The following is a 109,179-nucleotide window of genomic DNA, read 5'->3' on the forward strand; positions in this document are numbered from 1 at the left end:
ATGAGCCAATGCACTGCCTTCTTGTTCCTTGTTATTGATAAGTTTGACCTCGCAGTTTTTCAGTATCTGGCACAACCTTTCCCTGTAATCAAACCACCCTTCAACTTAACCTCGTTGAACTCAACCTCCATTTACCTCACTACCCCCCCCCCCAATTTAATCCAGTTCCATTAAACTCAGCCCCGTTTAACTCAGCCAAAATGTATCTCAGCCCTTGTTCAGTTCAATACCCGTGTAATTTGATCCAAATTTATTTCTACCCGATTTAACTCAATCCTCTATAACTACATCCATTTATATCAACCTCCCATGCATCTTTATCCCCGCTCAATTCAGCATTTATTCAACTCAACCTCAAATTCATCTAATCCTTGTGAAACGTTAAGCTGGGTTGAATGAGGTTGAGTCAAATAGGGACTGATCCTCACGGGGACTGGAATAAACAGGATTGAGTTACATGCACTGGTAGATGTCAGGGGCCGAGGGACCCCAGGCCCTCAAATATTTTACTTGCACCCCATTCCTTGCTTTGTTCTATTTTTCGCTCTTTTTTAAAATAAATTTGTCAATTTTGTAAATTTTCGCTACCCTTGTCAGATTAATTCCCCCCCCCCTAAAAAGTAACATGTTTTGGAGTAGCATCTTTCCTTTTGAAAATTTTGCTTCTTTGAGCGTGAGTACTACTAAATACTAGTAGCTTTTATGAAAACTCTTGCTGATAATATGTGATACCAGTGACGCTGGTGTCAGCCACTGACGGTAATTGGCGAAATTTGTAAAACATTTTTGATATGCAAACTAAATCATAGCCTGTTGAGCAACGGTTTTACCAGTTTTCCATCATCTTCATCTTCTTTTCTTCTTCTTCTTTTTCTTCTTCTTCTTCTTCTGTCTTCTCTTCCTCTTCTTTATCTTGTTTTTTTTGCTCTTACGCAGTGCTTATCAAGGTGCTAGAGTTTTAACAGTTGAGAAGACACCAATGTCGGAAAAGAACTTTTCATGGACAGGGTGAAAGACCCCTGTATCCTTTAATATACGCAATATATAGCGAGAAAGTATTTTTTATACAAAAAAAACTTTTAACTTTTGAAGTTCGATCGCTTAAAGCAAATTTTTTGTTTTTGAAAAGCCATTTAAGTTACACTAGGGTTAGAACTGATTTCAATCTGATTAACACAATCTTTTTAACAGATATTTAATTTTTTTAAACGTACACAAATTTAAAAACTTAAAGACGGACAAAAATTATTGCTTCACAGCCTATTTAATATATATCAATAAAAATAGTACAAATAAAACAACTAGTTATGTTTCCATATACTTGTAGGATTATAGAAAACTAGCGATTTACTGAAAACACAAAAGAAAAGTATGAAAAACAGGAATATTGATGTGGGAGTCAAAAGTGAGTATGTAGCCTGACAACAATAAACGAATCTCTTCACGCTCTTCACGACAAAGCTCTTCACGACAATAACATTAGGAAGACAACAAGCTGTCCTTGATCCTCACTTACGTGAAGAACAGCATGGATTTTGGCCTAAACGATCCGGTACCGGCCTTATTTTTACTATAGCACCATGCTGTGGGAATCTAACGAGTGGAGACAGTGCTTGTATATACTCTTTGTGGACTTGGAAAAGGTGTTTGATTCAGTAGATCTTCAATTCCTTTTGAGGATTTTGCGGTTTACGGCATTCCCGAGAAGCTGATCCTTCTAATAGTTGCCATGTACGAAGAGACGGAAAGCTTTGTTAAAACATCGGACGGCAACACACACTGCTTCAAGGTGATGTCTATTGTCAGGAAAAGCTGTGTCCTGTCACCTCTCCTCTTCCTCCTCCTAGCTGTGGACTACGTCTTTAGACAGGTAAATCGGCATGGAATCTGGATTGCAGGAAAACTTACCCTTGACGTTGACTTCGCCGACGGTGTTGGGCTCAAGCAGAAGCTTCAGGAATTCCTGAGCAAACTCACAAGAAAGCTGAACAATTTCGACTATACATCAACGCCCCAAAGACAAAAGCTATGGCAATCAGTAGTTAACCCATGGGAATCCAACTAGGAGGAGGGGACATCGAACCTGGTGACAGACTTAGAGTACTTAGGGAGTACAGTCACTTCCAGTGGTGACTCTGAAAAAGAATTGCACACCAGGATAGCTTTGGCCAGCGCATCAATTCAAAGACTTCCACCAGTATACTCAGGTTATTCCAGAACAATGTACTGTCTGGTCTGATTTACGCTATCGAATGCCTTAAGCTAACTGCGGGACAGGAGAAACGAATAACTGACAATAACTGTCTTCCCCGAATCCTTAGAATCACTTGGAGAGACCGTGTAAGCAACGGCGAGATCCCTACCCACAAAGGCAAGCCAGATATCGCAACTGTTGCACAACAATTTAGGGGAAGATACTTTGGACTCATTCTCCGCATGTCAGATCACAGACTTCCACTAATGCTCCTCCACTGGCAGCGGGAAGGCACCCGTCACCGAGGTAGGCCAAAGAACACGCTCCGTAGGACGTATGAACGTGACAGAAGAGCCCTCCAGACGAGTCTCATTCCTGAGTGGGAAGATATATACGCAGCGGCTCACATGGGTGAAGGTTGGAGGCTATTAACCGACACCCTGTGTGCCTCCGGAGGCACTGGATAAACTAAGGTCTAAGGATAAAGCTTTTTTTAGTCACAACAGTTGTGACATCAGTAACTTTCAGTCTACAATTAAAATTATCTTAAAAACAAAAGCGTAAAATTAAATTTTTTGTTAATTTTCGCGAAGTAATTGAACAGCATACAGAAATATTGGATTGATTTTATATCAGGTAGTATTTTGGTCCCGACAGCTATAATACCAATAGTGAATAATATACAGTCTTAAATTGTAAATTCTGGAAATCTGATTATTTCTTTCTATATAACAGTGAATTTCGAGCAAAGATTCAAATTCTAAAGCTAGTCTACAGTCCTAATGCTATTAAGATGACTTAACTTCAAATTTGTGTACAAACTAATCATGACATGTCCTTTTCAAAACCAAAACGAGAGCCAGTTATTGAATACAGCCAGTTTGCAGAAGTGATACAAAATTAAACGTAAAAAAATAAAGCAACAATCCTAAAACGGATTGTTGCTTTATCTTAAAAGGGATTGCTCCTAAAAGGGATCGATAACATTATTGTCTTTAAAAAGTGTCCTTAATTGGTTTGCTTTTACTGTACCGAAACTCCTACATTATCTTGTGTTTTCATTAAAGCGCTAGTTTTCTATAATCCTAAAAGCATAGGGAAACATAATTAATTGTGTTATTTGTACTAGTTTTATAAATGTATATTAGGTAGGGTGTGAAGTAATAATTTTTGTCTGTTTTAAGTTTCAACTTCGCTCTTTACTTCCCTCGTGAAAACTTCGTTTTTTAAATTAATCATTGTTCTTTTTTTATTAAAGTTTAAGGTAGAAACAACACTGTCATGATTTTTATTTATTTATACGAAATAATGCAGGTTTGTTTTTAAGTTTTAATGTCACTCCTTAGTTTCAGTTGAAGACTCGTTTTTAATATAATTTCTAATTATCACCGATCTAGAGGAGATAAGACACCTCTAGATAATACTGCAAACAACCTTGACAGCTACGAAAGACTCAGTCTATAACCTAAAGTTCTTTATCCATACTTCACAAAACGATACATGTTTTTCAGGAACGTTTGTTTTGCAAGGAGCAAAAATCTGTTTTTACTCAGCCGACTTTGCCTGAAAAAGCCATATGAAGACAGGGTTTTATAAATCATATACTGATTAGCAGATATTAGAAGGCTACTCTTACAAAAGAGAACTGTTTAAAGGCTCATTTAAAAGCTTATATTTATACTTAATCGCTTTTTATTAGTTTGACTTAATAGCACATTCCCACAAAGTGCACTTTCGGTTGTTTCCCCCATGTTTTTTTAATGAAAAAAGTGCCTTTTCCAATGAAATGACCAAAAAAAGGGTGTTTTCAAAACCTAGACAGGAAAAAAACTAAGGGGGCAGGGATGTCCCTTTCCCTCAATTACCGCTGTTAGAACTAGCGCGCAGGCTTCATTGTAGAGAGAACTTTGAAGGTTCAATCAAAAACCGTTGATCATTCAAGCTTAAGTTTTGGTAAATTTTTAGTTGAATAGTTTTTAGTTTCAGTTAATTTATTTCCGCAATAATTTTTTACTTTTAAAATGAATATGCGATTTATGAAACTTACTAAGAGGGTATCAAGGGGGATTTTACTTGAGGGGCTCTAAAAAAAACTCCAGTTAAGGGCTTTGGACTATAATTATTTCAATAGTACCGTTTTATGCTTCCAAACTCTTCCCCTTAAGATATGGCGCCAAAAGTGCCGTTTTAGGTATGGCACTTTTGGATGGTAAAATTTATAAAAAGCACGTAGGTGTGGGTAATAGTTTTAAAATAATAATAATAATAATTTATTTATCACCCACTTCACAAAACAGAGGTTAAGTGGAGTAAAATACAAAAGAAAAACAGCAAAAGTAAAACAAGAAAAAAATAAAAATAAAATAAACAGGAGACAGATCAGTGCTACCGATGCAGAAAAGGGATTTTCCTTGTTGTTCAAAGAGGGGGACTGTAAATTCCCTATTCAAGGTTTTCGACCATGCTGTTTCCAATGGTGCATTATTCATTTTGATCTGACGCCATTTTCGAAGGATTTGAGACTTTTTTTCGAAATCACCATAAATGTCTTTCCGCAATGAACTATTACTTTTAAGACGAACCGCAATAATAGTTATCATTCCTAAACTAGTGTCAGATGGCAATTTTTCCACTTGGCAGTCCTTTTCAAAAATCGTTTATCAGCTTTTGGTTACTATGGGCTTCGGTTCGCTTTTTCCTAGGTTGCAGCTACTACTGCAATCATGATTAAAAGAACAAATTATATGATTTTATTCTAGCATTAAAAAGGCAAACACTGAAATATCTGTAACAGCTGATGGATATTTGATAGATAGGGTTTCAAATATAAATATTTAGGTATAATCATTGATGAATTATTGTCATGCAAAGAGCATGTAAATTCATTATCTATAAGAATTACAAGAGGTGCTGGGACTTTGTATGGACGGAAAAATTTCCTTCCCCAAAAAGTTTTGCAAAACCTTCATTTTACTTTTGTTGATCCTCATTTTCAGTGTAATTGTTACATTTGGGCTAATTCTTTCTATTATAATTATTTTTTTTAAACAAAGTTTTCTGTGGGAAGTAAAGAGCAAAGTTGAAATTTAAAACTAACAAAGATTATTGCTTCACAGTTTATCTAACATATATCAATATAGCTAGTACAAATAAACGAAATAGTCAGATTTTTCTCTGTTTTTAAGAATATAGAAAACTAGCGCTTTACTAAAAATACACACACCAAGTATAAAAAATAAGAATAATGATTTATAGTCTTTTTATAGTTTTACACCAGCTGTGATATCAGAACATTTCCGTATACAATTAAAATTATCTTAAAAACATAAGTATAAAAACAGTAAAAAGGTAAAGGTAAAACAGTTCAAAATAGGGATGATACCTTTTTATTGACAGTGAAATATAAAATTATTTAACTGGATATTTCGAACACATATACAGTGTTCATCATCAGCAGTAAAACTCTTTTACAGGTTTTACTGCAGATGATGAACACTGTATATGTGTTCGAAATATCCAGTTAAATAATTTTATATTTCACTGTCAATAAAAAGGTATCATCCCTATTTTGAACTGTTTTACTTTCGTCATGGAAAGGTAGTGTCGTCTTCGAAGTTATCTACGTAAAAAGGTAAAGGTAAAGAATACGGCATTAGACTTTACAGTCCTTACCGGCGGTCCTGATCTCCGTTTCTTGGCCCTTCAGACAGGAAGTGCAATGGGGGGCTGGGGGCCAACCATCCTGTGCTTTTCCACACCCTTCCTATTTACCTTCCCCAGATTTCTCCAGGTACCCATTTAGAGCTGGGTCGACTCTGGCTGAGCTTACAGAGTCATACCACTGACCCCCGTCCCAAACTAAATAATTGGGTACGCTAGGATTCGAATCTTGGCCCTCTCAGACAAAGGATTCTGAATCCAGCACATCAATTCACTCGGCCAGGACTCGGCCGAGTAAAAAAAACTGCACTTCTTTAATAACCCCAAAGTCACGGAACAGCATGGAAAAAATTTGGATTGATTTATCAGGTAACATTTGGTCTCACCAGCTGTAATAGTGAGTAATAAACAATTTTTAATTGTAAGAAATACACTTTAGTATTACTCAAAAAAATGTTTTATTTGTATAATGTAAAAAGTGGTCTTAATCGGTTTACTTTTACTGTACCAAAACGCCTATATTGCTTGTGTTTTCAGTAAAGTGCTAGTTTTCTATAATCCTACAAATATGAAGTATAACTATTTGGCGTATTTGTACTATATATGTTAGACATACTGAAGCAATAATATTTGTTCGTTTTAAGTTACACTTCGCTCTTTACTTCCCACAAAACTTAGATTTATTAAATTAATCTTTGTTCATTTTTAATTTTAATTTAGTGCAGAAGAAACACAGCAATTATCTTTTTAATTTTTTCAAGGGGGCAGCACCCTCATATGTGAAATAATTTCTATTCATTTAAGGTTTTAATGTCGCTCCTTATTTTCAGTCAAAAAAATATATTTTAATTTCTGATCGTTTGTCAAATAATGCCGAGAAATCCATGCACAAAAAATGGTGTACACGTTTTTTGAAGCTGGGCAACCTCGACACTTAGGAAAGAGTAACTATTTTTCTAAAGAAGATTTTTAAGGTTTTCAAAACCTAAGCGAAATGTTGGTATGTCTAACTTATTTAACTAAACATCACCCCCTCCCTCTCCCCCTTGATTAACACCAAACAACATTAGGTATACAGGTATGGAATAGCAATAAACAAGAAAAGGGTGGAAAGTAACATGACAACCAAAAAAATATCACAGAAAAAAAATACTGATAGGTTCTTAGTGCTTTGATTTCTTTATATACATTACAAATAGTTTTATTCTGTCTATTAAATAGTAAAAAAAGAAATAAAATGAACAAATAAATATAACAATAATTAATCCTTCTTTGAAGATACAACTTTGAGTGGTTCCAGAACCATATGCCTACACTTCTCCAACCCCTAAGTGGCAAGGCGTTGGGGCCCAGGAGTAATTTGTTCCAAAAATAGTGTATGGAACATTTAACAATTAACAAAAAAATTAACAAAAATAGTAAATTAAATGAAAAATAGTCATATATAAGGCAGAAAACCTTGATTGAAATAAAAATGCCTGACTAAGGAATTGAACCCTTGCCATTCTGATTCAGAGTATAACGCGCTAGTAGTTGAACTGTGGCGACTGATGATCGAACTCTATATATTTGTTGTTGTAGGACCAAGTTGTGTAACTTATAGCCCTTTTCCCAACGACTATGGGGAGCTAAGTCATCACCAAAAGCGTATTTATTGGACCTAATTCAGCAAATACATTTGTAATTGGCTATTAAAAAACCTTGAGTTAATAAAAGCTTCTATTATAGAGAGTGAGAGCATTAAACTATATCCGGTAAAGCTCAACTTTTGCAAACAGGAGGATGGGAGGGGGTACATCAAGGAATAGTCGTTTTGAAATGTGAGATTCAATTATTTATTCCTCTATGAATTTCTTCCTCTTAAGAATAATGATATTTTGAAAATCGTTGTGCGAGCCCCAACGTCGGCTGACCGTGTTAAAGAGTTCATAGTGGATTCTCCCAATGGACTAATGAAACTTACTATGGGGTCTGGGAGGGAGATTACACTGGCGGTGTTCTTGTAAATCTTTAGTAAAGGGTTTTGGACCATATCTATTACAACAGTAGCGTTTTATACTTCCAAGCTTGTCCACTTAAGAATTGCCACCAAAAGTGCCGTTTTTAGTGCTATATGGAACTTATGGATGGTAGAACTGATAAAAAAAAAGGCTCATAGATATGAGCAATAGCTTTCAAATGAGCTATTAAACATCTCTCTAAGAAGTTCCGGATTCCCACTAGCCCCAGCATTTCTACTTGATAAATGGCACCAATAGTGCCGTTTTAGTACCATTTGACACTAGCAGACGGTGTAATTTATAAAAAGCAGGTAGATATGGGAAATAGATTTAGAGTGAACCATTTATCATCTCTCTATGATTTTCTGATATCCCGCTTGGCCTACTGAAAAAAAAAAAACCGGATATAGATCAGTGCTACCAATGCAAAAAAGTGATTTTCCTTGTTGTTAAAGGAGGGGGACTGTAATTTCTATATATAGGGTTTTTGACGATGCTGATTACAATGGTACACTTTCCATTTTGATCTGACGCCATTTCCGAGGGGTAGACTTTCTTTGAAATCACCATAAATTTCTTTTCGCAATAAACTTTTACTTTGAAGACAAACCGAAATAATAGTTTCCGTTCCTGAGTCAGTGTCAAATGGTAATTTTTTTCACTAGACAGTTCTTTTCAAAACACATTTTTAACTTTTGGTTACTATGGGCTAGGGTTCGCTCTTTACTCGGTTGCTGCTACCGCTGCAACCATGATTACATGGTCGAATTTTTGCGATGTCCGTTTTGAATTTTTTCGTTTTTTGTTAGATCAAAGGTATACCTATAGAAAACATTTATAAAATAAGTCATTGCTTAAAGCAAGGTTTGGTTTTCAACGCGTCATTTGAGGATTAATAGGGTTTAAATAAAAATTTGAATTTCAGTAACTTACGTTATTTTAAGTCGCTCATGGCTATTGTACACCAGATTGATTTTTTCCATATCGCAATTACTTTCTTTTTCGGTCAATTATGATACGTGGTTATGTATTATATTAATATAATACATTATTAGGTCAATCAAAGTAAAGTTATGTTCTTAATACACATTTGTGGGATACTAGGGTATAAAATTGAAATCACTAAAAAAAAATTTTGTTCTTTACCATTATTGTATATCCTATTGATTTTTTTACGACATTTGAATTGTTTTTCCTTGCGGTCAAGCAAAATATGTATTAATGCAATATCTTAATAGAATACAAAATCGCCCACATGTAAGTTTTGTCTTAACTCGTCATTCAAGGATTGTTGGGTTCTAAACGAGCACCGAAATTAAAAACGTGTACATTTTCTTGTTTCTTTTAATTTGAATCAAAATGATTATTTAAGATCTCACATTTGAATTTTTTTTCTCTTTTTTCCTTATTTGATTAAAAATATGATGCATAGAATGCATTAGATTTTTATCTCTAGACTTTCTTTCTTGCGTTAGAATATGCTTCAGTTTTATTGCCGTTGTTCTGCTAATGTAAACGTTCGCTTTTTACTTTTTGTATATTTGCTGTTTATTGTTTGTCCTTTTCATATTATCGCAAAGGAGTTCTCAAGTAAATAAATACATCAATCTCTAGGCTGTCATTTAAAAGCACCGATGAAAGACTTCGGTGAACGCCCTATAATCATTTAAACTAAGTACTAACTTATGTAATTATCTGAGCTACCAACTTAAATTTTTGAACGGTTTTTTCCCCCACAAGTCATTGAAGACACTAATGAAATAAAAAATCAAGTTTTTTATTGGGTGGGTAGGGTAAAAGTAATCTCAAGGTCAAGGGTTCTTGTTCAGTAGAAACCCTGTTGAAATAAGTTAAGCATAATAATCTGTATCTGTACGTACAATCTTGGCATTCTAACAGCGTCTCTCGGTCCGGTGGAGATACTGTTGGAACGGAAATGTATTTAAAGGTAGAAGGAAAGGTTTAGTGAGTAATGCATTACAAAACCTGAACTCAACCATCTTTGATGCTAAGGAAGGGACGTTGAAAAATTTAGTTCTTAGAAGTTAAATTAAAGACTGATTTAAATTGAAATACTGATATAAGTTTCTTTAAAATTTAAATTGAACTCCAGGGGCTTATTAAAAAAAGAGCTAAAATAAAAATCAGACTATTTTCTTAAACCTTCAAAAAAAAATTAGAACTATACTAAAGTTTTACTAAAATTAGACATATTTTTCTAATTTCATTTTCGGAATAAAACAACAAAACTTCAATAAGATAAACAGTTGCACCACCCTCGGAGTTTAGACTGAAGGCTTAACTGGTCAGAGCTTACATACTTCTGCAACTATCGCAACAAAAATTTAGGAAGTTACACGATTTCAAATTTCAAATGCCATTAAGAACAAAAGCTAAGAGCTCATATGGCACTTGTGACGAGATCGGAAGAAAAATTCTAAGAGCCAATAGATTGATTGAATATGAAAATCAGAGGCTTAAAGCCGGTTAGGATTTATAATAAGAGCTCTGAGACACGAAGTCCTTCTAAATATCAAAATTCATTAAGATCCAATCACCCATTTGTAAGTTAAAAATACCTCATTTTATCAAGTTTTCCTCTCCCTCCAGCGTCCCAGATGGTCGAATCGGGGAAAAGACAATTATCAAGTCAATTCGTAAAGGTCCCTGTCGCATCTATCAATTTTCATCGTCCTAGTACGTCCAGAAGCACCAAACTCGCCAAAGCACTGGAAATCCCCCCAACTCCCCGAAAGAGAGCGGATCCGTTCCAATTATGTCAATCACGTATCTAAAACTTGTGCTCTTTCTTCCCACCAAGTTTCATATCGATCTCTCCACTCTAAGTGTTTTCTAACATTTTCGGTTTCCAAGATTTGTATTTCCCCCTCCAAACCCCTATGTCCCCAGATAAGATTCGAATTAAAACGGAGCATCTGAGACATAAGATCTCTCTATATATCAAGTTTTATAAAGATCTGATCACCCATTCGTAAGATAAAGATACCTCAATTTCCACGTTTCCAAGATTTCTGGTTTCTCCCTCCCCCTCCCCCCTAATGTCACCAGATCTGGTCGGGATTAAAAATAAGAGGTCTGAAGCATAAGATCCTTCTAAATATCAAATTTCATTTAGATATGATCACTTCGCTCGTAGGTTACAAATACCTCATTTTTTCTAATTTTTCCGAATTACCCCCCCCCAACTCCCCCAAAGAGGTCAGATCCGGTCCGGTTACGTCAGTCACGTATTTTGGACTTTCCAAGCGTTTTCCAAGATTTTCGGTTCCCCCCTCAACTCTCCCCCCACGACACTGGATCCTGTTGGTATTTAGAACAAGAGATCTAGGTTACGAGTTCATTCTAAATATGAAATTTCATTAAGGTCTGATCACTCCTTCGTAAGTTAAAAATACCTCATTTTTTCTAATTTTCCAGAATTAACCCCCCCCCCAAAGAGTGCAGATCCATTCTGGTTATGTCAATCACTTATCTAGGACTTATGCTTATTTTTCCCACCAAGTTTCATCCCGATCCCTCTACCCTAAGGGTTTTCCAAGATTTTAGGTTTCCCTCTCCAACTCCCCCCAATGTTGTCGGATCCGGTCGGGACTTAAAATAGGACCTCTAAGACATGACATCCTTCTAAATATCAAATTTCTTTAAGTTCCGATCACCTGTTCGTAAGTTAAAAATACCTCGTTTTCCTAATTTTTCCTAATTAATCATCCCCCCACTCCCCCAGATGTTCGACTATTTCTAATTTAATCTGGTCTGAATCCTGATGCGCCTGCGAAGTTTCATCATCCTAGCTTATCTGGAAGTGCCTAAACTAGCAAAACCGAGACAGACAGACCAACAGACCAACATACAGACAGAAAGACAGACAGAATTTGCGATCGCTATATGTCACTTGGTAAATACCAAGTGCCATAAAAACTAATTAGTGCAAAATTTTGTATAACTAAATAATTGTAAGTAAAAGGCTGAGTGGGTGATATTTGAATGTATGTTAATTTCTGGGTATGGGAAAATATTTACTTCAAAATCGAAACCATCCGTTTTATCATATATTTTAAAAACTAACATATTATTATTCAGAAATATTAATATTGAAAATAAGAAATGGTCTTCTTGATTTGTAACATGGTTAGGTGTGAGCACAAGGTTACAAGCACAAAGTTGGAAAAACAAGACCTGAAAAATCATTTGGGCTTTTCAGCCCAAAATCATTTTGGCATTTCATTTACTCGTAAGTGTAGTTGAATTTGAATTCTGAAAAAATACTTTCTATCACATCTTATACTTGAGTAGAATTTCTCCTCTATGAACCATTGCTGGGGGGGGGGGGTTTCCTGAGTCTTTGAACTAAATTACTTGAAACATACCGTTTTGATTGATAAACACATGTCAGTGGTCATGTCAGTGCGCTGGATATTGCATGTCTCTTCTAAATCTAGTTGAGAAAAAAAGTATTTAAATTTGGTAATAAATGCTTCTATGCTTTCATTGGACATGTTTCTTGTTTTTGATATGTTGCAACATTCATGCATATGTATTACGTATTTTAAAGGTCGTAGTTAAATTGAATGCTTGGGAAATAAAAAACTGTTATTGGAATGTAGGTTTTCAGAAAGGTGTATCAGCAATATCTCACGAATGGCACAGAGCATTAAGTTGAAACTTTCAGTCATGTTGAGGGGGAGGCTAAACTGTCAAAAAGGCATCATTTGCAGGCTGTTACTGCTGCAACTGCTGCTACTACCACTACTACAGTAATTACTACCGCTACTACTACTACTACTACTACTACTACTACTACTGCTACTACTAATGTTACTACTATTACTACTACTAATACTACTACTACTAATTTTACTACTACTATTACTACTACTACTACCTCTACTACACCTAATGCTATTACTACTACTACTACTACTACTACTACCACTACTACTACCAATAATACTACTACTACCACTGCTACTACTACTACTACTACTACTACTACTACTACTACTACTACTACTACTAATACTACTACTACTGCTGCTGCTGCTACCACTACTGCTACTAAGGGTATTATATTAAAGATTGTTAAAGTGAATTAATAAAGTGATTATTAAAGTGAAGAATTATCAAAATCTATTGGTATCCAAGTGAAGATATAAGGGAATGTTCAGGGGATGCTGAACTAAATCAAAACACTCTATTTGCATGTAGGTTGTAAAAAGTGTGTGTCACCAATATCCAAGAAACGGCTTACGGTGTTAAGTTGAAACCTATAGGCTGTGTTAAGAGGGATGTTGAACTAAACAAAGCGTATCATTTGCATACTAATGCTACTTAAGCAGGGATAATTCTTTTTCACAAATTTGAGTCTTCTGAAAACCAATCCAATTACTGCCCTATTTCTATGTTGTCAGCTTTTTCTAAGATATTTGAAAAGTAATAAATAAAAGATTTTATCATTTCCTTAACTAGCCTAATTTCTTTACGGGCCCACGATTTGGTTTCAGGTCTGGACACAATACTGAACACGCCATCCTTGCTCACATCCAATATATTCATGAATGCTTGCAGAAAGGAGACATGTCAGTAAAAATAATATTTAGATTGTATAAAAGCATTCGATATAATTCCGACTGTATCGAAGTATGTTTTTTTACAAACTCGATAACTGTGGTGTGTGTGGACTGGCGTTGCATTTAGTTAAATCTTATTTGGACAAAAGAAAGCAAAAAGAGATGGATGCAACTTCCTATTTCCAGCTGTATCTCAATCTACGAAGGTAGGGGCATCTCAGGACTTGGTCCTAGATCCTCTGCTTTTTCTGATATACATAAGTTTATCTTCGCCGGGCCTTGTGAATCCCATGTCTCAACACGCATTTTGCAGATGATATGGCAATTTCACTTTCTGAGAAGAATGATGATGAGCTGGTTAAGAAACCGGGTACTGTGTTTTCCACTATTCTTGATTGCTGTTCATCAAGTTTTAATGCCTTGAACTTATCTTAAGCTACTTTTGATAATTTCCGGTGGAAAGTCAAATGTTTGCCCTCGCAATACCCGAGTTACCTCTTCAAAATATCTCGGATGGACACTATAAAGTACCTTGAACTTACAATTGACCAAAACTTATCTTTCATAAAACACATTCAAAATTTAGGTTTAAAGAATTAAAGGTGTAGGCCTATTTGTTTAATGCGAAGGATGAAGCATTAGTCATAATAGGCTACTCTACGTTACGAAGCATTTTGCTCTGATTTATTCTAATATCAACTATTGTTCTCTAATATAACACTTTAAAACCATATTCAGCTAATTCAGAGTTTACAAGATAAAGACTTAAGAGTCCTGAAACTTTTTATTCCCTCACGCATTGCACTTAGAAAATAATTCTTCTGCGGTATCCTTTTATACTTACTTAGATATACTTCCAGTTTCTCAACAATTTACTTTTGGAGTAATTCTTTCCAAATTTATATACGACATCAAAAATTGCCGCTATTTTATCTTATCAAAATTTATTCTCCCAATCACAAGATTTACATAATTATAACACTCGGAAAAACAAAAGTATTTATAGTACTCAAAGGCCTAAATTCGCTCCATTGTTTCGATGCTGAGATGCTCACAAGAATTTTATTGATAAATCTTATTTTGTTTCATTACTTAAAATGAATCTTAATCTCTATTTAGTTCAAAATTATCTGTAATTTTTTTTTAAATATGATGAAGTTGTTTGTAAGGTTTGTTGTTCTGATTGAAAAAGGCCTCTCGGTTATCTTTTAGTAATAATCCACATTTAATGATTAAGACAACTTTGATATTTAAGTAAGGATTCTGGTCTGCTTTCACATTACTTTAGTGTCATTTTATCTTTGTGTCTGCACCGTGCTGTGCTGTAGCGTATTTTATTTTTATTTTTGCGTTTATCTTTATGCTGTAGCGTTACTTGTTATTTTATCTTTGCCTGGGCCAAGGTTTTTGGCTCTTTTCCTCATGGGACTGGTCAAATATATATTTACTCTCTTTAAGCGAGTAATAAATGTGTCTGTGTATATTTAAGTAATATTTAAATGTTTTTTTCGAAAAAGCTCAATATAATTTTTTTTTTAATTGGCATCCTCGGGTTTTCTGGTCTAAAAAGAACTATCTAGATAGGTCAAGAGTTTGAGAATATTTGTTTAAGCCTTAATTTTGTACTAATATGTTCTTCACTTTCGTTTCATATTTCCTCATTCTTCATTGTGGACATTCCGCAATATTTTTCTATTCCCTTTGCTTTAGCAGCTTGGATTGGGCAATAGTATCCCCAAATGCACTTTAAACCCAGCCATAGCTGGTAAACCAGAAGTTACTAGCCCCTCAAGAAGTTATTACGCACACCTGGGTCTGACACAATAGTGGACGTGCATAGTACACCCGTCTTGTACGTCATAGGAGTTGGGAGTGAGGCAATCTTGGATGACTTTACCTCAGGACTTCTCAAAGTGTTACGTAATAGGGTTTGGGATGTTACATAATGGTACGTGTTACAGTCCACTCGTCAAGCGAGGGTTTTTTTAAGACATTTTCCTTCAAAATATTTTTTTTTCCAGAGGTTTCAAGACGTTTTTTAAAATATTTTTCTTCAAGACGTTTCAATACATTTCAAAACATTTTTAAAAGACATTTCTCAAGACCTTTTCAGATGTTTTTTAAGACATTTTTTGTTCAAGGTATTTTTCTTCATGATTTCTTTAGTTCTTACATAATAGGGAAATGTCTACTTATGTTAAGGATGACGTATTCACAGGTGATATGCTAGACTTGGGGTCCATAGGGAAATCTCCGCTTGTAACTAAGGAGGGCACTCGTGAGTGTTAGGTAATGACGTGGAACACACGTGAGTGTTACGTAACGGCAGCACACATGTAGGTGATGTGTAATGGTGATGTACACGGGGGATGATAGTATGTTACATAATACTTTTTCTTATTGAAAATAAGAAGATTTCCTTTTCTTATTTTTCAAAGCTTTTTTTTTCAGTATTTCATTTTTTCGAGGCGTTTTTCTCAGGAACCTTTATATTCTAATGATTTTTGTCCCCGTTAGGATTTGAAAGGGTCTTTTCCATCCAATGGAACAGCACCCTGGACAGTTGGACTAGCAATCTATTTCTAATATTATGTTTCATGAAATAGATTAAGCGAAATAACCTATTGCGCACAAGGAGAATCCCCTGTCCCCGCATACTAGAAGGATTAAATGTATTAAATGCTTCCTATGACTTCAACAACTGACATGCAGGGTGGAAAATTGATTACTGAAAATTTTCTTACATTTGAAGTAAAACCTGCTCGTTGAGTAATGCTTTAGAGAGTGTTATCAAATAATATTGCTATAAGAGATGAAATAAAAGCAAGAGTAACATTATGGCTAGAATATGCTACGTCTTCATACATGACCAAAAGTTTTCTTTTACCTCTTTACTACACAGAATTTTACATTTAGATTAAGGGCATTCTTGAATTAAGATTAAGATTAATCTAGATTAAGGGCAAATGTGCATAGGCTACAGGATGCTTACATTGTAGTAGTTAAATGCATTGAAATCTTATACTGGACCATTAAATCTAAAGGATGAAAACTTTTGTACATACAAAATACATTCATAAAAAAAAATTACAAAGCATTATAAAAACTCAAAAAAAGAAATTAAAACTCAACAACGGAAAAAACAGAATGGGAAAAAACTGATATAGGCTAAAATACGTGCAAAAGGAACCATGAATTAAAGAAGGGTGGGGGTCCTAGCAAGCAATTCCAAGAGGGAGGACGGTTGTTATTAGATATAAATTTAATCCACTTTAATTGCTATTTGTGAAAACTTTTAATGAAAATTCCGCAATTTTTTGTGACAAGGATATGCATATTCACACCACAGTGACAATATACGTCTAGCGACCACCCTAGCAAGCATTTCCAAGGGGGGCCGCTTGTTATTAAACATTAATTTAAGCAATATTAAGAGGTATTTCTGAGGGGTCCTAATACAAATTCTGCATTTCTTCTAACTCAGTGTTAGATTCCAGTCCTCCCCCCCACCGCCGATAAATTTATTTAACACCCGCCTCCCACCTTATCTTTTAGGCGTAGAACTTACTAGTCCAAATAATTCACGCCACGCTGGCAATGTGTGGCTACCCCATGCCCACCGCACTGATACATATCATCATCCCTAAGACATTTCCAGATATTTTATGATAGAAAATTATGCTTAGAGTCCATTGATTCATGTTTTCGTAATCAAATCCTTTCATATTTCCCTAAAAACACATCACACCACCATAGTGTTACAAGACTGCCCCCCGTGGGCAGTCATCTCCAAAGTTTTTTTTTAAGTTTTTCCCAAAACAAATAATCCTATAAATCTAAATTTGGACACTGTTTTTATTTGAATAGCGGGACTTCGCATTTCATTGTTAGAATGTGATATTCCAGGGCAATTCACACCAATTAGAATTTCAAGCATCCCCTTGAACGAGCCTTCTCCTTATTTCCAATGATTTTACAAAAATTAGTTGCATGGTAACACACTGTGGCACCTGTCATCATCATTTGAGTGATTTTTGACACCTCAATGCCCCAATAGAAGCCCAGTCGATGATTATAGCTTGAGTAGATGTGTTCAAATCGGGACAATGTCTAAAATTTGTCCCTATTGCAAGGCCATGAAATTAAATGGTGAAACAATGGGAATGTGTTGCGCCTCAGGAAAAGTTAAACTTCCTCAACTGGCTGCACCACCAGAGCCATTGAAGACATTGCTTACTGGAACTACGCCAGAATCTAAGCGTTTTTTTATCAAACATCAGAAAATATTACTCATGTTTCCAAATGACGTCGGTTGGTGCCAAAATCGAAAATCAAGATCAATTTATGCCTATTTTCAAAGTAAAAGGGCAAATTTATCATAAAGCAGGGTCCCTTCTACCATTCTCTGGTGAGAATCATAAATTTTTACAACTGTACTTCATCAGTGATAGCAATTCTGAATTGAATGAACGTTGCGGAATTTCTCCCGACGTTGAAAGGACTATCGTTTCCCAATTGCAACATCTTTTGCACGAAAATAATGATTTAGTGCGCCTGTTTAAAACAGCAATCGATTTGATGCCTAATGATACGCAAAGATTGTTATTTACGTTGACAAAACGCCTATTGGTGAAAATGTGCATTGGTGAACATGAACGAAGTCCAGCTGTTGTTCACTTAGCGGTACATTTACAGAATGGACAACATGTTTATTTTTTGGAATCCAACGTGCAACAAAGAGCCCTGAATCCACCGGATACAACGTTAACTGCTTTCTTTTCGTTATGTTAAAATGATTCTTTTGAAAAAAAAAATGCTGTATACTGAAGTACCTTCGTAATATACGTGGAGTTCTAAAAAGAAATCATCTGAACGTCGAAACCGGGGTAAATCAGTCGACGACCCACCTACCATCTCCAAAGATACCACGATAGGAAGACTCTACACCATTCACCCCAATCAACATGAATGCTTCTTTCTCCGCCTGCTTTTGGTGAACGAACCCGGTCCGACGTCCTTTGAGTATCTGAGAACTGTAAACGGTACTATACATGACACTAACCGTAGTGCATGCCAAGCTCTGACATTTTTGGAGAATGACCAATACTGGGATAACTGCATCAATGACGCGTGCGAAAAGTCAACTCCAAGTCAAATTCGTGCATTGTTTGGAATCATACTAACATTGTGCTCTCCTTCAGCTCCTACAGAGTTATGGGAGAAATATAAATCGAAAATGGCCGAGGATAAACTCCATCGAAAACGGTTAAAGACGTCAGATATGACCATTGATTTTACATCAGAAATTTATAACTACACTTTAGTTATTATTAAAGATTTGTGCGTATGTATGGCAAAAAAACCTCTTCAGGACTTGGGAATGCCTTCACCTAATCGTAACACTGCTGTTTCGATATGTGTAGAATTATATCGTGAAGAAAGTTACAACACGAGTGATCTATTGTCGTATGTAAAAAATAATATTTCTAAGTTAACGTCTGAGCAAAAAGACTTTTATGATAAGATAATGCATTGTGTAGATAACAACGTTGGAGAAATCTTCCTTTTGGATGCGCCAGGAGGTACTGGTAAAACATTTGTGATAAAATTGATTCTGGCACCAATTCGATCAAAAAATAACATAGCATTGGTAATTGCGTGTTCCAGAATAGCCGCAACATTGCTGCCTGGTGGAAGAACTGCTCATTCCGCTTTGAAATTGCCTCTGAATTTGCATTCTACAGAAACTCCCACGTGCAATATTTCCAAATCATTTGGGATGGGTAAAGTATTGCAACAATGCAAACTTATTATTTGGGACGAGTGCACAATGGCACACAAAAATTGCTCGAGGCTCTGGAGCAATCATTACGAGATTTGCGAGTAAATTCGAAACCCTTTGGCAGCACATTAATATTGCTTGCGGGAGATATCAGGCAAACATTACCTATAATACCTAGATCAACCCCTGCGGACGAAATGAATGCTTGCCTGAAAAATTCTAATTTATGGGCACACGTAAAGACATTTAAATTAACTATAAATATGCTTGTCTGATTGCAAAACAATGACTCTGGTGAAATATTTTCAGATCAATTGCTGGCAATTGGAAATGGAAAGCTTCCAGTAGACTCAATTTCAGGACGTATACAACTGCCTGCTGAATTCTGTAATTTAGTGACGTCCAAAAATGATTTGGTTGAAAAGGTATTTCCGAATATTCTAACCAATTATAAAAATAATAAATGGCTCAGTGAACGAGTGATATGCAGCCAAGAATAAAGTCGTCCACAAAATCAACGATATTATTTTGACCAAGATTCAAGACCAGGCAGTCATTTACAATTCAGTGATACAGTTTTGGAACCAAATGAAGCGGTTAATTATCCGTCTGAATTTTTAAATTCCTGGATCTCCCAGAGTTTCCACCACACGTGCTACAACTAAAAATAGGTGTACCAATAATTCTTTTAGGAAATATTAACCCACCAAAGCTTTGCAATGGCACGCGACTTGCCGTAAAAAAAAAACAATGGAAAACGTAAAAGAGGCACCAATCTTGACAGGGCCTTTTGAGGGTAAGGATGTTCTTATTCCTCGCATTCCCATGATTCCAACAGATCTGCCTTTTCAATTTAAAAGATTGCAATTCTCAATGGCAATCATTAGAAAAATGCGGTATATCTCTTAATATAGATTGTTTTTCCCATGGACAATTGTATGTTGCATGTTCGAGGTCGGTAAACGTGACAATCTATTTATATGCATAGACAATGGGACAGCGAAGAATGTTGTATATTCGCAAGTTCTACGTAGTTAATTTATAGTGTATATACATTTTTATATAGTGTTTATACTAATTTTTATATAGATATATGGATCTATTTATCTATATATCTATATAAAAATTAGTTGTATGTATGCATGTTCGTCTGTTTTTAAAAAGAGGGTTTGTATATGACGTCATTATAAGTATATAAGGCTTTGCATATGCACAGACAATGGGACAGCGAAGAATGTTGTAAAAATTGGAGGACAACTGATCAAAATCAAAACTAATCAAACTAATAAATCAGATCAAAACTAAGAGAAAGCCATTTAGCAGAAAAAAAATTAATACGCAAATTTCGTTTTAATTATTAATTTGCGGAGAGCCAAAATGAAAACATGCATTCATTCAAAAACGTTCAGAATTAAATAAAAAAAAAAGTTTTTTTTTTAACTGAAAGTAAGGAATGACATTAAAACTTAAAACGAACAGAAATTACTCCGTGTATGAATGGGGCTGTTCCTCCCGCGACGTCCCGCTCTTTATGCTAAAGTTGTTCACTGTTTAATAAAGTAGTTTAATAGATTGATAGAAAGAGTAAAACTTTAGCGTAAAGAGCGGGACGTTGAGGGAGGAACAGCCCCTTTCAGACACGGAGTAAGTTATGTTCGTTTTAAGTTTTAATGTTGCTCCTTACTTTCAGTCAAAAAACTTGTTTTTTTTTAATTTAATTACTATTTCAAGTCACAATTCCCTTCAAGAACCATTAGTCCAATGCAATCGCCCCTAAAGAAAAAACAACCAAATAAACACGTAGCCAGACAACCCTTCTCGGACAAACAACAAAATTTCACTTTTTTGTCAATAAGGACTTGAAACTTCTGCAATAAGCCTAATTTGCATGGTAAATTCGGGGGCATAATTTTCATCAAAACTACTTGTCCTTTTTGGGCTGCTTTTCCATTTTTTCCTGAATTCGGGGACATTTTCTCAGGTTTGTAACTTTTCATGGGTAATTGTAAACTTTCTGAATCACCATTGAAAGCTTATTCTTCTAGTGTATATTTTGTTATATTACTGAAAATTTCAATTTTTGAAACCAATATTCTGTTTTTCATTTTTCAAGAAGTTTGTTTACTATTAGCACGTGTCTTTCCTTACTTGCAGTTCCTTGTCACCAACTTTGTAATACAGCAAAATTAATTAACATAAGAACTATTATCATTTTTAAACGTTGCTGATAAAAACAAAGTTGTTGGTGTCGCCCCTCACTTGAGAAACTCTCTGACGGCGACTCTCCACCTTTTACCTTTTAACTTTCTCTGACTCTCTACCTTTTACTACTACCACTACTACTACTACTACTACTTCTACTACTACTACTACTACTACTACTACCGTTATTAATACTATTACTATTAATACAAATACTACTACTACTACTACTAATACTACTACAACTACTACTACTTAGCAGTAGTAGCTGCTGCTGCTGCTGCTACTACTGCTACTGCTACTACCTCTACTACTTCTACAAGGCTGAAATTGAAACTTTCAGCTGAAACTCTAATTTGAAATTGAAGCTGAGAATTAAGTTGAGACTCTTAGCGCATGTCAGGAAGGACGGCTCACTAACATTTTTCTAGGCAAAAGGTTGTAACATTATGATTCAGAATTCTTTCAACTCTTTAAAAATCCAAAGCTAATACAGGTTTTTAACCCATTTAATCGAATTTTACTCCCCGTGCCCACATTCCTAAGTATTGTAATGCAGCTACTATTGAAATTTGCTTCCTGGTTTTTTCAACTTATACATAGAAGGCCGAAATCTTGTTTCGTATGTAGAAAAACCGGAAATATTTAAAAACATTCTTTTTTAAACCAATGAAATTAATCAAATTATAATTAAACAAAGAAATTAATTTTAAAAACTTATCCACGAAGTTTTTCAAAGAAATCTAAAGAGCTACAGTAGATATAAGACAAATGGAAATTATTTAACCCATATTTCAAGGGCAAAAGATTTATAAGCCATTATCAATAAATAAAAGAACGCCAGAACAAACAGAACTTACAATAAATAGCCGAGTCTAACTTAAAAAGAGCAGAAACTGCCAGGAAAAAGTGGGACCGAAGAATTTGAAACCCCTGTTACTTATGGAATAAGTTTTGATCACTAAGTTCTAATTTTACCCTTTAATTTCCTTTGAGAATATTCGTTTTGTTTTTATCTAATAAGTTACTAAGGTTACCCATACATCTTAGTATACAGTTACAAAACCAGATTATGTTTCTATTTGAACACTTATTAAAGTAAAGGTTATCAATGAAGTTATTGATATTTTAAATGAATCTACAGTTTAACAGGAAATCCATCCAAAACTAAACAGCCAATAAATACCTTAATCCATCTAATATAGGCATAAACAAATGTTAGACGTGTAAGTTTCGATACCAAGAGAAGAAAGCAATCAATTATGCAAAAAGTTCTTACTATATTCTTGATAAGTTTTTTGTGAATTTTTGACCAACAGAGAAAATGACAGAACACCAACGGAGCCCCAACAGTCATTAGGGCACAAAATGCTGCCACAAAAAAATAAGGAAATAGGCATTTAAATGACTACTAATATGACCAGCAAACGATCTAATAGAGTACTTGTTTATTTCTTCGCCTGCTACTTTTTTCAAACTGTCTTTGTACCTAGCTTCGTCTTGTCACAGTTGATTATTGTTTGTTTCATTTGACTAATTGTTCTTCAGTTTTGAAATATCGTTTACTGAAACTACTTGAATGGCACTTAGCTTAGATGGAAAAGTAACAACACCGATAATCGTTGGGTGCAGTTTTCATATGACACAAAAGAATTTTGGCATTGGTTTTTTTCCAAATCACATTGTAACTTATTTTCCTTTCTTTATGAGGCAAAATCAAAAATCCTTCAGGGGATTAGAATCCTCTTTCGCAAAACCAATTTTGCTAAAGAGGAAAACCTTCTCTTCGCATTGTGTTATATCACAACTTTTTTGAAACCACTACGCTGCTCAGTTTGTTGAAATTCTTGCCCTTTGTAATTTTTGTAAGACCTTAACAAATTAAGGGGCTTAAAATTAGGATAAGATTAAATGGTTTAAAATTAAATATTATAGTTTTTACAACTGCTATTGATTTGTCAATGACTTTGCCTGAATTTCCTTTGTGAATGATGTGACAGGAACATTTAAGCTGGTTTCCAATATCTTGTTTTTTGTTTTCTTTTTTTTTCTTCCGTCGTCAGATTCTAGAATTGTACTAAATCAAACTCCATATTCAATAGAATCCAATTCTATATTTAATTGTTCAAATATCAGAGTTGACGCCGTGGCAAAGGCCTTAGTAACATTTGTGTGTGAGTGTTTTATTTTTATTATTATTATTATTTCCCTTAAACATTTTGACTGGATGCAGAAACAAGCTATGTCGAAGCTGCTGGATTATGCTAGCGCGGTACAAAAACTTTGAATTAGCGGAAGCATGAGCTAGGCGTAAGCTGGGACTCACTCAGTGGAAAAACAAGCTACATTTAATCTCATTACAACAATAAGCTAATTTGTGAAAAATTACAAACTAGAATTAAATCGAAGCCTCGGACTGACTCAATACGGCCCTAAATTTGTGCAAAAAGCTGTTTATACCTCGGTACAGCTGTGAGTTGTGGTTCGGTTTCAATATATACCAATTTCTTACTCAGTGCGAAAATGAATCATGTTCAATCTATACTCAACACTATAATAAACTAAGGCGTAATCCACCACAAAAACTAGCCATGGCCTAGTTATTTGCAAATACCTTGGGTTACTGGGAGATGAGAATGAGGGTTTACAGAGTGGCCCTTCTCTGACCTTTACACGAACTGGTTCTGATCTGATTGAAACTTGTTTGGGGCAATGACAGAAAAGGGACGAACAATGGTCTTCCAAATCTTCTGGTCTTCTTTGAAGTTTTTACTTACAATTAAGATTTTTTCATTGATATTTGAAGCATTACTTTTTTGGTCTAGTCATTGGCAAGAACAGTGAGGCATAGATGGATTTCAGGACACATATAGGGGGTATACTATTGGAGTCACCAATCCCTCAAGATGTTGTTACGCACACCCTATTTTTTACGCAATGCTATAATACACCTGTTTGTTACGTTAAGCTATAGTAGACCTTTTTGTTACATAATAAAAGATTGTTTTCTTTGATTGTTATGTTATTTGCTTAAAAACCTAAGGGTGTAGGGGCTCTGAAAACTTTCAGAGCCCACCAGTGGATACCTTTAAGAAGCATGTATTATCATGTAAATGCAGGCGTTATGCAATAGTTTTTTTTCTGTGATTGCTATGTTAATTACTTAAGAACCTAATGATGTAGGGAAAACCATAGGGCCCCTAAGTGGGGACTTAGTCCTAATTGTTATTCCAATATTTACAAATTTTTTCTGATTTACTCACAGGCCCTTTATTTTGATAGTTGATAACACAGGAACAAAGGAATTCCCGTTATATATTCATTTTCAACCAGAACAAAGGCAAGCCGTTTCCTGTTATGCAATATTTTGTTTATATTCAGAGCTGGACCGGCTAGTTCCCTTTGTTCTTGGGGCTATAAAACTCGGTCTGCACAAGGGAATTCATTAGTCATACATTCGAGATAAGTGAAAAAAGAAATTTTTCAGAATATGACCCGAAGATACCAACAGGTAAGCCTTTATACATATTAAGGGAGTCGTCCCCCTTCCACTGCCAAAAGAGGGCTGAGATTATACTCAAATAATAAGTAATATAGTTTTCTACATGAATACAACAAGTTAAAACCTCTTCCCTCCCCCAAAAAGATTCATCAGTAATAAAACAATCTCATTTTCCTCGCTAAATATACGCTATAACCCGACTGCAATTTCAAAACACCTTGAAAAATCGAAACTTTTTCTGAAATGACAGGTCATTGTACAATTACCATCTGTCAAGCTATCTGGGTTAAGCCTTTAATGATACTTGCCGTTGTAATTGGACTAAAACGGCTCTTTTCCCGCATTGATTGATTAAGGCCTTCCCATTTGTTATTGTTTGGAAAAATAAGATGGTTTTAGCCAGTTGATTTTTAGCGTAAAATGGTTACATATATGTAACTTATTTGTGGGTTAAATGTTTAGGCTGGAGAAGATTTTTTTCCTTATAGTAAATAAAAAGGGGTAAACAAGTGTCTATTGTGTAAGGCGCTTGCTCCTTTACAATCATGAGGGGTATATGCTGTCACTTTTTAAGCCGCATACTTTTTTTATTATTCACGGTTTGTTAAACTCGAATTTAAAAAGAGGGTATATGATGAAATTAGGAAAACTAGAAATCTTTTTTTTTGCAGAATATTTCTCTATCATATTTAAATGGTGCTGTATAAAACTTTTTTTGTTCAAGTGCAAAGTCAGTGTGAAAAATAGAATGTTTTTCTTTTACTATAACAAATTGCTGAATGAATAAAAACACATTTAAAGACAAATAAAATATTTACGGTCTATGATACTTATAATTTCAAACTTTTATTCAAAATATTCAATTTTTGCCGTATTCAGTTACTACTAACATTACTCTCCTTCACTTAGGTAGATTATTTGCTCACTTTTGGTTTAATTGGATTCTAAACATTACTTTGGAAAGGTTTTTTCCATAATTTTCTTGTTTTCCCTTGCGGTGCACAAGCAAAAATTTTTCAAAGAATGTTTCTAAGCTTAAACACTTTTGGAAAACGAACGATTTATGTGGTAGAAGGGGGATTTTATAACATTGGTATATAAGGGGTGAGGCAATGGGTATGAGTTAAATTTAAGTAAGTGTACAAAACACGTTGAAAACTATGATTTTAAGGCTCAAGCTATTCCAAGAACCAAAATTTAATCTTTATTATAGGCAAACACCGATTAAGAAGCACTTCCTTCCCCAAAGAAGCAGAGGGTGAAAGAGGAAACCTCTAACCTACAAAGCAAGGAGACGGAGCCTTTGAGACCTGAAGACCCTAAGCAAAGCGGTGAGAATGTAGTTCTTCAACTCCCGAGCAATGGACGAACGTGTCCGCGATGCAAGAGAGTGTTGCCAGGTCTTCTGTACCCTCCAAGCAAGATGGTGTTGTCGGGCTTTCAGTCCACAAGCATGACGAACTTGTTAGTCCTATCGTGAGTAATATTGTTTGACATTATTGATAGTTTTTGAATGCTTGATGGCTTATTATGTGTTTATTGATGGTATATTTATTAGCAGCAAGAACAAAATGTATTCAGCCTAATTTTATTCCTGTTCAGGCTGAAAAAAAACTGCATCATTTTAAAGGGAGAAATAATTGGGAACTGATGGGAACATGTCCGATGCCGGTGGGAGGGGATATGGCATTGCTCATCCTAAAAAGAGGTTATTCTTCACTGCTAAAGTAGCACATTCTTTTCGGCTTAATAAAGGGTGAATGACTAGGCTGGTGCTGAATCTATAAATAATGCATTCTCTTAGAGATTAACCTCATCTTTTCACAAATGAAAATAAGATTTTTTCAGGTTCTCCTAGATACACTTTTGTTCACCAATCCTGCTTTCAAGGGGTATAATGAGCTTGCGATTTCGCCCATGTAATTTTTCAAAGAAGTTTAACTATATGACTTAGTGAACAGTATTTTAGCAGTAGAGAACTTAGAGTTTTAGCGTTGAAAGGATTTTTTTCACTGCCTCTGTGAGGGAAATTTGAGGACCCCCGTCCTCAGATTAATATTCTGTTTCAGCCTAATGTATAATCTTTTTCAGATTATTATCATAAGTTTTTCAAGGGCAAATACATTTTTTTTGTTCAATCCCCATTGATGATGATCCGGCAAGGATTGAACAGCAGCTGACTGATTTCTTCGGGGATGAAGCGACCAGCCCTCCGCCAGTGGACAGCAGTAGCACAATCCCCTCCGTAAGTGTATTTGTTAAGACTCATAATTTCAAGGGGGACCGTGTAATAACAGGACTTAAAAAGTTGGGGTCGGAAGGAGGTACTCTTTCCCCATTTATGGAATAATTTCTGGCTGTTAAGTATTATGCGGTTTCCATACCCGAACGGCCACTCTACTCCCACTTACGGAACAATTTTTGGCTCTTAAACTTTTAGGTGGAAGTGTTATCTATCTATGTCCACGCGGCCACTTTGTCCCCATGAGAAATTTTCAGACTTACAATATATTCTATTTCAGGCTAATATAAATTGCTTTTCGGGATAAAATAAAAAGTATCTCAAAGGGGTAATAAACGGCATTTATTTTTTAGGTTTACCTAACAGTATTATGATTATCTCCAGAGGCCTACATTGACGGTAGGGAGGCACCTAGATTGTCACCGCTGACACAAATCAGCGACAGTCTCTGTACGGGCTTCGGGTAAGAGGGATAAGCCTATTAATGTAGTGTCCCCAATTTCGACATAGAGACTTTCGTGAGGAATCTCAGCATTGAAGAGGAATTTTCGGACCATCTGCTAGAGTAAGTGCTTCCTAGCGAGGTTGAGAGGGTACTAGAAGATCCATTGCCCACCTCTCGGAGTGACTTTGATAAAGGGGAGGAAAAAAAATGGAAGCAGTTCGTCCCCAGTATTTCCTGATTTTTATTTATATATCTCCGACTCGGGTAATGTTTTTGTTTTTAGAGCTGAGTTTTGAGACCCCTTCAACACCCTTATTGATGGTGATATCCACATGGATCCGATTGACATAGTCCACCCCTTTGTGGGCAAGATCCGGGGACTTGTTGAAAAACGAATTCGGGAAGGTGTAGACGAGACATTATAAAAGCATCCATCGCCCAAAATAATTTTTCTTCAAATGAAAAGTCTGGAGAGTTGTACTCGCATTACATACAAATGGAAGTGCAGAAACTTCATCTGGACTTGCATAATTTTGTTCCCTGAAAAGGGGAGTGGATCACTTGTATTATTTATAGAAATTGTAGATGTTAATTTAACTAAATTCAAAAAAGAGTTTGTTTTAAGAGACGTTAGGGGGAGTCTAAAATTTAAAAAACAATTCAGGTTTTAGGTGTTGTCAAGGCATAAAACAAATTCTTTTCAAGACGGGTTTGGAGTGCTTGAAGTACGCATTTCTTATTACAGCCTATAAGCCCCTCCAAAGCGATGTTATTAAGAGATAATTGTACAATTTGGTGCTTAATAGAGGTGGAGAGAGAGCAGAGTTCTCTAAAGTACATTTTAACTGTTTAAAGGTACAATATCCAGGAACAGTCAAGGAGGTGGAAATTTTTCAGTGGGCTAATGAAAATTTAAAGATTGGTGTTTCACTGTTAAAATACGATACAGAATCTGAAGATGGTGAACGTAAAGACAAAAAGGGGGCTATATATTCAGTGAGGGCTTCGTCCACTAAATCGTTGAAACACTAGTTGTGACTTCTCTACGAGCCGGCCACAGTGCCCAATTAAATCAGTCATCTCTCATCGATTTCAGATATTAGTCCTGTTTTAAGTGAGGGTAACGACATTGGGAGGGGTATTTGCCACTAATGTCTAATGTGTTTTCCTAGATTTTGTACCGAATTAAAATTGAAACATCCCTTGAGGCACTGTAAAAGTCGTGGATACCATTCTGCGGAGACGGTTTGTGGTGACTATACCACCTTGTGATTTAAGAATTCCTAAAATTCACTCTTGCAGATCAAAAAGGTGGTATTACTTATCGAGGCTAAACTCATGGACGTGCACGATTCATCAAACTTGAATTGTGTTAAAGAGCAAGAAGGCATTGCAGTCAATTATGCCCATGCTTAAAGAGATAATAGTAATACCATGAAATTGGTAAAGGTATTTAAGACATTGGGTGGGTAAGTGTTAAACAATATTCCAGTAAATGCCAAGTGAAAAAGAAGAAATTCAGTGTTGGTGCTGCAGTTTGAATCAATCAAACCAGTAGTATTTTTGAAAAGGGAAATTACTATGTTCCACTGAACTTTTTAAAGTGTCGAAGATCTTGACACTAAGCTAGTAACATATTTATTACGTTATATTAAGGATCAAGAGATTTTTGGTGGTTTTTAAGACTATGGATTAAAAAAAAAATTATATACAATGGAATATATAAAATATAAAAGATATTAAAGAGTCGAAATTGCAAGGGTAAGAGGCAGTTTCTTGCTCGTTGGCTACGATTCAACTTTGATTTTGATTCTTGGATTACCTCTGAAGACGCTCACAATGCCCAATGATGTCTAAATGACATTCATGTCCAATATCTCTCACCCCCATTAATGATTTGAATAAAACAAGCATGTTTTGGACAAAGCTCTCCCCTACCATGAAATTTGATGAAAAGTACAGAGTTACTTTTGTTAATTGCAATCTTAAAAATACTTATGATATCCTGAGAAAAGATCGTAAATATTACATATAAATTTGACAAAATGATTGGTCACTCCTTACTGATAATTAGATATAATCTCTTAACTCGTGTGAATATTCCTTCATCACACTACCTTACAAAGGATTTGCTAGTTTGAATGATTTATTCCATGCAATTAATATGAGAATTTCTGCTCGTAAAAGTTGCATTACAATTTAACTATTCAATGGAACAGGGCAAAATTTAAATTTAATCTCCAATCAAGAATGAGGAGGTTATTATCTACGATAATCTAAAAGATTTTCTTGGTTTTAAACAAATTATGGTCAATGGTAGAAGTGCTGGAACTGCCAGTGGCATGGAACGTGTTATTTTGCAGACTATCCACCCGGCTTCTCCTTGGATAGCTGTATATTTTTTATGCGTCCTTTGTAGGGACATCGAGGGTTGACATTAGCAATGTCCCCATTCCCTTTTTTAGCAAAAAACCAATCAAGAACAAATCCATGACTACAATATAAAGCACCTTCAATATATTCTTCTAAACACTTCTTATTTGGAACTCGGTCACTTAACATTAAGAACTGAATTGGGTGATCCTTTAGAAATAACAAAAGGTTTGGCTGAGATTAAATGTCATTTTCGACCAGCTCAGCAAGATAGCTAATAGAAAAAGTACTTTTGTTTGTCCTGATATTGATTGCTATGGTGCTACTCTTGAACCACCACAATTGGGCTATGGAATGGACTATTACAGAGGTCGTTCCTGCATGTCAGCCTACAGTCTGGGCAATTGGTTTGCTAAGTTGTTTCCCTCGGCACTGCCCCTGGCTAAAAAATATATTGAACTGGTTTCTGTGGATTCTGAGTCCTATGTAATACATGATTGGGGCTCTGAAAAGTATTTTAAAGAAAGTGTTTCACAAAATCTCAGGTCCAGCGCGCGATTCTTTGGCGAGCGATTGAAATCAAAACAGAGCAGAAAGGTTTAAAAAGGGCGAGACACACCTCATTACTCGTCAGTCTCTTCTCACGTCAGAATTGAAAAACGTTACTCTTGTCAAAGAAGAAAAAGAAACCAAGAGTAAAAATTGTTAGATCGAAAAGGATTCTTTTCTTAGAAATGTCACATTTACCGCATAAAAAATATCATCCTTCAATCACCTTATCATTGAATCTTTTCAATAGAGAAAATGTCAGTGTGAGTGTAAAACATGGCTACTATGAACAATTTTATCCGCAACAACCTCTCTCTGAAAACGTTCGGTATGAAATTTATTTCGATGAAGACTCTTTCATAAATTGAACTGCCACATTTATAAATTTGCATGTTCATTGTCACAAAATCTAACAATGAAATCCAAGTACCGCCAAGGGGCTATCCTATGAAAATTGAGTACTACGAAATTTGTTTGGACAAATAAGTGTCTACATAAATGGAACGTTGGTTAGCACAAGCAACAATTTATTAAACTCTGCAAGCTCCATACAATTCATGTTAATGACTCCAGAGTCCTATAAGAATTGGAGGATTTTAGCCATTGGATATAAATATAAAATGGACATTGACATTACCAATATACTTAGAGAGGTGACAACTAGTGATTTACGCTTGGTTGGTAAAATAAACGTGGAAAATATTTAACATACATCAATGGATGCCTTGAAATGTTCAGATTGATACAAAGTTCCAACTTGTTCCGTCTAATTCTATTTTGTGAAAAGTAGTGACCAATGCACCTGATGCAACAATCTCTCTCACCTCGGCATTACTTCATGTACGAGAACAAAAGGTTATGAGTTCTGTTGCTTTGGCAATTGAAAAATTAAGAGCTAGTGGAAATAATATCAAACTGCTCGTTCCGCATACAATCACGAATCAACAACATATTACTACGGGTGCACATACTTACACCGACTCTTCATTTATCAATGATTAAATTCCTTCAAAACTTTCTTTGGCTTTTGTAAAAAATACTAGTGAATTAGATTATGTATAATATCCCTAAACAAAATTAAATTATTTGCCTTTCATCTCTTGTATGTAAATCAAATGGTATTCGACTCTACAATTTATCCTTCGATAAATTATACAGGATCCTATTTGAATTGACAATGTAATCCCTATATCGAGATTTGCAACTATTTGAAAATGGTATAACCGATGCAATATTTGCAAAAACTCATGGTATCATTGTATTGGAAGTGGCTGGTACTCAAGATATAAGCATTGTCCGAACAAGCACAGTACGTTTATTGTGTACCTTTGCCAAACCGTTGTCGGAGAAAATAGCATTAATCTTGCTAAATCAATTTGAAATTTGTTGGAAATTTACAACCAATGGCAGGGTTCTGTTTGATTTGGCACCATGAACACAAATCAAATAAGTAACGTATTCAATTTGGATCCGTACATGTCCAAACAAATATCCTACTGCACACCCTCAGATTTCCTTCAAAAACTCTAAATTTTAACACTATATACTTACTGTGAAATTCTCAGAATTTATGTAGACAATCCTTGATTGAACGAATTTTTAGTTGACAATACCCTTTCCTACCTGTATAGTAAAAATTTCTGTGCCTTAAGAATAAAATGCTTTTAAAATGTTTGTGAATTCGCTTATTAATAAAACTTGCATGTACAAAAAGCCTTCATTTTTAAAATATGTTCTACCATTAAAAGGTAACAATCAACATCGATAAGTGGCGGAAGCTTCTAGGGAATCAACTTGTATTCATCTTAGCATGCAAAGTAAGGGTCGAGTTCTGTACAATACAATGTAACTTCACGTTTATTATATCTCCTTGTTAAGTCAGTAACATTTTCCTGATTCATGCTATAAAATTCACGTGTTTCAACTTGCTTGTTTCATGCAATTTCACACACGATATTCTCATATGAAGAATCGCTTCCTGTAACAGCCAAATAAAAGTCAGTAGGTTTATAATCATAGTAAAAACTAGACTTTTTTTATTATTCTAGTAATTCTTATAGCTGTTTCTTAAAAATACTATTACCAGTGTCTAAAAAAATAAACTGGAGTCACGTTTAGGTTTTATTCCAATCATACCAGGGTAATTATTTTCTCATTGATCATATTTATCATATATGACGACTGGACCATAGGAAACCTCTAGCTTGAGAGTCACAAACGTCTTCAAGACAGGAATTACAGTCTTAAATTTGCGCTGCGTATCCTCTATGCAATTTTCATGGATTGTATAATCTAAACTTTATATCACAGTCATCAACAATAGTACTATTATCACAGGATGACCAGCTGCCCAATGTATACAGACATAATGGACATATGTAAAACATTTTCTACTGTTGACTGACTCACATCCAAAAGGAAACTGACTTGCAATCGATAAAATGCATGTCTTCCATGATGTAGAAGTTTCATACAATATTACTAAGACGGAGAATCATCTTTCATTATATCGTTAACCATTCTCTGATATAATATTTCCGTTGAGCAGATAACTCTTGAAAAAGATCACTTAAAATTAACCATTTTTTCAAAGTCACTATATTCCGCATAATTTTTTGTTTCTCAAATCCAACCATTTTTAACCTTGACATTCTCACTGCTGATTATAAGCTAATAAAGAATTAAGATTCTTTCTACCTTCTCATCAGTAGTAAACTATCCAACAAGAAAAACACTTGCAGAAATGTAATAGCAATAAACTCACTCCTTTTTTATATTGTTTTCAATATATTTCACTAATGTATTTAATCCGTCTTTTAATCTTTTTATCTGCATTATATTCAATTTTGCTGCAAAACATAACTTTTCTTCCAACTTTAATTTTCTCAATGATATTAAATATGTTTCAAACATCTCGTCTCATTATAGGGTTAGCCGACACCCGTTGCAGTTTCTACTGCTACATTAGGTACTCTAGGCTTCATTTCGTCATTGCTAGGGCCTTCAATATCAGCATCCATTATTATGGAACACTCCAAGAAAAATATCCACAATGTTGACAAACTGAGTTCCTTATCAGTACTGAGGTATGTGAACCGCAAGATCCAATCATTTGCGCAAGATTCTACCATCCTCAGAATAGGTAAAAAATTACGTAACAAGTAACTCCCTATAGTATTACGTAACAAACAGGTGTACTATAGTATTGCCCAAGACCCAGGTACACGTTATACCGTTTTGAGGGATTGGTAACTCCAATGGTATACCCCTTATTTGTGTCATAAAGCCCACCTATGCTTCACTACTGGCAGGTTTTGAATTTTTAAATCGGAGTAACGCCGGAGATATTTAAAACTCGAAAAGTCATTATAAACATATACGTCATTATAAAGTTCAGCAGTCTGTAAATGCACCAAAATCAGGGTTCATTATTACACTGAGTAAAGAACTGACTACTCTCTGTATTATATCACAATTAAGTCGTTATTGCTTTGACAAAGTCCTCTTTGCACCTTGTCATTACTTACTTTGCATTGGTACAAAGTCGGCCTACGACCTGGATATGATTACCTTTTTTCATCGGGTCATGAGTTAGCTCCTTTCTTCCATAGGTTTAAAACTTAAAAGGTTTTTGGGCTTAGTCAGGGCTTAGTTCATGTTTACACACATTAGGCCTTTTTCGTTTTTGCATTGAGGCTAAATTAGCTATTTTTTGCACCAAGATATTCTATTATTTCTGCCTAGCACGTTTCTACTCTAGATTATTTTTACATGGGTCAGGCCTTGGGTCATTATGCACCCAGGTCAGAATTTACTGTTTTCTAGATTATGAAAATAGTTTCCTTTATTAAAATTCAACACGTTTTTACATATCTTAATTTCTTTTAAATTGCATACGACTTGGTCTTTTTTTCACCAAGTCATAATGTACTCATTTATATAACAATTCAAAGCTTGGCTCATTTTTGTACCTTGTTTTTGTAACCCGTAGTATGGATTTCCCTTCTTGGTCACTGATATACATAAGCCATGCTCATATCCAGATTACACAAAGCGCAACATGCACACGTTTGGCTTAAAGTTGGTGGTTGAAGGGAGTCTCGGGGCAGAGTAGATAATATACCCAATGTTTATCTCCAATCAAACACATTGAAAATCTTTGCCAAATTTCAGTACTTAATTGTTGTTACCATACCCACCTTTTCCAGTAAAGTAATAATAATATGAGAAAATACTGAAAATAGGGAGCATTTGAGGGAATATTCCAAATATTAGGGGAAATTCCCCCTCCTCAACACCTTGCTCTGCTTGCTAAAATGTCGAAGTATTTTAAAAAACCTTATTTTTTTAACTAAACGGTCCTTGAGTTTCGGAATCGTTTTTAAAGAATTGGGACATTAAGTCAAACTTTAGCGTAAAGACTGAAGTATTGAAAAGGGAAAATTCCCTTCCACATACGGTTTTAGCATTAAGTTTTAATGTTGCTCTTGACTTTCAGCTGAAAATACTTTTTTCAGCTGAAGTTTGATCATTTCCAAATAATGCCGGGAAATCTACCTCCCCTTCCATGGAAAATCTCTCCCACGGAGATTCCTCCATAAAAAGTTCCTCTGACGTAAAATATCACTTCCGGACAATTTCATCCTCGCAGAAAATTCCCCCCAGAAAATATCTTGCGAGTATTCTGCCTAGAAAATTCTTCAGAGCCTACTTTCATTTAACAAAAAAAGACTTGTTTTTCATCAAATTTTTAAGTGTCTTTCTAATCATGCAGAAAATTCCTCCTCCATGGAAATTTTTATTGGAAATCCGCTTCTTTCTCCGATGGCAAGATTTTTCCACGGAAATCTCCCATGAAGAATTTATCCTGCAGAAAGTCCCACAGGGAGAATTTCTCACGCAGAAAACTCCTTCATGGGGAATCACTCACGCAGAAAATCTCCCCCACGCGAAAACCTCCCAGAAAATTACAACGCCCTTTAAAATTCCCCCTGAAAATTTCCCTGGAACACCTCCTCCACATGTAGAATTAAGGCAGCATAGAGAAAGTAAGACAAATAAAAAGAATTTCATTAAGGGATTTTGGCAAATTCCCACGTGTAAAATTTTCCCTTGAAAGTTTATTCCTGGAAACTTCCCTCCCCACAGAAAATTATCCTCTTAGAAAATCCCTCCACGGCAGAAAAATCCAACTCCTCGAAAAATCTCTGTTAATTTCCTATTTCCTAATAACAAATGGCATATGTTAACAATAGGCAAAATTTACAACTCAAAGCCAATTCCCCTGGTTGTTTGTGGGGTCATGTTATCCTCATCCCAAAATTTCTTGGGGATAATTCCGCCTGACAAATTCTTCTTAGTGTACTTTCAATTGAAAAAAAGACTTATTTTTCATTTAGTTTCTAATTGTTTTTCGAATCATGCCGAAAATCCCCGCATCATGGAAAGTTTTTCATGGAAAGCCCCTTCCCAGTAGTAAGATTCTTTCTCCTAAATTCCCCCTTTGATTTGATATTCAGATCCTTAGATTAATAACATTTACGCTTTGAAAAAAATTACTACAGGACATTTTAAAGCCAAAACGATTTTATGTGTATAGAACTTATGCAAACGACCGGTTTCCAAAAATATAACGAAGCACCCTTAACATGGTTAATTGACCTTTCAACTGCTCTGAATGAGATGGATATCTCAAAATTTCGATCAGATGAATTTGGAGGAAACACTGGTGTGGGAGGGAGGATAGTATCCATCTAGTATTTGTTGTTACGATTGAACCCTCTCCCAATCTTCTAGGACCATTGGTCCAATATCATCACCCTGGCGATAAAAAAAACGAGTGTCTAGGTCACTCCTTACTTACAGTTTGTTATCTTGAACTGTTAGAAATATATTTCTGAACATAATTCAATTTATAAAGTTGAGTCCTTACCCCTGGTCCCAAATGGACTTCATGTAGCTGAAAGGCTCCAGGTTTAACTTGAGCCCTCCATCTTCCCGCCCTAGGCACCCACATAAGCCCACTTCCTCGGATCAAAACTGTGAGATACCTATTTAAGTCATAACGATCGAAATAAACTATTCAATATGCCTCTAAATGGAACACAGCAAAATTACCCTCAAGGGGATGGACCCCAAATAGTACAATTGGCACGATATTCAAAAATACATTTTAATTGAAAAGGTGCTTATTTTGCATCTTTTTGAAACCAGAATCAGGCAAAGAATTTAAACCTCTATGATTGGATTCAGAAGGTTAGGTCCATAACTCCATTGACACCCCCTTCTATACCACAGATTTATGAAGGTAGGTATTTAGTCATAACCAAATTTTCAAAAAACAAATTGAATCGCTTCTTACTTTTTCAATGCCGCGGCATTGACTTTGATACAGTAACAATCAAGTATAGAGTTGGATTGTGTTTGACAATGTATTTGATGATATACGCTCTTGTAACATGACCCTGGATGAAGTAACGTTTGAACTAACAGCAGAAAAAGAATTGTCTCAGTTGATTTACCTAACTGAGACTAAGCTATGTTTCTAGAGACTGAACTAACTAGCTATATTTCAGACAAAATATTTCTGCCTCATAGAGAATCGTACATAACTTTATCCATTCCTAACGACTTTTCATAATGTTTCCTTTCCATTTGAGAAAATTATTCATTTTTAAATTAAGTCCTTGCCATAATTAATTCTTACAAATTGAAAAAGCATAAGCTTTTGTAACTATATACCATGTTTGGTGAATAGCCATAGTAACAAACAAAGACAAATAAGCACTCAATCTTGGCAGTCCTGAAGGTGCATTAGTGTTCAATAAGATTTCGTTCTGATCATGGTAGTGGACATTCAAGCACCTATCTTGTTAGTTTTTACAGCAACATTTTTTGCCATAATGACAATTGCAGTAAATTTGGTGTTTCTTTGTGGGCTCCAAAAACCAAGAATACAAAAAACAATCATCAATCACATACTAAGAAATTTTAGCATAGTCGGCTGCCTCCTTGTATCAGTATATTATTGTCAGATTGTATATAAGCTTATGAAAAAAGAACCGAAGGAAATAGACTGTTACCTGACACCTATTATTAACATATTTCTGCATTTCGTTTTGAACTTTGAGCATGGGGTTTGCTTAACCGTACGCTGTCTCATGTTAGGTTTTCCCAATCGAATAAAAAATTGGTCAAATAAAAAAATGTATTTGGTTACCCTGTCATTGGGTGCTCTCATAGCAGCGCCATATTTCGTTCCGTTTTTTAACATAAAAGCGCTACTCCATTTTCAGTTCTGCAGTCTTCAACAAATAGAACAGGCAGCACCTAGATTGGGCAAGACAAACGCCATAAGCCTGACTTCAACTTTAATTATTCTTCTGATACTTAGTTTTGTTGTTCTAAAGCTGGAGAATAAAGTCTCAAAAAAAGTTGGGCCCAATGCAGGGTTGCGAAAAGTTAATTTAGCAACAGCAAAGGCTCAGATCCTTATAACTATCAGTTCTATTGTAACTACACCGTTGCCAGCAATGTTTACTGCGTATGTGCTGAGATCAATTAAACATGAACTAAGCATTCAAATCGTCCCAGTTCTATTTTTCTGCGTCGCAACTTTCCGTTACATATTTCCACCATCTATGTATCTAGTTTTCAATAGAGAGCTAAGGGTTTCGTTTTTTCATTAATTATGTTGTTAAATTAGTAAATGGAATGGTAAGAAAGCCAACAACTTAGCAAAAGCGAGTAGTCATTTTACTATTCATATTATTTTCTATTTATCTTCAAAACTTTCTTTTTAATCTTTTATTCTTCTGCGTCTTTAAATCTAACCAGGTGTCTGAAGGAGTTTATATTGCTATGAAAATATAATACAGTGTTCCTACTTTGGCTAAAAAGGTGCAAGCTCCATAGATTCTATTTTAAATTCTACGCGAAGCATTCTTCATACTCAGTGTTTTCTTATTATATGGTCAACCTTTCTGCGTACCTTCAAGAACTATCTGAATGAATCAATAAGGATACTTTAATGTAACAAAGCTAAAAACTGGAAGAAAAAATTGTATTTCAATTGTTATTACACACATTTGTTTGCAAGAGGAAAGTGTCTATTGGCCCAAAAAAAGGGAAAAAGAATAATTTTCCTTTCAGAAGCTCCATATTTTAATTGTATTTGTATTTGACAAAAGGACACAGTTTTGAAAAAGAGAGAACCTCTCATTATCTTGTGAACTAAATAAGATATAGAAAACAAGGATTGGCTGGTCATCTGAACTTATGATACTTTACACAGTCAGCTAGAAATATAACTTTGTCAAAGAGTATCATCTGCCATATTTTGAATTACTGCAGCTGATGTGGCGATAATTTCATTGACGTAAAACCAAAATTATATTTAAAAATAATTTATTCTAAAATAAACAGCAATGTTAAAAACTTAAATTGAGTAGAGACAAGACTTCTGGTACCAGGTCCTAGTGAAGATTTGAAGCAACTATTATTTATTAGCTACATTTCCGGAGTAACATTTGGTACCTTGTATTAAAAGGGAACGTTGCACTTTTTGTTTCACATTTGTCGTTTATTGTTTACCATGTAATATATATTTCCATAAATAATTTGTATAGACACAAAAAAGCGATAAAGAGGATATACTTAAATTTGTTATTCAAATCCTTATATTAAAAAAATGAAATATGACAGCCTGAATCATTTATGATTATAGGACATTGGCAAACGGCCGGTTTCTAATAATAAAACGAAGCAACTTTAGCGAAGAAATGAAACAAAATTTTAAAATCATACAGTGTATCGTTTTACTCACAAAGAACTTGGGTTTGAAGTAAACACTCATAAAAACACACTTTACCTTCAAATAAAAATCTCAATCATCTTTAAATAATGTCTATTATATTTTTTTTATGGTTTCAAATGACAGGAATGTAGTGTCTGTTAAAAAACAGCTATTCACAGAACGTATCTAACTTTGGATTTGATGAATACTCGTTAAAAGATCTGATTGTTTCACAATTACATCCACTCGATCTGTCTTTAGATCGACAAAGATAACCTTAGGCTGTTTCAATCAGTGCTTGGGATTTTGACAAATGTAAGTAGCTCTAGGCCATGAAGCTGTTCTATACCCACTGACCAATACAAGCAATTATAATTTGTGATAGTTCCCCCGGCCTTCTAGTTATTTTCATTTTGTGTGTTGGTATTTTTCAGATAAACACTACTTCTGTTAAAATGTCAAACAAACAAAATACATAACTGTAAAATTTGTACCTCCAGTAGCAAGTAGACATTTTAATCAACATTGTAAGGACTTGTAATTTAGATGCTAGGTCTATGTTATGTTTAATGCACGTTTTGGTGATTTATAGAGAGGTCACAATAAAACTGTGTCGTTTTTTAAGAGTCTGTACATTTCATGATATTGATGTTTACTACTAAGTTTGCTTTTTTGCGCTTTCTTTATTCTTATAATTTACTTAAGAGAATTGAAAATTCTCTTAAGTTATTAACTTATTGAAACTTTGGTTGATTTTACAGGACAGAAGCGAAATTTCTAAACTCGATAGAAAAATTTTACAGTCTTAAAACTGACTTTTGAGTTGTGATTCTTTGATTCTTGTCATCCTTACTTTATACACGTTGCATTTATACTTGGAGGAGTAAAATTTTTATCTGTTGAGTGAAACGCTTCAAAGCCATATACATTAGATGTCAGCAGTTAGTGTTTGTATGGTGTTTCAAATAAAATTTAATTCTATTAAAATCATTTCTATAGTTTGCTACTGTTTGGATATCCAGAATAACTTCAATAACCCTATGATTTCGACCCCTTGTCCGTTTCGAAAAGAGCAATCGCTATTCTGAGCGTGTCCGAAAGCTCAAGTATGCAGAATTAATTTCGCATCCGTCTGGAATTCTTCGAAGAATTCTCAGTCCGGACTAGAATTTCATCTGTAATTATCGCAGGGTTATGACGTCAAAAAACCCTACGAAAGATTCTACGAAATTGCAGCATTTATCTGAGGTTTTTCAGAAGAAACTAAAGAAAGATAGTGGCGATCCATATCCAAAGCATAAGGAAGACCAGAGCATAAGGAAGAAAGATCTGTTTCCAGAGAGATTTCAAATTCCAGAAATGTGTAATAAAAAAACTTCCAATGTAAGTGGCTAAGAATATCTCAGTTAAAAAAAAAATCATTTGTGATCAGCAGCTTTTAGATTATTATCGCTAAGAATTTAGATCTTCACCTTTCTCATTGATCATAGAGCTTTAATTTTATGATAACTGCGAAATACAATGATCATTGACTTCTTGTTTTGTTATTCTTGAAGGAAAAAAATTAAGCTGTTTTAAACAAAGAGAAAACATAAAATTTCTCATGCCCTGCTAAAGGTTATCTCTAAGCAGAGTGATAGCTTATCAGCAGTTGTTGATAGATGTTTAATAAAGTGATTGTTAATATTCTAGTTGAGTGACTTCTTGTTATCTCACAGAGGGGTAAGGTTAGGAAAATGAAACTTTCAGGGGTGGGTCTACAGGCTAAAGTATATCCTGGGAAGGAATTCTATAATACCCACCTCCACTCCTCCCTCTAGAGAGCCCTGAAATTCGCCTACATGACAGTTTTAACAGGTTTGTCAAAATTGAAATTTTGACAAAACAACATTTTATCTTAATTTTTAGTTACCAGTTGCTTTTTCTCTGCCTTTAGTTCTGAAAATGTAATTCCTGTTATGAGTAGATGAGCCATGTCAATGTTGTTTTTTTTCAAAATTTAGGAAATGTATTGGCATATCTTTAAAACCTTATAATTTGTATGGAGTAAAGTTGTGAAGCTGAAAACAATTTTGTTGTACTTCATTCAAGCAGAAGATCTATTTTGCAGTATTTCACTTTTATAACACATATTTTGAAGGTCATCAAAGGTCAGGGCGCTCTAGAGAGAGAAGGAATAGGGGTAGGCACTTCAAAATACCTTCCCAGGACATACTTTAGCCTGTAGATGCATCCCTGGAAGTTTCATTTTCCTAACATAACCCCTTTTTGAGATAGCAAGAAGTCAATCAACTAGAATTTTACCAAGTGATTTTCTTTCAAGTAAAATTGATCTGCCCTAAATAGGGTGATAATCCTGTCTTCAAGCAATCATCACATTAAAGCTGCAAACCCATTGTCAACATCACAATGCAAATAAGCTGAAATAGCAGTATAGTTGACTAAGTATCAGTGCAGTATTAGCATTTTAACCATGGTCTAGCTCCTTTAGAATTATGTTTGAGTAACCTGATGTGAGCTACCTCTTCTAATCAGGATAGGGCTTTAAACTAATTTCCCAGGGATCAAAAATATGATAGCTTTTCCTTTAACTACATATCTTTAACTATATTGTGTATCAGACACAAATTTATTTTTAAGCTTTTTGGTCTAAAGGATTTTTTTTTTAACTTGGTCAAATATCAGAGACAGCACCTTACCTTTGCTTGAAATTATACTAAACAAATCTGATAAATTCTAGTAGGATCCAATTTGGTCATATTTTGCTATGTACATTTATTCCATCTTTCATTTAAATTTGATACTCCTTTCACTAACTTCAGCAAATCAACAAAAAATTCTACTTTTGTTTATAGACCCCCCTTCTCTTTCCATATTTGACCTAAGGTCAATGAAAAAAACTTTAAAAGCCTTAGCCTTTTTGACTTAGGGTCATAGTCTCAGAATCTCAATCAAACAGATGGATGGACAAATAGATATTGCAATGTCTGTGTTATCTATAGCTAACACATTTGATCCCAGAAAAGATTTAACAAATCTTATCATTGACACATCAAATTTAGCATGCTGATGAACCTGATATTTGCCTTGTAGTGTTTATTAGTGTACAAATAATATTTATAACAAAAAAAAAAGTCTTTTATTTTTGCTGTTTAAGATGTTTATGATTTTACAGAATGTTATATTTGAGTGTGGGTGTGTGCTAGGATTAACAATGCTTATGACAGCAAAGGTCCTTCCATTTGTGGCACCACAGAGTGTTGAATCCCTGACCCTGAACTCCTGAGTCAACTGTCATATTTGACATATGTGAAAAAATGTATTTAATTTTTTTTGGCTCCTAAAGGTGTGATTGAAAATAGTCAGAGCTTGGGGATGTGAATCCCCTTATTTGTCCTGTTGGAAGGAGGCTAGTACTGTACTTGCAATTTTCATAGTTTCTTGTTAATCTTATAATCTCAATTTTTGCAATTTTCTTGTTTCTTTACCACTTCAATGGTATTCTATGAACCTTTTCTTGTTCTTTGTAATATGCCTTTACTGTATTTGGGATATACCTGTAGACTTCTCTTGGATACTCTACAATATCATCCTTATTTAGATCAGGTTGCATGTAGCTTTTTCTAAATGTTGTCAAGTCTCTTAAGTCACTTATACCTGATGCTTTCCCCACTGTTTTTAGTTGGTAAAAAAAAAAAATCCAAAGAAAATTCCCATTGAAAAGAGCCCAAAAGTAAGATTGAATTTGTCAAAGCTTGAAGGTTTGCCCCTTCAGTCTGTTTAAAAAAAAACAGATTCATAATTGAAGCTTTGTTCATTTCAATCTTAAAAGTGACCTACATTTGTGACAATTCATTAAATTGTTATAAAGGGATACTTTTATTCATTTATTTGGCTTGTTTGAATTCTAAATGATTGTTTTTTAATCTTTAAATTGATCTGTACTTATGTTTAATAAGTTTAAAAGAAAGCTTATATGGCCAAGTCAGTAGGCCAGTAAAGGACCAGGTGTTCCTTTAGCCAGGAAGTACAATAGGAAGCTAGGGGCCAGCCATCCTATGCTTTTGCATGCCCTTCCTGCTCCACATTTCTCTAGGTAACCTTTTAAAGTTGGGCCAATTCTAGCCAAGCTGACAGAGCCACATCTTTGATCCCTGTCCAAAACCAAATAAACTGGTAATGCCAGGAATTAAACCTGTGCCCTTTGGACAAGGATTCTCAAGCTACAGAACCAGCCACTTAGGAAAGAACACAAATGTGACCACATAACAACAATTGTTTGAAAAAAGAAAATATTGAAAAAAAGTCAAGCCATAGTTGCTGCCCATAAACAATATGCATTTTGTTTAGACAAAGTAAATTTAAGACAGGTATCAACAAAACTCCATCAGGAATTGTATTTACTTAAGATACAATAAGCAATATGAAAGCTTAGTTTTGTGATATTCTAGTCTTGAAATAATGCAAAATAAGAAAAATTATATTTCCTATTTGTTTTCTATAAGCTCATTTGAGACTACAATATGACCATGGTGCACTTATAAACTCTCTGAAATGCTTTTAACAGAAAGAATTGTAAAGACAATTGTTCTGATCAGCAAGAAAAATATTAACATAACTCTCTAAACTTGGCACTTTTTAAGACAACTTCTTAGCAAAGCAAATGCAAAACATAAGAATTCAGCTAAAACGTGGTGAAATACATGACAGATCTTATTGGTCTAAATAATCAATGCCTATAAAAACAACAGCTTTCTGATTCTTAGCAGCAGCTTGGCAATGGACAATCTCAGTTCTATTAGCCTACTAGATATGGTCTAGATGGTTATGGAGACATTTACATTTTATTTTCTCTAGAGGTATATTTAGCGCATAAGTGGATATGCACTATGTTACAAATCTAATGATCACCCAATTTACATGAACACTAGATTTCAAGGGCCAGAGAAAATTTGATCCTTGAATCTAGTAATGACCATCGATCTTGATTGACATTATAAGAAAGTCTTGAGCCTTACTTATTGTTAGGCATAGGCCTACCAAAGACTATGGTAAATGCTAGATATACCCTGTGTCTGACCTAAGCTATACAAAATCTTGACAATTGTGCATGCATTATCTGTAAGAGAAAAATTGCTACTCCATTAGACAGAACAAAAGCATGTCCAGTACTTTAATTTGCAGTAGTAGCAAAGTGATTAGGAGCTACATAGAGGCTGTTTTCAATCTGATGGTTTATTTCTGTTTCTTCTCCTACTACTGAGTTGCTGTTGAGTAGAGATTTGAGCTTCAAAGAACAAATGACGAAAACAGCTTTCGGACTGAGTATTCAGAATTAACCCTGCATCTGGATGCAGCATTCTTTGTGAAATAAGCTTTCGGACACGGTCTCTGTTTAAAAGAGCAATCGACATTTGCCATTTTTTTTTTCAAAATCAGTTTGTACAACGCTGCTCATTTCAGTGTCATATTTTGAATCAAAAAATGACGGAAATTGAAATAAGATTTAAACAAAGCTTTGATTCTGCGTCCTTAGTCTCTGAGAAAGTGAGTTTATCTTTTGATGATGAATCTTAGTAAAATTCTAGATAATGGAAATCGTTCTATCCTGGTAACTGATCTCTATAGGTGAAACTTTAGGGTGTATCCAGAGGCTAGGCTATATATGGCTAGCACATACACACAGAGATTCTTGGAGAATCTATATGCAATGCTTCTCCCTCAAAGAGGAAGGAACTTTGATGACCTATTGGTACTGTTATTTATCCCCTGTTGTGTACTAGGCCTGAACACCTAAAGCTAATAACAGTTTGCATTTCACTATGCCTACACTCAAATATTTTCTAGTCCGATTTAGCCTATTAGGACTTCATTACCATTTTGCTGAAAAAAATGCGGTAAAGTTCTAGTTAATTGACTTCTTGCTATCTCAGAAAGGGTTTAGGTTAGGAAAATGAAACTTTCATGGATGAATCAACAGACTAAAGTATGTCCTGGGAAGATATTTTGAAGCAACTATGGCCACTCCTTCTCTCTCTAGAGGGCCCTGACCTTTGATGACCTTTAAAAATATTTGTGTTTTAAAAGTGAAACCTTGCAAAATAGAAAGTACAACAAAATTGTTTTCAGCTTCATAACTTTACTCAATTCCATTTTATAAGGTTTTAAAGATATGCAAATACATTTCCTAAATTTTGAAGAAAAAAAAACATTGATATGGCTCAAAATTCTACTCAAATAAGAGGAATTGCATTTTCAGAACTAAAGGCAGAGAAAAAGCAACTAGTAATTGAAAATAAAGTAAAATGTTGTTTTGTCAAAATTCCAATAGTTATAAACCTGTCATGTAGGCAATATTTCAGGGCCCTCTAAAGGGAGAAGGAGTGCAGGTGGGTACTTTAAAATACCTTCCGGGACATACTTTAGCCTTTAGACTCATCCCTGAAAGTTTCATTTTCAAACCTAGACCCTTTCCAAGATAGCAAGAAGTCAATTAACAAGAATTTTACCAAAAAAACTAATGTTCAGCTGTGGCCCCTATATAGATTAGTTACTTTGGTGTAGCAAATCACAGAAGCAACAGAACTTTGTGGACTTTCTGGATTGTGAAGAATGGCAACAGTATGACCAAAATCAACATTAAATAGTTTTATCCCAATTCACTGAATTTCTAATATTAATTAAAGATGATTTATGAATACTGACAAAAGTGAAAGTAGAAGTGTTAATGTCATCAACAAAAAAAAAAACATGCTGTATACTACAAAGTTATAATTTTTCAGCCTTTTCAGTGTTTTTTCAGCCTTGTACAAACCTATGTCCTTGGTTAGGTATGGGGCCACCAGGGGCATTTGTGACTTAAATAGTTATTAAGCTTGGAGATCACAAAAACAAGCTTCAAGTAGTTTATTCACTTTGTCTCTATGTTATTAGGCTAATTGAATCATGTGTACATCTACTGCAGTTTAAATGGCTGCTCAAGCCAACATAGGAATTGATTTGACCTTTCTTCCTAAAATTAAAAGAGCTGATTCCCTAGCATGACCAAAATGCAAGGGTATAGAGTAGTGGCATCCTAGAAGGAAATATTGAGTAAAAGTAGCATCATTATATTCTTATTTTATGATACTTTTCAGCATAGGCCTAACAATAGACCTCCTAATGATGGACCCATAAATAGCTCTAATAATATCTCTCTTTGCTGTTGATGAATTGTCACATGCTAAATCCAATTTTAACCATAGGAAAGAACATAAGAATAGCAATCTAATGATTCCTTTTTTTTTAGTTTGGTAAAATTCTAGTTGGTTGACTTTTGGCTATCTTGGAAAGGGGTTAGGTTAGGAAAATGAAACTTTCAGGGATGGGTCTAAAGGCTAAAGTATGTCCCGGGAAGGTATTTTGAAGCATCCACCTCCACTCCTTCTCCCTCTAGAGGGCTTTGAAATTTGCCTACATACCTAATGAACTTTTGACAAAACAAAATTTTACGTTAATTTTCTGTTACCAGTTGCTGTTTCTCTACCTTTACCTCTGAAAATGCAATTCCTGCCATTTGAGTAGAATTCTGAGCCATATCAATGTCTTTTTTCAAAATTTAGGAAATGTTTTTACATATCTTTAAAACCTCATAAATTGGGATTGAGCAAAGCTGTGAAGCTGAAAACAATTTTGTTGTGCTTCATTCAAGTAGAAGATCTATTTTGCAAGGTTTCACTTTTATAACACACATATTTTCAAAGGTCAGGGCCCTCTAGAGGGAGAAGAAGTGGAGGTGGGTACTTCAAAATACCTTACAGGGACATACTTTAGCCTTTAGACTCATCCCTGAAAGTTTCATTTTCCTAACCTAACCCCTTTCCAAGATAGCTAAACGTCAATCAACTAGAATTTTACCGTTTTTTTCTTTATCATAGGGTACCTCTGACAGTATTGGTTTACCCTGTATATAGGAGAAATCTATAAGACCTGGAGAAGTCATATTTTTTTCTTTCTTTTTTTATTTTAACATGAAAAATAACATCACACTTCAAATAATGAGAAAAAAGTTGAAAAAATGATTTCAGTTAGCACCAGAGAGATTTGATAGTGCAAGATTTTGATTACTTTCAGGCCTTAGTGTTCTTCTTGTATAGGCTGATCTGGTCTTAGCATATTCCCCTGGATGAGTCCCACCCATATTTCCCTAGATAATCCCAAGTGTTTATTAGAAGGGAAATTAAAAGTTATTTATTACTAGTATTTTTCCTTGTCATTTCACAGTGCAGTTTCCAGTAATATTCCTGGTTCTTTGGTTGCTGCTTATACTAGCTCTGGATCCTCTGACATTCCTACCTCTCAAGAAATGAAGTTCCTTAGTTCCAATGTTGATTGCCCCCCTAATAAACTTTCAGAACTTTCCTTTTGTATGTTAATGTCACAGGTGGATGTTGCAGCAGTTACAGAAGCTGCACCAAAAAACACCATGTCAGCCTTATTACCTGATGAAATCCAAATTAATAGTTACCAACTCTTTTCTAACCTGAATTCCCCACTGTCACAGAGGAGTGTTCTTATATATGAGATAGACTAAAAGTAAGTCTCATGCATTTTAGTTATCTAACTTTTGATGGAATTGAGTCTGTTAGGATGAAAATATACAATATCAATTGTAGTGGGTGTTGTTTATATAAGTAATGCTGTGTTATCACAAGTGATCTCCAATTTTGCAATTATGATCTTGTCCTTCTGGGGGGCTTTAACCTTCCTGAAATCCAATGGATCCGGTTTTGTACTAGAGATTTTTCTCTTTGTCTGCCCTTTGATAATTCCCTATGTCAAATAATTTCACATAATATGTCACCCAAGACTCTTGATCTGATTATTCTCAGTAAGCCTGACATTCTCATTAAGAATATAATAACCACACCCACTGGTAATAGCAGCCAAATTATAATTATTTAGAGTTATATTTGCCCACTAAACAACCCTCTTACAAGCAATGAAAGTATGTTAATTACAAACTAGTCTCCAAAAAACTTGCCAATGGCTACTTGGAACAGCTTATCACCAATTATATTGATGAGAGTCAGTCTAATGTGAAAACTGTAATTATGCATGTTGAAAAGTACCAGAATTTGGCCAAAGTCTACTTTTCTTACCTACTGAAACAAGTAACCTAAATAATAGAAAACATTTACTATAAAAATATCACAGGAAAAAGAAAACCTCAGAAGATTATCAGCTCTTCAAATTTTTGTAACTAGGCAACCAACCATATCAAGGAGTTGAAGAGAAGGATAATCCTATGAGGGATGTTACAGAAAATCCTAAATATTTCTATTCTTATGCCTCTCAGAGATGTTGCAGCAGATGCACAGTCCCTGATATCGTGCACAATAGTTAACCAGTTGCTGAACCTGAGCTGAAAGTTTAAATTTTTAACCAACAGTTTGTATCTCTTTTTTCCTCCAATTCAAGTATTGCTTTTCCCCCACCCCCTATATATGATGTATCACACAATATGGAACCTATTCTGGTTAATGATACAATAGTTCTAAAGGAACTTATGTTTCTCAAAATGAATAAATCTGCTCATCCAGACTGCATTCATTCTTGTATCCTCCATGAATGTCAAACAGTTTTGTCTCAACCTATTCCCTTACTGTTCAAGTTATCATTAAAATTTTTCAGACTACCTCTGGATTGGAAAACAGCCCATATCATTCCAATATTTAAGAAAGTTAGAAAGGACCTTGCTGAAAATTACCAACCTATTAGCATGACATTAGCAGTTCTTAAAGTTCTTGGAAGAATAATCCATTCTGTAGTTATTAGACATCTTGATGCAATAATCTCTAGTACAGCTTACAGCATGGCTTTTGTTTTGGAAGATCCTTTGGTTATAATCTCCTTGAATCATATGACCATATAAGTTACTTGCTGACATGATTCTGCTTGACTTTTCTTATAGCTTTTGACAAAGTTTGTCACAAGCAACTTGTAATCAAATTAAGTGCTGTCAAGCTTTAAGAGAAGTCCTGGCTCTGGTCCTACACTTTTTAACATCTTCATCAATGATGCTGCTTCCACTATCAGTAATAAACTAAAGCTCTATGCTGACGACCTGAAGCTCATTGGACCAGGCTTGTCCTGTGAAGATCATGCCCTTCTACAAAATAATCTTGGACTGCTTGACCAGTGTGCTGAGGCTTGGCCTCTTAAATTTAATGTTGTCAAGTGCCATGTCATTCGCTTTGGCAAAATGAACCCTTGTTCCTCTTACTTTTTCTCAAGTCACCCTATATCCTCTGTAAATACTGGGCAAGATCTTGGAATCACTATGGATAATGAATCAAAATTCAGTATTCATGCTGAGAAGTCTGCTGCTGATGCTAGTTCAACCATGTGGCTAATTATGCATACTCTTTCCACTTGTTCCCTTAAAGTCATCAGCCTTCTGTATAAGGGACTTGTGCATCCTAAGCTTAAAGTTGGAATGTCTCTAGCCTCCCCTTATTTTAAAAAAGCCATAAAAGTGTTGGAAGATGTGCAGAGACATGCCACCAAAGTGATATCTGACATGCAGGACCTTTCCTACCCTACAAGACTAGCAAAGTTAATGAGGGCTAATACACTCCTAGCATTATTTCCCACTGTTGTTCCTAATTCAAGAACTTGTTAATGAAGTCACCTTGATCATTGCCTCTGATTCCTTGATGGCTAGGTATATACAGGTGTTGGATCTTTTTCTGTTTCTAATGGACAAAAGAAGGACATATCTATGGAAAAGGTTATCCTTTTCTTGTACTTCCAAATGAATCTTATTTATCAGTTCAAGATCTAATTTAGAATTGGTAAGTACCATAACGTGTGAATTGGCAGAGGGGGTATTGTTCTGCTTGATGTGTCTCAACGACTTCAGCTTTTGCTGTAATTTTTGCTGACAGCACCAACTAGTTATCTCAGAGCCTTTTAATTATACTTGATCATAGCTGGAATACAGCAGGAGCTGCACCTACTTTGTCCTCTTTGTGCATCCAGGTCGTCAAAACGCCACATCTTCAATCTTTAAAGAGTAGTTAGGGAAGGATATCAAGTTTAAACAATCATTTTTTGATGGGGATGTTGAACTGAAGGACACTCTGTACATCCCAGTTGTTACTTTGTATAACTGCACTAATTAAGTTGAAAATTTTTAGAAATGTCAAAAGGGATGTTGAACTAAATCAAAAAACACCATATGCATTCTGGTTGTCAAAATGACATGTCTATGATGTCTCAGGAATAGGTAAAGCTATTAAATTAAAAATTTCAGAGAATATTGAAAGGTATATTGAACTTAATCAGACTGCAAGTATGTGCATCCCAGTATAGGTAAGGGTATTAAGTTGAAGCCATCAGAGTTGAGGGGAATGTTGAACATAATCAAAATACAGGTATGTGCATCCCAGTTGTCAAAAGTGTAGATATGCAATATCTGAGGGTTTACTGGCTAATGGTATTTAGTGAAATTTTCAGCAGATGTTGAACTAAATCAAAAGATACAATGTGAACCCAGCTTGTTAAAATCATGTGTGCAATATCTCAGGAATAGTTAAGGGTATTAAGTTGAAACTTTCAGAGAACGTTGAGGGGGATGTTGAGCTCTATCAAAAGATACTCTATGCATCTTGGTTGTCAGAAGGTCACATTTACAATATCCCAGGAATGCTTAATAGTCCTAAGTAAAAATAAATTGAATATTCAAGTCAAGTTTAAAGCAAACAAAAATCACTATAAACAGAAATCTGGCTCTTGTTCCTTCCCCCTCTTCTAACAATAGAAGTTTTAAAGACTATTGTGTCATTTGTGCTTTACTGAAAATGAATTATATTACGCATATCTTTTATATCTACAACGTTGAAAAACAAGAGTTACAATGAAATAAAATCTTGAAGTGCCTAGTTTTTAGCAATTAATATCATTATATATTAAACATTCAGTTTTTTTTTATTAGTTCTTTTCAAGGACTGTTCAAGACATATATTTTTCAATAAAACACAAATTACGCAATGGGCAATATACTGTTATGGATAGGAGAAAGAGAAGAGGGTGTGGCCAAGCTTCTGTTTGCAGTAATTTTTTGTTCATTCTAATTTTGAATTGAATATTCAGTTTAGCTTAGCTTTAAGATTTTTGATTCATTTATGTTAATACCTGTTATTTTTATGTTAGCTGTCATTGTTTATATAATTTCCTTTGGTTTAGGGTTTCATTTATTCTTTATTAGTTATTTCTGCTCGTTTTGAGTTTGAATTATAATAGGAATTTATTTCTACTAGTCTCAAGTTTTAATGCGGCTGTTTACTTTTCTTTGAAAAAGTTCTTTTTTTGGAAAGTATTTTTTTATTAATTTAGGAATGTAGTCAATTGACTCGCAAAAAAACTTCAAGGGGGGAAGCAGGATGGAGATTTACACTTTCAGTAGTGAAATAGAAACCACAAACTTTTTTGCCACAACTACACCCAACAACATCAGCACAAAAATTTTTTATATTGGGGGAGGGGATGTTTGAAGATTACTCAGAGGAGATATTGTAAGTTTAATATTTTTAATTATAGAAAGCATATGTTTATACTCTATTTTTTATAGTAGGGGCATTGGTATTCGTCTCTCTTTAACTTCTTATTACGTCTTTACAGCAACAAAATATCATTGACAATTTCTTTTTCTTTACTTCTTTAAATTCTAAGGATATGCCATTTTATTTGAGACTGATTTTATTCTTTAAATCAGGTGGTAATTTATTTCTTAACAGTTTTCTTCACTATTATTATTTCTATTTAGGCTCACAATTTAACTTTAGAAATAATTAGTTAACAATCATTTGAAGTATGACAGCCAAAACCAGAGCCAAACAAGCAAAAGTGTATTTTTACCACACAAATTCTACTTTTCAGGGAGGGATTCTTGGAGTAAATACACCTGATTTCTCTTATCACTTCCCCCCCTTTTCTATGGGCTAAAGTTGTTTATCAAAATTTAATGGTTGTATTTTCATAGGTCCAATTTTTATTATCAAAAAATGATTTACTATTGTCACAAGAAGTTATTCAAACCCTGTCATCAAGCCTGAAAGAGCTCATTTTAGCAACGTCTGAAATAGTGGATGATCAATTTCTCCTTGCCACTCTCACAGCTTTTGAAGAAGCAGGCAATAAAGGCGAGCCACATGAAGCCTGTATGTTGCTACTGGAAGGTGCCATAGAATGCTTTGTGCAATTGGAGTTAGAACAAGTTAACAGTCTAGTCCAAAGCATTACGATTGCTAAGAAAGTAATAGATATGATGGCTCAATCATCAACATTTCATGAGACTGTATCTACTTTGAAGGTATTAATTTTTATTTCATAGATCAAATTGTCCCCTAATCCTCTCCCGAAAACCACCCACTAAGCCGCTAACACTGAAGAAATGAAAAGGTGACCCATTAGTGAGGGCCTAATCTGGTATTTTAGTTTGGGAGAGGGGAGGAGTTTATCGAAAGAATCTTGTTTGGAGGAGGGAGTACGACGGGGCGACAGGGACGAAAAAGAAGGGGTTTATATTCTATAGTTTGTTTCTAGCTGTCTCAAATAAAGATTTTTATGTACATTTTCAAGACCATTTGAATCAGAAACTTTTTTTTAGGATAAATAGCTTTCACCTACATTTTTAAACCTACTTACGAGAGAAAGGAATATTTTAGGGGGTTTCCAACCGACCCCTCCCCCTTCCCTCATTGATACAGCCCTGACATCTGTGTTACCATTGTAACAAAAACAAAGAAATCAGAATAAATTCCTATAGCTTTTGAGGTGATGGATTCTAGAATTCTGGCTAAGGGCTTTTCACAATGGGGATTGCATCTGTGGAGTAAAGAATCCATTTTATACTGAAATGTACGCACAGATGGACACAGAATCTTATTAAAGGTCGATTGGGGGCGGGGTCTTTTCTAATTGCAAATGAGTATTTTTCAAAGCAAATAAGTATTTTCATTTAATTTGATATAACCTGCTTTTATCTCTTGAATGTGCATTTCCAATTCATTGATTGAATTTTGTTTAGTAATAAAGAGGAAACTGACTGCAGTAGTTACACCTAAACATGGCATTAGAATTAGAGGTGTTAGGGCACTGGCAGAACAAATGAGTCGCCAATATTCCAGCCAAGGGCCCAAAAGGCCTAAGCAAGCAGTGGGGGATAAAAAGTTGTTTTTTCTAGGCACAAAGGCTTTACAGTCTGAATGCGCAAAGCTTGTTAATTTGACGCTAAAAAGCTACAATTTGTGTTTTTTTTTTTAATAAAAGTAATAGGCTCCAGAAAGCACCCCTCTTGGGATCCAGTATCTGACCAGTGAAAATATAAGTTATTGGTAAATCTGACTTATTTCGTTGTATGCTTTAGCTCCTCGTTCAAATTTAGCTACGCCTGCATTTTATTGGCTTATGATCAATTTTGTTTGAACTTAGTTGAGCTTGGGAGAGAAGCAACGCTAGCTATACTTACTATTATTAGATGACACTGTTTTAGATGGACTCTCATTTGGAAATTTTGGACTGTTTTGTGTTTTGCTGAGCGTTTAATTTTTGACAGTGTAATTTTGAAAAACGGGTTGTAGATACCAGAGTTCTTCAGTCAGGAGCTGAGTTCTTCGACCACACAAATATTGTGAAAGGCTAGTCAGTGGTTTAGGAAAAATTAATTATTCCTGGGCAACGTATTAAGCGTACTGGTGCGAACACAGAAATATGCGCTAATAGTTGCCTTGTCTGTCCACTGAAGTGCCTTGTCTACAAGCCGCTGCTTATTCCCAGCTGCCTGCTAAGATCTATAGTTTACACCAGACCTTACTAATGATAAATGAAAAAGTGACTATCTATTATCGTCATAAAACTGAAAAAAAAAAAATTAATCATATTCATCTTCTGTCCTTGTTTTCACGGAGTTTTCTGGGAGAATAAAATGAAATAATAAAATCGTTTGACAATTTTAGTTCAAAGCTTATCAACCCAGGAGGATCTTTTTACGGTGTCTTATCAGTTATTTTGACGAAAAATTTATCATATTCATCTACTATGTTTGTTTTCACAGAGTTTTCTGGCAGAATGGAATGAAATAATAAAATCATTAGACAACTTTAATTCAAAGCTTATCAACCCAGGAGAGAGGAACACAAACCAAAATATTATGATGTCTATCTATATTTGCCTTAAACATCTGGTTGAAAACTTGGCAGAAACAGCAATTTACCCTCTTAGTAAACATACTAAGGTAAGTGTTTTAGTTACTATAACCTATTGGCTGGTAAAGGGGGTTGTCTCTGGACTGAACCTCCTACCATTGAAATAAAAAAATTTATACTTGGTACATGAAGGATAAATCTTAGCTTCTTAATTTTGTAAATTATATCTTACTAGCTGTTGGGGTGGCGCTTCGCGTCACCCCAACACCTAGTTGGTGGGGGCACTTGTTGCCCCCCCAAGCCTCCCCGCGCGCGTAAGTCGTTACGTGCCATATTAGTTACGCGCCATTGTAGTTGTGTCCCTGTGTCCCACCTGTGAATATAGATAGATATATATATATTTTTAACTACGTAAAACTTGCGAATATACAACATTCTTGGCTGTCCCATTGTCTGTGCATATAAATAGATTGTCAGGTTTACCGACTCTTGAACATGCAACACTCAATTGTCCATGGGAAAAACAATCTGTATTCAGACCTATACCTCATTATTCTAATGATTGCCCTTAAGCTTTGTTGATGGTGATTGCTAATCGAACATTCCCTGTGTCCCCGTCGTCATTTATATATCCCCCTGTGCCCCCCGGCGTCCCCGTTGTTGTTGTTTCCCTGTGTCCCTGATTGCTAATCGAACATTCCTTGTGTCCCGGTCGCTTTCTCTTTGAGTGTCCCGGTCGTCATTTATATTCCCTACTAGCTGTTGGGGTGGCGCATGACGTCAGTTGACACACAAACTTGACGTCACTCGACACACACACACACACAGACAATTTATTTTTATATAGATAGATAGATATGATGTTGCTGGCAGATAAGCACTTTACCGTCTTAGTATAAATACTAATGTAGGTAATTTATTTTACCATGATCCATAAGGGGGTCATCTTCAGTCTTAACCCCTGACATTAAAATGAAACAAAAAAACTATTCTGGGTATTCGTATGGTAATGTACCGCTTTTTGGAAGTGTAAAATTTAGCTTCTGAACTTCGCAAAGTATCAGCCTACAAGCTATTTAGAAAAAGCACACAAAGCAAGATACTTTTATTCTTAGCCACCCAACGTAAAGGCTGTATGTAACAAGATGTGAAGGTGCCTGTGTCTTCTAGTTGAAAGGAAAACCTATCAAAATCAATCGAAAAAATTCTAAACTAGTTCTTCCGTTAATGTTGAACTATTTAACTCTATAACTATTCCAAGGTTCAGTTGTTTCTGCGAAACTTCATTTCAAATGTCTTCGCCTTGACAACATTTACCACAGTATCACGCAGCGTAGTATCCTATATATTATGCCTTTAAAAGATCCTTGTGTTTGTGCCTGAATATAATAAGCTGCTAAAACCAGAATCTGTTTTCCCACGTGTTGGCTTCACATATAACTGTGGACAGAAAATTCTAGATTGATTAATGAGTGTACCATTGCTGGTCTAGAACCGTAGTTTGAAATTTTGCGAAAAATATTAAAGAAAACTTTAGATAATCTAGTGTTTACATTCTTGTTTCAATTGTAATTTTTGTTGCTTTTTTTCTTACTAGGCTACGCTCAAATACTGTTTTTTGTATTAGCAGTTTAAGTTTTCCAGCTTTTTTCTTATTTTCCTATATCGTTCTCTCCTTTTTATTTTATAATAGAGTGAGTGGATTTCAAATAAATATATAGAAATAAAAAAGAATGTAAACTTGTTCTATTTCGTCAGTCGGATATCAAAAGTTCGTATCTCCACAACTGTAAATTTTCAGAAGAGCAAAAAGAAAATCTCGCAACTTTTTTTTATTTCCCCTCTGATCAATTTTCTGAATCAATTGATTCCGGATGAATTTTCAGGGAAATGAATAAATAATAATAATAAATGAAGAAATAAAAGAATATCAATATCAAAAGAGATTTTGTAGACAGTCTTTTCCGCACGTCCTCATTCTATTGGTTTGAGATAAAGGCAATAGGATTAGAATAGAAGATCAACTATTTTAGAGAAACATAATAAAAACATAGTGGATTATTTTTTTTAAGATTATGCTTTCTTCATATAAGCTTTGTTTGAAATAAGCATTCTTCACAGTCAAGGACATACAGAATTTTCTTTTTTGGGGGGGGGCTACAAAAAACTTGGGTGGGGCACAAAATGCATACAAAATCTAATTATATGCATTTTATTTTACTTTTTACGAGTTGGAGAAAAGTTTGGGGGGGGCTTCAAACACGGTACCTCCCCCTCTGCATACGGCCTTTTCCCAGTATTGCGCATATTTTTGAGTTTGAATTTTTTATGATTTCATCATTCTCCTCTTGAATATTGATGTCAATTTCAGTTAGAAGTTGCAAAAAAATCTCTTACAACTGCTCTGCCATGAGTACGGGTAGATAACAAGTTATGGCGCTAATATGTAACTAACATGTTACATTTCACGTGAAAACCAAATGATAATAATAAGCTCTAGTTCAAAGTGGCTTCAGTAAAGTATAATTCTCTAACGGAAAAGGCGCTTAAGTCCACTGCTTCCATCTTAGCATTACAAGACGTTTCATATTTTAGTTATGATAAAAATACAGATTTAAAATTAATTTAATTAGTGTTTTTTTAGAATTCGAAACGTAACTTGTTCATCTAAAAGTGTTTTAGCTTTCCGTACAGCGGATGGTAAGTTTCAAAGCTGGTATCTGGGAATGGTGGCATGTTGGGATGGTAAAATTGAATTATAGATATCTACAAACGATTTTTTGGGGGGTAGACAAGAGATCTACTTATTTCGTCGTCTGTCCTAAGATACATGATCAATTTTTTTTACGATACCGACGTGGCATTAGCGAGCGACGCTTGATAGTCGATTTATTTTCTCGTGCATTCTGAAAAAAATTTATCGACATTTTTAGCCATGAACGTTTTTGAAGTATTCCAGGAAAACGCTAGTCGAAATGATTGAAGCTCTGCTAGATACGCTGATGTCTCACTTGAGAACCCCAAAAAGTAATGGTACAATCATTGTTGACGATGGGAGTTCCAACTTTGTGTCTAATATTGATCGTCTTCTGGATCAACTTTCAAAAACGGTGGAATTCCAAGATTTACAAGATATTGAATCACTGATTGCAGAGGTTGTCAAGCACTCGGAAGAAGTTGCTTTAGCTGTTGACGAAAGTGATGGAAGTATACTTCGTTCCTTTAATGAAAAAGTAAGCTAGTGAAATTTGATTTTTAAAAGTTCTAGTGAAGCTGAAGCTAAAAAAGTTCAAAAATCAAATAAATTAAAGAAAAAAATCAAACCAGGAAGGTTTTTTAGCTTATTTATGTTGATGAAAATTCTTATTTCAAATTTCTCCATTGTACTTTGACGTTTCTTAAATATCAAATACCCCCTCCCCCAAAAAATTATCTGATTTTCCCCATTGCGATAGAAAATAAAAACTTTAAAAGGCAATCGACTCTAAAGTCAATTTAAATTTTTTTTTTCAACAAACTACATTGTTTGTTCAGAAACAAACAATATTGTTTGTTTTTCGGATAATACACGTGTTTCCCATTGTGTCTGGGCTTTTAGGCCCAGACAAAATGACACAATAAGTAAACCCAGGTGCGATTGTATGAAAATAACAAATCTGCTCCGTTTAATCCTTAGCGTCTCGTAATGCTTTGGGAATGTTTCTTGATTTAGTATTAAATAATAAAAAAAAAGAGTTTTTGCACCTGAAAGTAAGGAGGAACATTAAACAGACACAAATTATTCCGCATAAAAGGGAGATTGCCCCTTTTTCAACCCTCGCCCGTACGCTAAAGTTTTTAGAACTTTAAAAAGCTTCTTTTTCGGATTAAACTGGCCCTTGTGTTTCTAGATTCACTCCTAAGATACTGGGCCAAAAATGTAAAATTTAGCGTAAAGATCGACGGTTGAGGAAGGGGTGTTCTTCACTTTTCGAAGAGACTTGTTTTCTAATTTAGTTTCTGACCGTTGTTCAAATCATGCCGGGAAATCCCCCTCCTCCCCTCTCCGTGAACAATTTCCCCTTGAAAATCCCTCCAGACGAAAAATTTCCTCTTTAGAAAATTCGCTTCTGCTTAGATTCCCCTCTCCCCAGATTTATGGTTAGGTGATGATCAATTCAATCTTGTCTATTACTGATATTTGATTATTTTCTTTTCAGTCTATATATATATATATATATATATATATATATATATATATATATATATATATATATATATATATATATATATATATATATATATATATATATATATATATATATATATATATATATATATATATAAAGAGAGAGAGATAGAGAGAGATTTTCTAGGAAAAAAGTGTAGATTTAGCATTTCTGTAGATAAAAAAAATTCTCAAGTTTCAAAAATTTCTCCTTGTATAATTTCTCAGTCTATTTTTAGCTATAGGTTGACAATTTAAAATGTCTGTATAGTGTCAGAAGTCATTTAAAGTGATTAAGTACTGTCATAGTTTATCTTTTGCAAAAGATACATCTGGAACGACCCGCGTGCCAATCTTCGTGTCAGCCTCTATGATGTCATTCTTTATCGACATCGTATTCATCGATCTTCATAGTCTTTGAAATCGGATCCTGGCACTTTGATTTGGTGTCCCCTGTGGCACATCCTCTTTGATAAATATTGGTTAATTTTTTCTTCCATTAACTATTTTATCTTTGTTAACTATTTGGCCAAAATTGTTGGTTTGCGGCAGAAAATGGCACTTTGCTGTGGTGCAATCTCTTTAGTATGACTTAGAAAAGGCCTTAGAACTTAAAATTCCTGTATAAAGAAGCCTCCTTGGGATTATTTATGACCTCTGGTTGATCGCTTATTGCAAAAATGAGGACAGAACAGTAGTAATATGCGACTGTGATGGCACAGGCTGATATGCTAAAATGGAACTCTAATGGGTGAAACATTACAGTAAACTTTACCTATCAGAGACCGCCTCTTGGTTTTTCTACTCGTTTGGCTTGTTAGCCTTTCTGAAGTAACAAAAGTTGCATGATTGCTTGCAACTTTCGAACTTGGTTGTTTTCTTTAACTTGGTTTGTTGTATTTGCTATTTGATTTCAGTTTTTCCTGACAGTTCATTGTAATTTTTTTGTTTTGTTTTAAAAACAATTTTTTTATTTGCTGTAATTTCTAATCGTTTTAGGTTTGACTTATTAGTAGAATATTATCTTGTTCTATTGAACATTGAATCATGGTTGCGACTTCTGCCGCAGCCTGATAAAGACCGAGTTTCTTGCCCATAGTAACCGAAAATTGAAAAACTTATTTTGAAGAAAACTGTCAAAGAATTGCCATTTGAAGCTGATTCAGCAATGTTAACCATTCTTTCGATTGATCTTAATGGTAAAAGTTTATTGCGAAAACAAATTTGTGGAATCTTGAAAAATTGTCTGAAACCTCACGATTGTTATGTCGGGTTGAAATGAAAGGTTCGCCAGTGGAATCATCATAGCCGAAATTCTTATTTTGGAGAATCACTGTCCGCCATCTTGGGCAACAAGGAAAAACACTTTTTTGCATCAGAAGCAGTGATTTTTGTTTCGTTTTTCGTCGCCGCTAGTGGCGCATTGAAATATTATAGAGAGATGTTTAAGGGTTCATTTTGAAGTTAATTTTTGTATATACGTGCTTTTTGTTTGTAATGAATAATAATATTAAAATAAAATGCATTTTTTAGAAATAAGTAAATTAAAATTGTTGATCTCTTAAGTTCAATCCTATGTTTTACTCGAAATGTTATTTCTGTATAGACTGTATACCTTATTGGTAAAAAAAAAGGAAAAGAAAGGGAAGAACTACGCTATATCGTAGAACGGCTACAGCTTCGTCTAAAAACCATGGCTCAATGAGCCAAATCACAAATTATAACGATCACAGTTTACATCATCACAGAAGAAGCGTCATAAATTATTGGGATCACTATGTACGTTTCTTAGAAGAAGCGTTTTAAACTCTCCCGTTGGAATTTTTCTATCCAACAGAACACAAATGGAAATCTCATCACTGATCACAAGTGGAATGTTGCTTTTAAATTCTATGTTCATGTTGTCGCAATAAAACACTTGTAATTAAACCCAAAGAAAAATAAATAAAGAACACAAATTAAGCACTTCTGATAAGAGCACTCTATCAGCTACACTGATGGCCTATTCATAAACACTTGTTGACAGGCTCTATAAGACATTGAGTTTTTTTTTTAGTTTATTCCAATCAATTCTATAACAACAGATTCTGCCTGGGCCTGTGACTATACGGTATATTATTTTGAACGTTTAAAGCAGCAAGTAAATGTCTCCTTATCATACGTAACTGTTGGGCCTTCTAGTAAAGTTTAACTAACCATAAACTACAACTTGCAACAACAATGACAAAACAGAAAACATCTACTAAAAAAATAAAAAAAAAATAAAGAGCACAAATTTAGCACTTCTGATAATAGCACTCTATCAGCTACACTGATGGCCTATTCATAAACACTTGTTGACAGGCTCTATAAGACATTGAGTTTTTGTTTTTTTTAGTTTATTCCAATCAATTCTATAACAACAGATTTTGCCTGGGCCTGTGACTATACGGCATATTATTTTGAACGTTTAAAGCAGCAAGTAAATGTCTCCTTATCATACGTAACTGTTGGGCCTTCTAGTAAAGTTTAACTAACCATAAACTACAACTTGCAACAACAATGACAATGCAGAAAATGTCTACTATTCAATCTACAGTTTACGTTAGATCTTTCACTTGGTTTTGAAGGGGAGAAAGGAATTATTGGGCTAATCTAAGACGTATTTGTATCAAAACCGCAGGTTTCCATATTAGCCCCCTCCCCTGTCATCAGTAAATCCACGCAATATTAAAATTCTCAATGATGATTACGATGTAATTTGAAGAAGATTGTGAATTTGAAGGAGGATCAATAGGCCATACTTTCAATTTTCTCAATACTCTGTTTCTGAAAATGAGCCTTGGATTCCAGTTATAATTCTGTTCTTGATATGTGTATTTCTTTACAGGTTCTGTCAGAATTTCAAAACTTATCTAATTTATTGGAATCGAGTAAATCTCCAACAACAGATTCTGCAATGGCCTGTGATTATACTGCAGATTTTCTTGAACTTTTAGAGCAACAAGTAAATGTTTGTTTATTACGCTTAATTCTTGACACTTTTAGTACAGTCAATGACCCTATTGAAAATGCTCTGAAGGGTGAGAGAGTCTTGTTAACTTTGACTGAGCATAAACTAAACCTTGCCGCAAAATTGACAATACAGGCCACATCTAGTGTTGAATCCATAGTTCATATCAGGTCTTTCACTTGGTTTTTGCAGCACGTCGTAGGAGATCTTCAACGGCTTTTTGAAGATAGCAGAAGGGATGAAGAAAAAATTGTGTGTCTTTTGAGACTTTGGAAAAGTGATATAGCAAAGCTTGTCAAAGAAATTGAGGCATTAGTTGACCCTTGTGCTTTCGCTCAAGTTGTTGAAAGGACTTTGAGGAAGAGAGGGGAGCATATTAAAGCAGTTGTAGCGGGTAAGAAGACTGGTAGTTTGAAAATAGAAATCAGGTCAATTATTTCTGAGATGTCCTATTTTTTGAAATTTTTGACGAGGGAACAAATAGTTGATGCTGCTACTTTGGAAGTTCTACCTGTTGCGGATGTTAATATTGGTAAGCATTTTTTTTTTTTTTTTTTTTTGAAAGTTTATAACATCCTGCCATGTGTGTCAACATTAATAAGTTTTAACTTAATAAGTTTTTTTGAAATTTTTAACGAGGAGGAATAGTCGATACAACTTCCTGCTATTAAGCTCAATACTGTTAAGCTTGTTTTTTGAAGTTTGTGGCATTCTACCACGGGTGGGAATAACTTTTGTATTTAATTAAGTTTCTGAACTTTTTTTAAAAATTTTAACGAGGGGAGCTATGGCTGATTTGCTACTTTGGGAGGGAATCCTATTATGGATATGAATATTTTTGTTTTGTTGGGTCTTCGACGTTTGACGGTTTGAACTGGATTTATTAGGAGTTTCAGAAACTCATATCCCAGGGGTAGGAAGCATGAAATTAGGTGACATAGAATTTGTTTACTCAGGAAGGAAGGATGGGGTACATAGACAGGGAGTAGGGCTCATGATGAATAAGGAAGCTGCTAAGTCTTGTTTAGGCTGGGAAGGTATTAATAATAGAATACTAATTGCTCATTTTATGACTAAAAAGTTTAGGGTATCAGTTATAGTAGTATATGCCCCCATTGAACCAACTGATGGAGATACTAGTGACTCAGATGAATTTTACTTACAGTTACAGGAGCAAATAGACAGGGTACCATGTAGAAATATGGTGTTTTTGCTAGGAGATTTTAATGCCCAGGTTGGTAGAAATAGGGATAGATGGTATCCTAGCCTAGGTAATTTTGGTGTAGGAAAAGAAAACAGTAATGGCTATAGGCTTTTGCAATTTTGTAGGTATAACAACCTAGTTATAACCAATACGGTGTTTGGTCACAAAATGGCCCATAAGTTGACATGGTATTCACGTGATGGTAAGACAGCAAACCTTATTGATTATGTTATTGTAAACAGAAGACTAGCAGGATCAATACAAGATACTAGGGTGTATAGGAGTGCCGTTATTGATGTTAAAAGTAAAGATCACCATCTAGTAGTGTCTAGGGTTAATTTAAAGCTGAAATTTCGGAAGAGTAACTCCCTCCCGGAAGATTATGATGTTGGTAGACTTCAGGATGAAAATTTGAGAAAAAAATTCCAGGAACAAATGAGTACTAAACTTGAGGGTTTAAAATTTGACAATGTGGAAGATGGATGGAATAATTTCAGAAAAACAATTTGTGAAGTTGCTGATGGTGTCCTAGGGAAGAGTGCTAAGACAGCAACTAGGAATATTAGTGAAAAAGCTTTAGGTTTAATAGAGAGTAGAAGGGGTTTGTATAAGAATTATCTGAGCGATAGGTCGTATGAAAACAAAAGGAATGTAAAGAAAGTGGAGAAAGCATTAAAATATGAACTAAGGAGATGTGAAATGGAGGCGATGGATAAAATTGCTGAGGATCTGGAAGATGCGGCTAGACGGCATAATAGTAAAATATTATACTGGCATGTTAATAAATTGAAAGGGAGTAGCCGATCCGGACTAGTCCCAGTTAAAGATAGAAATGGGGCCACAATTAGTGATAAGGAAAAAGTTAAAGAAAGATGGGTGGAACATTTTGAGAATGTGCTAAACCGAGATACAGTTGCAGGAAAAGATATAGATGAAAATGAAAAAGTTTGGGATACCTTGGATGTGAAGGAAGATTTGTTTAGTGAGGAAGAATTAGCGACAGTACTAGAAGGATTAAAAAATAATAAGGCCCCAGGTGCTGATAATATGATTAATGAGTTCCTTAAATATGGTGGCTCTGAGGTTAGGAATAAGCTACTGAAGATTATGAACATGATTTTTAAAAAAGGGGAAGTACCCAATGATTTTAGGAAAACCTTAATTAAACCACTGTATAAGAAAGGTGACAAGAGTGAATGTCGGAATTATCGGGGCATTAGTCTGGTCTCAGTAGGTAGCAAATTACTGAGTAATATGATACTTTTTAGACTGAGACATGCTGTAGACAAAGTTTTAAGGGAAGAACAATGCGGTTTTAGAGAAGGTAGAGGATGTGTCGACCATGTTTTCACTCTTAGGTTAATAATTGAGAAGTCCCTTCGTTGTCAAACACCTTTGGTCCTTAGTTTTATCGATTATGAGCAAGCTTTCGATTCTGTTGATAGAACAGCGTTAACAAAGGTCTTATCGTTATATGGTATACCAGAAAAATACATTAAAGTGATTTGCGCTATGTACGAGAATAATACTGCTGCGGTTAAGGTAGGAAATGAGGTTAGCAACTGGTTTTGTATTAAATCAGGAGTTAAGCAGGGTTGTGTTCTATCCCCCTTTATATGGATCATTTTGATGGACTTCGTCTTAAGGAGCACAGGAAAGGCAATTGGAGACCATGGAATCAAATGGGGAGGAAGAACGCTCTTGGACTTAGATTATGCTGATGATTTAAGCATATTAGATGAAAGTGTGAGCAAAATGAATGAATTTTTAGAGGTTTTACGAGTTCAGGGTGCTAAAATAGGCTTGAAAATTAATGTTAAGAAGACTAAGTCACTAAGGTTAGGAATAAGTGAAGATGAACAGGTGACCTTAGGTAACGAAAAGATTGATCAGGTTGGGAGCTTCAGTTACCTTGGTAGTATTATTAGTAAAGATGGTGGGAGCAGTGAAGATGTTAAAAGTAGAATAGCTAAAGCTCAGGGTGTTTTTTCACAGTTAAAAAAAGTTTGAAAGAATTGAAAGATAAGCCTACAAACCAAGATTAGAATATTGGAAGCTACAGTGATGACAGTGGTCAAATATGGCTCTGAAGCATGGACACTCCGAAAAGCAGATGAAAATTTACTAGATGTTTTCCAGAGAAATTGCCTACGGATTGTTCTGGGTACCCGGCTGACTGACCGTATTTCAAACAGTAGGTTGTACGAAAAGTGTGGTTCAATCCCGCTTTCTGGGGCTATAATGAAAGAAAGGTTGAGATGGCTAGGCCACGTTCTACGGATGAAGGATGACAGATTACCGAAGATTGTCCTTTTTGGCCAACCGTCTGGGGCTACACGGAAAGCAGGTCGTCCTTGTCTGGGTTGGGAGGATGTCATAAATAAGGATTTAAAGGAAATGGGAACTTCCTGGGAGGGTGTAAAGAGGGAGGCTTTAAATAGATTAGGTTGGAGGAGGAGCGTTTCCCCGTCCCTTTCCTTTTTAGGAAATTTTTAGTCCCTTTCCCCGAATATGTTACCTGTATTGTCTCTTATTTTGCCTAAGTGTTTTTCTTTTAAAGTTTTACAGAAATAACAAAGCATATAAAGTACAGCTGATGTGCTTATGTGGTTTGTAATTGAGAGGAAGATGATGCCTTTAGACTAAGGCGTAATTCACTATTAGGTAACTTCGAATAACGGTCAGTTTGAAAGAAATAGTAATTTTTAGCTTAGCCCCCAACGATATACACCCCCCCCCTTTCCCTGCTAGTATTTAGCCAGTCAGAAAAAAGGATCTGTAAAATTTTACCCTGGTGGGCCTCGATTTTATCGCGATAATAGAGTAAATATAACGTCTAGCAAAACTTGAATCTAAATAAGTAAATGCAGTCCCTCCTTTTACCGACTATAAATACTATAGATTAACTATTGGTGATATAACAGTCGGTAAAAGAAAACCAACCAGATTGCTGAGAAAATCCTCTGCATTATTCGACAGAATTGAAAATGCCTCACACTGTTAGTACCATATAAATTTCAAAGAAAAGTGCCATCTTAAAAGACACATTAAACCACAAAGCTTTACTGTGCTTTTCCCTGAATCAGTGAAAATCCTACCCTGAGATTAAATAAAAAAAAAAACAAGTTTTTTTAAATGAAAGTAAGGAGCGACATTAAAACTTAAAACGAACAGAAATTACTCCGTATATGAAAGGGGCTTTTCCTCCTCGACACCCCGCTCCTTACGCTGAAGTTTTTTATTATTTTAAAAAGTAGAGTTGCGAGAAAGAATCAAACTTTAGCGCAAGGAGCGGGGTGTCGAGGAGGAAAAGTCCCTTTCATATACGGAGTAATTTCTGTTCGTTTTAAGTTTTAATGTCGCTCCTTACTTTCATTTAAAAAAACTTGTTTTTTTTATTTAATTTCTGAAAGTTTTTTAATTAATGCATGACTGATTTTGGCTATGCGTACATAAATTATTAAAATGAAATTTGCATATTAATTCTTTTTTTGGCTAAATGGCTTTCTCTTAGTTTTGATCAGACGATTTTGAGAAATAAGGGGTGGGGAAGGAGGTCTTGTTGCCCTCCAATTTTTCGGTTACTTAAAAAGGCAACTAGATCTTTTATTTTTAACAAACGTTTTTATTAGTAAAAAAAAATACGTAACTTAAGAATTAACTTACGTAACAAACTTTTATATTCTTATATTTTTGATTATATATATGAGGGAGTTGGTCCCCTCGTTAATACCTCGCTCTTCACACTAAATCTTGTTTTATCCCAATTCTTTAAGAATGACCCCTGAATCAGAAAGGCCGTAGAATAAATAGTTGAAATTATTTAAAAAAAAATTAGCATAAAGAGTGAAGTGTTTATCTCCTCCTAAATACCTCGCTCTTTATGCAAAAGTATTTTTAGAACCCCTCATATGCGTAATAATCTGTGTTCCTTTTTAAGTTTTAGTGCTTCTCCTTACTTTCAATTGAAAAAACTTTTTCATGTTTATATTTTCATTGTTTTTTTTTATAGTAATGCTAGAAAGTCCTGCGCCCTTTTCATTGAATTTCTCTTCCCCCATGAAATATTCCTCCAAGGAAAGATCCTCCCATATAGCCCCCTCCCCCTCCCCCGAACCCCACACCCAAACCAAAAAAATCCCCCTGATAACGTCGGTACACTTCCCAATAACCATTACTGTATGTAAACATTGGTCAAAGTTTGTAACTTGCAGCCCCTCCCCCAGGGACTGTGGGGGGTAAGTCATCCCCAAAAACATAGTTATTATGGTTTTCGACTATGGGGAACAAAATGGCTATCTCAAAATTTTGATCCGTTGACTTTGGGAAAAAAATGAGCGTGGGAGGGGGCCTATGTGCCCTCCAATTTTTTTGGTCACTTAAAAAGGGCACTAGAACTTTTCATTTCCGTCAGAATGAGCCCTCTTGCAACACTCTAGGACCACTTGGTCGATACGATGACCCCTGGGAAAAAAAACAAAAAAAAAAACAAATAAACACGCACCCGTGATTTGTCTTCTGGCAAAAAATACGAAATTTCACATTTTTGTAGATTGGACCTTGAAATTTTTTCTATAGGGTTCTCTGATACGCTGAATGCGATGGTGTAATTTTCGTTAAGATCGTATGACTTCTAGGGGGTGTTACCCCCTATTTTCCAAAATAAGGCAAATTTTCTCAGGCTCGTAACTTTTGATGACAATAACTAAACTTGATGAAACTTATATATTTGAAATCAGCATAAAAATCCGATTCTTTTGACATATCTTTTAGCATCGAAACTTAGGCTACGAAAAGCGTGGATGACGTAAGTTGCCCTACTCACCCAAAACAGGATAAGCCTGAATCGAGGGCAAACCCCATTAAAAATCAGAGTGATGAGCGTTGGGAGAAGCAATAGTGCATAAAAAACAACCAGAAGGAGAGAAGGGAAGCCAGAGGGCTTGGGGCGGGTGGCCTGCATGAGACATCTCCCCACGCCAGGACGTCTGAGGGGAGTGGGTCTGGACTGTAGCTCGGACATGCGTCCCTAACCAGCAACTCACCTCAACCGCAAAGTAAAAAGAGATATAGGGCTAACCTCTCTCAGAATACGACCCCGGAGGTCACTCCAGTAAAACAGCACCCCAAGATAGAGAGGAAAAGGAGATAGGCTCCTGGAGCACCGAAAGAAAAGAGGGGTTTTGTGGAAGCATCCAGATAGATACTCGTAAGAGTGAGCAGGAGTGACTGGTAACTCCTCAATGAAAATGATTTTGTCCTATTGATGGAAGCCGTTGAGGTCCAAATCATAGAGGGTAATCGGGGAGGGTAAAACTTCACGCCCCAGGAGACAAGCCTCCGGGGAGGAATTTTTCTGTTGAGAATATTAAGGACGGGTCATTGGAGAAGCTGACGGGGCTGTTGGTGGCTTGCAATCGTTTCCTCACCAAAAAGACCAAGATACACGCTAAGGAGGGAAATACCTAGCTTCACGTAACAATTGACGTAGATTTGGTTCCTGAAGTGGAGAAGCAAACTTCCGCTTCCCATTGGAATGAGGGGACACACGCTCCTCAAACCCCTTTACAAGAAGTCAATGGAATCCATCCCAGTAATGGACAAACTGGGGCCTTCCAGCTAAAACCAATTTGAAATTACGCCAGCATATGATCTTGGTAGTTATAGGGCTGGCAGATAAATTTGCGCTACTGCCAGGCAGCTTCTTAATATCTTGTAAAGGAGCTGGTAAAAATACAGACATTTTTAGCCATGGTCCAGGAGCAATGAGTCCTCGGAGAAAGGATCATGGGGAGGGTTAGTGAAGCTGAACTTCTGAAATCTGATTTGCTATGAACATATGGTATTTAGTCTAATTTACATGCCACATGATGAGAAACCACCACCGAAGGAAGTAATGGAACTGGTGGCATACCGTAAAGATGAGAAGATCCTCTAATCCTGTCATGCGATGCTAGTCTGCATCACACCCTATGGGGAAACACCAACACAAATGGAAGGAGGCTTGAGCTTCTGGATTACCTGGCGGGAGAAGGCCTTGTTTGGTACAAAGGGGATTCGAGTCCTACTATCACAATAAGAGGAAGAAGAGAGGTTTTGGATCATACAATGAGAGACTGGTAAATGGCATTCTTTCCGTCATTCTTTGACCATCGAAAAATAAAATTAAAAGTAGATATATTCCAAGGACAAAGGAAACTTCATGGGGATATAAGAAAAACGAATTGGCATACCTATAATCATGTGTTAGTCGACAAACCTGCCAATCTGCCGCCCAACCCTGAAATGACTTATGAATAGCGATGAAGACCACGCTGCCTTTCCTTATCGAACAAACACAACTTAGAAACAATGAGGAAACAATTAAGTCTAGCCTACGGGGAGCAGTTTACCTATGATATCTTTTATTTTATTAGTTTAGGTAAAAATATGCTAATATTATCAATCAACAAATATTTTTAAAATCCTGCAGAAATGAAAATCTTATTCCAAAGTGTTTAAGATATAAACTACATTTAAAAACCTTAGCCCATTTTATTAAAGACGAAAAACAAGAAGACATTATTTCTTCAGAAAGAAATATCTTTGGAAAATTTTTTGATGGAAAACCTGTCCACTGTTAATTTTTCTGAAGTTGTTAGATCAGAACTTGTTTAGCCATGATTTTCGCTTGTTAAAGGAACGACTTTATAAAAAAAACTGGAAAGCTTGAGAAATGAGTATTAGATGAGAAACCGTGTTTATTCTCCAAGATTCACTTCTAGACCCACTATTGTTAAACTCTCGTCTAGAACGGAAACACTGGAAAAGGGTCCAAAATTCTCTATTCTGTCAAAACAAGTTCCTATGGCAGATATAGTTTCCTCTCTATTTGCGTAAACACTACCCACCTGTTTCTAACCTGATGAAGTTAGGTCTTGTTTCATAAATACCCTTTATAACAGTCAAAAAAGGTTAAGTCCCCTACCACTTTTACACCAAAAAATGTGCACGACATAATTACATTACCTGATCTCGGCAAAGACCCGTCTATTAAAATAACCAAAGCAGACAAAAGCAATTCATTTGTTGTCATGGACACGACAGACTAATGACAACAAAATCCTTTCACATTTAAATGACACAGCTACATATAAAACAATAACTCATAATCCTACTGATCAGTTTGCTAATGACATTATAAATTAATTATAGCAGCTAAAACAGAATGGTGAAATCACCCCACAATTACACAATAAATTTCCCCCTTTGGTAGTTTCTGTCAAAAATTCTACGGTTTACCAAAAATACATAAACAAGGTATTCCCTTAAGACTTATCGTAGCATGTACTAAGCATGTACTTCAAACTTTTACTGTATTCACAAAATTCCTCTATTAGTAATTCGGTAGATCTAGTTAAAACACGTAGTAACACAAGTATTTCAGAAAACACAATAGTTAGTAGTTTTGACATTGTTTCCCTGTATACGAATATAGATGTGTCTATTTCTGAGGATTTATTAAAAAACAACCAACATTAAGAAATGTTTGCACAAAAAAAAGCCTGTATGTAGTTTTCACTAGTAATTTTAAAATCACAAATTTCTTAAATTCTGGTGAAGAGGGAACCCCAGTTGCTCGCCAAAGAGGGGTCTATCAAATACCATGCGACTGTGGCAATTACTGTATTGGAGGAACTCATCAGAATCTAGAAAAACGGCTACAACAGCATAAAGAAGACTTAGACAAAGTGTTTATTTCTAATAAATCGAATAACTCCTTTGATTCTGCTTTAGCTTGCCATATATTTAATAATCCCACCCACACAATACTTTTTGAAAGATCTTCTCCCATTAGTTATGATTTGGGGACAAAATAGGTGGTTTGGGAATCAATCGAAATTGGTCTCAAAATAAATAACGATATTTCTTTAAATAGGGACTTGGGGGAGTATTCGCTAAATTCTTTATGCTCAAATTTAATTGAAAATGATATAACAAAATATTTTAATAAACCAATTTATACTAGCATTGAACCGGTTATCATTTCGCATTTTGACGTAAGTTTATATATATATATATATATATATATATATATATATATATATATATATATATATATATATATATATATATATATATATATATATATATTGTGGTTTTTATCTGGTGGTGTGCTCAAGACAGCCCTTGGACATATTCACTGAATTGAATTCCACCGTTGTGAGAAAATTTCCGTATTGTTCCTAAGCTGTATTTGTTTGAATGACTTATGAGGATCTTGACCAGGAGGTAGAAATACGTACCGAAAGTGTGAACAGTGCGTATAAGCAGACAAACCCCCAAACACTTGTCGAGGAGGGAGACCTCGCTAATAACTGGTGAACTTTGGAATTAACTCAAAGAAGAAAACTGACCTGAAGGCTCCTAAGAATAGTATCCGAACAAAAAATCCCGAAGACTGGGATGCTTATTTGGAATGTTTAAAACTCCTGAAAAAGGAAATAAGGAGAGCAAGGGAACCTCATTGAGGGCTTTCAATGAAAGTATACAGTCAGATGAAGCCAGTAGTAGGCTACTAAAAACGCGTCCTGAGTTGTAAGGGAGGGTTGTGTCAAAAAAGCTGTGGAAGACTTTTAATCTTATAAAGTCAGTTGGACATAAGGCTCCAGAAAGGATGGGAAAAAATACTGACCTATTATATTGGTATTGTGAAGAAAAACCTCGCTTTAGAAAAACCCGTGCATGGCTCAAGGCCAGAGGCGTTTTAAACCTAAACCGGGCAAGAGGATTACTCAAACCCCAGGTCCTATAAAATTATAACTCTAACCTCCTTTCAATTGAAAGTGATGGAAAAATTGATTTATTGGTTTCTGATAAGTAATCCAGAAACCAAGAACATGATATCTGATAAACAAATCGGATTTGAGATAGGAGACTCTATAGATGCAGCGGTTCACCAATTGGCTGGCAAGTAGAGCAGGCCTTAGAATCTAAAGAATATGCCTTGGGCATATTCCTCGACATAAAAGGGACCTTTGAAAGGCTCTCTGTAAATCAACGAATCGAAAGTGAATAAAAACATCGAAGATTCTTCATTAAGGATATCCACAGGGGGAAGGGGCTGTAACCTCCCCATATATGTGAAACCTGGTTATGAATAGTCTGTTGAACTTACTAAAACAGCAACACGGATATAGCTAGGCACATGCAGACGACTCACTGTCCTTACTAAGAGGAAAATGAAACAGCTTGAGTTGGGAAAGTACATGCTGGACAAAATCCAAATATGGTCATAGAATAATAAACTACGGAAATGGCAAGTTCCCTCTGTTCCAAAAATGTATGATCACCCATTATTCTTAAAAAAAAATAAAAACAAGTGAAATGCCTAGGGGCGATTCCCAATCACCAAATGAGCTGGAAAGATCATTGTCTTGAAAAAGCTCGGAAAACCGCATTTTCTCTAATTTAATGTCAACGATTTGTGGGAAAGAACTGGGGCTTGGCTTCTAACAAGATCGTGTATTTACATAAGACAGTAATTAGACCGATTCTGTCATATGGGATGGTGGTTTGGGTCAGTTCAACTGCGTGCCATATAACTCCCTCAATAAGGTTGCAAAGGCTAATATGCCTAATGATTACATCAGCATATCAGGGAACCACTACGGCATCCATGGAGCGTATATTACTCATTGAAATTTTCCTTGGGGAAGAAGCAGTAAAAGTGCTGTCAGACTGCAGATAAATGATGAATGAATCCAGAGACAGTAGATATATAATGGCAAAAGTAAAGACCATGTTGATATCTGTAGCTCATTGCTTTAGTGCGGCGAGCTGCGGATGTCTTAGGATAATATTATCCCAAGAGTAAAGCCGGAGAGGCAGTTCCAAATTGTCATGAAGGATAGAAAGGAAATGGACCGAGAGATATAGCTGTTCTACCAAAGCATCGCGATAACCTGTTATACTGATGGGTCTCGGTTTGATGGAAAATCGGGAGCTGAAGTAGTAATTATAGTAATATACCAGAGTACTCATGGTGTTGGAAAGAATGTAATTAGTTATCACCTGGGAAATTTTGCTACAGTTTTTCAGACTGAAATGTTTGGAATAGAACGAGTGGTTGGAAGGCTGTTACAAATGGGAAGTACAGGAAAGGATATATGTATCTTAACTAACAACCAAGCGTGCTTAAAGGTTCTTTAGAATGTAAACTTCCAGAAAAAGAGAGAATTGGAATGCTACGAAGCTCTGAATAGCTTAGCCATCAAAGGAAACCAAGTTATCCTGATGTGGGTACCAGTCACCCTGGGATAGAGGGTAATGAGATGGTAGATGAAGAAGCTAAGGCTGGGACATCATTGAGATACTATGGTCCAAAACCTTCCATTCTAATTTTTCAGAGTTGCTGGAAGGTGGCGGTGAGGAGTTGGAGCAATGAGAGAGCGGAACGAAATTGGCATAGGAAGGTGGAATGTAAGGAAATGAAGGTGTAACTCCCAAATTTTAACCCCTCACTCACTAAACATTTTCCAGGAATTAAAAGCTTGAAACGAGCCATAACAGGAATTAGAAAAATTGGGAAACGTCTTTCCCGAATAGGGAAGGCCGAATCCCCATTATGCCAAAAGTCTTACATGGTCACTGTGGAAACAAACTGGCATCTTATCGTAGAATTTCCAGCTAGGATTAGACACCGACTTGAGATATTTCATAGTGTTATTGTTAACCTGGAGGCAGGGGTGTCCTAAGCCTCTTTTCATTGGGGGGGGGGGCTAAATTCATAGATTTTACTGAATCGCTGCCTGATATCTGAAGGAATCAGGAATGTTGCAAAATTTCACCTCAGGCGAAAATTTTACCGAATGCCAAAAAAGTTGGGGGAGCGGTGCGCCCCTCACCCTCTCCCTCGGGATGCTCCTGTCTGGAGGATATAGTAAGGGAAGAAGAAGAGGTCCGACAATTGAAAATATAGAGTAAGGGTTAGGAGGCCAAATCCATCATTCCCCACCCCCTTCCCTCCCCCTCGATCACAAATGGAGCATAATTTTGGGTATAGAGGCGATGTGCCTTGAAGATCTGAGTCTCGATCGAGTGATAGTGGATCCAGCCCTTTTAATAATAGTAACAATACCCTATGACTATCTGCAGTTGATATATTCTATCTAGATGGCCCACTCCTACACTAACCCCGTGTAAAAAAAACGTATGAAACAACAAAAACAAACCACTACATCTCCTATCTTCAAGCCATTTTAACCATGATTTTTATTTCGGTCAGTTACTATTAGACAGTCTTGTAGGAAGCATATGCACCCTCAGAAGTGCATTTTTTTTAATCTGAACAAAATGCTTTTTTTAGCTTTCCGCGAGGTAAAAGCCGCTTTTACACTTTTGGAGTCAGGAACTTGTCAATCCAGTCTCAACTCTTTGGTAAAAAGAATAGAAGTTTTAGTTAGTATAATGGAACAAGTTGTTGATGTCCTTGTAAAACATTCAGACGAAGATGGTACTATACCTGATATTCATAGCAGTACTTCTACCAAAAGCTTATCGACAACTACCGAAAGTGAGAAGAGAAAAAGGAGAAAGTCGGCTTCTACACACGGTAAGGCAATTTGAGTTCACAAATTTGGAATATGTAAATAATACTTATAAATGTAGATATAATATGCAAATTTTGTTGATAGAATCTCAAAAGTTGAAAAAATGAATGAAATATTGGTTGACAATAATTAGTTGACTGTCTATGTTTGTGTCTTGGGTTTGACTGTCTAGGATTGTCAAAAGCTCAGGTAATTTTACCAACAAAAATTTTGTAGATAAAATCTCAATATTTTGTCTGGGTTGAAAATGTAAATCTGTTTAAAAGTCTGCTTAAATTGCATGAAATTGACTATAGCTCACTGGGTAACTTTTGGCTACGTCAACGAATCTTCGACCCCCATTGAACCCAGAAATCCCTTTTCAAGATTTAACGTAATTCCCTCCTCCAGGGCCAGGATTTCTTAAGAGCTTTGACTCTTTATTCTAGTTAGAGGAAATTTTCTATAATGGGTGTACAGCCTAGATTAGTATCTGAGTTCTTTCTCTTGTCTTAAGACAAAACTTTTTTGAAAATTATTCATTTTGGGTTCGAATCTGGCTCAAATCTTTTTGAGGGTAAAAGAACTACTTTTTCAAAAGGAGCATTTTCCAGAATATATGTATTTGTGCTGATTTTTTTCAAATTACCTATGTTCTAGGTAATTAGTGCTTAACTAGTTAATATTCAAAGAAAAAAGCTTAGAAACTAAAGAATATTCCTATTAAAAAAATTTTTACTTGATCCAAATAAATTTAGACCTTAAATTAACTAGTTTGCTGGGTAAGGCGACATTGTCAGTGCGCTTGTAGTTCAGTACGTTTTAAATTGTCAAATTTTTAACTTTTGGCATTTCCAGCAAAAGAAAAATTATATATCTTTATAAGTAGGAAATACTAACTTTACTCCGATTGGCACAGAATCCTAGAGTCTCTATTCGTGTTCACGTGCTCCAACAAAAAAATTGTCGGCAACAATTGTCAGGAACAAAACAGACAACAAAAATATGCTTTTAATTGAATATTCACCTTCTTTGGCAAGTGTTCCTTCTTTTTATCCGTTTCCTATAGGCTTTGGTAAGCTTCTCCTCGTTATCTCTTTCTTATGCACTTTGGTAAGCTTCTCCATTGCCCCTTCTTATCTATATCTTATACACTTCGCCTTTTTTCTTAGAGTTAACGTTTGTTGAGCAGAAAAGTTCGCTTTGTGTACTCAGACCGGAAAAAAAAATCCACATATTTAATTTTATAAGAACTTCAACTTCTCAAGAACTGTAATGCCTGGTACTTAAAGGCACGTTCTTTAAGTACCTTAACCAGCACTTTTATAGCTGTAAGAAATTTAAGTAACCAGCACATTGCGAGAACTTTAATAATTTTTTTAGAACTGTAATTTGGAAGAGTTATATACCTTGCTTAAAGAGGGAACTATAAGTACCATCCTCAGCACTTTTGCATTTTAACTGTAAAAAAATTTAGTAACTTAAGGAGAGAACTTAAAGACGTGTTATTTGTGGGAACTATAATTTGGAAGAATTCAAATTTTATGACAATGCCAGGAACCTTAAAGGGATTAAGTTTAGTTACCTTAAGGCGAGAGCTTTTGTTTTATGAGAACTTTAAGGCCTGGTACCTTAAGTTTTACCGCAAGGTTAAACTAGCCATTTTGACCTTCTTTTCCATAAGATTATAATGGATATTACGATGAGTTACAATCAGTTTAAGGAGACTGTCGATGTTAAAGCCCCGTGAAGTCTTTCAACAATTTCGACGTGTGGTTCAGATTCGAGGAGCAATAGGATTGACTCCAGAGAGGTTTCTCTAGAAAAAGTTCACCGAAATGGCACACGATAGGATCAGAATTTAGCATTATTTTTGAAAAATAATGTTAAATCATATTATGTAATTATGTTACAATAATATTAACTAATTATAATTAATTAATTAATTAATTATAATTATATTTAGTTATAATGAATATTAATTATAATAATAACAACATAAACTATGTTAAATAATAATATTTAAATAATGTTAAATACATGCCCAAGTGAAACCAGATTTGTGAAATTTTTTTTAGCTTGACCAGATTTATTTAGTGGTATGATAGAACATGCTATGTCCAGCAGAACAGACAACTAAGCTCCAAGTCCTTCTCAACTGGATTAAAATATTAATATTAATCATTTTACCGGTTTTATATTATTGCTGATTTTAGCGCGAGAACCCCTGAGAATTCAGAAAAGGAATCTTGCTGCTTCCACGTGCTGCTAAATGACACTCTAAACGACAAAGCTGTTAGACTTCAATTACGTGTCTTAAAGGGAAACTTGTACTTTATGTTTTGGGTCTAGTATTGGCTGTGAAATTGGATAAATCCAGAAATAAGCTTTACGTAGAAAAAGCAACGATAAAAAAGCCACTTTTAGTTCCCCACTATATTCTGATTACCATGCGATGGTTCTAGGCGATTTCACGCGGCTACGGACTGTTCGCATAACAGTCAGTTACGGGTTTGAAGGAGACCCTTAAACGATCAATCAAATACAACCTAAAAGCTCATATGTTATTTGCTTCTAACTGTAAATGCTTTATTGGCTATAGCATGGGGCTCCAACCCTGAAAAGGTACGGCTTGAACCATAGCTGACAAGTTCTACTATATCAAATTGAAATTTCATACGCCCTTCTGATGGATGGCAGTAATTTAGCCCTTCCTCGAAGAAGTCAGATCAATCATAGATACCTGAAATGATAACCAGCACTGTTGAATTCCACCAACCTCCTTATATCCTCAGCTGATGACAAGAGATTTTCAAAGCTCTGTTTTAACTAAGACACTAGATCTTAATTCCTGACAATTCCTTTTGGGATTGGTGATGCCTTTTCGTACATAAGCTGATGACAAGAATTTGGAAATCCTCTTCCCATTAGAACTGGAGAGGGGGGAGTTGAAACTACCCTTGTCTCCCAAAAAAGCATGTCAGAACACTATCTTATTTATTTCTCTTTAAGTCTGGCTGGGATCTGACAACCATTTCTGGAATATATATTGATGATGAGGATTTAGGGATATCTCTACATTCTGTAATTTTTTCCATCTACAGAGCGGTAAGATCGACCCCAGGCTCTAGAGGATCATAATCAGATCATTAAACTGTTACTACCGGTCAAGCTTCAGGTCCTTCTCTTTAGTAGGTATTTCCCATCCCTAAGTTCCCTTTTAGTATGTATCGTGATAATAAATACCCCTCCACCTCCCTCCAAAGAGGTTGGGTTGGTTCCAAATCCTCAAAATTCTAAACTTTAACACGAGTTTTTACGTCTCACCGCATTTGGTTGAGACCTACCTCTTCTTATAAAGTTGTCCGGATCATAAGAATTAAAGGACTCCTCGCCCTGCAGAGGACTCTTCGGATTTAAACCCTAGAAACTATAGATGAAAAATCAGCTATCGCTTTCTGACAGTTTTGAATAATATCGGTACCCGTTCAAGTATATACAATGATGGAGAGACTTTTTTCCCGTTCCCCACGGAAGAAGTATCCTATCGAGACCCTGACAGAACACATTTGTAAGCAATTCGCTTTTACATTTCGCCAATTTTGATTGAGATCCGACTATCTGTTTTCGTAAATTTTGTGATAATGAGATTTAAGGGGTGGCTTTCGCTCTCCCCATAGGCGTCAGATTATCTATGGAACTCCAAAGGGCACAGCTAAACGCTCTGTCTTGCTTCTCAACAAGTTTGGCTGAGCTTTCCTTATCCCTTCTATTGGTTGTTGTGATGAACTCCATTTAGGACCCCTCTCCTTCAGAGGTTAGATCGTGTAAGAGTGAACAAAAGTCACAAATAAGGACACTTACTCTTACTTGACATTAAGATTCTTCGAGATGTCATAACAAGTTATTGTAAATTTGTGATGAAAAGAATTCAGGAGCCTTTCCTCCTCTTCCTATAGACTTTAGATTGAATCAGGAGCCCTAAAAGGCATAGCTGGGCCGCTCACCCTTACTTTCCATCAAGTTTGGCTCCTCTTTTCTTATTTTGCTATTTAGCGCTTCATTTCAGATTGTGCTTGTTTTTCTTCTTTATTCGTTTCATTTTTTCCTCAGAATTGTCTGTTACTTTTTATTTCTATTATGGATAATTTATTTACCGTGAAATAGGGTGGAAGGAGGTTGTAAGGAAAAATTTAAGTGAAATTGGAACTTCTTGGTGGGGCTTAATTAGGGGGGCTTTAAATAGATTGGGAGAGTGGAGGAGCAAGCATAGCTGTATTGGCCTCCGACGTTTGGTGCTACAGTAAGTTGTCCGTAATAGTAGTAGTATTTACCGTTGCTCCTTCCCATTTGTATTTCTATATGATTATACCATTCCTAATCCGTATCAAATAAAAAAAAGGAACAAGCTTTTTCAACTGAAAGTAAGGAACAACATTAAAACTTTTTTGTTTTTAGCACTTTAAAAAAGTTTTGTATTCTAATTAAACAACCCTTGTGTTTCAGGAGTTGTTCATAAAGAATTAGGACAAAAGGCAAACTTTAGCGTAAGAAGCTAGATATTGAGGAGTGGGCAGCGCTCTTATAAATGGAATAATTTCCGTCTGTTTTAAGTTTCTATATTGTTCCTTACTTTCATTTAAAAAAACATTTTCTTTTATTTATGTTTCTTTTTTCAAATAATGGCAGGAAATCCATTGCCGTCCTCCATGGAAAATTTCCCCCCATGAAATTTTTTTCGTGGAAAGTACCTCCCATTTAAAGTCGTCCCCTACGGAAAATTCTATCCTCGCTGAAAATTCCCCCCGGAAAATTTTCTAGAGACACATCCGCCTAGAGAATTCTCCTCAGCCTGCTTTCATTTGAAAAGAGACTTTTTTTATTTAATCTCTGATGGTTTTTTAAATCATGCAGGAAATCCCCACCTAAGTAGAAATTTTTTTCGAAAATCCCCCCTCCCCGATGGAAAGTTTCTCCCGTGTAAAACTCCTCCATAGAGAATTTTTCCTGCAGAGAATCCCCCCCACGAAAAAATTCCTCAGGCAATTCCAACTGCTGAAAATTTCTCCCAGACGATACTCGGGAACATCTTTACATGAAAAACCGAGTCGCCAAAGAGAAAGTCAGACAAATAAAAAGAATTTTGTATAGGAACCCTGACAAATTTTCCCCATGTAAAATTCTGCTTAGAAAGTTTCGCGGATCATAAAACACCAATTCTTTTGATGTATCTATATGTCTGTTTTCAGAGTTTCGATTACTATTGGGTTGAGTCGCTCTTTACTGAAACTTGTATAGGTTTTTCTATATTCTAACCTGTCGTATAATACCATGGGTGTAGTCTCGAAGCAGTATTTCTAGTCTATCATTAATTATTCGTTAATTTTTCCATTTTCAAAAGATCAAATAACAGAATTTGATCTGTTCTTAGCACTCTTGGTTTAGAAGGAAATAAAATTCCTTTAGCTCATTATGAGTATATAAAGGGGTGAATTTGTTGTTATCTTCTATGTTAGAATAGTGACAATAGCAAGTAATTAAGAATCTTCAATGACATAATTAGTTTCTAGAACATATCGCTTTTTTTTCTTCGGCGAAAAGAAAAATGAACACCTTAGCAAGTGGAATGAATAAATGCATTTTAGCTTCCATCTTCTTTTTTTATTTGAAACTCTTCAATTAATAACTTGTTTTCTTTTAGCTATTTCTTTTGCTCGAAGCTTACAGAAATTTCCAGAAGACTTCAAACTTTTGCCCATTGATATCAACACGCCTGCTCCTAAACCTGCTCCAAAATTGCGGCGGTCCTCAAGTGCCTTTCCACCAACTCCGAAACTAACATCTCCTTACCGTTTAAAAGCAAGTTCTGCAACTGAATTAAGCAGTCTTATTCTGCAGACAAAGGGGAGCTCTCAAATAATGCCTGACAAAACAGGAGCATCGTTACAGCTAAATTTGACAGGTCAACTTTCTTTTTTTTTCTTGCTGCTTAGTAGAGATAAGATAGTGTAAACTGCTTACAACTGACTCTGAAAGTAAATCTTGTCGGTTTAAAAGCAAGTTCTGCAGCTTAATTAACTAGTCTTTCTCTATAGACAGTGGAGAGCTCTCAAATATTATTTGGACATTTTAGTCAACATTTAGTCCAAATTTGACCGGTCAATTTTTGTATTTCTGTTTTTTTCCTTTGCTTTTATTAGAGGTAAAAATAGCTCATTCTTTTTATAAAAAGCACTTCTGCAATATAAGGTAATTTGTGCTAAGTGTCAGACCCAGGCACATAATGAGGTAAAAAAAAATGGCGAAGGGACATGGTAAAGAAAGTTCCACAAAAATATTGACCTTTCATGAAATAGCTAAAATGGTCTGACATCTAAATAACATTTAAACCGAAATATCCCAGCAGCTACTAAAAAAATTTAAAACGAACCAATAAAGAAAAAAGTATTGAAAAATACGATGATAAAAAAAAGATGGAAATTGGAAATGGAAAAAAAAATTGGAAAATAAATGGTAAAACTCTAAAAATTTAAATAATAATGATAAAACTAATTTATTTTAAAAACTAATTTAATGTATTAAAGTAATTTCATATTTAAGTTTTCGTTAGGTCCCCGATGGCTGGCCGAAAAGTTCGATCGTTGGCAATAATCGATTTTTGAAAATAATAATATTTTGTATTTTTATTTTATATAGAAAAACTAATTTTATATTAAAGAACTAATTTAAAACCAATGATAAATAAAATAATTTTATTTTACAATTTGACTAATAACTCTTCAGAAATTCAAGACGATTCAAGGTTGTCAAGTGTGGTTCTGGAGCGTGGACGCTTCGGAGGGGGAGGAAGATTGGACAGATGTTTTCCAGAGGAAATAATTGTACTAAATCTGTATTTAAAACGCAGTTGCCAAAACTGCTAAAATTCAAAACGAACCAATAAAACACAAAGTACTGGAAAATAAATGGTAAAACTCTAAGAGTTGATGCTTCCGAGAGGCCGAGTGCTCAAGCTCCTTATTACCTAGCTCTGAAATTAAAATTTTCTTGCCATTTAAAAGCACGTCCAGTCGCTGGATGAAGCAGTCCTAATATACAGACAAAGGGAAGCTCTCAAACATTCTTTGAGAACAATAAAGTTTGTTTACCGCTAAATTTACAGGTCAACTTTTTTCTTTCTTTTGTAGCATTTCTTGTAAAATAATATTTTAATTAAACTACTTTTTAAACATTTTATTATAAATAATACTGTTTTCTTTAATATTCAAATATTTCACTTGCAAAATAAGATGAGGATTATGAAGAAAGAAAAATGAAAACAGAAACTTCGAATGATGACGTACTCACATGTGAGCACAAAAACAAGTATTGCAACTCACAAAATCGACCATTAGTAAAAGGCAATTCAGTGGAAAATCGACCGCTGAAACGTACGCTAATTCTAACCGCTAAGGAAATGATAATCTCGAACTTTCAAGAACTAGATGTGAATCGATGCGTACTTTCGATCATTCCCATTTTGAATCCAAAGAGGAATACTTCTTCGTACGATTATGATGTCTGTAGATGGTATGGGACCCAGTCATCTCTCCAAATTCCATGAAATGTTCCTACTGATTACTGGACGTTCCTAACTATATTCTAAAAATATCTGCAAGTTGATGACAAACTACGTGATGTTAGTAACAATGGCGTCTCTTTAGGATCATTTTTTTTCAACCTATAGTACGGAGAAGATATTTTCTATTTTTAAACAAACAGCACATAATTCTGTTTCTATTCCAAACAAAAAAGAAAACCTTCGAATCAGGCTAAGAAATAGTGAGTGAAGACCAAAAAACTCGTCATAAAGGGGACAGAGCGTTTTCTATTACACTTGACTTTTACAATTACACTTAAATTTGACATTTGACATTTATATTTGAAATTTTATTTGGCATTTATATACAATTGACTTACACAGCTACAATTGACTATTGACAAGGCATTGAATTTTCACTCATCGTCGGACTTTGGCCCATAAAGAGGATTGAATAGAAAGTAACAAATTTAAACATTTGGTAAAGCAATTTCATTTCTATTTGAAAAAAATCTTGTGGTCTTACAAATTAAATACTGTTGAATTATAACCGTAGACTTATTGCCTGAATAACGCATAAAGTATTGAAATATGTGAGCCGGTTATTAGTCATCTCGTATCTAACAAGAACCACGGAGGCAATGGTAATCAGTCAGTTTAGTGGTAACGAATCAGTTTAAATAATAAGAGGTAAACATCGTTAGCTGCTAGACAACATCTGGAAAGAAACCTAGGGAGAAATTCGTCAGTGGTATGGAAGAAAAGGTGTAAGGATCTCACTATAACACATCCCGTCCATGGTCAATTAGTGTGTGTACTATTGCAACTTTAGAAATAAGAGTAATTGTGCATGGTTGTCAGCACTAAGACGCTAAAGATTAGAAAAAAAGCGCCTAAAACTACAAGACGTTTTTAAAAACCTACGCAAGTCTCATTTTGATATTGGATGTGCGCCGATTTGGCAGTGAAATAAATAATTAATAATACACAATAATAAAACAAGTCTAATAAGGTAATTAGAATAGCTAAAGTTTGATAATGAACATTTAAAAGATTTTGAGGTCCTTCTTAGCTCGGTTGATAATACAATCACACAAAATTTACTTTCTTTTCCAATTTAAAGTTTAGTATCATAAGATCAAATGGTATCATAGATCAAGAGATCTGGCAGAGCGGAAGTCCTTTCGATTCAGTTACAGGCCCAAGATTCTTAGAAGTTGGATCATGCTTTGACTGTATAAATGGGATTGGTAACTATACTTAATCCAAGGGGGTCGGTTATTCCTCCCCTCAATCTACCCTGGTCTTGGTATCTCACTGCAATTACGTTGTAAACTGTTTGTTCCATTCTAATATATGGCCAGAAATTGTATGCATGAGATGCCAATGACATTGAAATTGTATGGCATCGGCAACTGATAACGTAAATGGCAATTGTGTAGTGACACAGGCGACAATATCCTTCGTGTCACACTTGAACTCTCTAGAAATATAACAAAATTCATTGCAGCCAAATTCTACCGGCTTCAGATCATATTCCATATGCTGTTCTTATTGATGAGACTGTCCCTCACAGATGTAGCCCTTCCCTCACAGAGGTCTGATGGCGTACGGACATTGGATGCCTTAACTGTAGCTTTAGACCAATTTTATTGAACGAATTCCGCCCTCCTGTCTGGCAATTTGGCTGATAAAATATATTCGGATCCCCCTTCTCTCCTACAGATATTGGATCAGTTATGGCCATGAAAAAGGATCAACTATGACCCTAGTCATTAGCTCCTAATGTGTATGCATGAGATGCTTGTTCAGTGTAACTTATTCTGATAGAGACTTGTTTAATGGAAATATTACGTTTAGGGAGTTCTTAGGAGGAGATCATAAGATATGCTGGATAAAACCAATATGTCGTTTGATTTGTATGACTTTTCATTTATTTATATTGTACCAACCCAGGAATATAAATAAATATTTAGATGGTGTTCATAAATATTACCTAAATTCCACTCACCTGGCAACTCTCTTCTCGTGCCTGTTCAAAAATAGATTTGCTGTACAAATTTATTTTAATGTTCACTAAATCTACCCATTCTACCTATGTTTATTTTTAGATCATAACGTAGGTTGCGGTTTACCTCGAAGAAAATAGTGGACAAAGAAAACCTTTTTTTATGCATCAAGGTATCATCTTTGAGCAAGCAATTTTCGGGATAAATTTTAGGGATAAAAATCTCAACATTGAAGTGCATTAAACAATTTGATTATTTTCGTATTTATAATGCTCAAAGAAGTTTAATATATCTAAAAGAATATAAAAAAACTCCTATTTCAGATATGCACTCTGAAAGTCCCAAAACGTTACATTTCTTTATCATATGGTTACTAATATTTTGTAATATGCTTTTGCTACATTACATCTTCTGTTCGTCCATTTCTAAATTATACCTACCCAAAAATATAAAATATATTAAATTTTAAATAACAATATAAATAAATATGAAATTTTAGAAATAAACATATATAAATAAATATAAAAATATAGATCTAAAATAAGAATAATATGTATAAAATAAATTATCGAAATAAAAATCTACAAATAAAAATCTAAGTTAATGATACTTAGAAATTAAAAGTTTAGCTTGTGTTTGAAACATATCGCCTTAATTCTGCTTAACTTTACTCGACTTGATTCTTTTAATAATTATTTATTTTTCTTACGTTACATAAGAGAAAATAAAAAAGAAAATATAAAATAAAAAGCGTCAGAAAGATTGCAAATATTACGTAAAAAAGCTTTTTTCAAACGATCTAAGAATAACTAAAAATAGTAGAGAGAGAAAAACGAACACTTTCCTAAAAACGAAAATGTCTCTGAAGGAATTGAGTACCTTCTTCTATTTTTATTCTTTTTCTTCCATTTTTTCAAGCTATAATCAACTTTTTTATACATAGTTTAAGGAGGATTCCGTTGGGAGTAAGGAGTTCCGTTGTCGTATGGTGTCAGTTATGGATCAGTGGGTCGTACTTTCCCTGGAAATGCATAACCCTATGTTTGATCCCATCTACTGCAGGTCCGAAGCAAAAACCTTTGTAGTTGAAAAGTGTGTTTAAGCAATGAGCGAATGAATATTTATAAGGTGATAGATTTAGGGAGGTATTAGGTAGGACATTATAGTTCAGTTATGCAACTGGAAGGTTTATGGGAACTATTATCTCCCAAATTGACATGGTTGTTGATAAAGGAGTTAAATTACTATGTATAAAGAAAATAGAAATCCTTTGCCAGGACTGAATATATTTCTTTACAGAAATGCTGGAAGATTTATCAAGGATACAAAACAGCTTTACGTCGGAAACATCAGGGAAATCTTAATTGGTAACTTGACTAATCAGCGCAGAAAAATTGTGTTTTCTGAAGGTAATTGACTACCAAATTTTTCTTTTTCAAGAGTCTACATTTAATCTCTTTTATTATTTTCCACATTTGCGTTTTTATTTCATTTCTTCCTCTTATTTTATGTCTTGTTTTACCTTTTTAGTCCTTAAGTTCTCCTTTTTATTCGGAACTCTTCTGCTTAGGAACGTCCTAGTTTTCCACTATAGGTGGCATGATTAGTAAGATATTGTCCATTTCTCTCTCTCTCTCTCTCTCTCTCTCTCTCTCTCTCTCTCTCTCTCTCTCTCTCTCTCTCTCTCTCTCTCTCTCTCTCTCTCTTTCTCTCTCTCTCTCTCTTTCTCTCTTTCTCTCTTTCTCTCTCTATCTCTCTCTCTCTCTTTTTCTTTTTAGGTTGGTACCATAATATTATTCAGTTCAACTTCAAAACAGCTTATTACTATCTACTACTACTAATAATAATAAGTCACCGCAGCACCAAGCCGCCTGAGGCCAACGCAGCTACGCACGTTCTTGCTCCAACCCAAATCTATTCAAAGCCTCCCTCTTTACACCCTTCCAGGAAGTTCCCATTTCCTTTAAAGCTTTATTTATGACACTCTCCCACCCCTGACGAGGACGACCTGCTTTCTGTTTAACCCTAGAAGGTTGACCGAAATGTACAATCTTCGGATATCTGTCATCCTTTATCCGTAGAATGTGGCCCATCCGTCTTAACCTTTCTTTCATTATAGCCCTAGAAAGCGGGATTGAACTACATTTTTATTACAGCCTACTGTTTAAAATACGATCTGTCAGTGAGTATCCAGAACAATCCGTAGACAATTTCTATGGAAAACATCTAGTAAGTTTTCATCCGCTTTTCGGAGCACCCATGCTTCAGAGCCATATTTGACCACTTTCGTCACTATAGCTTCCAATATTCTAATCTTGGTTTGCAGACTTAATCGAACGCTTGCTCATAATCTATGAAACTGAGGACCAAAGGCGTTTGACAACGAAAGCACTTCTCAATTATTAACCTAAGAGTGAAAATTTGGTCGACATATCCTCTATCTTTTCTAAAACCGCACTGTTCTTCTCTTAAAACTTTGACTACAGCTTCCCTCAGTCTAAGAAGTGCCATATTACGAAGTAAATTGCTGCCTAGAAAGACCATACGAATGCCTCGATAATTACGACACTCACTCTTGTCACCTATCATATACAGTGGTTTAACTAAGTTTTTCCTAAAATAATTAGGTACTTCCCCTTTTTCAAAAATCATATTCAAAGTCTTCAGTAGCTTATTTTAACCTCGGAGCCACCATATTTAAGAAACTCATTTGTCACACTATCAGCACCTGGAGCATTATTTTTTTTAATCCTTTAAGTGCCGTCGCTAATTCTTCCTCACAAAGCAAGTCTTCGTTCACCTCCAAGGTATCACAAAATTTTTCATTTTATATCTTTTCCTGCAACTGCATCTCGGTTTGACAGCTAAAGCACTTCTCAATTATTAACCTAAGATTGAACTGTTGTTAATATCGAAGCTCCAAAATAGAAATGTTTTGCGAAATCAAGAAATAAAAATTATAACAAAGAATATTTACTTTAAATCCGCTTTGAGTCAACACTGGCTATGTATAACGTATGAAAAAAAAACGAAGAACAAAGGAAAATAATTAAGAAACAAAAAACCAGGCTAGACTAATTGCCAGTGTAAGAATACACGCCCAATCCAATTTTTGAATGACATTTCGTTCGTGATTTTTTTGTCAGTTAGTTTTTCTTTCTACTTGGGTTAGAGGTTAGGTTTTCTGCATTGAGGACGGCTTAGCAGAGGTCTATGCTTGTTTTTCGTTTTATTCACTGGCTGAAAATTATCCTCATTTGATTTTTTGTTTCTTAATATGTATCTCTTTCCTCGTTTTTTTTCTTGATTTTTAAAATCAAAAAATATTTGATCTTATAGTAACGTTTTCTTTTTTTTTCAATGGAATATGACAGAAGAATCATCCGATTTCAGGGTCCGAAAGGTTTTTGCCTTTGCTCGAGGAAATGAAATTCATTAATAACTGAGAGTATTTCTGGTTTGTATGTTTGTATCATACAAACCAAAAATGATAACTTGAATGATTTTGAATGGTTAATTCTGTTTAAATGTTCAATGACTGATGTTTAATGGTTAATTGTTTTTGTTTAATGGTTACAACCGTTAATAATGTTTAATTACGGTTCATAGTTGATAATTAAATTGATAGAATAGTTAATGTTTATATTTAATGGTTTATGTTTAGTGATTCCAAAGGTTAATAACTGTTAATTATGGTTAACGGTTAGTTATTAGAATGATAGAATGGTTAATTATGTTTAATGTTTTCAATGGTTAACTATGGTTGTTGGTTAATTATTAGAATTATAGAATGGTTAATAATGTTTAGTTTTAGATTTATTAAGGCATAGTTCCTTAATACGTGGACTAAGTTGGTAAGCATAGTCCAAAGGTTAGCCTGTCTATAAAGTCTCTTTTCGATTTCAAAGCAGCAATGACTAAATGATGAATAGCTTTAGAATGTAAAAAAGTGGGGAACGTTGTAGTCTACGTACTCTTTCAAAGGAGAATAAAAAACAGCAGTGCCATTAGATTTTCAGTCAACACTATTTTTGAAATAGTCTCCTGTTAATAAGTGAATTCTGTCAATAAGTCTAGAAATATGTAACAAAATTAATTAATTAATTAGTTTAAATTCTTCGAGTGAAAGATAGAATGAAACTCTCCCTATTTCTCTAAGTGTGTCCGGTGGAATTACAATTTACAACATATTCGCTTTAAATTGATTACGAATTAGCTGCAAACCTGGAACAATTTATTAAACAACGTTTTAATAATTATTATAATTATTATTTAATTATACGTGATTTTAATAATTAATCAGTAAAATCGAGTGATATATAGATTAACACTCTCCATATCTTTGAGTATCTCTGATGGAATTGCAATTAATTCCGTCGTTAATTCTTTCCGATTGAAACGAATTAACTGCAAACTTGGAACAATTTATTAAAAGAGGTTTTAGTATTTATTATAATTATTATTTAAGTATCCATAATTTTAATAAGTAATCAATAAAATATGATAGATGTGAGTGTCAATGCCTTAAGGCTTATTTAGTCTCATAAAATGTATTAATTTATCTCCATTTTTCCCAGTTTGGTGATGATCGTGCAGAAGATAATCCACTAAAGATTGTAAATAGCCGTATTCACACAAATGTAATGCGAAGTTAACTTTTGATCGTTCGCTGTTAATTCGCTCTCACCTGGAATGGCAAATCTAATTTTTATTAAATATCAACCTACTAACTGTTTTTTGAAACTGGAAAGAACACTTTGTTTCAAAATCAGTGATCACATCGCGTGCTCATAATGATAATGATTATCAATAGAGCATTATGTATGCTACTAATAATTCAATTATTATTTAAAAGTAATATGTTACTGACACCTAGTGGGATGGGTATTTATTAGGGTTTCTACTTCCTAGCATTTGTTCAAAATCAATGGTCACTTCGCGTGCTCATAATGATAATGATTATCAATAGAGCATTATGTATGTTACCAATTCAATCATCACCTAAAAAATACTATTTTATGGACACCTAGTGTGGGGGGGGGGATTTATTAGGGTTTCTACTTCCTATATTTGTCATAACATTTGTCTATTTTTACTTAACTCCTTACTTTTGGAATGGATTTCTGTGTATATCCCTGCTATGTGATTCAACATATAGTTGTGGCACAAAGAAAAGTATCGTTTTCATATTTTGCCTAGGTGTGGATTTTCCTTTTTGTTGATAGACAGGCTATCTGCACCAATTTGGATTTTTTTTTCTAATTGTTTACGAACTGTAAAAGCTTTAATAATTTTGTTGATTTTCAGGCTATGTCTTACTACCATTCGAAGTGCGATGTTGTTCTATCTTCAAAGTACTTGCTTCAAAACTGCCAAAGATTTTCTGTTTAATTCATTTTCTTATTTTATTTTAAGTATTTCTTCTTACTCTTTTTTTTACTATTTCTCTTAACTGACTATTTTATATTTCTTCTTTAGTTTAACCTATTTTCTCGGGAGGTTTTCTTGGTTTCGTTTGTTTCTTATACCTGATGTAACTTACTTTATTAATAAAGTTTATGTTCCTTACATATATAAGTATTCTTAATGACAAAAATTAAATATTCTAGCTTGGAACTTCATTTGATTAAGTTTAAAACCGGTTGAAAATGTAGAAGCTTAAATGAGCATTTAGATATTGTTCAGTCATTACGGGAAGCTCTTTTTTCTATCTTGTGTATTCTGAACTATAAAAAAGGTAAAAAAAAATTTTGAAGCACCAAATCAAAGGTACGTCTTCCGCAAAAAAAAATGATAGTTACCAAAATGAATTGCCATGTCGCATGAAACTGACGTATAATCATTGCTAATATTGGGGCTAACTTGTTATGAAAAGTACAGAATAGGTTTCGATGAGAACTGGTCATCACCGTGGAAAAGGGCTTATTTTTTCACCGTACCCCGTCACGTTCTCGCGATTCCGTTGTTAGGAACAGTAGTTATTTTTCTAACTGTCACTGGTAACACTGTGTAAAATTGTAACATTATTTCTTATTCTAAAACGGTGTTACTAACAATGGAGCCAACTGATGAAATCAGAATTGGCCCTTTTTCTTCATTCATACTCGACCTTAGTGTACTAAGCACTTATTGCAAATTAATATTTTTATTTACTTCATATAGTAATGGGATTTCATACCTACTAGGACAAAAAAAAATATTTTATTGCTATTTGTATTTCCTGAGTGGAAGATTAATATAAACCAGCAGAACAGTGAATTCTGTTCTGGATTTCGGTGAGAATTTATTGATTTGCAGTGGACTCCATTCAGAGATGTATCTAAGGTTTTCAGTGCCTGGGGACAATGTTAACTTTTCCACCCCTACTATTGCTACTATAAAAAAGTAAAAAGAAAAATGAGTTTCGTGCCTCCTCAGAGGCTGCGCCTGGAGACATTCGTCCCTTCTTGCCCTCGTCACTGATTCAATTAGGTGAGAGTACTAAATGAAGATTTTATTGCTTTAATTAATCGTAGTTTATTTTAGTTGTAATGGGTTTTTTTTAAGTAGGCTGTATAAGCTCCTTTTGAGTTGTCTTTTTGTTTTTATTTCATTGTCTTATTACTTCATGTTGTTTTTGATTTTTGTGGGTAATAAATTTATATTATTATTTATTATTATCGGTATGGCCCATCGGTGACAAAAGTCGCCAAGTCCATTTTTGGTGTAAGATCAGTTTTGATGCAGACCTTCTTCTTTTCATCTGGGAAGAAGCTGGCAGTGGAAGATTTCTTTGGTTTGCGTATAATGTGTCCCTACTAGTGTAGCTGACTTGCCTTTATTATCTTTTTGATCTCATGACTTACAAAGATATGTGTTGCTTGATTTTGTCAATGAGTCTGATACTACAGATTTTTCGATCGCAAGAGCGGTCAAATACATTGTAATGGTAATACTTTCTAAGTCAAAAGCTTACAGCGATAGAGGAAATCCAATCCGACAAATTTCCAAAGATTGAAACATTTTGTCTCTTTTGGGTTTGACAATGCATTTACACTTATTGATTCATTAAAATTTAAAGCTGCTTATCCCCCCCCCCCTTGAAGGCTAATGATAAGTATTCGGAAATAAATATTGTCGTGTGTTAAACAGCTTAGGTTGGCCCTGTCCGTCCTCGTCTCTGAGTGCATGAGATGGAATTGAAGGTTCCGTGAATTTATTTGCTGTCACAGCACCTAAGAGCCTTCCTTGACATCCAATATTTGTTTCACTAGCGATTTCATTTTGTGCCTTGAATCCATTCCATTATTACGTATATGAAATAATATTATCATGTGTTAAGCAGCTATCGGCTGGACCTGTTCCTCCTTGTCTCTGAGTGCATAAAATGCAAGTAAATATTTCATGAATTTATTTGCTGCCCAGTAAGGTGTTCCGGTATGCAACTGATACTGGAACTATTTGAGGATAAAAGCATGTTAAAAAATTCAATTAATAACTGAAATTTGTGTTTGAAGCTGTCCTACATAACATTATCCTGTTAAGTTGTTTAGGTGGTAAAGTTGTGGGAATTTTTGCTGCTGTAATATCAAAATTCAGGCTCTTTTTTTAATTGTGCTGTTGATGATGATTGGATTTCTATCCAGAAGCTCAATAGCTTCATTAATTTAATTTCTCAAACATATTTACGTACTTAATAGTAAAAATAGTTCGTACTTAATAGTAAAAAGTAAACAGTATGCAGTTTACCAAAGCTGTATGCATAAGGATGAACTCCGATTTTTAGAAGTACAAAAGGGGCATCCCACCTCGGAAAAGATTAAAAATTTCCAGAGATGTCTCTCCTTCGGAATAATCCTTCTGGCTTAAAAATGCACCAACAAATATGACAAAAATAATGGATTGAAGCTGGTTGAATGGCTTACATCTTGAGTAAATAAAAGGCTTAGCCAATAAAGCCGATTACGATTACGACGTCATAAAAAAGTTTATTTTCAATTTACTGTTGCAATTGATTGTCCCTTAAACTTTTGTAAATGTAAACTTGCCTCGTTGGCCGCCCAGACACAAATTCATAATGTGTAACATTGATTTAATCGAATGTTCCTATTTCTTTCATGACGTCATAAAAACGACATGATCCCAAGATAATAGGATAAGGCTAAGTTTACGGCTTTTTGAACTGCTTTAGAAAACATTATATATTCAAAATTCTAAATAAAGGTTTGCTAATTAAATATGATACCACTTATAGCAAAAAAAATATGACACATTGTAGAATCTGATATGACAAAAAAGCACATTTTCGGAAAAATATGACACAATCCTTAAATCAAAGTTGGCAGCCCTGGCGGTTAGTTTAAAATTTCGGGACGTGATTGTGTCTAACAAAATTAGTTGAAAAGATCTGCCTAATAACGATTTGTTAAGATGCAAAAGAAAAAAGTTTTATTGATGGGAAAAAGTGGCTCAGGAAAAACCAGTATGAGGTCAATAATATTTGCAAACTACATTGCCAGAGATACTAGAAGACTTGGAGCAACAAGTAAGTTTTGGTGGCTAGTGGCTTCAAAAATCTCATAGAAGATTTGGTAAAATTCTAGTTGAGTGACTTCTTGCTATCTCAGAAAGGAGTTAGGTTAGAAAAATGAAACTTTCAGGGATGGGTCTACAGGCTAAAGTATATCCCAGGAAGGTATTTTAAAGTACCCACCTCTGCTCCTTCTCCCTCTAGAGAGTCCTGAAATTCACCTAAATGACTGGTCTATACCTATTAAAATTTTGAAAAAACAACATTTTACCTTAATTTTCAGTTACTAGTTGCTTTTTCTCTGCTAATAGTTCTGAAAATGGGTAAAATTCTAGTTAATTGACTTCTTGCTATCTCAGAAAGGGTTTAGGTTAGGAAAATGAAACTTTCAGGGATGGGTCTACAGGCTAAAGTATGTCCCGGGAAGGTATTTTAAAGTACCCACCTCCACTCCTTCTCCCTCTAGAGGGCTCTGAAATTTGCTTACATGATAGGTCTGTGCCTATTGAAATTTTGACAAAACAAAATTTACCTTAATTCTTAGTTTCTAGTTGCTTTTTCTCTGCCTTTAGTTCTGAAAATGCAATTCCTGTTATTTGAGTAGAATTTTGAGCCATATCAATATGTTTTCTTTTTCAAAATTTAGGAAATGTGTTTGCATATCTTTCAAACCTTATAGCCTAAAATGGAATTGAGCAAAGCTATGATGCTGAAAACAATTTTGTTGTACTTCAATTAAGCAGAAGATCTATTTTGAAAGGTTTCACTTTTATAACACCCATATTTTTAAAGATCAGGGCCCTCTAGAGAGAAGGAGTAAAGGTAGTTGCTTCAAAATACCTTCCCTGGACAAACTTTAGTTTGTAGATTCATCCCTGAAACTTTCATTTTCCTAACCTAAACTCTTTATGAGATAGCAAGAAGTCAATTACCTAGAATTTTACCCTGAAAATGTAACTCCTGTTATTTTAGTAAAATTCTGAGCCATATCAATGTTTTTTCAAAATTTAGGAAATATATTTGCATATTTTAAAAACCTTATAAATTGAGATTGAGTAAAGTCATGAAGCTGAAAACAATTTCGTTGTACTTCTTTCAAGAAGAATATCTATTTTGCAAGGTTTCACTTTTACAACACACATATTTTTAAAAGTCATCAAAGGTCAGGGCCCTCTAGAGAGAGAAGGAGTAGAGTTAGGTACTTCAAAATACCTTCCCAGGACATACTTTAGCCAGTAGGACCATCCCTGAAAGTTTCATTTTCCTAACCTAAACCATTTCTGAGATAGCAAGAAGTCACTCAACTAGAATTTTGCTGAAGATTTGCATGGTAAAATCCTAGACAAGCTAATTTACTCTATCTAAGAAAGGGATTAAGTTAGGAAAATAAATCTTTCAGTTATGAATCCCAGACCTAAAAAAAACTCGAAGGAGGTGTGGCCAAGCTACTTGACAGGTCTATTGCCAAACTCAAAGGATACCTTTAGTTTGTATATCCTTCCCAAAGTAGGGGTTTTACCCTAGACTACTTCCTAACCTTGTCTCATGATAAGATATCAAGTATTTTTGATAGTTAATCACTATCTCAACAGTTAAATCACTGTAAAAAGACTTTTTATTATCCACTTTCATAGTTCCATAAACGTTTCTTAGCAAAATTCCATTTGCAGCCCTTAATTGGGCCCTCAAAGACAAAACAGTTCATAGCAATTGTTAGTTTAAAAAAACAAATTTCTAAAAAAAGTGACCAGTGAAAAAATACCATTCATAGTAGATTCAGGAACTACTTTAATTTGCAGCTTGGAGCAACCTAAGAATTTCCTCCTTGTAGGCTCTGTGAAGAACTATCTCAAGTTAAAAACTCATGGGCTGCCCAATCATGCTTCCACTCAACATCACTCCATTCAGCATCCACTCTTGATTTGAAAGTGTCAAGACAAGTTGCAGAGACAGCATATTCTGACAGTCTATTCCAAAGGCTGGTGACTCCTGTTTAAAAAGAACTGATGTCTCTGGTGGAGTCTGCACAACATCTTAGACAGTTTCTTTGAGTGACATCTGATAGAAGAGGTGGCAGCAAACAAGAATAAATCAGGGACAGTGTTTGTCAAAACAAGTTGGAAGGTAGTTATGACATCCCTATGTTTGCACCTATATGTTAGGCTTGGTAGTTTGAGGCAACAAAGATGTTCATAATAGAGGACTGTTTGGAATTTTCTAATCAATTTCATTGCTCATGCTTGGACTGCTTCTAGGATGAATTTGTTGTTGTTTTTTTGTAAAAAGGGGATGCAAGTCTCATGCCAACTTCAAGCTTAGGTCAAACAAGAGCTTTATATAGGATTGTCATAACTCCTGGAGAGTGGCTGCTGATACTTCTCTCTATTGTTCCTAGGGTCTGGTTAGCTGATGAAGCAGCATGAGAAACAAATTTAAGTATCTTATCAACAAAGACACCCAGATCTCTCTCTTTGTGAACAGCCTCAAATCATTGGTTGTTGAGATTATACCCAAAACATAAGTTATTTTCTCAAAAAAGAAGGACTCAGCATTTAGATGTATTGAAGCTCAATAACCAGGCCTTTGCCCAATCATTAACCTCATTTATATCATGTTGAAAAACATCTGCATCAAGTTGGTTTCTGATACTGCCAATAAGTTTGGAATCATCTGCATACAAAGCTAAATAATTGTGTACTACACTAGGGCATCATTAGTGAAAACATTGAAGAGGGTAGGGCCAAGGATAGTACCTTGTGGCAAACTACTCTTGACTGGCAATGAAGTTAAATAAATCAGCATTCTATGAGATGTAAATATTCTGACATATTGAGTCCTTTCAACAAGAAATGCCTTAATCTAGCCAACAACTTGGTTGTTTATTTCCACAGCACGTAACTCAACAATCAGTCTCCTGCAGCAGATCCTATCAAGGGCTTTGGCTAGGTCAGAGAGGGCAGCAGAACATCAGCAGAAATTTCCTTGTCTATTTGATCTGTAACAACATTGTAAGACTGCAGTGAATTTGTGTCAACAGGTCTACCACTTTAGAAACCATGTTGAGAATGGTGAAGGATGCCATTCTTTTCAAGATGTTTAATAATATAATCATTAACTATTCCTTCATCACTTTGACAACAGAAGAGGTTTTACTGATTGGTCTGTAATTTGCTGCAGAATTTCTTTTCCCCTTTTTGAAAAATGAGTTATGTGTACTTTTTTTCCAATCCACTCAAATTTGTGCAGCTTTGATTGATTTTTGGAAGATTACAGGTAATGGGGCAGCTAGGATATCTTTAGTATGTTTGAAAAGTCAAGGATGAATATTGTCAAGACCTTTAGATTTATTTTCATTAATTGAAGCAAGTTTCTTATTCACTATACATTCAGTTACTTCAGTATCTGGCACAGTGGTAGCAACAGGGTAAAAAGAGAGTGCAGGAGGTGGGACATCATGACCATCAAGAAATACTGAGGAAAATTATTTGTTCAAAAATTCTGCTTTTCTTTCAGGTTTAGATATCACATGTTCATTTTCCCACAAATCTCAAACTGATTGTTTGCCTGTTTTTTTTTGTTTTTTTTTTATGCATGCCTCCAAAAGAGTTTGGGATTTACCTCGATTTGTTCAGCCAGTTTATTCTTGTGATTTGATTTTAATTTTTTAATGTTATTTATAACAAGCTTTTGAAGTCATGGGTGTTCCTATCTTTGCAATACTTTTCCCATGCTTTGGATGGGATTACAAATAAAAGGAGTTACATATGGGAGTGTTTTAGGCTGTCTAATTATCTTGATGCTAGTATGTCTCAATTCAGCACTAAGTACTATAGTTTTGAAGATATCCCAAGAAGTCTCAAGATCATCATCTGTGGTAAAATTCCAGTTAATACATGCTCAATCTCTACATACATTGTCATCAATAAATGTGTGATGCTTATAAGTAGTTTGTTTGCTGTGAATATTAATTGTAGAGAGAATGTAGCTTGAAAAAGAATGCTTTTTCCAAATAATAACTAGGTCAAGAAGGGATGGATTCTGATCACTACAAATTATTGTAGGCTCATTCACAGTTTGGTATAAATTATTGTTTGATAGACATGATGCAAAGGGAGAATCTGTAGTTTGTGTTTTTGATGACTCATATCAAACAATCCATAAAATTTCTGGCAGGTTGAAATCACCAATTATAATTGTTTCTAAAGATTTGATTTTTAAGATATCAGATACCATTTCCAAATGGGCATTTTTCTATTTATCTGGCTTTGGGAACTAGGGCTATGAGATGCACATCCAAAGCATATTTTATTATTGTCAATAGTCATAGTTAACGACACTGTTTCGATACAAGGTCTATAGTTGTTTGTGGGAATAATAACACCCGCCTGCAGCTCTTCCCTAACAAAAAATGGTAATTATTATTTTTCTTGGTCTTAATAGTAAATATTGTTTTGAAGATGAATTGTTAGTAGCTTTTAAAAAGAGCCTGAAATCCCTTATAAATGGGATCAGAGCACAAAATTGGATTAACATTGCTTCTTGACTACTGAGCCCTGTAGTTGCTACAGCTGGATTTAGGCTTTAGGTCCCATATTACCAAGCTGAAGTCAAACCTGCTGCACTACCATAGGACCGGTAGCCTCTGATGTATTTTTGAGGGGTCCCTAGCTTTTTTTGGAAATTCTTGCAAATTTGTTTTCAATATAATATTTTACCATAAAAATTAAAGAAAACAATAAAATATTTTTTTTCACTTGCCATTTTTTCTGAGAATATATTTTTAAAATTTTGGTTACTATGAGCTGTTTTAGCCCTTTTAAGGCTCAAAATGCTATTGCTCCTGAAGTAATTGTTGAAATATTAAAGAGCATTAAAAAAGGCATTAAATGGTATATTCACTTTTATTCTAGCTAAATCACGTTGTAAACTACAAATTTATCTGTAGGTCTGTTGTCATTACTTTGGATTGGTCTATCTTAGATCATTCGTCTATCTTCAGCTACATAGGTAAAAGTAAGGAATAGTTGCTCTTCAGGAGGAGACATCCTAGCACAAGAAGACATTTTTAGATTGCCAATTTTAATCTCATTTCTATAGTTTTATGTGCATTTCTGGCAATACCTCCCCAGCCCACTTCTAACAGTCTTATATAACCCTAGGCTATACAAAAAAAAATTATGAATTTCTAACTTGATAATATGCAGCAAATACCAAGGAATCATATTTCCTTGTACTTTCAATTTTTCTTTGTTTTTTGGTCGGTTTTCATAAATCACTATTTTTTGTGTGTGTATAGCCTAAAGCTATATTGGACTATTAGAGGGGTGCTAGGGATGAATTGTCTAAAATGTAAACAAAACTGTATAAATGAGCCTAAAATTATTAACCTAAACTTATGTCTCTTTTTGTTCAAGCATGTCTCCTTCAGAAGGGTAGCTATTCTTGACCTTTACTTTCACATTTGATGCTTATCATCTTAAATGTTTTGAAATTTAATAGTTGAGCCCATGACAAAAACCCACTACTTTGGCCCATTTTGACGTGGTTCATTTGGTTTCTATTTATTTCTTTATTCTTTAGATTCATTAATTCTATTACTCTTATCACACTAGTTCTTATATTTGCAAATTGGTGATTTGACATTATAACCCATTGAACTTCTTGCATAATTCATTAAGCATTTCAAAATGTTGTTAACTAAAAATTACCTTGAATTATCATACCATGGACAGAATGATCTTATTGTTGCTGTTCAGTGAGATACTATCTTGTCAGGTGAGTCCAAAACTGTTGACCAGGACCTGTTACACCATTTTTTGTCAGCTGATCATTTGAGTGAACTAACAGTGACAGAAGAACCTTTATCTGGTCTAACATGCTCCACAAATTCACCAGTTGGTTGGAAAATAATTTTTCATAAAGCCTTGGGTGCTAACATATTGACACCACTGCAGAAGTGGCAGTATTGCACCTGTGCTAATGAAAAGCTATCTTGCTAGTTGTTCCTAGGGTTTGGTGGTGCCCAGGTCAAAATCAATTTCAGCCACCCTTTCTCAACTCAAATATAAGCAAAAAAAGCCAAATCAAAGTAAAAAATTTGATCAAAGTATGCAGATCAAAATCTGCAGTGCCTTCAAGCTGCAGCACCCCAGGGCAGCTGACCCCTCCCTTTTGAACAGCTTTACATGTAGTTATCTTTTGGATTCCTTGTTACCTTTTTGTTTGCTGATTTGATGTGGATTTTTATGCTATGAAGATTTATTTTTTGATTTGTGACAGATTTTGGTGTTTTGTTGAAAATAGTGTGGGATAGACTTGTGATGGTTGTGGAGCTTAAACTAAGATTTGGTGATATGTATTTCATAATGACAAAAGACAAGCCGAGATAAAACAAACCAAACAAATTGAAAATGATAGTGATGATGATTGGGTTTTGGATCGGAGTTTCATTTGCTTTTTGTATTTTATGATAGAGAAATATATAGGAGAAGTTGTTTTTGTTGCTACGTATTTCTTTCATCAAAAAGAGCATGTGACTGTGTAGGTCTTGTATGGTTTAAAATAATTTATTAATGCTAATGTATTTACAAAACCTAACTATATTTAAGGGGATGCTGGTACCAAATTGAAACAACAGTGATTATCACATTTAGAAAGATTATTTAATAGAGAATCAAACAGTATATATATATATATATATATATATATATATATATATATATATATATATATATATATATATATATATATATATATATATATCTATATATATAAAAATAAGTTGTCTGTCTGTGGATGGATGGATCAGGTGACGTCACCTGAAAAAACTGGATCAGGTGACGTCAAAACTGAAAAAACTAAAAAAAGGCAAAAACTACAAAAAAAACTAAAAACTAATAAAAAAAATAAAAAAGCTAAAAAACTAAAAAAACTAAAAAAAGGCAAAAACTACAAAAAAAAACTAAAAACTAATAAAAAAGCTAAGAAACTAAAAAAACTAAAAAAAGGCAAAAACTACAAAAAAAACTAAAAACTAATAAAAAAGCTAAGAAACTAAAAAAACTAAAAAAAGGCAAAAACTACAAAAAAAACTAAAAACTAATAAAAAAGCTAAGAAACTAAAAAAACTAAAAAAAGGCAAAAACTACAAAAAAAACTAAAAACTAATAAAAAAAATAAAAAAGCTAAAAAACTAAAAAAACTAAAAAAAGGTAAAAAACTAAAAAAACTAAAAACTAAAAACTAAAAAACACTAAAAAAAAAGGAAAAAACTGAAAAATAAGCTAAAATAAAGGTAAAAACCAATAAAAAACTAAAAAAAAAACTGAAAAAACTAAAAAAAGGCAAAAACTACAAAAAAAAACTAAAAACTAATAAAAAAAGTAAAAAAGCTAAAAAACTAAAAAAACTAAAAAAACTAAAAAAAGGTAAAAAACTAAAAAAAATAAAAAATTAAAAAAAAACTAAAAAAAAGGAAAAAACTGAAAAATAAGCTAAAATAAAGGTAAAAACCAATAAAAAACTAAAAAGAAAAAAAGGAAAAAACTAAAAAAAATTTTCATCTAAAAAACTAAAAAAACTAAAAAAGGTAAAAACTAAAAGAACTAAAAAAGAAAACAATAAATGACGAAACTCAAAGAGAAAGCGACCAGGACAAAAGGAATGTTCGATTAGCAATCAACAAAGCACCGGGACACAGGGAGTATAAATGACGACCAGGACATAAGTAAAAAAAAAACTATCTACTGTCTGTGGATGGATGGATCAGGTGACGTCACCTGAAAAAACTGGATCAGGTGACGTCAAAACTGAAAAAACTAAAAAAAGGCAAAAACTACAAAAAAAACTAAAAACTAATAAAAAAAATAAAAAAGCTAAAAAACTAAAAAAACTAAAAAAAGGCAAAAACTACAAAAAAAACTAAAAACTAATAAAAAAGCTAAGAAACTAAAAAAACTAAAAAAAGGCAAAAACTACAAAAAAAACTAAAAACTAATAAAAAAGCTAAGAAACTAAAAAAACTAAAAAAAGGCAAAAACTACAAAAAAAACTAAAAACTAATAAAAAAAATAAAAAAGCTAAAAAACTAAAAAAACTAAAAAAACTAAAAAAAGGTAAAAAATTAAAAAAACTAAAAACTAAAAAAAACTAAAAAAAAGGAAAAAACTGAAAAATAAGCTAAAATAAAGGTAAAAACCAATAAAAAACTAAAAAAAAAACTGAAAAAACTAAAAAAAGGCAAAAACTACAAAAAAAAACTAAAAACTAATAAAAAAAGTAAAAAAGCTAAAAAACTAAAAAAACTAAAAAAACTAAAAAAAGGTAAAAAACTAAAAAAAAATAAAAAATTAAAAAAAACTAAAAAAAAGGAAAAAACTGAAAAATAAGCTAAAATAAAGGTAAAAACCAATAAAAAACTAAAAAGAAAAAAAGGAAAAAACTAAAAAAAATTTTCATCTAAAAAACTAAAAAAAACTAAAAAAGGTAAAAACTAAAAGAACTAAAAAAGAAAAAAATAAATGACGAAACTCAAAGAGAAAGCGACCAGGACAAAAGGAATGTTCGATTAGCAATCAACAAAGCACCGGGACACAGGGAGTATAAATGACGACCAGGACATAAGTAAAAAAAAAACTATCTATATATATAAAAATAAGTTGTCTGTGGATCTGTGGATCGTGGATCAGGTGACGTCACCTGAAAAAACTGGATCAGGTGACGTCAAAACTGAAAAAACTAAAAAAAGGCAAAAACTACAAAAAAAAACTAAAAACTAATAAAAAAAATAAAAAAGCTAAAAAACTAAAAAAACTAAAAAAAGGCAAAAACTACAAAAAAAAATAAAAACTAATAAAAAAGCTAAAAAACTAAAAAAACTAAAAAAAAGGCAAAAACTACAAAAAAAACTAAAAACATAAAAAAAATAAAAAAGCTAAAAAACTAAAAAAACTAAAAAAAGGTAAAAAACTAAAAAAACTAAAAACTAAAAAAAAAATAAAAAAAAGGAAAAAACTGAAAAATAAGCTAAAATAAAGGTAAAAACCAATAAAAAACTAAAAAAAAAAACTGAAAAAACTAAAAAAAGGCAAAAACTACAAAAAAACTAAAAACTAATAAAAAAAGTAAAAAAGCTCAAAAACTAAAAAAACTAAAAAAACTAAAAAAAGGTAAAAAACTAAAAAAAAATAAAAAATAAAAAAAAACTAAAAAAAAGGAAAAAACTGAAAAATAAGCTAACATAAAGGTAAAAACCAATAAAAAACTAAAAAGAAAAAAAGGAAAAAACTAAAAAAAATTTTCATCTAAAAAACTAAAAAAGGTAAAAACTAAAAGAACTAAAAAAGAAAAAAATAAATGACGACACTCAAAGAGAAAGCGACCAGGACAAAAGGAATGTTCGATTAGCAATCAACAAAGCACCGGGAAACAGGGAGTATAAATGACGACCAGGACATAAGTAAAAAAAAAAATTAACAAAACTAAAAAGAAGGTAAAAACTACAAAAAAACTAAAAAGAAAAAAAAACTAAAAACTAATAAAAAAAACTAAAAAATCTAAATAAACTAAAAAAGAAAAAAAAAGGAAAAAAATAAAGGAGAAAAACAAAACTAAAAAACGAATGTATATACAGACCGGTACACCGGGATACAAATGACGACCGGGACACAGGGAATATAAATGGCGACCGGGACACAGGGACACAACTACAACGGGGACACCGGGAGAAACTGGGGGATATAAATGACGACCGGGACAAAAAAACTAAAAAGAAAAAAAAACTAAAAACTAATAAAAAAACTAAAAAATCTAAAAATCTAAATAAGCTAAAAAAGAAAAAAAAAGGAAAAAAATAAAGGAGAAAAACAAAACTAAAAAACGAATGTATATACAGACCGGGACACCGGGATACAAATGACGACCGGGACACAGGGACACAACTATAACAGGGACACCGGGGGAAACAGGGGGATGTAAATGACGACCGGGACACCGGGACAGGGAATGGTCGATTAGCAATCACCATCAACAAAGCTCAAGGGCAATCATTAGAATCATGAGGTATAGATCTGAATACAGATTGTTTTCCCATGGACCATTATATGTTGCATGTTCAAGAGTCGGTAAACCTGACAATCTATTTATATGCAAAGACAATGGGACAGCAAAGAATGTTGTATATTCGCAAGTTTTACGTAGTTAAAACCATATATATATATATATATATATATATATATATATATATATATATATATATATATATATATATATATATATATATATATATATATATATATATATATATATATATATATATATATATATATATATATATATATATATATTCACAGGTGGGACATAGGGACACAACTACAATGGCGCGTAACTATTATGGCGCGTAACGACTTACGCGCGCGGGGGGGCTTGGGGGGGGCGCGAAGCGCCCCCACCAACTAGGTGTTGGGGTGGCGCGAAGCGCCACCCCAACAGCTAGTATATATATATATATATATATATATATATATATATATATATATATATATATATATATATATATATATATATATAATAGCTGTTGGGGTGGCGCTTCGCGCCACCCCAACACCTAGTTGGTGGGGCGCTTCGCGCCCCCCAAACCCAACCCCCCCCGCCCCGCGCGCGTAAGTCGTTACGCGCCATATTAGTTCCGTGCCATTGTAGTTGTCTCCCTGTGTCCCACCTGTGAATAGATATATATATATATTTATATTATATATATATATATATATATATATATATATATATATATATATATATATATATATATATATATATATGTATATATATATATATATATATATATATATATATATATATATATATATATATATATATATATATATATATATATATATATATATATATATATATATATATATATATATATATATATCTACTAGCTGTTGGGGCGCTTCCAACACCTAGTTGGTGGGGGCGCTTCGCGCCCCCCCCCCCCCAAGCCCCCCCGCGCGCGTAAGTCGTTACGCGCCATATTAGTTACGCGCCATTGTAGTTGTGTCCCTATGTCCCACCTGTGAATATAGATATATATATATATATATATTTTTAACTACGTAAAACTTGCGAATATACAACATTCTTTGCTGTCCCATTGTCTGTGCATATAAATAGATTGTTTACCGACTCTTGAAAATGCAACATATAATGGTCCATGGGAAAACAATCCGTATTCAGATCTATACCTCATGATTCTAATGATTGCCCTTGAGCTTTGTTGATGGTGATTGCTAATCTACCATTCCCTGTGTCGCCATCGTCATTTATATATCCCCTTGTGCCCCCCGGCATCCCCTTTGTAGTTTTGTCCCTGTGTCCCGGTCGTCATTTGTGTCCCGGTGTCCCAGTCTGTGATTTCTCTTTGAGTGTCCCGGGCGTCATTTATATTCCATGTGTCCCGGTGTCTCGGTCGTCATTTATATCCCCCTGTGCCCCCCGGCGTCCCCGTTGTAGTTGTGTCCCTGTGTCCCGGTCGTCATTTATATTCCCTGTGTCCCGGTCGTCATTTGTATCCCGGTGTCCCGGTCTGTATATACATTCGTTTTTTAGTTTTGTTTTTCTCCTTTATTTTTTTCCTTTTTTATTTTTTTTCTTTTTTAGTTTATTTAGATTTTTAGATTTTTTAGTTTTTTTATTAGTTTTTTTTTTTTTTTCTTTTTAGTTTTTTTGTAGTTTTTACCTTTTTTTTAGTTTTTTTAGTTTTTTTTACTTATATCCTGGTCGTCATTTATACTCCCTGTGTCCCGGTCGTCATTTGTGTCCCGGTGCTTTGTTGATTGCTAATCGAACATTCCTTTTGTCCCGGTCGCTTTCTCTTTGAGTGTCGTCATTCATATTCCCTATGTGCCGGTGTCCTGGTCGTCATTTGTGTCCCGATGTCCCGGTCTGTAATTTCGTCAGTTGAAAACTTATGATGAAATAAATTTTTAATTTTTTCCCTTTTTTTGTTTTTAGTTTTTTTTTTTATTGGTTTTTACCTTTTTTTAGGTTTTTTAGTTGTTTTTTTCTTTTTTCTTTTTAGTTTTTTTTGAAGTTTTTATCTTTTTAGTTTTTTTATTTTTATTTAGTTTTCTTTTTCTCCTTTATTTTTCAGTTTTTTCCTTTTTTTAGTTTTTTTTTCTTTTTTAGTTCTTTTAGTTTTTACCTTTTTTAGTTTTTTTTAGTTTTTTTAGTTTTTTAGCTTTTTTTATTTTTTTTTTATTAGTTTTTAGTTTATTTTATAGTTTTTTCCTTTTTTTAGTTTTTTTTTAGTTTTTTATCTTTTTTTAGTTTTTTTTTAGTTTTTAAGCTTTTTTAGATTTTTTTATTTTGTTTTCTTTTTTTTTGTAGTTTTTACCTTCTTTAGATTTTTGCTTCTTTTATTTTTTTAGCTTTTTTAGTTTTTTTTCGTTTTTTCTTTTTAGTTTTTTTGTAGTTTTTATCTTTTTTATTTTTTTGTATTTTTATTCATATTTTTTTAGTTTTCTTATTCTCTTTTATTTTTCAGTCTTTTCCTTTTTTTAGTTTTTTTCTTTTTTAGTTTTTAGTTTTTTTTTAGTTTTTTACCTTTTTTTAGTTTTTTTAGTTTTTTAGATTTTTTAGTTTTTTTATTAGTTTTTAGTTTTTTTTGTAGTTTTTGCCTTTTTTTAGTTTTTTCAGTTTTTTTTAGTTTTTAGTTTTTTACCTTTTTTAGTTTTTTAGCTTTTTTAGTTTTTTTTTTCTTTTTAGTTTTTTTTGTAGTTTTTACCTTTTTTAGTTTTTTTTCTTATTTTGTATTAGTGTGAAATAATTCAGACGTCATATGCGGACAAACATGACGTCACCTGATCCATCCACAGATCCACACACAGACAACTTATTTTTATATATATAGAAGATAGATAGGTAGAAGATATATATAAAAATAAGTTGTCTGTGGATCTGTGGATCGTGGATCAGGTGACGTCACCTGAAAAAACTGGATCAGGTGACTTCAAAACTGAAAAAACTAAAAAAAGGCAAAAACTACAAAAAAACTAAAAACTAATAAAAAAAATAAAAAGCTAAAAAACTAAAAAAACTAAAAAAAGGCAAAAACTACAAAAAAAACTAAAAACTAATAAAAAAGCTAAAAAACTAAAAGAACTAAAAAAAAGGCAAAAACTACAAAAAAAAATAAAAACTAATAAAAAAAATAAAAAAGCTAAAAAAGCTAAAAAACTAAAAAAAACTAAAAAAGGTAAAAACTAAAAGAACTAAAAAAGAAAAAAATAAATGACGACACTCAAAGAGAAAGCGACCAGGACAAAAGGAATGTTCGATTAGCAATCAACAAAGCACCGGGACACAGGGAGTATAAATGACGACCAGGACATAAGTAAAAAAAAACTAACAAAACTAAAAAGAAGGTAAAAACTAATAAAAAAACTAAAAAATCTAAAAATCTAAATAAACTAAAAAAGAAAAAAAAAAGGAGAAAAACAAAACTAAAAAACGAATGTATATACAGACCGGGACACCGGGATACAAATGACGACCGGGACACAGGGAATATAAATGACGACCGGGACACAGGGACACAACTACAACGGGGACACCGGGGGAAACAGGGGGATATAAATGACGACCGGGACAGGGAATGGTCGATTAGCAATCACCATCAACAAAGCTCAAGGGCAATCATTAGAATCATGAGGTATAGATCTGAATACAGATTGTTTTCCCATGGACCATTATATGTTGCATGTTCAAGAGTCGGTAAACCTGACAATCTATTTATATGCAAAGACAATGGGACAGCAAAGACTGTTGTATATTCGCAAGTTTTACGTAGTTAAAACCATATATATATATATATATATATATATATATATATATATATATATATATATATATATATATATATATATATATATATATCTATATATATAAAAATAAGTTGTCTGTGTGTGGATCTGTGGATGGATCAGGTGACGTCATGTTTGTTCGCATATGACGTCTGAATTATTTCACACTAATACAAAAGAAGAAAAAAACTAAAAAAGGTAAAAACTACAAAAAAAACTAAAAAGAAAAAAAAACTAAAAAAGCTAAAAAACTAAAAAAAAACTAAAAAAAGGTAAAAATCTAATAACTAAAAAAAACTGAAAAAAATAAAAAAAGGCAAAAACTACAAAAAAAATAAAAACTAATAAAAAAACTAAAAAAGCTAAAAAACTAAAAAAACTAAAAAAACTAAAAAAGGTAAAAAACTAAAAAAAAACTAAAAACTAAAAAGAAAAAAACTAAAAAAAAAGGAAAAAACTGAAAAATAAAAGAGAAAAAGAAAACTAAAAAAATATGAATAAATATATATAAAAATAAGTTGTTTGTGGGTTATGTCTGTCTGTCTGTCTGTCGAGTGACGTCGTGTTTGTCCGCATATGACGTCTGAATTATTTCACACTAATACAAAAGAAGAAAAAAAACTAAAAAAGGTAAAAACTACAAAAAAAAACTAAAAAGAAAAAAAACTAAAAAAGCTAAAAAACTAAAAAAAAACTAAAAAAGGTAAAAAACTAAAAACTAAAAAAAAAACTGAAAAAACTAAAAAAAGGCAAAAACTAAAAAAAAAACTAAAAACTAATAAAAAAACTAAAAAAGCTAAAAAACTAAAAAAACTAAAAAAACTAAAAAAAGGTAAAAAACAAAAAAACTAAAAACTAAAAAAGAAAAAACTAAAAAAAAGGAAAAAACTGAAAATAAGAGAAAAAGAAAACAAAAAAAATATTAATAAATATAAAAAATATAAATATAATATAAATTAGCAATCAACAAAGCACCGAGACACAAATGACGACCGGGACACAGGGAGTATAAATGACGACCAGGACATATGTAAAAAAAACTAAAAAAACTAAAAAAATGGTAAAAACTACAAAAAAACTAAAAACTAATAAAAAAACTAAAAAATCTAAAAATCTAAATAAACTAAAAAAGAAAAAAAAGAAAAAAGGAAAAAAATAAAGGAGAAAAACAAAACTAAAAAACGAATGTATATACAGACCGGGACACCGGGATACAAATGACGACCGGGACACAGGGAATATAAATGACGACCGGGACACAGGGACACAACTACAATGGGGACGCCGGGGGGCACATGGGGATATAAATGACGACCGGAACACCGGGACACAAGGAATATAAATGACGCCCGGGACACTAAAAAAAACTAAAAAAATGGTAAAAACTACAAAAAAACTAAAAACTAATAAAAAACTAAAAAATCTAAAAATCTAAATAAACTAAAAAAGAAAAAAAAGAAAAAAGGAAAAAAATAAAGGAGAAAAACAAAACTAAAAAACGAATGTATATACAGACCGGGACACCGGGATACAAATGACGACCGGACACAGGGAATATAAATGACGACCGGGACACAGGGACACAACTACAATGGGGACGCCGGGGGCACAGGGGGATATAAATGACGACCGGGACACCGGGACACAAGGAATATAAATGACGCCCGGGACACTCAAAGAGAAATCACAGACTGGAACACCGGGACACAAATGACGACCGGGACACAGGGAATATAAATGACGACCGGGACACAGGGACATAACTACAAAGGGGACGCCGGGGTGCACAGGGGGATATATAAATGACGATGGCGACTCAGGGAATGGTCGATTAGCAATCACCATCAACAAAGCTCAAGGGCAATCATTAGAATCATGAGGTATAGATCTGAATACGGATTGTTTTCCCATGGACCATTATATGTTGCATGTTCAAGAGTCGGTAAACCTGACAATCTATTTATATGCACAGACAATGGGACAGCAAAGAATGTTGTATATTCGCAAGTTTTACGTAGTTAAAAACATATATATATATATATATATATATATATATATATATATATATATATATATATATATATATATATAAAAATAAGTTGTCTGTCCGTTACGCCAGATTATATCTTCAATATATATAAAAGAAAACAAACTAGAATGTAAAAACTGGAAATTGCATAAATATTTCGAAATATTTTGACAATAGATTAAAGTAATTCGAAAAAAGAAAATGGTAAAAAACTAAAAAAAAACTAAAAAGAAAAAACTTAAAAAAAAATAAAAATTTAAAAAATTAAAAAAAGAAAAAACCTAAAAAGAAAAAATGTAAAAAATAAAAAAGATAAAAAACTAAAAAAAAACTAAAAAAAGCTAAAAAACTAAAAAAAAAGAAAAAAACTAAAAAAAAACTGGGAATTGCACAAATATTTCAATATATTTTGACAATAGATTAAAGTAATTCGAAAACCTTAAAACAGATACCCCAAATTTTGAGGTTTAATATAAATTGTTGGAGCTTTAGCATGCTTGGCACGTAAAGATTTTTCCAAGTGTCAATGTTAGAATGAATATTGACAAATTGAAGAAAACAAATCAATAAAAAGAAGAAACTAAAAAAAAGAAAAAATTAAAAAAGAAAAAAAATAAAGAAGAAACTGTATCTATATATGTAAAAATCTATATATATAAATAAGTTGTCTGTCTTTTATGTCTGTTACACTATGTCTGTTAC

At 34.2% G+C, this 109,179-nt stretch overlaps 1 protein-coding gene across 2 annotated transcripts; it reads left to right on the forward strand.

Annotated features, from left to right (window-relative positions):
* Positions 1–44,757: 44,757 nt before the first annotated feature.
* LOC136042311 (uncharacterized) lies at positions 44,758–89,651 on the forward strand. 2 transcript variants are annotated; one of them, XM_065727261.1, is made up of 9 exons: positions 44,758–44,878; positions 52,356–52,685; positions 54,429–54,608; positions 57,471–57,752; positions 61,596–62,250; positions 74,270–74,515; positions 80,194–80,454; positions 85,380–85,489; positions 89,388–89,651. In XM_065727261.1, the coding sequence occupies exons 1-8, from the start codon at positions 44,816–44,818 to the stop codon at positions 85,442–85,444; spliced, it is 2,082 nt and encodes a 693-aa protein (XP_065583333.1). In that variant the 5' UTR covers positions 44,758–44,815; the 3' UTR covers positions 85,445–85,489; positions 89,388–89,651. The 2 variants fall into 2 exon arrangements, with proteins under 2 accessions (XP_065583333.1, XP_065583334.1); XM_065727262.1 differs by lacking the exon at positions 57,471–57,752 and having other exon boundaries at positions 89,388–89,596.
* Positions 89,652–109,179: the final 19,528 nt, after the last annotated feature.

This window comes from Artemia franciscana, unplaced genomic scaffold (genome assembly GCF_032884065.1).
Source record: "Artemia franciscana unplaced genomic scaffold, ASM3288406v1 Scaffold_1071, whole genome shotgun sequence".
Lineage (NCBI taxonomy): Eukaryota > Metazoa > Arthropoda > Branchiopoda > Anostraca > Artemiidae > Artemia > Artemia franciscana.

Coding starts and splice junctions, on each gene's coding strand:
- LOC136042311 (XM_065727261.1), top strand. CDS start 44,816: ATGACGGAAATTGAAATAAGATTTAAACAAAGCTTTGATTCTGCGTCC. Junction 54,609..57,470: donor CTCTTAGTAAACATACTAAG/GTAAGTGTTTTA, acceptor ACGTTTTTGAAG/TATTCCAGGAAAACGCTAGT. Junction 57,753..61,595: donor TTCGTTCCTTTAATGAAAAA/GTAAGCTAGTGA, acceptor ATTTCTTTACAG/GTTCTGTCAGAATTTCAAAA.